We start from the raw sequence: 134,751 nt of genomic DNA, 5'->3' as shown, positions 1-134,751 counted from the left end.
GAAACAGAGCTGTCAGCCAGAACTGAAGGCCGAGGCTTGGAGCTCTGGTGTCCTATCCCAACAGCGTCTCCCATCGCATCGCCCTCTCTCCTTGTGCCTCAGTTTCCCCTTTGCAGGAAGCACAGCCACTGCCAGATGCAGAAGCCCATTGGGTACCCTCTCTGCGGAGTGGACAGGGCTGGCAGCCTCCCCCCACCCTGACCTCCCCGGTCACTCACAGACGCCCCCGTGCCTCCTCCCTCTGGCGTGGCCGCGCCTCTGACAGGCACCGCTGGGAGATCAATCATCCCAGCAGAGGCCCCGGCCCCTGACATTCCAATTAAACACTTCACTCTGGCCTTGGTTGCATCATCTCAGCTTGGAATAACGTCATCTATCTTCCCCGGACGGACGGAGCCTCCAGGCCAGGCCAGGGGACAGACGCCCCCCCATCTCCGGAGCGGGCCTCCTCACCACAGGGACGCGTTTCAATCAAGAGGAACTGCGGCACTCTCGGGGAGAAAAGCCGCCAGCCTTCCCAGGGACAAGCATTCATCTCCGCAGGGGAGAGAAGCAGCCTTGGTCCCCGCCAAGGGGAGCCCCGTGTTCATGCCTCTGCCCTTCCCATTGGTCGGGCTGCCTCTCGCCAGCCACAACTCTGGGATCCCAGGAAAATGGCAAGCGGGGGCCAAGGGAGACCCAGGCAGGACCTGATGGGACTCAGTTGGAGGAGAGTGAGGCCTCTGGTGGGGGCGCCTTGCCTGACGGACAGCTTCAGCCCCCACAAGAGGCAGCCTCTGGTCTGAGAGGGGAAGAGGGCCCTGCCCTCGGGGCCTCTTCGACAGTCTGTTTTTTGGGAAAGTCCCAGACTGAGTCCTGCCCTGGGGAACATCCTTTCTGATGGGGAAGAGGTAAGCCTGCCTGTGGAAAGCCTTGTCTGGGAGACACAGTCCTGCCTGGGGGACACCCCAACCCCTACCCCGCCACCGCCTAGGCTTAAGGGGGACACACAGCCCTCCCTGGTGGCGGAGACAAGGCACCTGCCTTGGGAAACACCATGAGGGCAAACACGGGCTCCGTTACATGTTGAGTATCCCCCTCTCCCCCACCAGTGGGCCCTGGGAGAAGGAGAGCCCCCCATTCAGGGCTTCCTAAAGGAACGTTTGTGATCTTTGGCGTCAGGCAAATGTGACCTGAGTTCAAATGTCAACACGACGCTTTTCTTCCTGTGTGTCCTTGAACCAGTGACTCAGCCTCTCTGGGCCTCCTTTCTCTCCCTGGAAAACGGGGCCTGCCTTGAGGAGGAAGTGGTGAGGCTGTGTGTGTGCGTGAAGCACCTGACAGAGTGTCAGGCTCCTAGAGACCCTCGAGGAGGGCAGGGCCCCAGGTCAGACCAACTCACAGGACGGGGCAGAGAGGCAGCCCGCCAGCTCAGGGGTCCTGGCCCTGACAGGGGAAGGGAGTCCAGGTCCCGCGGGGGAGTGACCAAACCAGCAGTGGGGCCAGGAGTGGACCCTAGCCTGTTACAGCCCTCCTTGGGCCACCAGGAGATGGCGCAAGGCCCGATGCCCGGGGGAGGGGCACACTGACGCTGACCCAAGAGCCCAGAGTGTGGGGGCTAGAGAAAAGGACTCACCTCCCAAAGCCACTCCAACTTTAAACATTAGATTCTATTACCCGGGAGCGACAGAAGAGGTTCCGTGGACGCCCCCACCTCCAAAGAACTGCTTCTGAGCTGGCACTGTTTCCTTCGGGGCTATTTTTAGCTTGTTTTCCCACTAATGATTCTTTTGGGTAGATTTCAGGGTTGTAGCTGTGTGTTCTCTGGGAGACAGGAACGGTAGCAAGAGAGAGAGAGAGAGAGAGAGAGAGAGAGAGAGAGAGAGTTAGAGTTGTTATTCATAGTAATTCCACTGGATTTGTAAAGTTATTATTAAGCATTTGTCACCACAAAAGTCACTTTGATTTGGCTTTTCTCGGAGCTTTTCTCCATGCCCAGTTTTGCTTCCTTATCTCACAGCGGAGGCCTGGAGAGTTTGGGGGGGTGGGGGGGGGCGGCTGTGCTGTCAAGAACACAGAACAATCGGACAACACGCTTCCCAGAAAGAGAAGAGAAAGGGCAAACCGTTTGGAGCTTGCATCCCAGGGGGAAAACAATGGGTAATAATGACAGCAAACGCACAGAGTCTTCACCATGAGCCAGGCCCTGCTTCAAAGAGCTTTAAGCACTGCGGGTAGGTCCTATCAATGTCCTCATTTTTCAGATGAGGAACTGGGCACAGAGAGGTTAAGTAAGTTGCCCGAGGTCACACAGCACACCTGACCTGAGTTCAAATTCCAACACTACTACTAAGCTCTCCTTCCTGTGTGTCATTCAGCCAGTGACTCAGCCTCTTTGAACCTTCTTTCTTTACCTGGAAAACGGGACCTGCCTGGATTTGAACCCAGCAGTCTGGTTCCGGGAATCAGGCTCTGAACCACCCACTGGACAAGCCCCAGGCAACTGCCTGTGAGGATCCGAGAGATGGTGGTGAGATGGCAACGGGAGTGCCTTCCCTTAGCCCGAGGAAGGGGCAGGGACCTTCCAGTGGGAAAAGCACTGCTGTCACCCCAGGCTGTCTGTGAGTGTCCCCTGCTGGTGGATCTTGAGGAGGGCCTGGGAAGTCCTGGGGAGACCAGTCTCAGAGGGCATTTAGCACCAGATGTGCTCTGAGCAGGTGAAGGGAACACAGGCTTAAGGGGCAGACAGACTTGCAGTCAAATCCCAGCTCTGCCACTCTCGAGCTGGGGGACTTTAAGGAAGTTACTTGGCCTCTCTGAGCCTCAGCGTCCTCATCACTAAATGGAGATAATGTTTACATGCCACAGGATTATTGTGAAGGTTGAAAAGGTAATGGGTGGGAAGCACCCGAGACACTGCAGGACATTGGTGCCCAAATGATTGCCTCTTCTGCCATTCATTCATGCATGCATTCATTCATTCATTCGTTACTTAATAAACGTTTATTGAACACTTAACGCATGTATGGAGCTGTGTTCAATTTTGTGGAAGACTTAGAGATGAATAGATAGCATCTTTGTCCTTAAGGAGTTTATCAGTGAATCCGGAAGCTGAGAGGTCAGGTGAATTCTACCGAAGAGCCAGACAGGGATTGATTCCATCTTGAGTGATGAACAAGGCTTTGCAGACAAGCTCCCTGAGGAGGTGGGAAAGGAGGAACGGGTTTTCCAAGCAGAGGGAACAGCAGGCAAAAGGCGCCGAGGCAGAGAAGATACGGCCTGCTCGTAAGAGAAAGGACTAGATGAAAATCTGCGGAATTTGGATTTAATCCTGTGGGCAGTGGGGAGCCATAGATGGTTTTATAGCAAGAATGAGACCTCAGGAAGCTGAGAATCAGCTCTGGGAGGTGGGATGGGAAACGAAAGCAGTGATTCCCATCTTGAGGGATCCAGACGGAGAACCTGGGTTTGATCCCAACTCTGAGATCCGCTCCCTGTGTGAAGCCAGGCACACTGCCCACAGCTGTGGGTCTTATGTCCCCACCTGAAATGCTGGATTTCCCAGAAGTCCTACGATGGTCAAATTTATGGTATAAGGGCTTCCTCCCAGTCCCCAGCACCCCGGCCTCCCCTCTCATCTTCCCCGACAGCCAGCCTGGCATTCTCCACCCAAAGCAGGCGTCCTGGGCACTGCCACCCCCAGGAACCAGGCAGAGCTGACTCCACAACTCTGTGAGGTCACAGGCAGAGATCTGGGAAACTTGGGGATGGGGTGGGGGTGGAGAAGATTGGTCCCTGGCTCTTCCTCTTCCACCTGCAGCCAAGTTGGCTAACAAAAGAGACGTTGGGAAAGGTGCAGGAACATTGAGAGTTTACTGCCGTCTAGCTGCTGGGCCGGGGCAGAGAAAGCATGCTCGCTCACTCTCGGTCTCTCTCTCTCTGGCTCTGCCTCTCTATTCTCTGCTGCACATTTGATCAGAGCTCTGCCCTGGAATTAAGTGAAGCCGTGTGGGGGTGGGGAGGAAAAGACGGGGGAGCCCAGCCCAGCCCACATGGCCTGAGTCCAAATCCTCCCTTGGCCAGGTGCCCGGGGGGCGGTCCTAGCTTGCTGTCCGCATGTGCCAGGCGGGAGGAAGGGAAAGGGGGCAGCTAGAGTCAGGGCTTGGCAGAGGGTGGGGGTTGGAGGGAGGGTCCTTTCTGAGGAGGAACTAAAGGTTAGAGGGCTCTAGGGAAATGAGAGCAGAGAGACTGTCAACAGACAGTTCAGGGGACAGCTCATTTTGCAGAGTGTGTGTGTGTGTGTGTAATGTGTGTGTGGTGTGTGTGGGGGGGGTCTTAGAGTGTGTGTGTGGCTGTGCACATGCTTACAGTGATAAGATGCTTTAGAAGCATCTCAGTGTCTTTGACAATGTACGTGTAAAGCTGTGTGTAACTGCATAGCCCTGGGAGTGCGTGTCATACAAGCATGTATGCAGAGTGGGGAGGGGGTGTCTGCTTGCCTCTCCAGCCTCCCTTCCGAGCCCACCCAGCTCAGTGCTCCACCCCTGCCATTTCCAGTCACACTGCATGCCCCTGGCTCCAGGTCCTTAGACACACTGCTCCCTCTTCCTGCAGCAGCTTCCTCCTCTCTTTTCTCCCTACTCCCCTGCAGCCTACACCAACTTGTCTTTCCTAAAAGCTCACCTCCTCCAGGAAGCCCTCCCTTTCCCTGCAACATCCATGACGTCGACTGAGCTAGATGCCCCTCGACGGGGCAGCACTCACGGCCACCCTTTGCTGCGATCCCGTGTGCCTGCCCACTCACCTCTCCCACACAGTGGTGTCTCCTTGGAGACAGAAACCACTTTATTCAGCAGGCATAGCTCCAGACACAGAGTAGGTGATTAATAATTCATTTATTCAATAACCATTAAGTGAACATCCAACAGATGTCAGGAGAGGGGCACACAGTGGGGACAACACAGACACAGCACCTGCCTTCCTGGGTCTCCCTCTATAGGAGGAGACAGACATACCACACACAACCCTCTGCATGCTGACCTGCAGGAAACGGGCCTTAGGGGTGCACAGAGTGGGGACGGGTATGAGCAGAGTCGGGGAAGCTGCAGAGAGGAGGAAACGTCCAAAGTGAGATGGACTGAGTGAATGAATACATAAATGCAATGACCGAGACCGGAGTCCAAGGTCAGAGCTGAACCAGCAGCCACACCAAATCAGGGTGAACCCCAAAATAATGCCCTGGGGAGCCTCAGTCCCTCCAGCAGAGAACAGGTCTGTGCCCAAGTCCACGGTGGGACTGAGTCAGGAGGTGGAACTTTGGGGATGGGCACCCTGCGACACAGGGAGCCAGGCCCATCCCTCCACGTGGTTATATTCCTGGCTGTGTCCGGAACTGGCTGTGTGACCTTGGGCCAGTCACTTGCTCTCTCTGGACCTTTCCCCCCTTATCTATAAAAATGGGAAGTGGGAGGATTCTGATCTATAACCTCATTAAGAATCCCAGAGAGGATTTACTGTGTCGTGGTGCCTGGGTGCTCAAGACGTGGAGGGGAATTGAGCAGAGAGCCCTGCCATCAGGAGTCGAGCCCTGACTGACTCCATAGCCTCTGTTGTCCCTTTTCCCCATGAGGCCATGTAACCATATCACACGGAGTCTGGGAAGACTCCAGAGAGAAGATCCCTGAGCGGAAACTTTAAGATAAACATTAAGATTTGAATTGGTGGAGAAGAGCATTAGTGAAGCATGGGGTATGGCAAGAGTGAAGGTGTGGCCTGGCCGGTGTGGCTCAGTGGTTGAGCATTGACCCATGAACCAAAAGGTTATCAGTTTGGTTCCTGGTTAGGGCACATACCCAGGTTGCTGGTTTGATCCCCAGTGCAGGAGGCAGCCTATTGATGTTTCTCTCTTCGTAGATATTTCTCTCTCTCTCTCTCTCTCTCTCCCTCTCTCTTTAAAATCAATAAAAATATATATTTTTTAAAGAGTGAAGGTGTGGGAAGAGTGAGCCTGGCATAGAGACAGACATCCCTGGTGATGGTGGTGGCCAACACCTGGCCTGGCTGGGGCAGAGGACTAACATGGGGAAATAGTAGGATAGGCCTAGGGCTCCAGCCTGCAGGCCTTCGGATCCAGCAGTCAGGGTCAGGTTGGCATGGCAGCTGGAAGAACTTGGAATAAGGCACAGTCAGAGCCAAGACAACCAAGAGGCGCATCAGAGACAAAGGTGATCTTGGCACTGGCCTCCCAGGCTCTGGAAGGTCAGGGGAGTGAGGTGCCAGACAGGACCCTTATGTGAACTCAGACCTAAGACCTGAGTAGAAGGGCCGGGTAAAAATCACTGGCCCGATTGCCGAAATAAATGAGTATGCGTAAGTAACCCCATGAGTCTATTTTGTTGAGCACATACGCCAGGCCCTGTTGAACAGTTCCTCTAAAAGAACCTTGGCCTTGGGGGAGTTTATATTTCATCAAAGGAGACAGAAGCAACAGACAAGCTATAAGATGAAATGTCAACTGCTTCGAATCAAAGCAGGGTAGGAGGACAGAGCAAAGGGCAGCGTGATGGCTGTGTTGTTTGACATCCCGTGGTCAGGGCAGGTGCTTCAGAGGAGGTGGTAGGTGAGTAGTGACCTAAATGAAGTGAAGGAGCAAGACGCAAGGGGAAAGCATGCCAGATGGAAGAAACAGCAAGTACCAAGGCCCTGGGGCAGGAATGTGCTCGACACATCCCCGCAGGGAGGCCTTGGTGGCTCCAGCATAATAAGACAGGACAGGCGAAAACTGCGTTTGGAAAAGCAGCTGTGGGTCAAATCATCTAGGACCTCGTAGATCATAGCGAGCAATTTGGGCTCAAGAATTGTAAGAGTCAACAGTACAGAGCACACGTTTGTGGCCAGTACTATTGAGCAATCAGTATACATGAACTGGAATTTTAAAAGTGACTGGGGGTGGTGTGATGATCAACATCGAACAGATGGAGGAACTGAGGCCTGGAGAGGTGAGGCCCGGAGCACCTGCCCTTAGCCTACAGACCTGCTCCTGGCTTGAGGATCAGTATGGGCCCCAGCATCTGAGCTGGGAGATCAGTCTGCAGGGGGAGGCAAAACGGTCCAGCTGCAGGATAGAGGCTGTGTGGGCCCTGTAATAGCCACAGGTGTGCATTAAACCGGGTGTATATCTAACAGCAGGTACGGGTAAGTTTGTGTGCTGAAGTGGGGAAGGGAGGCAAGAGGCTGAGCCACTCCGTATGGTGCCGTGGAGAGGACACTACTCTCTGGTCGGAGGCTCTGATGCCCCCAGAGCCCCTGCTGGCCGCCACATCGTCCTCCCTGCATTGAATGGCCTGTTTGTGCCTGGTGCCTCCTCCGGCCATGATCGCAGTGGCTCTGTCGTCTACCTAATCCTGGGAACTTACACCTCATGGTCAATTTGGCTAAGTGGGTTACATACCTGAGGGATGGCTCTGCTACTTTCTAGCTGTGTGACTCTAGGCAAGAAACCTACCTTCTCTGAGCCTCAGTTTCCTCACTGGGAAACAGCAATAACAATAGCACCTACTTAACAGGGTTGTATTGAGGACCCAGTTAATGCAAGTGCAATGCCCAGCTCAGTCCCTGGCACGCAGAAAGCACGCAGTTAGCTATTCATATGACTGGGCGCTCAACGTGGATGTGTGGAGAGAAGTTCCTGAACTTCCCCAGCGGAGTCTTGTCTGTCTTACTCAATCTATGTTCAGGTCTCTCTCCCCGGCCCCCTGCCCCTACTATCCTACAATAAAGTGCTCCTATGAAATCTTTTATAAGAGAAATGGTGTAACGCAAAGAAGTAATTACCGTAGGACATGTCTTGCTAACAGATGCACAAAATAAATAGAGATGAAGCACAGATGCTCGCAGACGCAGTTCAAAGGTATGGTGGCTGGAGGCTGAGATGCTGAGTGTTATTCCCGGGGAAAGACCTTGGGGAGCCACTCTCGCTACTCAGGGTACACAGTGCCTCTAGAACTGGCTCACTGCAAAACAAACAGCAAAAATCCCCTTTGGATGTTTTCCAGGTAGCAAAAACAGGTACTAATCTGTTTTCTAAAAGTGAAGTGGCATACAGTGAACTTTTGAAAAGTGCGGGGATTCCTGTATTCTGTTACTGAGCACAATGCTTCACACATAGAGTTTGATTTTTAAAAAAATCAAAGTAGTGAAAGAACAACCAACAAAGGTCAAAGGGAGCGGAAGGAAGAAAATAATAAAGACCAGAGTAGGAATAAAGGAAATAGAATCTAAAAAAACTACAAAAGATCAATGAAACCAAGAGCTGGTTCTTTGAAAAGGTAAGTAAGACCGACAAACCTTTAACAAGACTCATCAAGAAAAAAAGAGAGAGGACCCAAATAAATAAAACCTGATACGAAAGAGGAGCAGAAATTACTGACTCCATAGAAATACAGGGGAGTGTAAGAAAATATTACGAACAACTATATGCCAACAAATTGGATCATCTGGACCAAATGGATAAGTTCCTGGAAACATGCAATCTTCCAAAACTGAATCAAGAAGAATCAAAGAATCTGAAGAGACAGATTACAACTAGTGAAACTGAAGCAGTAATTTAACAAACTCCCAACAAATGTCCTGGGTCAGATGGCTTCACAGGAGAATTTTACCAAACATTCAAAGAAGAACTAACACCTGTCCTTCCCAAACTACTCCAAATAGTTCAAGAGGTGGACGACTCCCAAACTCTTCTTACGAGGCCAGCATTATCCAAATTCCAAAACCAGAAAGACACTACAAAGAAAGAAAATTATAGGCCACTATCCCTGATGAATACAGGTGCTAAATCCTCAACAAAATATTAGCAAGATGAATCCAGCAATATATTAAAAAGATAATACACCATGACCAAGTGGGATTTATTCCTGGGGTGCAAGGTTACCACTGGGGCAACAACGGGACCCCTGTCCTCTGGGGCTGGAGGAGGGGTGTGGGTGGAAGGGGCAAGCCCATCAGAGCAAATGGCCCTAAAGTGAAGGGCTGCCTACCCAGAGGTCACAGGTGAAGGAGGCACAGACTGTGGGCAGCCCAGGGTTCTGTTTTTAGCTCTGCCCTTTAACTGCTCTGTGCCCTGGAGGAAGCCACTGCCCTCTCTGTGCTACAGGAGCCTCACCTGAATACAATGGGCCACAGCTGCACCTCCCAGGAGCATGGGGTGCTTGTTTGTGTGTGTGTGTGAGTGTGTGTGTGTGTGTGTGTGTGTGCGCGCGCAGCACTTGCCCCCAGGGGATTCAGCTTCCTTGTCAACACCCCTGCCTCATCACTCTTCCCTCCCCCAGCCTTCCAGGGACTGCACAGTCCCGTCTGGACCTCTGGACAGAACTTTGCTGTCCTGTCTCCTTCTCAGTCCCAGCTGCCACAGTCCCAGCAGGAAAGTTCTGGAAGAACTTTGGTGGAGGGACTGTTGACAGGTGGGAGAGCAGAGCCAGACAGCCAACCAGGGACAGACCACCTGAGGTCTCAAGGGGGTGGAGCCACGAGGTCAGGGGTAAGAGGGCACTTGTACAAGGGGACAGGGCCACTCGCTTGGCCAGCTGTGAGCATCTGATCAAGGAGGCGGGGCAATGAGTTCCCCTGGAATTGGGCTTCTGATCAAGGGGGTGGAGCCACGTGATTGGCCGGAAGTGGGCATGTGAACAAGGGGGTGGGGCCTCATAGAGCCCACCGTACTGTCTGTCTGTCTGGCAGGAGCCTGCGGCTATTCCAGGCACCACCCTAGAGCTGAGGATCAAGGAAACCTCCAACCATGGCCAGTTCTCTAGCTAGAAAGACTCTTGGCCCTAACAAAATGGAAGCAGCAGAAAGGAGGGGCCAGCACATTACCCAATAATGTGTTCATTGGGGGGCAGAAGAGTACACACCTGCCAGGTCCTCTCTCTAGCCTGGGTTCCCCTGGGGTAGCTCTTCTGACCCCCTACCCCGGTTCCAGCAGGCACTGCCGGTTGGGATCCATGAATAGGCCTCAAGCGCAGACAGGGCAGTCTGAGGGTGTGGTAGGAAAGGCCCGAGATAAGGTATGAATCCCTTTCTAAATCAAAGACATGTCAGATTGGAATAGTTGGGGCAGCTGGCTGTATCTTTCTTTATTTAGATCCTCAATGGATATTTTCCCATTGAATTTTAGAGAGAGTAGAAGAGAGAGGGAAAGACAAAGAGAAATATCGATGTGAGAGAAACACATCGATTGATTGCCTCCTTCACGAGCCCCGACCAGGGCCTGGGCTGGAGAGGTGCCTGCAACTGAAGTACATGCTCTTGACTGGAATCGAATCTGGGACCCTTTGGTCCACAGGTTGAGCCTCGATCCACTAGGCTAGGGCTGGTTGTGTCTTTCTCATGCCAACTTTTTTCTCCCTGAGCCCTAGAACTGGCACTGCCAAGAGAACAGGTCCATGGGGCTCTGGAGTTGTTGGAGGTGAGGGGTGGTAGCGGGTCAGCAGAACCTTCACTTCCCTGGCACAGGGAAGGAGGTCTACCAAGGCCAGACACACTGACCTGGCAGAAGCCTCTGGGTCCACATAGCAGGCGCCCGAAGAACCTGTGGCCGAAATTACATTCTCTAAAGACAGCAGGCTGCCCCCACCCATAAACACTCCTGACCCGGGGCCTCAGTCTCCTCCATAAGATAAAAACAAAAACAAAAACAACACACAGAATGCCACATAACTTATCACAGCTGTAATCAATTATAAGCTCAGCGTGTGTCCTCCCTCTGGAATATAAGCTCCATGAGGACAGGCTAGGTCTGTCTTGCTCATTGTTGTGAGCAGTGCCTATGATGTTGGAGATATTCGCCATATTGGTGTGAAAGGGATGGAGAGAGGGAAGGAGGAAGGGAAGGAGGGAGGGAAGGAGGGAGGGAGAGAGGGAAAACTGAGGGTACAGGGAGACTCATTTTTTTTTAATCACCTAAGAGCTAGGGGGAGGTGGCAGGTAGAGACAAGAGCGAGAACACTGTGCTTGGTTCCCAGAAAAGACCGGTGAGAGTGGGCTGGAACTGCTGACCGCTCAGCTGCCAACATCTGGGGAGAAGGGGAGCTTGGTCCCCCTCGCCTGGGCAGTGGGTCCTCAGCTCAGAAAAGCAGACTTGCGTCTTTCCTTTCTGGACTTCTTGTTGACAGGCCCTGTGCCCCTTCCATTTGGGGGCAGGGGGCAGGGGTGGGAGACCTCCCTGCTTCTTTCCTCCTCTTTCAGGAGCCCTCCTGTCTCTGGAGGTGGCTTCTCCCACACACAGCCTGACTGCTAGCTTCCCTCTCACTGGGGTGGTTAATAAGCCCAAGGGTGACATTAATTGCCATCAGGCATTAGGAGTCTAATGAGAATCATCTTCCTTGACGACTCCAGCACCTTCCATCGCCAGGGCGTCCCAGAGCCCGCCAGCCCTCTCCATGCTGCACCTCCCAGCTCCAGACAGACATGGCCTGGGGGAGGGGAGAAAGCCGCTCTGCTCTGGGCTCTCCGCAGGCCCCAGTACACACAAGCAGAGGCAGCCACAGCACGAAGCCAGGGAGGAGGGAGGCTTCCAGGAACCGCCCAGGCCCATTTTCCAAAAAGAGAATGCCACTTCACTGGGTGAACAGGAAACTCACAGGGTCAAGAAATCTGCCTTGGGGGACAGAGACTGAGCCCCCAGCGGGCCTTACTCTGAACTACCTCTCTCCCCAGTCAGCCTGGTGGAGTGCAAATCCACAAGAGCCTCACCGCACCCCCAAGACTTATGTCCATAGGATTGAAGACCCTGTCCCTCCAGAGTAGTGTGGGATTGAGACCAGGCCCTTGGGTGCTGAGCCATGATGCCCAAGGAAGCTGTAAAATCATTGCCATTGATTCGATGCCTGGCTGACGTTTGACAGTTGACTTGTCGGGTCTGATCTGGGTTGCGCTCTAATGGAATGGGCCTGATGGTGGGAAAGAACGCCACCCACCACCCCTCCCCCTCGTCAGCAGGTGCCTGGGTGAGTCTGCAAGAGGGGCAAAACCCCCAGCCCCACCCCATGGCCCGGTAAGGGCCTGCAAAACAACCTGTAGGCAGGTACTTCCCTCCTCTCCGCCCACCCGCTTCCCCAGCAGCCCAGGGGTTTTCCCCTCGCTGCGCCCCAGGACCCATCCCCAAAGGAAGCTGTGTGGCCAGGGCGGGACTGGGCGCCGCAGTTCGGCTGACCCCCATCCAGTGCCCCGCAAAAGCCCCACGCAGCCTCTGGGGGTGGGGGTAGGGTGCCCCTCCCCGGCCTCAGGCAGAGCGGCTGTAAAACACCCCTGGCGCCCGGCTGGGAGCGTGCATCCTTCTCCAAAGGACACCGGTGGCTACAGCGGCTTCTACCCGAGGGAAACGCAGCCACCGCAGCCGGCCCCACTCGGGCCCCAGCGTTGGCCTGCACTGGGGAGAAAAAAAAAATAAACATAAAACAGGGGCGAGCGCATCGCGAGGTCGGCCCTTGCCGGAGTCTCATTAAGGAGCCGCGCGCGCCCCCAGGCCTGGAATGCGGAATGGACACGTGGACAGGGGAGGGGGGACTAAAACGAGGGGTGTCTCCGCGTTGCGCGAGTCGTGGGCCGCGCGCTCCGGGGCCACGTGACCACGGGGAATCGGGAGGAGGGGGGTGGGGGGGGGGGGGGAGAGAACGAGCGCGCCCGGCTCCGCGCCCGCTACCGCCAGGGTGGGCTCTGAGTCCGGGCCGCGGGAGGAGGGCGGCGAGCGCGCGTGTGTCTCTCTCGAGTCATTTACGGCGGAGCAGCCGGCGCGAGCGCCGAGGCGGCGGCGGCTGCTGGGTACTACTGTGGCTCCCCCCACCTCCACTTCCTTTTTGCTCCTTGATTCTTCTCCCCACACACACGTCCATGGGGAGCCGGCCCCCCTGCCAGCACCTCCTCTCCGCTCGGCCCCGTAGATACCAGCTGCCGCCTCCCTGGCCGCGGGCTGCGCGGGCGCCGGGTGCCCCAGCCCCTGGCGTGGCGCCCAGGTCTCGCCGCCCGCAGCCCGGGCTGGCGCTGCGCTACGCTCGCCCCAACTGACTCCGGGAGAGCGCGCCGCTGCCCGGCTGCACCGAGACGGCGGGCGATCGGGCGTCCGGGGGCAGGGCGGGGACGGCGGGCAGAAGGAGACGTCGTACACTCTGAAGCCCGGAAAAGTTCAAGGTTTGTGCAGGTCTCCCCGGGGAAGGCGAGGAGCAAGGAGGAGCAGTGCGCCCATTTGCTGAGCCAGCGAGACCTGGGAGGAGAGGGGGGCAGCCGGGAGCTGCGGCGGCTGGCCGAGCCCCTCTCCCTCCTACCACGTTTACGACCAGGAGGCTGGAGTCGGCGCCCCAGGCGGGCAGGGCTCGGCTCAGGCTTTCCCTCTCCCTCGCGTCTCCGAGCCCCATCTCCATGGGGCAGCCTGTTCCGGCCGCGCCACCCTCGCTCCAGCGGCGGAGCCGCGGCCCGGGCAGGCGGCGCTGAGCCGGCCGCTGTGCAGCCCGGGCCCCGGCCGAGACGGGAGAGCGCGCTGGAACCCTGCCTCGAGCTCTGCGAGGGGACCAGCCGCTGGCCGCCCGCCTCGGGCATTCAGACCCGGCGGCGTCGCGGAGGCTGGTGGAGACCGCATCGCCGGTCTTGGCGCTCCATGGAAACTTTTCCTTCTCCGGCTGGATTAAAGTTGCCCAGATTGTCTCTTTCTTTGCGAAAGAAATCGCCCATTTGCACCTAACCTGGGATTTGTACGCTGGAGCTGCTGCAGGGCGCTCGGAGGAAGGAAGCCGCGCTACCCCTACCCGTGTGAGCCTCCCACCCAACCCGCAAACACTGGGGCTGGGGCTGGAGATCTGCACCCTCGCGCGAGTTCGGGTTCGAGCTGGACCGCGCGGCTGGGGGACCCAGCACTCGGCTCTGGGCAGTCCCGAGACGCCGGCGGCCGCGGGGCCCGGCCCGCACGTGCGGCTCCCCCCTGGCCGCGCAGAGCCTGCAGGGGGCACCAGCCGGGAGGAGAAGGCTCCTCCCGCCGGGAGCGGCGCCCGCCCCCACCGGCTCGAGGGTGTAGCCGGCGGCGCCTGGGACGCCCCCTTCGCTCAAACTGCCCCTGAATTGCACTCCCTGGCCCCAGAGCCTTCGCGGAGACAGCGGGGCGCCGCGGCAGTCCCGAGTTGGATGTGACCCAGACCAGACCGGGGGCCGGGTCGTCGTCGGCGGCTGCCCCCTCGGCCGCCCCCCGCTCCCGCCGTGGCCATGGCCCCGAGGATGTTGCGCCGCGGCGGCGCCGCCCTGCTCTGCCTCTCGGTGCTGCTCGCCCTCGGTAAGTGTCGCGGCGCGGACTCGCGAGTGAGGATGCGGTGGTCGCCTCCGGAGGGGCGCAGAGGAGACCGGGGAAGGCGAACCCCCATCCCCGGACTCGCAGCTCGAGTTACCTCCAGCCCCCGAGCGCTTTGGCGGGAGCGGAGGAGTCCCGCCCCGCCCTGGGGACCGAGCCCGGCCCAGGAATCCGGGGGCTGGGGAGTCACTCCGGTCCTTTCCCGATGAGTAAGAAGGGTGCAAACCCGAGTGTCCGGGGGCGTGTCCGCCCACGGAAATCTATGGGGATCCGAGGGATCCACTAAACCGGGTCTGAGCCGCCCCTCCCGTCACTCCCTCCCCCGCAGCCAGCGGGGCGGGGGGCCGTGGGGGGCCGCGGGGACCGTGCCTCCCCTCGCCCCTGGCTCGCAGGCTGGTGCGGGGCCGCGCCGCCCGCCGCCTCGCTCCCTGCGGCGGCCCCGAGAAAGGAAGCGGACTGCTGGGGCTCGGGAGCCGCGGCGGCTCGCCCACCCGCCGTCTTGTGAGCTGCATCTAAATGGCCGGCTTAGCCGAGCCCGGAGGGAGGGGGTCTAGGCAGCCGGCGCAGCCAGGGCGGCGGGCGGCGGGCGGCGGGCGGCGGGCGGCCGGCAGCGGGTGGAGCGAGCGGCATCCGCGCTCTCGCGTTCTGCAATCTGTTGCGTCTGCTCCCCAGGCTCGCCCCGGGCTCCGTGGTGAAAGGTGTGGGAGCGGGAGGGGCCGGGTTGGCGCGTTTGGGCAGGGGGACGGCAGGAGGACGGGTGAGGGACAGAGGGTCTCTGCACAGCCCCCCCGAAATGGGAACTCAGATCCGACGGGCCTTCCGCAAGCTGGAGGCGCTCCAGGAGGCGAGGGGCTCAGACCAAAGGGAGAGGGAGAGAGCTGGTAGGGGAGGAGGAGGATGGGGAAGGGAAACCCGCTTCTTCCTCCCAACAAGAAACCAACAGGCCTGGGACACGTTTCCCCAACCAGCAGGGAGTGTGAGTGTGAGTGTGAGTGTGTGTGTGTGTGTGGGGGGGGGGGGGGTCTATGCCCCTCGCTGAGGGGTGAACCTAGACAGGCTGGCGAGGGGCTTGGATGGAGGGGACAGTGGGCTTTCCCCGTTGGGGGACCCTTGATGTGTCCTACTCCGCTGCAGCCCACACCTGCCCTGTCCCTGAGAGCCTGCCTAGGCTCAGGGTGAGGGCACCCAAGGTCTCTAACCAAGGGCTCTTACCCGGGCCCAGGCGCTGCTCTCAAGGTTGAGAGCGGCAGGAAAGGTATGGCTCTGGGTATCTAGGGTCCTGGAGCTTGGAGGGATGGGGGACCCGCTGGCCTTCCTCTGCGGGTCCTGGGAGCTGGTCTGCGTTCATGTCACCAGACCCAGCCAACCCCTCAGTGCCTCTATCAGAAGAATGGGGCAGGACAGCATGGGGGAGAGGGGTGGTTCCTGTGTGTGTGTGTGTGTGTGTGTGTGTGTGTGTGTGTGTGTGCAGCTGGGAACCTGGAATTTGCAAGGCTGAGGGTGGGGAAGGGCTGGGTGGGGAGGAGGGTTCTGCATGTCTGTGCCCTGGAGCTTGGCAAGCAGGGGATTTGGGCACCTGGCAGGAGGAACTGAGCTCGGGCCTGGGTCTAGGCGTGGTTCTGCCCCACTTCTGCATCTGGCTACCAGAGTTCCCTTCTGAAGGCTGACCATGGTGCACCCCCGCCCCCCGCCGCCCCCCGCCAGGTAGTTCAAATGCTCTTCCTAGTTCCCACCGCCCACCTTCCTGAGTCCTCCTCCTGTTACTAAATATCCTTTCTCCGCCCTCACCTGCCAGAACCCTACCTTGCTGTCCTGGCGCTGCTTCTCTTGGAGTGTGGGCAATCTGCCTCGTTTTCTCCTTAGAAGCCAGTGTCTTCTCTGTGCCCTGTTAGGCCTGGACTGGTGGTGGCAGAACCGTGGGCTGATCCTCCTCTGTCCTTCCACGCAGCCAGTGCCTGGTACCTGCATGGCCCAGGGTTGGCTGATGATCAGCAAAAAGCTATTAGAGGAGGTGGGGTGGGGGCCCCCCACTGAGCAGGCATTTCCCCCCCCCCCTTCTGATTATCTATCTGGCATCCTTTCCAAACTCCTTCCCTGAGTCCCCAGCCCATGCCTCAGTCTCCCCGTCCTCAAGGAAGAGTACCAGAAGATTCTGAAAGTTTGGGGACCCTCCCCAGATGGATATGGCCAGAATCCCTCCTCCCCAAAACCCATTTCCCCTGGGCCTTCCTCTTTCAGGGCTGCCTAACACCCAGCCACCCAAACCAATCCTCTATCCAGGAAAGGGGTACTGGATTTATTCTCAATTGGGGCTAACTCTTGGTTGGGAGTTCCAGGCTCTTCGAAGATGCTGGGGTGTGGGAGCAGTTGCAGTTTTTTGTGTGTGTCTGTCAGGCGGAAGGTTTCTGACCACACAGCCAGACTGGGAGCCAAATAGCCTGGGTTTCTGTCTAACTCTGGCGCCACGGGGCGGGGTGACCTTGGGCTGCCTCCCTCATGTTCCCTGTCTTCCACCAGCAATGTGGCCCCTGGCCCATCCCTCGCCTTCTCACTTTCTGCCAGTCCTGCCTGGCAGATCCAGAACCCCACTCCCTTTCAGGAGCCAGCTCAGTCCGTGGGGTGACAGCCCCTAACCTGCTCCCAGTCTCCAGGCTTCCACCAGATGACATCTGAGAAAGCCACTTTCCTGTGTCTGGTCTTTGAGGATATACTCTCTGCTCCATATTCAGTTTGAATAGGAGTTTAGCGGGGTGGGGTGGTGGTTAAACCTGTTGGGGAGCTGATTATGTCAGGCCCCTCTTCAATAACCTTCACTGGCTCCCCACTGCCTATTGGAGACAGATGCACTCCTTGCCCCCATCCCCCCAGCATCCAAGGCCCTTTATGATTTTGTATCCAGCTACCTCTTCACTTCTGTGGTACTGCCCTCCCTTTGTCCTCCATGCATCTTATACGAGAGCACTCTTCTCACCTTCCTATCTTTCTGCTTTTGCATCACCAGACCCTCCATCTGGAATACCCTGCCTCCAGAAAGTCTTACCTAGCCTTCAAAGCCCAACTGGAACATCATCTCCTCCAGGGAGTCTGCCTGGATTACTCCTTAGCTTCTCACCAGCAGGCCCCATCCCTCTAACAGAAGTAATTGACCTCTTTCCAGTGCTGCCTTGGTCCTTCATGCTGCCTTTGCAGCACTCCTCATGGGCTGCAGTGCCTGTGTGTGAAGGGTGTGTGGGCCTATTTCTACATGATCCTCACAAACTTGCATTTAGGGGCAGGAGTCATGTCCTCTTGGTTTTTGCCTCACTCTCCAGGGTTTGACACATAGTAGATGCTGAGAAGAAATGAAAGGGGTGGGAAGACAACTCTATATATTGGGGGGCCCTCCCAGTGTCCATTGAAAAGGGCGCTATGGAGTGTGGGGCAGAAGAGGGGAGAGAGGAGGCAGGCAGAGACACCAGGAAGAGAGCGATGGGTGGGATGGGACAGGGCCATGCCATGCCCCTTGAGTGGCCCATACAGTTTACATGTCTCCAGGGTGACATGTTATCACACAGCTCCATAGGCTATGAAGGTAGTGTCCCACGGGGCTCTGAATACATGATCGCAAATGCATGCGTCCTCACCTTTGTGCTCACCAGCCTGGCAAGCTCGAGTTTCTCCTCCACGTTGTGTCTATGCTTTGCCTGTCCCCCTGATTCCCTAAGCGCTGAGCTCCTTGGAGATGCAGGAGGGACACACAGCAGGAGGAATGGGTCAGCACTGGGCTGTGGACAGCTCTCTCACAGCTGGAGTGAGGAATGATGCTTGCCCCCACCCCCATTCCCACGCCCAGCACACACACACCCATCTTCTTTCTGGCCACACAGAGCCCTTCACCACAACACAGCTTTGTAATGTTTCAGACCAGTAGGTGGGGATGTGCTATAAACTTGGTGCTTGGCTGGAGGAGGTACGGCCACTCTGGAATAGCAGGGCGAGCATCTCCTCAGCCCTCACTGGGGGCCTGTCTGGAACCGATAGACCCCAGGCCTGAGATTGGGAACGAGTGCTCGTGATGCTGCAGAAACTGAGACCCCGAGAGGCACCAGCTCCAACCAGCAGGGTCTGCCCACCCACTGAGGACAGGGTATATGTGTTGGGGGGAGGATCTTGCTTTGTTGTCCTATGTATAATGATGTCCGTCCACAAGGCTGAAAAGGAACGAGGTCCACCCTTGTGTAGATGAGGAAATGGGCACTTGAGGGGGGCAGGAACTGGCCGACGTCATCCTGCCACTTGGTTCTGGAATTAGGACCAGTACCAGAGCCCAAAGGGGGTTCCTGATGGATTGAGGGTTCGCTCTGGGCCCCTCAATGGAGATTCCACCACCTCTGTTATTCCCTCTCTCTGAAACTTCGTGCCAAGACGTGCTCTGGCCTCAATCTCGTCTCAAGTCTAGGCAAGGAAGATAATTAGTCACCAGTAGCTTTAATAAGCCTTGCCAGGCACTTGCCAAGTGGGGACGTGGAGGGGTTCAGGAACAGATCTTCAGCTCCCTTATGTGAGCTTGAAGTGCAGCTGAGGAGATGAGAAAAAGTCCTCAATTCTGAAATTCAAGGCAGTTTGAAATCGGGAGTCCCCAGGATACAAGAAAAAGGGGTTCAAATCCTGACGTTGTCAACTTGCTGTGCAGCTCCAGGAGAGTCACCTCCCTTTCCGAGTCTTTTCCTCCTCTGCCAGTGAGAGGATGATGCCCACCAGGCCCCTACCAACTCCCTTGTTCGGTGATAGTGTCCTCAGCTTTAAGGTGAAGCCTCTCATCACCTCCTTTGTTTGCCCTACGCCCATGCCCCCTCCACTGATGCGCACAGCAGACGCTAACAAGTGGAGACGATTCTTCCTCCCCATTCCCTCCCCAGGGTCTTCCTTACTTCTTCTCTGCCAGTGCTCAGTACAGACTGTTGGTAAGAGATTAATGAATCAGTTGTGTGTGCTTTCTTAAAGAAAATAAATTTCTTTTTCTATTTTTCTTCTTTGTGTTTGTAAATGAAAAGTGGGCCTCCTTATCATCAATTCGGCTGGCTGTGCCATACTCCGGCGGTCCCCAGGGATGAGGCAGTGTATCAGGGAGTACCACTCTGCTGGCTACGGCACCCGTCTCTGGAGGACAAATAGACGGGGGTGGGGGAGGTGGGTACTGAGACAGGTGAGGCCCCGGGCAGTAACAGAGGGGACAAGCTCCTCTAGGGACACAGGCTGAGAGGCCCGAAGTCATGTCTCCTTTCCTGTTTGCCCCTTTCAGCTCCTCTTCCTCTTGCATCACTCCCAACACACACACACACACACACACACACACACACATACACACACACACACACACACACACACACACGCACGCACACCTTCGCCCCAGGCCTGCTGGCTGACAGACAGCCCAGCAGGATGAAGTGGAAAATGGAAGCAATTACCTGGATTATTCAATGTTTGTTGCATGAATGAATGAATGCAAGAATGACTAATTCAGTGCAAAAATGAAAAAAGGGTAGAATATGTAATTGAAGAAAATCCCTTTTGCCTGAATTATTATCTAGATAATTATCTGTCTTTGGACAGTTCTGCTTTTTATCAAACCCGAATCCTTCCTGCCGCATTGTCACTCACACCTTTTTGACCTGCGAGGATGGCCAACTGATCACTCCCTTCTCTTGAATGGTTTTTCCCGTTCAGTTCAAAACGGAGACCGTAGCAGGTTGCGTGCTTTCCGGCGGGATCTCTCGGCTTATCTCTGTTTCCTCCGCCCTTCTCTCAGGACCCTCAGAGCTGGGAGAGCAATAGGCTAGGGTCACCTGGATAAATGCGCTGACACTCACCATGGTCCCGGTTCTCAGAGGCATCTCCATCCAAGAATCCAGGTCTGACCAGCATCAGACCCCACAGGGCAGACCCCTGGCCCTGAGAGAGAACAGGCAGCCAGGACACCCTCAACCCTGAACTCCTCCCCGGAAACACCCCAGAGGTGGCCAGCCCTTAAACAGATTCAGCCACAGTTACACTGAGTGGCATTCTCTGCTTTTCCGAGGGAGAAGAGGTGGTGGTGGTGGTGGGGGGGGGAGGGTAATATGGTTTCTGCCCCCAGGGAGTGCCCAGAATGCAGAGACACAGAATGTCATCTTCAGAGAGGCCCCAGTCTGACTAAGGAGGCACAGTCCCAGCTCTCACCAAAGCTGACCACCTTTGTCCAGAAGGTATAGGACCCCACCTTGCAGGCCTCCCCACACCCCTGCTTCCTCCAGCCCCCAGGGCTGTTGGAGAGCCTGGCTTTGGCCAGAAGCGAGTGTATTTTTGGTGGCTTGGTACAGATAATGCTGCAGACTTGTCACGGCAGGAGACGGTGTCGGTGGGAGCTAAGGGCGCAGGCGCACGCTCACAGGCACACCCACACAGTGTGGGCACACGCTGATATGACTTGCTTGAGAGTTCTAACGGTTCTTTGGGGTTCAGATCCACATCACATTTGTTTCTCACAGCAGCCACTAGGTCAGTGATGGCGAACCTTTCGAGCTCAGCGTGTCAGCATTTTGAAAAACCCTAAGTTAACTCTGGTGCCGTGTCACATATAGAAATTTTTTTATCTTTGCAACCATAGTAAAACAAAGACTTACATTTTTGATATTTATTTTATATATTTAAATGCCATTTAACAAAGAAAAATCAACCAAAAAAATGAGTTCGCGTGTCACCTCTGACACGCGTGTCATAGGTTCGCCATCACTGCACTAGGTGAAGGCAGCGATTGTGATCCCATTTTACAGAAGGCAAAGCTGAGGCACAGCACAGTTCTGGCAGCACCAGCTCTTGAAGTCAGGTTTTCTGACCCCACCTATGGAGGGTCCATCTTGTCCTCCCTCTCTGCCTTGCACACACAAGGAATAGCACAGACTTGGACAGACAGACACACAGACCCATACACCTAAGTGAAGCCCCCCATCTGACCCCATGATCTATCCAGTCTCCTCTCGAGCCCCTCTCCCCCTTGCTCTCTAGCTTCTTCCAGAGCCTTGAACGCGTCATGCTCTTTTCCATGTCAGAGCCTGTGCTCATGATGTTCCCTCTGACCGTAACACTCTTCCACCCCCGTGGCCTACGCAGCCTTCAGGCCGGAGGGCATCCACATTTCCTCCTGGAAGCCCACCCTGATTCTCAGATGAACCAACTACCCCTTGCAGCTCATTGGTGATTGGCCCTGTTTGTAACTGCGCTGCCTGACCTCTCTGCTGGCTGTCGGCTCACGTGGACCTGGGCGGTGTGAGACTCTGCCTGGCCACTGGGATGTCTGGAATAAAGTGGGCACTTAATGCTGTGTCAGATGAGTTGGTAAACGCGCGCATGCGCACGTACTGTACACCTTCCCTGTCACTCAACTAGTGTTCAGTTATCGCTTACTATGGGCCAGGCACTGATCCTAATTCGTGAGAACCACAAAATCCCTGCTCTCAGGAGCCTGTGTTCTTGTGGGGTGGGGGAGAGCAGACAGTAAATAATAAATATATTCCATAAGTCAATGATATAATATGTAAGAAGGCAAAAAGTACTAAGGAAAATAAGAAAAAAAAGTGAGGTAAGAGGAATTGGGAATTGCAGAGAGAGAGAGAGAAAGAGAGTTGGGAGGGGTTATGCAGTATTAAAATGAACGTTCAGTTAAAAAGTGTCATTAAGCAGACTCGAAGGAGGGGAGGGAACAAGCTAAGCGAATACCCGAATATTACAGAGGGACCAGCCCTGGGGCAGGAGTGGGCTTAACCTTTCAAGGTACAGCAAGGAGGCCAGAGGGGCTGGAGCACAGGGTGGGTGGGGAGGATCGGGGGAGACTGGGTGGGGGACGGAGGCCCTGGTAAGACAGTGACTTGTGGGCTGATGCAATGGGGAGCCATAGCAGGGTTTGCAGCAGGAGTGGCCTGAGCTGGCCCGCAGCTGCAGGCCTGCAGAGCTGCAGAGCCCACAGGGAGGGACCTCTGTCTGCTCTCCTTAGCTCCTTGCTCCTCACAGTCCTGGCTGTGGCTGCCTTTCCCGCCACCCCCTGGCCACCCATGGCAGGCAGGATCGGGTGCACAGGAAGCAGACTGCAGCAGAGGCCACCCAAGGACTGGCAAGGTTGGTTCCAGACCTGCCCTGCCGAACTCGCTGGGTGGCCGCCCACGTGTCTTCCGTGGGCGGGGCCTCCTGTCTGTGAAATGGGGCTGCAGCACCAGGTGCTCCCACAGCCACTTCTTGCTCAACGCCCCCCCCCCCCCCCGCCCCGCCCCCGCTTCGGTTCTGCGACAGGGGCCAGATGCATGTCTCATCTCAGCTGGGGCGTCCGGGACACCAAGCCATCCTCAGTTTCCTTGGCAGCATTATTCTGTTTTGTTTAAAATATATTTTTATTGATTTCAGAGAGGAAGGGAGCAGGAGAAAGAGATAGAAACATCACTGATAAGAGAGAATCATTGATCAGCTGCCTCCTGCACGCCTCCTCCTGGGGATCGAGCCCGAAACCCAGGCATGTGCCCTGACTGGGAAACCAACACCTGACCTCCTGGTTCATAGGTCAACACTCAACCACTGAGCCACACCGGCTGGGTGATTCCGATTCTTTAACTAAGTATCTACCTTTACAGGAAGCCCACTATGGGGGTGAGGCGGGGGTCCATGCACTTGCTTGGGCAGTGATCTTACACCGCTCTGACTTGGGGCGTGTGACAGCCAGGATGTCTGCAGGCTGTTGTGCTCAGGGAATGCAAAGTCCAATTTCCCTAGATCCCCGAGCGCCTGGCAGCGACCTGGCTTACCTGTTGCTGTGACCTCTCTGCCGGTCCCTGTCTTATGTCTGCAGGTGCTCCGATGGCGGCCCCCTCCTCCCACCACCAGCCACCTGCCACCATAGGACCACTGCAGCCCGTGCCTCTTAACCGAAGAGGCAACTTGCCCCGGACAGCCCACACTCTCCCCTGCCCTGTGGGGAAAGGCAGGTGTATAGGGCCGTTGCCCAATAGGAAGGAACTCTTGGATTGGAAATAGGAAAAATTGCCATTTTCTCAGCTGCCAACACAGCAGAGAAATGATCTCAATTTTCTGGGGCTGTTTTCAGCAGGAGAAAAACGGCGAGCCGCCAGCCCCGTGCATGAGAGGTCTGAAACGCTGGGGAAAGGAGGCTGGAGCTGAGGGAGGGGGTGGGGAGAGAAGCAGAGGGGACTGGCGTGGTGCAGAGGACTGGGCTCCCCCTTGGGCACTGCAGCCTTCTTCCTGGGGAAACCCCTACCCACCCCAGAGCCTGCAGCCGCTGACCACACACCTATGTTGGAGCAGCTATTGAACTATGTAGTTATTGTAATAGTTACTTCTATTAACTGAGCACCTACTATGTGCCACGCCCTCTGCTGGGCACCAGAAGTCATTCCCTGGGAGCCAGCAGTAGACTGCTCCGGTTCAGCGTGGTCCTGATGCTCATAGCTCTCCTCCTCACCCTTTCCCTGCACTCGGCTCTAACGCCAAGCTGCTGGGCTTCATCACTTCCTGTGTGATTTTGCTCAAGTTACTTAACCATTCTGTGCCTCAGTTTCCTCATCTGCAAATGATTATCAACAAACCCAACTTATAAGGCGTTGTGATGATCCAATGAGTCATTATTTCATGTCAGATATTTAGAATGGTATCTGGCCCTATTAAGTCTCCAAAAATTGAATCATTGTTACTTACATTATTAGTACATGCCAGGCGCTTAGTATAGACGGTATGTTCTTCATTTTTAGTACCCGGTACTTGTCTCATGAGGAGCTTCTAAGGTGGTGTCCTAGGGAGAATGAGCCATGACTGCTCATATTGTGATAAAATGCAGCCATAGGCATGTTGGAAAGGACACAGAGTGTGTGGAGCAAGAAAAATCTCCTAATTGTTCAAGAGATTTGGGGAGGCTTCATGGAGGAGGCGCCACTGTGGGAGGCCTTAACCAGGTTAGAGAATTCTGTCTCTAAAGATGAATAAGTCAGCATCTACTGTGTGTCTGATCCCCTGGGGAAGGCAGAAATGCAAGGCAAAATGGTCTCTAGCCTACCAGCTCTAAGTCCAGCAGGAGAAAGCAAGGCTGCCTATGAAGGCGTAGCAGGGGGCTAAATGCAGGGTGCGTGGTTGGTAATTCTTTACTTGGGTAATTTCTTAACATGTCTCAGAACTTTGACTCTACCTTTCCATGGAGTACTGGGGAGCTGCTGAGTGTTACGGAGTGAGGGAGTGGCAAAATCAAGTGATGACTTGGTTGGGTGCAATTTGCAGACTGGGGCAATGTTGAAGGAAGCCGGTGCAGCAGCTGGTCTGGGAGTGAGGGCTCTAGGGAGGGGGACTGAGCACTAGAAGTCACAGAGACTCCAGCAGGGAGATGGACCTGAGTGTGGGCTCTGCCACTTACCAGGGCCCTGATTTCTCTTTTCCGCTCCTTGGCTTCTGCCTCTGGAAGATTGGATGGCAAATGTGAGGTGCAGAGCCTGCAGCAGAAGGCTCAGTCTTTGGAGCTGACGTTGTTATTTGAGCAGCGAAGGCTCAGGGAGCGCAGGGGCCTTGTCTGCAGCACACAGCCAGTGCTGACCCCTCCGGGTACTTTATCCTGCAGGCAGGAGTCCTGCGGAAAGTGGCCGAGGACCAGAACAGAGAGACAAGCTCTCCCTCACTACGAGAGGCCCAGCCTCCTCCTCATGCCTCACCCCCACTGGCAGCCAGAGGCTGAGGGGTCCGACCTGCTTAGAGGTCACTGTCAGCGTTTGAGCTCCTGGGGAGCCTCAGAAGCCATCGTGTCAGGGGATGATGGTGGGGTGTCAAGTTGCACAAACGTAGGTTGGACTCCCAGCCCTGCTGCAGTGTCGCCGAGTGACCCGGAGCCCTGGCCTGCCGGGTCTCCCTGCGCCTCAGCTTCCCATCGGCTGCATGGGCGTCCGGGCATCATCTCTCCCGGGCTGGGCTGCTGCAGGCACGAGATACCACAGTGTGTGTGCAGGTGCCCAGGACAGAAGCCACGTGCCTGCTGGGGGGCTCAGTAAACGCGGTAGTTTCTTGTTTCCTTCCTTCTTGCCGGGAGCCAGGCCTCGCTGCCTGGAAGCACATGTAAGACAGTGCCAACGACTTCCCGGAGAGCTGTGTTCTGCTGCTTGGGTTGTTCTGTTTTGTGTAGGGTCTGATTTTTCTCACCCTCGATGCCTCCTAGCAACATGCTGCTTGTTTTAAGAACAGCAGTGGCCAGCTGCCAGCCCCTGTCCCTCCCTCCCTCCCTCTCTTCCCCGTTCTTTCCCTTCCCAGGAAGGCAGCCACCGGCACGGCCCCCATGCCCAGTGTCTCTCCAGCCCCTGGGGGAGGAGGCATTCCCGGGTCCAGCAGCTGGCCCCATGGCCATGCAGTGCCCGCCTGTAGGGATGTTGGGGGCCAGGTAACTGAGTTATGCACCTGCGGCTCCATCAGAACTCTGTGCGTGGTCGCTGTAACCATCTATTCACCGTGACCTCGAGGAGTCACCTCTAACTACCCAGTCCACCCCAAGGGCCCTGGGCTCCCCGCCTCCCACCACCACGTTCCTCTTCTGCCTCCGGGATTCTCCGCTCCTGGCTGTTTGTTCTCTGTGTGCCCTCAGACCAATCCTGTCCTCCTGCTGGAGTGACTGTCCCTGTCTTTGAAAGATGGGTTCACTGAGCTGGGTCAGTCCTGTCCAACAGAAATATACCATGAGCCGCATATGTAATTTAAGTTTTTCTAGTTACCTCTTGAGAAAAAGTAAAAAAGAAACAGGTGCAGTGAAATTTTAATAACATATTTTAACCAATATATCCAAAAGATTATTTCAACACGGAATCAGCATTAATGAGATATTTTACATTTTTTAAAAAAAATGTTGCATTAGATCTTCAAAATCCCTTGTGCACTTTATAGTTGCGTTACGGCACATCGCAATTCCAACGGGCCCCGTGTCAGTGGCTAGGCGGCCACGTGTGACAAGTGGCCAGCATCCTGGACACGCAGGGCAAGGTGTCCAGGGGCCTGGAGCCAGTGCTCTGAGGCCTGCGAGCAGGGTCACTCTCCTGGGAGATTCCCTGCCCGGCATGGAGCCTGCTCGGCTCCTCCCCAGCCCTGGCATGATTCACGTTGGGCATGGCGACTCCCATTCATGCCGATTTCCCTCCCCCTCTGCCCGCAGATCCTGTAAACCGTGGGTCAGATGAAGTCAGCCTCCTGCTCAGAACCCTCCACCTCTCGGAGAGTGAAAGTCCAGTCCTCACGCCACAGTGGCTGACGAGGCCGCGTGATCTGTCCCTTTTCCCGGCAGTGGCTCTCTGACCGCATCTCCCCTCCTGCCTGCTCCACGGAGGCCACACTGTCCTCTTGGCTGTCCTCACCCAGGCCAGGCACCGAGCCTTGGGAACCTGGACCTGGCTGCATCTCTGCCTGGCATTTCCCCCCAAATAAGCATGACTTACCTACCCCCTATTGCCTTCAGGTCACCACTTAGAAGCATCTTACCAGAGTGGCCCAGTCCGAAAGAGCCCTGCCCCCTACCTGCTTCATGTTCCTTCACCTGACATGTTGTATGTGACGTGTCTTCTCGCCCGTGGGTTGACACCACCGCCCCACTGGGAAGGAAGCCCCTGAGAGCAGGGGCCACATCTGTGTCGTTCACTGCCCTATGCCCCACACCTGGGCTGCAGGGAATGAATAAAAGGGTCGCTCCTTCCCCTCCTCTCACCTTTCCACCCAGGGAGCCGCTGGGAAAAGAGATACGAGAGCTAAAGGAGTGACAGGGACACATTCAATTATTCATAAATTCATTCTCACACTCATCTGCCATACCCTCGCCTTGTGGGCTTGGGAAAATGACGTGACTGCCTTGTGGCTCAGTTTCCATATCTATAAAATGGGATAATAAGTGTCCCTTCCTCATAGGGTTGGTTGTCGTGCATAAACAAATCAATGCATGCCATGTGCTTGGAGCAGCGCCCGGCTTGCAGTAAGTGCTCAATGAAAGGCAGCTATAGTTTCACTGAGCGCATGTTTCTGAAGGCCTCCTCCACGCCAAGCACGGTGACAAACACTGCAGGACGTGGTTAATGATGTCACAGACACTGATGTGGGCGAGGACGCAAGGGACTGGCCCTGCCCGGACTTCGGAGAGGGGCAGGTGTGGCTTCCTGTCATTTTGCAGCAACCACTGCCAACATCTCTATGAACCACGGATGCTCAATAGATAGAAGATGCTGTTGCTATGCCCCTAGTGCTACCCCACTGGCTCAGGTCACAGATGGGAAAAGGCAGAGTGGGACTCTGGCTCCGGACACCGTGTCCTCCACTCCTCCTGGGCCCTAACCTCCTGACCGTGTGGCTCTCGGTCCGAAAGGCCCATCCATCCTCCAGCCCCCAATGGAACAGAGGGAGCATCGCACCCATTCAGCTAGATCCTTGTGTCATCAGCTCACCCATGCAGGCGCCCCCATTACAAAGGGGGAAACTGAGGCACAGAATGACCAGCTGTCCTCCTCCCCTGTCTGAGCCCTGCGCCCAACATCCACTCCCCACACATCCCTTTTCCTCGGCCCCTGGCTGCTGTCTCTCAGTCTCCCCCACCAGATTGGTCAGACCAGAGCTCTGCAGGCCTCCGGCCCCTCCCACACCCTCAGAAACCAGGTTCTCCTTCTCCATGTCCCTGCAAAACCCATCTGCATAAAACCATCCCTGGGCCTTGCCTTTAAAAGTCTTCATCTTTTCTCTTCTCCCTAAACGGCCCCTAAATGATTTCTGTAAATTGCTCTAAGTAGCTCCAAAAAAAAAAAAAAGAAAGAAAGAAAGAAAGAAATAATAATAACTCAGTGACTGGCTGCCTGACCGGAATGTCAATGTCTCTCCTCCTGCCTAGCTGCGCTCCAGCTCCTTCCCACCACGCACGCAGACACGTGACCCCTCTGCTCCCAACCCCGGACCGAGACCGGGGAGCACTCACTGAGTGATCAGGCAGGAGGCTGCCCAAGTCAGGTGCATCCTCATCAGACAGGGAGCTCCTCGGGCAGCAGCAACATTTTCCCTTTTCTCTTCCCTCCCCCTACCAGACGGGGACTCTCCCCGGGGAGCGTGTGCTTCATCATCAGTCTGGGCTCCCCCAGAGAAGTGTGCCTCTCTCATCAGACTAGGGGCTTCCCCAGGAGAAACCGTGCCTGCCTCCTCAGACAGGGGGTTCTCTCAGAAGCCCCCCTGATTCTCACTTTCCTTGTTCTGCCACCAGTCCCCCACCCTTCCACCCCCAGAGTCTCATTTCCTTCACCTCAGATTAGAAATCTGGGTCCTAATTCCTAGACTGAGCTGTTTCACTGATTCAATCAAACAATCATTCATTCATTCATTCATTCTACTAAAGCAGGGGTGGAGAACGTCCAGCCCACGGGCCATATAAGGCCCGCAAAATCATCTGGTCTGCCCTGCCAAAGCATTAGAGGTGAGTTAATTAAGTGTTGAGCAAATATCACAGGCTAATTTTTAAGTTCATAGTTTTCTATGGCCCATGAATGACTTATAAATATCCAAATGGCCAGCCCTTGGCAGAAAAAAAGGTTCCCCACTAAAGCTTTCCAAATACCTACTGTGTGCCAGACCCTGACTGGATATGTGTCCTTCTTCAGATTTAGCCCCTTTTGAGGCAATCCTGTGACCGGGGCCCCCAGAAGTGGACCTGGTTCTCCTTGGGGTATGGCATCCAGCCAAAGGGCCGGCTGGGGCCCCAGGGACATGAACCCAGCCTCAGCCCCTGACCTGACCATCTTCATGACCTCTTGGGCTCTCTCCAGTGTGGGCCAGAGAAGGGCCCCTCCGAGGGAGCAGAGGCCAGAGGTGGGAGGGCCCCACCAACTCCAGGCAGGTGCCTCTGTGAGACCCTGGCCTGGCTCATCCTTCCATCCATAGTCTCTACCCATAGCCTCCTCCTCACTGCCAGCCTGTGGAGCTGACATGTCATGGCCCGGAGACCTTGGTCCCAGCAACCTAACCCCTAAGTGAGCAAGTCTCTTCCCTCTTCTGGGCCTCGGTTTCCTTTTTTGAGATATGACAGAATTGGATTCAATGCATGTTTTGTGTTTGCTTTTTTTGCGGGGAGGGGCAGGAAAATACACTATATCTATACTAATAAAAGGGTAATATGCTAATTAGGGTGGACATCTTCCAGATGTCCATCCAGACAAAGCCACAGAGACTGCGAGGCCCGTGGCTCACGGCAGCCATGGGTTCACGCAGATGTGGGCTCAGGCAGCTGCAAGGTCTGGGGCTCAGGCAGCCGTGAGCCCCGGCGGCTGCGAGGCCCAGGGCTCATGGCAGCTGTGGGCTCAGGCCTTGCAGCCCCCATGGCCGGCAGTGGCAGCAGCAGCAGGGTGATGGGGGCGGTGCCTTCCCCTGATCAGCCAGGTTGCCTCCTGCAGAGGGAGGCCAGACTGTGGCTTAGGCCCATTCTCTGGGTGGGGGTGGGGGTGGGGGGAGCAGGCCTAAGCCGTCACTAAGACATCCCCTGAGGGCTCCCGGACTGTGAGAGGGGGCATGAATTTTCATGCACTGGGCCTCTAGTATATATTATAATATATAAGAGTTAATACATAAGTTGTGTATAATACAAACATTACATATAATACAGATTATATAAGATGCAGGTCAAAGCAGAGTTGCTGGTTGAATGGAGTGGAGGTATCTTCCTGAGGCCCCATCTGTCTCACCTTCTCCTGTCACCCCCTGGCAGCCCTGGAGACACCCCTAGTGAGCCCAGCTGGCAAGCCCTTGGTCTACTTAGTCCATCCCTGAGGCCCCTTCCAGTGTGCAAACGGGGAGGCTGGGTAATGCTGCCCCCGATGGGGGCCGTCCCTTCACCTCTCTGTTCCCGCTTCCCTGGGTCCCCACTGAGTTTTCCAGTGAAGGCGAAGCCCATGAGAAGAACTGGCTCTTGCCTGGGCACCCAGCTCCCCCGAGGAGCCTTGAATGAGTCCAGGCCCTGACAAAATGCAAGCCTGAGGCATGCTCAGGAGGCCGCAGGTGGGCCACCTCAGGGCAGCCCTGCCCACCCCTGACGGAGGGCGGAGGGCGGATTGTTCCAGACGCCCGCGTGCATCCTGCCCGCACTCCCTTTGATGTGCAGGAGGGGGAAGGAAGAGAGCAAACACAGACACGGCCCTCCGCTTGCTCTCTGATTTAATTGGAACCCAATTAGGTGAATAATTGTTACAAATGTGAAGCCACCTTCCACCAAGTTGGAGATGTGAGCCTGCGGGAATCAGCCTGAGCCTGTAGGATGCAGGCTGGCCCCTGCCCGGCCCAGCAGGTCAGGGCTTTCCCAGGGCAGGGACGTGAGTGGAGACCCGCAGAACTCCGGACCCTGCAGCTGGAAGAGACGCAGGGGGCCAGTGCAGCCCCTGTTGCTGGAGCCTGAGTCTCAATAGCCACAGTCAGCCAACTGCATTGATCCAAGATGACACACCGTTCCAGACCTCAGGTACTTGCTCTGTCCAGGTCCCAGCGCAGGGAAGTAAGTGTCACCGTTGAGGCATGGACAAGGGTCCCAAGGACACACAGGGAGGGAGGGAGAGAGGAAGGGAGCCCAGTGGAAAATTGCAAGCCTTGTCCCACTGGCGTGGCTCAGTGGTTGAGTGTCAGTCTATGAACCAGGAGGTCACGGTTTGATTCCTGGTCAGGTCACATGCCTGAGTTGCAGGCTCAATCCTCAGTGGGGGGCATGCAGGAGGCAGCCGGTCAATGATTCTGTCTCATCATTGATGCTTCTATCTCTCTCTCCCTCTCCCTTCCTCTCTGAAAGCAATAATAAAAATTATTTTTAAAAAACAGAAAAGGAAATTGCAAGCCTTAAGCAAAACCTTTCAAGGAATGGGGGAGTGGGGTTCCCTGGGCTGCCCAGAGTGGGTCTCTTTATTTATTTTTTAAAAATATGTTTTTATTGACATCCTCAAAGAATGGCTGAGGCTTGCCCTAGCCAGTTTGGCTCAGCGGAAAGAGTGTTGGTCTTGGGACCGAAGGGTCTCAGGTTTGATTCCGGTCAAGGGCATGTACGTACCTCGGTTGCAGGCTTGATCCCCGGCCCTGGTTGGGGCACGTGCAGGAGGCAACCAATCGATGTCTCTCTCTCACATCCATGTTTCTCTGTCTCTGTCTCTTCCTTCCACTCTTTCTAAAAATCAATGGAAAAATATCCTCAGGTGAGGATTAAAAAGCAAAACAGAAGGAATGGCTGAGGCTGCTGCTTTCACTGTGCAATGCGGAGGGGAAGGGAGACGGGGAGAGAACAGGTATGAGTTTGGGGAACCTGTCAATTCCCTTTCTCACAAAAGGGGAAACTTCCGTGAGACTAGAACAACTTCAGGCAGTGGTTCTCGCTCTTGGCTGCACACGCGAGAGTTCTTTTCCAAATGCCGACGCTTTGGGCCCCAGCCCTAGAGATTCTGAGTTCACTAGTCCGGGGTATGGCCTAGGCCAGTGATGGCTAACCTTTTGAGCTCGGCGTGTCAGCATTTTGAAAAACCCTAACTTAACTCTGGTGCCGTGTCACATATAGAAATTTTTTGATATTTGCAACCATAGTAAAACAAAGACTTATATTTTTGGTATTTATTTGATATATTTAAATGCCATTTAACAAAGAAAAATCAACCAAAAAAATGAGTTCGCGTGTCAGAGGTTCGCCATCACTGGCCTAGGCTTCCAGGTGATTCTAAAGGGAAACCGTGGCAGAGACACAACTAGAGCAAGATTTAAACATAGTTGGGGGGGGTGGCAAGAACTACCTGCTCAGCCCCCCCGCACCCCGCACCCCCCCCCCCCCCCCCCGACTGGCTGAATTAGGAAGGCTGGGAGGGCCTGGAAAGCCTGCATTTTAAAAAGCCTCCTAGAGCTGGGACAGGCCTAGAGGGGATCCCACTGCTGGGGCCCCGCTGCGAAGGGGAGACCTGGAGGCACTGGGGGTCAGAGGGGAGGTGCCTGGGAAGGAGGAGGAGTGTAGACATGGTGTTGGTGATGGGCCTGGCCTATTTTTAAATGATTCGAAGAGAAACTATTTTTCGTGTTCTATCTCCTCATCGTTCTCGCTCTCACTTAGACCTCTGTTTCAGGATCCAGAACTCAAAGCAACACTCTTAGAACCAGTGCCTAGTCTCATTATACACAGAGCAGGCACTCGGGAAACACTGATTGGACGAATGACAGGGCGAGTCTGTTTGGGGGCTAGATGGGGATGCAACTACTACTGATAATGTTGTCTCTATAGAGGAAGGTGTTGAAATGCGTTTCCAAGCTTTGATAGTCCGTTTCCACTGAGCGTTTGATAGGCAGCCCGTCTACAAGTCAGGGAGAAGGAGAGGGAGAGGGAGAGAGAGAAGAAGAGAGAGAGGGGGAGAGGGAGAGATGAAGGAGGTTCTGCCCTCCGTGACCCGGCATGGACTCCAGCCTCGCAGGTCTGCACAGAGGCGTAACATCGACCCCAGATCGAACCTCAGGGAGCATTTATGCAGATGCAGAGAGGAGCGTGGCAGTGGCTTTGAGAGGAGAAGCAGCAGGGGAAAGGCAGAGAAAGCCTGGTGTGTTCAGCGTCTAGGGCAGGTGGAGCCCTGGGTCCGAGGGCCGGCGGAGTGTGGCCGGGCAGCCCTGGGGCCCTGGCTGGAGCTGTGACCCACACAGCGGGTCAGGGCACTTCTCCCAGGGCCTCAGCTCGGGCAGAGTAAGATTCCAGACGGGAAAAAGGACAGATGCTGCTGGAGACTGGGCGCTGTGACGGGGAGGCCATGAGGCCACGGGACCGCCTGAGCCGGAGCTCCTGGGCCCAGCCCAGCCCAGCCCACAGGGGGCGCTCTGTCAGTGTCTGCTGTGGGAAGGGGCAGGGACGGGCCCCACCGGGGAGCAGGCAGAAACCAGAGGGGTCTGGAGTGGGGAAGAGAGTTCCTCCTGCCTCCTCACCGTGTGGGATTTGGGCCGGCGCCGTCGGAGACCAAGGACAACTCTGGCTTGCACCTTCTAAAGCGGTGGTTCTCAACCTTCCTAATGCCGTGACCCTTTAATACAGCTCCTCATGTTGTGGTGACCCCCAATTTCATTGTTACAAATTGAACATAATTAAAGCATAGTGATTAATCACAAAGACAATATGCAATTATATATGTGTTTTCTGATGGTCTTAGGCGACCCCTGTGAAAGGGTCGTTCGACCCCCAAAGGGGTCGCGACCCACAGGTTGAGAACCGCTGCTCTGAAGGTTTCAGGAGACCCCAGTTGGACCATAGGGAGCACCGTGGAGAGCTGAGAGAAGCAGAAGTGGTCCTGACGCCTGGGCAGTGAGGCACCCCCTTCCGTGAGCCCCGGAAAGGGCAGGAGTTGGGCAGCACCTGGGAGGGGTTTTGATGGTCAGCCTCCGAGGGGCGGCCATTGAGCTCAGAATGAGGGGCTGGGGAGGCCCCGGCTCCCGGGCTGCCCTCACCAGACCAGGCTGCCTGATGAAGCCAGGCTCAGCTCTGCAGGGAGCTCTGACCTCTGCCCGGAGGCTGTCCTTGTCCCCAAAGGCCCAGCCCTACTTCCTGCTGAGGGAGGACTCCAGAGAGGCAGCCATTCACAGGGGAGATGACCCCGCTGGCCTTGGGGGAGGCGCCGTCCCTGACCACACAGGGTGACAGTGATTAAATGGACCAGCAGCTGGGCCATCGGGGCCCTCCCTGCTGCTAATTTGGGTCAATTAAGCCAATTTGTCTTTGTCCGACTTGAAGTCCTTTTCCTGTAATGGCTCTGGCCCCTCGGGGCCTCCGAGGAAGGCGGTCCCTGGCTACAGGGCTGCCTCTCCCCCAATCCTCTCCCAAAGCCCCCCCCCCCCCCACATTCTTAACCTTGTGACCCCTCCCACTGCACTGCCCAGGGCCTCCACAGCTGTCAGCCCCACGGCTGACCTGTAAGGTAGGTCGGGCAGGGTTAATCCCCGTCCACAGATTAGCAATCAGGGGCCCTCCGGGGAGGGGATGGCTCCCAGTCAGTGTGACTCAGGGGCCTGTCTGTCTCTAGAGCAGGGTAGGGAGGCGGGGCCTGCCTCATCCACAAAAGTGAGGATGGGGTCAGAGGCCAATCCCCAGACTGAACCCTGAGTTGAGTGAGCTCAGAGAGGCCCCTTGATTCCTCTGGGCTTCGGTTTCCCCATCGCTAGCACTGCAGCGCCTGCAGAGCCAGGACCCTACAGGTCTCCCATGTGATGGATTGCCCTGAGGTGGCGGGGGTGTAGGGGGAGGGGCTCTCTCTTCCGTCTCTGTCTCTGTGCTGAACAGTGAGAGCAGGTGGGCCGCTTGGCCACATGGGAGAAGGGCAGGGACAAGGAAGACCCAGAGCTCCCAGCGTCCGCTGAAGGAGGTGGCTGCTCAGATTTTGTCCCCATGAGCCCACCTGGGCCTAACGCTCAGAGCAGAGGGAGGGCAGGTCAGGGGGAGAAGAGAAGGGGGAGCCGTGCACTGGCAGAGGCGGCGTCCACCATGGAATTGGTCCGGCTCCCCTTTCAGACCCCACCCACGGCTTCCTTCACTCATCCTTGTGACCAGAGTCTTTTACCCCAAGGGCAGACGGCGGGGAGGCAGGTCTGAGCGGATGGAAGCAGGGCCTGTGGCAGAGATGTGAGTCACCTCTTAGGAGACCTTCCCAGAAGTGCTGGGAAGGCCTGCGTCCATTTCCGGGGGTTAGGCTCTTGCACTGTCATCCTTGTGGCTTCATCTCGGCCGACAGGAAGTGGGCTGGGCGAGGGTCAGGGTGCAGGGCAGTGAAAGATGGAGGAGAACCTGACCTCCCAGTCTTCTCCTGGGGCCTTTCCTTTGAGGATAAGCCATGTTGCATCTCAGGGTGTGACCTCCGATTCCCCAGCCTGTGGGCGGGTGCAGGAAGCTAGAGGGTGACAGGCTCCCAGACCACCGGGAGCCCTGGGGCAGAGGCTGGCAGGGTTGGGAGCGACCCAGTAGGGGCCAGTGGGGAGACTGAGGCCCAGTGAGGTCCCACAGGAAGGAGATGGCTCCCCACAGGCACACTGTGCAGAGGTGCCCCACGGAGGCTCAGCGAGCGTGGCTGTCCTGGTAGTATTTAATACACCTCCATGCCGTGCCTGGTCCCGTGGAGGTTGGGGATGTGTGCCCTGCCTGCCCCTGCACAGGCATCCAGGGGACAGGGGACACAGTGATGGCCGACGGCGATGCTAAGGGAACCTTGGCCTGGAGCCTGGAGGGGGCTCTCGGGGGCCATTCCTTCCCTGGTGTGGGGTGCGGCTGGTCCTCCTCTGGCCAGCTCTGTCCCCTGGGTGCTCCTGTGCCCCCTAACACTGCCTTCTCAGCCTCATTGTGGCCCTTCTCCCGTGCCCACCTCCCTCAGGCCTGTGCCCCTGCGGGCAGCCTCGCCTGGGCTGTCTCAGTCCTGCTCGGAGCACTGAGCACTGAGCACTAGACCTGCCCTGTGTCCAGTCTCCTTTGCATGTCCCGCAGGTCACCCAGTCTCTCCCGGCAGGCCCGCAGGAGAGCTCTTTCCAAAATGGAAATCAGACGGCGTCACCCCTTTGCCTTAAAGGGTTTCCATCCATCCCCCATTTCTGGGTGTAGGATGGCATCCTCCAGGCTCCTCCCGGGGGCCTCCAAGGGTCCCATGACCTGGCCTTGCCCACCCCCCTGTGTCATCACCCTCCTCTCCTGCCCTCTCTCTCCCCAAACACACATTCAGTGCACTCACCACCCAGATGACCATCGGTGCCTGGACTCACTGAGCACAGAAGGTCCCCAGGTTGTCACGCTGACCTGCCTGAACCCTCCCCCGCCCCACCCCTTGCTCTTCCTGGCAAACTCTGACTCGCTCTCCAGCGGAGGGGTCTCCTGAGCTTCCCAGGTGGGCTCCATTGCTCCCCAATCCATGGACCCTCAGCATCTTAGTTAGCGACCTGTGTGTCTGTCCCCCTCGGAGACCAACTGTGACCTCCCTGTGCCCACCCGGCACATGGAAAGCCTCTGAAAGCCCAAATAAAGGAATGAGTGCATTTTGAGGAAGATAAAGTCCTAAGTCTAACGAGAATGATTTGTCATTAATACCATTTATGACTCAGCACTTCTGTGCCAGGCACCGTGTGTAACTCTTGCCTTGTAGCCTCGTGGCAACCCCATCAGGTGCCTGTTATTGTTGTTAGCACTTTACAGGAGAGGCAGTTGAGGCTCAGAGAGGGTGAGCAGCTTGCTCAAGGTCACACAGCTCACAGGAGCAGGGCGGAGATTCAAAGCCAGGTGTACCCGAGTCCAGAACCTCAGCTGCAGACCTCTACTGCTGCCACCCAGCTGCCCAGAGCTGCCCAGGATGCCAGGGGAGCCTGCGGGGGCCAGCGGATGTGTAGGCAGCACCGAGAGGGGCGTGTCTGTCCTCCACCGCCTAAAGAGCTGCTTGCATTTCCTACTGCGGTCAGCCGTGAAGTCCCAAGAGAGCAGACTCGGGTCCCTCATCCCTGACTGCCACACGGGCAATTGGGGCCCTCGGAGCAGGAGCCAAATGATGAGTGAGGCTCATCCCAGCTCCAGAACCACACGGCTCTTCAAAGCTGGGCCCAGCAAAGGTGTCCCCTTTTGGAATAAGGGGGTCAGATGTACTCAGCACCTCAGTGGGTGGGGTTGAGCAGGAGGAGGGGTTGGCCTTTTAGGCCAGTTCCTATGGGGGTCCTTCCCTGGACATCCAGAGCAGACCCCATGGAGCCAGCCTCCCCTCCTCCGCCCCCACCCACACACCCCTCGCATCAGAACAGCCTGACCCTGTCCTGCTGTCCCACTTGGCCCTCGGACAGGGAACTGCTCTGTGCCTCCGACAAGCTGTGGCCTTGTGTATAGCAGGAGGGCTGGACGGCCCTCCACCACCCCTCATGAGCACCAGGATTCCACGCATCTGGGGAAGGTTAATTAGCCAGTTATCGCCATGATAACACCGCATAACAACTGCCCCCAAATCCCGTGGTGTAAAACAATGCACGCTGACTTCTTGTGGGTCTGCCGGGTGCCTGGGGTTTGGCTGTTCTAGACTGGGCTTGGTTGGCTGGACTCCAAGCTGCTGGTTGGGTCCGGGTCTGTCCATGTTTCTTGCCTCCTCTTTGGACCAGATGCCTCTTGAAGCTTATTCTTCTCATGGTAAAAAGGCGAACTGAGCCCAGCCAGTGTGACTCCGTGGTTGAGCATCGACCTAGGAAATAGGAGGTCACAGTTTGATTCCCAGTCGGGGCACATGCCTGGGTTGTGGGCTCCATCCCCAGTAGGGGGCATACAGGAGGCAGCCGATCAATGATTCTCTCTCATCATTGATGTTTCTATCTCTCTCTCCCTCTCCGTTTCTTTCTCTAAAATCAATAAAAAACAACTTAAAAAAAAAAAAAAAAGTCCCAATTGTGCAAGCACATGTCAAGCCTCTATGTGTGCCCATCTACTAAATTAGCTAAAGCAAGTCCCATGGGCAGGCCCCAAATCAGGAGGTGAGGAAGTACACCCCACCCACCACAAGGCCATGGCAGGGGTGTGGCTGACTCACAGAATCACAGTCGGAGGTCACTCAGGCCAACTCTTGGCCTGTGTAGAAGTCCCGGTGCAGCATCCCCAATAGAAATCATCAGCCTCAGGTGGCTGGGATCCTTCCAGGGATGGGGAGCTCACTACCTCCATGAAGCAGCTCTTCTATTGCTAGGCTGCTCTGACCCCAAGAAATCATCATCTCATTTTTAGTTCCAAGTCTGCCTCCCCCCAAATTTCATTCACTGATCTTAGTTCAATATTTAAGGAAAAAGGAAAACTTACTCTGCGTCTACTGGGGCCTGGGGATATAGAGCTGAGAGTCACTGTGCACATGTTCCAGGGGCCACAGACAACAGGGAGACAGACAAGTGTGCGAGGTGAGAGGTGCCTAGGTGTGGGGACCGTGGTTATCTGGGAGGACGCCTAACCTTCGTGGGGCAGCAGACAGAGATCTCTTCCCCAGGATGCCTTGCAAATGCGTTGGTGCTAGTCAGACCTGGATTTGAATTCCAGATCCATCATCGGTTAGCTGTGACCTTGGACGTGGCCAAGCTGCAGCGTCCTTCTGTATAAAATGAGGATAATGGACACAGCTCTCCTGGGAGAAGGGAGGCCAGAGGACATAAACCACTTGGCACCTGGACGAGCTCAAGGAAAGGTGTTGTCGTCGTTATTGTTGTAAATTGTTCGCCCCACGATGGATGTAGCATTAAGCACATCTGCACTCGTAAAGTTAAACCTTCCACCTTCAGAAACCCCTTTATGTTTGCCCCCGAATTTGAGTGAGCCGAGAACTGTTGGGAATGTGACTCTGTGATTGGCCTTCTTGTGGCTTCCTCTCGGAAGTGAGGACCAGGGGCACTCGGTCAGCAAGGAGACCCAGCAGTGGGCGTTCAGCCTGCGGGAGGGTTAGGGCAGGAGACGGAGGGGGGGTGGGGAGCAGGTGGCCTTAGCACTGAAGAGGGTGTTGTGTGCTCTTGGGCAGCCTCTTCCAGGATCTGAGGGCTGCAGGGGACCTCGAAAATGTCTGATTGATGACCCCATCTGATGCTTGGAGTCTGAAGGATCAGGACTGGAAAGCGGTGACCAGGACTGGGCGCCACTGGTCCCCCCCCCACACTCACAGCTGACATGACTCCGCAGTTACGCTCTCCTTCCCTCACGTGCGGACTGATTCAGAGTCATTCCCCTCTCAGACTCCTTAGCGGAGAGAGAAGAATCTCTAGACAGTACCTTATAGCAGCCCAGGCAGGCTTCCTGGAGGAGGCGGGCTTTCAGGATCCTTAAATGGTGGGTGGATCACAGGGAGCAGAAGTGGGGAAGGCCTGTTGTAGGTGTGGAGTGTGGGGGTGTCTGGGAGGGTCCTGTGCACAGTTCTGCACGGGGCTGGAGGAGAAGCCTCCTGACCAGCTCCCCTGTCACCACCCTCCTCGTAGGTGCCTGGGGTGGGAACGTCAGAAAGAGAGCGAGAGGGACTGGAGGGACGGGAATGGCGATGGGAAACAGGAAGAGGAAGGCCACTGCGAGCAGAAAGAGCCATCAGGAGGAACCTGCCGGCGGTCTCTGCCCCTTCACTGCAGGGTGCTGGGAGCTGAGCGGCTGTGCAGGGAGCCCGTTCCTTCCTGGCTGGGCCACCACCCGCCAGGGAGCTGAGATAACATCAGCTCAGGAATTAATTATAGCACTTGCTTCTCGTGCTCCGTATCAGCCCCTCAGAGCGGTGGCTTCATCCATCTTCGCTGCTTTTGCCCTCCTGTCCGATAGTGTGTGTGTATGTGTGTGTGTGTGTGTGTGTGTCTGGGAGGGGAACAGGGAGACAAGGCCAGGCGCCACCTCATGGCCTCACTCCCCATGGAGTGGCTCCCATCGCCATGGCATGATGGGCAAACGTTTAAAGGCATAGGAGCTCTTCTCCATGTAAAAGTCTATGAAAATCAGTGACATCAGAAGCTGCTCCGGATCCCTTGCAGGGCCTGGGACCCTTCCATAGAGCCCCGGGGCTCCAAGGAACACAGTTTGAAAACCCCTGCGACAAAATCCACACACTCCTCTGCCTGGCATTCGAAGCCCTTTGCCCTCTGGTGCCACCCTGCCCACCCAGTCTCAGCTCTCCCTGTTCCATGTCACTCAGTCCAAAGTTGCCTTTAATCGCAGTCGCCACCCTGTTTTCTCCACCTAAAAGGTCCCTGACCCCCCCCCCCTCCCCCACTAGGCCCCATCTCACCCAGTCAGTTGAATTTCCACCCGATGACTCAACCACTCAGATCACCCCTCCTTCCAGCGGTTCTGTGTCGGCATCTGGCTCTCCTCAGAACACCAGGAGCACTACACTTCTTCAAAGGCCCGAAGCACTTCCTACCTTTTAGCTGGTTATTTATGGACTTGTCTGGGCTCCCTGTTAGCCGGCAAATTCCTTAAGGGCAGAAACTATCTTCTTTATCTCTGTCTCCCTGGCAGTTCCCAGAAGGTTCTTGAGCAGAGAAGGGGCTGAATAAATATTTATTTGTGGAATATCTTTATCGTGTTTGCGGCAAGCCCAAGCATTGTACCAGGCCGTCGGGCTGCATGGCGAGAGGCCCAGTCCCTGCCCTCAGCAAGGCTCCGTCTAACAGGAAGCAAAGCTACAAGCCCACATTTGCAGTACAGACAGAAAATAAAGTGCAGAATGATGGCTGTGAGCAGCTCAGAAGCCAGTGCCTCACCCAGGCAAGGGGTGGTCCAGGGAGGGCTTCCTGGAGGAGGTGACACCTGGGAGAAGTCAAAGGTCAAGAAGTCAGGTGGAGGTGTGGGGAACAGCACAGCAGGCAGATGCAACAGCATGTGCAAAGGCAGAGAGAGCATGGCTGGAGCTGCCCAGGCTCAGGTGTGTCCGCCGGGGAGCGGGCATCTAACTCGGAGCCCTGAGGGGAAAGGGAAACACTCATGGGAACGTGGGACTGGAAAGCAGGAAGCTTCCAGTGTCCTCCTGGGCTGCAGTTAGAGTGGGGCCTGGGGCAGGAGGCGGCTGTGGGACCCTAGGCAGGGGTTTCCTCCTCTCGGAACCTGCCTTCCCATCTGTAAAGGGGGTGGCTTGCGCCAGAGAGTCTTGAGGACCCCTGTCCAGCACTGAGTTAGAAATGCCAATGGAGCAGCAGCTGGACGACTGCCAGTCAATCAATGTGGTGCCGAGAAAAAACCAGGCAGGGCAAAGCTGATCATGGGGGGCCTCAGGGGGGAGGTGGTGAGGGTCGGGGCTGTGGGCCAGGGTCCTATATTTATCCTCACAACACCTGCATGTAGGCAGGTTCTGTCAGCCCCATTCTGCAGATGAGGATGTTGAGGCTTAAAGAGTAAGTGCCTGAATCCCAGGCTGAGGTTTTGATCCTCTGAGCCTCTCCCCAGCTGGCAGGTGGCTCTCATCTTCCAGGGCTCCCTTCCCCCACCCCCTCCTGCCGGCCATGAGCTGAGGCCCAGTCACTCCTGGCAGGTGGCAGGGCCCGAGTCCCTGGGCTGGCTCCACTCTCAATGCACGCACACTTTCCTGGGGGTCAGCTCAGGAGGGGGCCTCCCTTCCCAGCCACCCAATTCTCCAGGCTTCCCCCGGCCGGGCCTGCGCCAGGCTCTCTGAGGAAGACACTGGAGAGCTGGTAACTGAGTCAGGGAAACCTACCCGGGACTCAAAGCACCGCAAGGGCCAGTGGGGGCTCCCCCTCCAGGGCTGACATGACAGCTTGGAAATGCCCTGCTCCTCCTTCCTGGGTTGTTACTCGCTCCTCCCCCACAGGAAGCTCCCTGAACGGGGCCTTGGCTCCTGTGACCCAGCTCTGCAGACCCCCATCCCCACCTCGGGGATCAGGAGTCCGAGATCCAAACCCCACTCTGCCACTGAAGCTCTGGGACCTCCAACAAACATCTTCCCACCCCCAGGCCTCCCTGAAAATGGGGCCGGGGCGAAGGCTCGCCCCCCGGGATTGCAGTGAAGACAGCAGAGATGGTCAGGGAAACGCACGGGGACTGGCGAGGAGGTCCTACCTTCGTGACCATGCCCACCCGGGCGCAGGTTGGGAAACATAGTTCCGTGGACCGGTACACCTGGTCCCCCACGCCCGGGCTCCAGTGCACCCGGGAAATGAGCCCAGAGCCAGGGAACTCAGGAGGGCCAGTGAGGCTTAACCCAGCGGTGTGTCCTTGGGCAGGCCTCAGCGTCTGCTCCCGGTCCTTCATCGGCGAACGCAGGGATGCTATTCCCGGGGTTATTGTGAGGATGTGTGACCCATGTATGTAGCCCGGCCCGGCACTCCATACGCAGCCTCTACACGCGAGCTGGGCCCTGTTGGGCCACCCCACACCTCGGGGGCCCTGCGGCTCCCTGCAGCCCTGACCCTGGACTGGGGCAGCTTCGGGCTGGAGGGGTGATGTGGTTCCCTTGCTCTCCCCAGGCCCCACCCTTTCAAGGCCCAGCTCCCAGCCCACCCCTACCCACCATGGGCACACACTCCAGCGCACACGCTGCTCTCTCTCACACACACTTTTTTCTTTGTTTGCGGCTAATTGTTTATTAGGAGATGCGGGCGGCTGCGCCAGTGGGAAGGCTCAGCTTGCTCCGCTATAATTAGGATAATGCACATTAGTCATTTAGTATAACTCCGAGAGCAGCCCCCTCCCCCGCGCTCCCCTCCCCCACTGCTACTGCTGCAACTCACTCAGCTCCTAGGCCTGGGCCCAGGCCACTGCCCCAGCCTCCCTCTCCCCACCCCCTGCCCTAGGCACACCTCCTTCACCTCCTTCTTCCATCCTGATGGCCGCTCCCCTCCCTCCCCCCCCTCGCCCCCCTAATCTCGCCTCCTGTTTCCCTTCTCCTGGTCCCCTCTTTCTCTACCCCTCCCCTCTTTTCCTGACTCTAGCTTTCTTTTCTTTTCTCATCACCCCCACCCCCAGCTTTCTTATCCTTGCCTTATTTCCCCCTTTCCCCCCCAACCCCAAACCCTCCTGGGTGACCTGAAGCAGAGGTCTGGTTAGGTAGGTTAAGGGTAAGGAGGGTCTGGGTTTCCAGGCCCCAGGGTGGAGGCAGTTCAGTGTGTGGTGTGACCTGGTGGTACTGTCCAGGCCTCCCTCTCAGGCCTGCACCCTGAAGGGTGCCCTCCTGCCTGCTGACCTCCCCTCTGCCCTGCCCTGAGCCCAGCATTTGTTCCCAGAGGACTGGACTGGCAAAGGCAGGCCTTTGTCTTCAAATGGCCCTTCCCCTGAGCACATCGGTGTGGCCCTATTGCCCCATCCCCCATTCACTTATAGTCTCCCCCCAATCCTGGCCCCACAGGAAGCTAGGGTGTTTGGGGGTCACGGCGGGGGCTCCCAGAGGGCTAGTGGGAGCAGCGGGCCCTCGGCCTCACCTGGCCTGAGCTGGGCCAGGCAGGGTGGAGGGTGTTCTCAGTCCACAGAACAAGGGCTGTTCCAACAGCGTCCTTTTGTCCCCAGTCCCCCAGCCACTGGCAGACTCCAGACCTGTCCACAAATGAAGCGCCTGACCCCTCTTCCTCCACCCCTGCGCCCCCACCGCACCCCACCCTTCCCGTCACAAAAGGGACCTCACATCAGGCCCATTACAGCTGGGCAGACTGCGGTCTGGGGCCAAGGGGTTGGGGGGGGGGGCAGGGGTGAGGATGGGGCCCCTTTCCGATTTTCAGAAATAAATGCAAGAGCTGTTCCCAGGGGTGAGGGACGCTCGCCTGGCGATACAAGGCCTCTTTGTCTCCACGAGCCTGTCGGAGCTTCTGGTCCTGATCCTGAGATCACAGATGCAGACACACTCACAGACAGACACACGCTCACAACTCACAAGGGCAGGCTCAGGGCAGAGCAGCGTAAGGGGCCAGACTCACTGAGCCCTTGGAGGGGAGGGGCCAGGGCTCCGCTCCTGGACTTCTTCCCCTCCCCCTCCTCTGTGCCCCAGGCTCCCACAGCCCGGCAACTCGTTGGCCCAGAGGCACTGTTCCATGTGGAATTGCACATCTTGAGGTCGTTGCCCCCATGGCTTCCATCACTTCCTCCCGGGCTTCCTCCCCCTTCTCAGCCTCCCTCTTTGTCGTGGTCCACGAGGCTCTGAACCCCAGTGCCAGGTGAGCGTACAGGTTCTCCCAAGAACGGAAACTGTGGGGGAAGGGATGGCCTTTGCCTGGCCAGTCTCTGGGGATCAGGAAAACTTTACTCCGTCTCCCCTTGGGATTGCTTCCCTCAGGCGTCGAGGTGACAGGGCCAGCGAGGAAGTGCCCCTGGGACTAGCAGGGAGCCAGGAAACTAGAAACTCGGTTCCTGTGGGTCTCAGGTCTGCCTGGCTGTGCACCCGGCAGGGCGTCCCTCCCTGGGCTTTGAGCGGCCCAGGAGCAGGACTAGCTGGCCAGTCCAGCTGGCAGGGGCGGTCCTAGCAGCAGCCTCTTGGGGTTCCATGGCCACCTGACCCTCTGATGCCCCCGTCCTCCGTTGGGCTCCAGGAGGCCTTTCTAGCCCCAGGTTAACTGAGCCTCCCCTCCTCCGGGCCTCCTCCTGCGTCTCTCTGAGTTCCTCCCTTTTCCCCACAGGTGAGAGGTTGCAGCTCAGCAACAGCAGCGGGTGGGGAGAGGATTTTAGGCAGAGGAAGCAAAAGGAGTGGTCGGGTTAGGGTAGATGTTCCAGGAGAGGGGAGGGCAGGGGTGTCTGCAAGAGGAAGACCAGCACAGAGTGCGTGCGTGTGTGTGTGTGTGTGTGTGTGTGTGTGTGTATGTGTGTTAGCGGACACAACCTCCCAGGGTCATCACAATCACTCACTCATGGGGTTCTGTGCTGGATGCCAGGGATACAGAAAGCTACAGGTTTCCCGCCCTTACAGCAGGCAAATCGACCGCAAGAGAATCAGGGTTGGGGTTCATACGCGTAGGGGCGGGGAGCCATTCACTGGGTCTCGGAGGATCTCTGGGCCCTGTGATGATGATAATTTAATTTAATTTACTTAATGATGAGGCTAATAGCATGCAAACAATAGCTCACATTTAAAGAGGGCTCACTGGGGGCCAGGCATGGTTGAAGCCCTTTGCAGGTGATCTTATAGCACGCACGTCTCATTCTCACAGAAACCCAGTGCGAGAGGAATTGCTGTCACCCAGTTTACAGTTTAGGAAGCTGAGGTGAGGGCTGCCAAGTTATGTGCCCAAGATGATGTAGCTAGTAAATGGCAGAGCCCCTCTGCTGGGAGCCTTCCTGACCCTCAGTGTCTTCATCTATAAAATGTGGGGAAGGGACCGATCGCAGGGAGTTAGTTCCCAGGCAGGTGGCAGGAGATGACCTGGCCAGTCACCAGTGCTCCTGGGAGGAAGCAGGCAGGGGGTCTCTTGGGAGGGGATTTAGGGCAAAGTGGGGGAGGGTGCCTCTTCTGCAGGCCCCTCCCCCCAGCTGACTTACTCCAACATTGTGTTCCTGCCAGGGGTGGGGGAGGGGGTGGGCGATAGTATGGGAAGCTGCTCTCCAGGATTTATAGTCTCTGGGGGGAGGAGGGGTTATGGGTTGCTGGAGGCTTCAGTTGCCCTCTCCCCCTCCACACCCCGCCCTCCCCCCCCCCCCCCCCCCGCCTCCAACCCCCAATGCCCACTGCAGGAATAGTTATTACATGCACACTGGCTGCAAGTCCCGCCTGGGAGCTCCTGCCCAGCCCAGGCTGCAGGCACACAGTGTTGGGGACACAGAGGAAAAGGGAGCCGCCAGGGTGGTGGAGGAGACACTGCCCAGCTCTGGAAAGGGAGTAGCGAGGTGGAGAAGGGAGTATGCAGGGGCTCAGGTGGGTGTGGGCATCCCTTTCCAGCCCCAGACCTCAGGGAGGCACCCATTGTTCTGCTGGGCTCCTCCTCCAAGAGGTGGCTTATCAAGGCTCCAGCCTTGGGTGGGGACACCAATGTACATGGCAAATTTGTCAACTTAGAAAAAGACAGAAGCAGAAGCGCCTGTGCTAGGTGCGAGGTGCTAGGCTTGGTGAGCAGAGCTGGGACTCTGTTTCAGTCCCTGCTGGCTCCGTGGCCAGCATCTTAGTGCAAGACCCAAACTCTCAGTGGTTCTGTGATGATACTATAGCGCCTGGGACACTGGGGAGGCCCTGTCCTGGAGGGCGGGGGAGGGCAGTGTTTGGCGAACACCAAGCCCAGCTGTCACACGCCCTCCCCTTTATCCTGCTGACCCCTGCGTGGTCCAGGACTCACCAGGACTCCCCGCACACACGGCCCCTGCTCACCCCTCGGTTGCCCATGTAGCAGGCAGGGAAAGGGACTACTTATTTCTCCCAGATGAGGAAAGAGGGGCCCAGAGAGGGGAGGAAACTGCCCGAGGCCACACAGCAGGTCAGTGGCTTCCTGGGCTGGATTCCAGGGGCCCCCACAACGAGCCCTCTTTCCAGCTTTGGTGCCGCTGTCGCGGTCCTTGGGGATAGTCTGCTCTGTGTGCCTGCCTTCCCTGCCTTTGTCCCATTTAGCTTAACCGACATTGACAGCGGACCTGCCGGAAGCTCAACAAGGCAAGTGCTGGAGAAAAACAGCTCAGCGTTTCTCCTCTCAGGACTAAATGACCAGGAAGAGTGAAGTGAATGAATGAATGAGCACCGGGGCCGACTCTGGACCAGAAACCCAGCAATTTGCCTGTGTAGTCAGGACGCCTCTATGTGATGGGCTCTGTCCAGGGTCAGAGTGGTTAAGTAACTTGCCCAAGGTTACACAGCAAGAAAGTGGCATTTGAATGGTTTTTTTTTGCTCCCAATCCACACAGTTTCCTCCTTCTTTTCTTCTTCTTCTTCTCTCTCTCTTTTTAAAAAAATTTATTCTCTTGTGTCTGTTTTTCTAATTCTTGGAACAACTTCAAACATTTCCCTTCATTTTTAATGACATTTATTGTTTTCTTTCTAATTTTATAAGCAATCCATGTTCACTGCAGACGACTGGAAAATACATAAAAACGTAAAGTAAGAAATAACAATCACCCATAATCCTCACCCCCCAGGGACAACCCCATTAGCATTTTGATGTATTTCCCCCGGAGTCTGCATTTTTTTTAATATAAAATGGGCAGCATGCAGTATTGACAGTTCTGCACCCTGCTTTTAGTTCAAACTATTTATTTGCCGTTCCGAGTAAATTGTTTTTTTCTAAAAAAAAAAAAAACCGACCTCAATCTATAATGGCTGCATACACCCATCCGTAGGTGTTTGCTTTTATTGGGCCATTCCCTGCTTCCGGACATTCGTTTCTAATTTTTTACTAATAAACATATCATTGCGGTGAATATCTTCCTGGGTAAATCTTTGGGCTGATTTCTGCTTATTAGATTCCCAAAGGGGGAGTTTTTTTGGGCAAAAAGAAACAGTTTCAAGGCCTTTAAAACATATTTTGAAAGTGTGCTCTAGAAAGCGTGCCCAGTTCACCCTCCAACGAGGAAGTAGGAAGCATGGACACGCCATTTCTTAAAACTGTTACTAACACTGGGTATTACTAATGGAAAAAAACAACAACCCACAAAAACAAGAACCTCTCTCAAGCCATAGGTTTCCCCACTTCAACACCCTGCTCTGCAGAAACTGGTATATTGGTTGATAATTCCCCATTTTGCCGATGGGAGGATAGGGCCCCCAGAGAGCAGACGTAGACATACTTGTCCTAGGTCAGATGCACGGATTAGCCAAGGAAAGGCAGGCCTGGAACACAGGCATCCTGCCTCTTAGAGCCTCTTTCTTGTACCCTCCTGGAGCGCTCCCCCCACTGCAGATCTCCTGGGCCAGGGCTGGCCTGCCCGCCAGGCCACCCCTCCTGCAGGCCTGGAGGTCCGGGTTGGGAGGGGTCACTGGGCATAGCCCATCTGGCCTCTTGATCAGGGACCACGTGGCCCCTAAGATCCTCTCCACCTGCACAGCCATGGGTTTTGCTCCCACTCTTCCATTCGTTTATCGATTTGGCAAGGGCACTGGTCTAGGCTCCGGGCAATTGATCCTTCGCTGTCGGCCACGGCCCGTGGGAGTCACAGCCCCTTCAGTATCTCCCAACCCTTCCTGCTTAGCCCTGTTTTCCAAACTTCTGTGATGATCACAGGCCTGGGATGCTTGATAAGCATACGAATCACCAGGTCTTCCATCTGCAAAGTGACTATAAGCCTGGTTCTGGCCCTAGAATCCATTTGCTATTGTTGTTTTGTTTGTTCCGACTGATTCTTACATTTAGGCAAGTTCAGGAGCCAGTGGGGAAGGATCCCCAAGCACTGACATCTGGTGTAGTGCACTCTGTCTCTCTCTCTCTCTCTCTCTCTCTCTCTCTCTCTCACACACACACACACACACACACACACACACACACACACACACACACACACACGGCTCAGCCCCCTCGGGCCCTGCTGGCTGCCCTGCTGTGCCCTTAGCCTCAAATTCATCAAAGCTAATGACAATCTTTTTTTTCCCCTCTGATTTGCAAGCGATTAGTTTTAATTTGGGGACAATTAGAGGTAGAAGTAGGAGGCATCTGATCTTGATTAGAACCAGGGAGATGGCCAGAGGCACCCCATCTCTCGCCCGCCTGACCCTGGCCCTCGCCTCCACGCAGATGAATTTACATATTCGATGTTGGGGGGACACTGGCTGCTGTGCCTGGGCAGAGGGTGCGAAGGTTGTCGGGGGTGGCCAGAGACCATGCTGTGCTCCCAGAGATCTGGGGCCGGCCTGAGATGAACAGGGAGGGCCTCTGTCCAGCCACTGGCCCCGCAAGAGGGTAGAATTGACATTTGCTAAGTTACCTACTGTGAGTCACCCCGCGTACTATGCAAGGCTGGTCTAGACCCAGTGTCTGCCCCTACTCCAATCCAGCTGGAAAGGCAAATGTATAAACAGCTACATGCCTTCTGGTGTTGGAAGTGGCTGGAGAGACTTCTGTCTACACTGGCAAAGGGGCACATAGGCCAGCACCCTGCCCCCAGGGAGCACTCGCAGAACTAATGAGATCATCTGCACCTCGCACTCATACCAGGACGGAGCTCCTGGTCAGTCAGAACCAGAGCCGGACAGAGCACAGCAGCAGCAACACACCACCCAGGTGGTGGCAGTGAGAGGCATCCGGGAAGGCTTCAGGGAGGAGGTGATGCTTGGGCAGGTCATGGAAAGAGGAAGGGACCCCACACCCCACTACATAAGCACTAAAACTGTTGCACCCCAATACCATCTTGTCCGCTCCCCTTTCTGAAAGCTAGCTGTTTTCTTAATGCACGTCGCTGCCCCTTCCAGAATCTCAGTCTCCTTATGTTCAAGGTTGCTGGGAGGGATCTAGAGCCCCGGGCCAGCAACCCTTCCCCTCGGTGGCCATCCAGGCTCCTCTTGGGTGCCTCAGGGAGGAGGCACTCGCTAGCCCACAGCCTCCTGGTCAGTGCTGGGCAGCTCATCCAGAGAATTCCATCGATGCAACCAAAATCTACTCAGGGCAAGGTGTGCTTGCAGACACGTTTCGCCAATCCCTCCCTCCACGCCCCTCTGAGTCTGCTGCCCAGCTGGTGGCCCCTGTCCCCGCGGTGTCGCCAAGGGGTCCAGATGGCCAGCCGTGAGGTTGGGACGATAAGAGGGTCAAAGGGGACTAAGTGCCACTTAGCAGGCTCTGGGGTCTCCGGCGGAAGCTAAGTGAGGCAGGGCCAGTGGTCTGACTTCCGCACATCCCCCCGCCCCCCGCCCGTCCACCTGGCCTGAGAATGGGCAACTGCAGCTCCCTGACCACAGCTGCCCTTCTCCACCTGCGGCAGGACAAGCACGGCGACATCTCCCCATCTCGGCCTGCACATCCCTCCACATCGAACAGTGTCCCTCCTCCCTCCTTGGTTTCCTGTGGCTACTCTCAACATCCCTGTGAGCGGGCTGATGTCACCACCTCAGTTTTAGAGGTGAAAACCGAGGCTCCAAATGGAAGCAACTTGCTCGCCGAGTGTGGCAAGGAGGAGCCTTGAACTTGCGTCCTCCCCAGGCCTCTGTCTGCTTGTCTGCTTCCTGCTGCTTCCAAAGCATCTGGTTGGCTGCTGTTCCCTGGCTCAGACCATCATCCTGGACTCCCACCCTCACACCTTGGGGCCAACCTCGTCCCAGGTGGCTGGGGTACCGTCTCAGAGCCTCTAGGGGTAACTGTGGGGCAGGATTCCAGGGACCCGCCTTGCCAAACATCTTCCTGTCCTCATCTGGGACTCAGCTGCCCACCTCCATCCCACCATCAGCAGCGGCATATCCTGCAGGCTGTAGAGGAGGGAAGGGTGGCCTGGGAACAGAGTTCTGGGAATGGAGGGAGCAATCTGGTAGTAAAAGCATGGGCTGCCCAGAGCCCAGCAGTGTCCCCAGCTGGTCCTAAGGGCGCTGCTCAGAAGGCACACTGAGACCAGGCACCACTCCTCTTAGAACAACTGTCCTAGGGCTTTTGCAGAAATTGAGCATGCATCTTGGAGGGCTTCGTGGAGGAGGTGACTTTGGAGGGAGACTCAGATGTGGATGTGTGCAGAGAGGAAAGGAAAGAATTCGACCCAGAGGGCACAGCATGAGCAAAGGAGGGGAGAGAAGGCAGCATCAGCAGTGCTAACGCCAGGAGTTGTCTAGTTATGTTGGCAGTGGGGCTTGGGAGGAGGATTCTTGGGGGAAGGGGACCCTGGAACCACGTTCTAGAGGGCCCTGAATGCCACCATCACAGTCTGGATTTTATTTGGGAAGCAGGAGGAGAGACCATTTAATGATACTTACATGCAGTTGCATTGTGTGGTACAATTTGTAGAGCACTTTCTTATTTGATTCTCAAAAAACCAAACCAATGACAATACAACACCCTGTGAGACAGCATTGCTATTATTACCCAGTTTCACAGGGGAGGAATGTGACTCAGGGGCCCTTGGGAAGACCCAGAACTGGTTCTGAAACCTCAAACCTCCCCATCGTGGTCCTTCCTGCTCTGTGACCGTGTCCAGCGGGTGAGCTGGGAGTGAGGGGCCGACAGGGTCCGATCTGTGGTCGAGAGGAACCGATCACTCTGGCTGCTGTATACGGGAGGGGAGGCCAGGGAGGGGGTGAGCTGGAGAAAGGGGAGACTCAGACGGTGTCATGTTGTCATAGCAACAGGAGTGAAGCCAGACTGGGGCAGGGGTCTGGGCGTGGAAGACAGGGGGCAGCCTGGGACATACCAGCGAGTTCAGAGGTGGAATTGCTGGAACCTGGCGGCTCCTGCGAGGATGAGGGGAGGGGACTGAGAGGAGGGAGAGGTCAAACTGACATTTGGGTTTGGAGACTGAGGATCGAATTCCCTGTATCCCTAGGGTGTGGAGGTGTATGGAGTACGGGGGACATATGAGGTCCCGGGGAACCCGCACCATCTGAGGCAGCTGGGCCAGTTAGGGGCTTGGGTTGGAGGGTCAGGTGGCCCCAGGCTTGGGGATAAGTTACTTAAGCGTCTTGCACCTTTATCTGTGAGATGTAAAAATAGGCTTTTGAAAAAGAGAAGTTATTGATGGAAAACTGGTTCAGTCAATGGAGATTGTAATCAGATTTGCTCAGAGGATTGATCTGAGGATGAAATAAGCTAATGCTGTTGAGCCCTGGGCGAGGTGATAATGGTGCGAGCTCACACTTCCTCAGCACCGCACTCCGCCCTCGTGCACACGACTTAGTAAGACCTCATAGTGGCACCTCGAGGCAAGAAAACGTTATCCTCCTTTCACAGAGGAGGATGCAGGGGGATGGAACCTCTTTCAAGCTCCGAGACGCTTTGCGCGGGAATTAACTTTACCCCCACATGACAGATAAAGAAATGAAGCCCGCACCAGGCCAGGGGGGGCAGCTCAGTGAGGGAGTGAACATACCTGCAAAGGTGGGGCCAGGCTCAGAGCCTGGGCAACCTGGCCCTGGCCCCCCCCAGGACCTAGAGCCAGGCTGGGCTGCCCCCCTGTGGAGTGGATGGCCCCGCGTGAGAGTGGCCGACCGGGGTGTCCTGGGGTCCGAGTACAGCCTCTCCTGACCACCGTGGGGTCTTTCTTCTGTCTGTCCCCAGCCTCCGGCCGCTCCCACCCAGCCAGCCCCAGCCCGCCGGGGCCCCAGGCCAGCCCGGTGCTGCCGATCAGCTACCGGCTGTCCCACACGCGGCTGGCCTTCTTCCTGCGGGAGGCGAGGCCCCTGCCGCCCGCGCCGGCCAACGGCTCCCTGCAGCGCTCGGAGCCCTTCGTGGTGTTCCAGACCAAGGAGCTGCCCGTCCTCAACGTCTCCCTGGGGCCCTTCAGCACCAGCCAGGTGGTGGCCCGCGAGCTCCTGCAGCCGTCCAGCACCCTGGACATCCCCGAGCGCCTCACGGTCAACTGGAAGGTGCGAGCCTTCATCGTCCGCGCCCGTGTGCCCGCCTCACAGCCCGTGGCCCAGGTGCTGTTCTACGTAGCTGGCCGGGACTGGGACGACTTCGGCGTCACCGAGCGGCTGCCCTGTGTCCGCCTGCATGCCTTCCGAGACGCCCGGGAGGTCAAGAGCTCCTGCCGCCTCAGCGGGGCCCTGGCCACCTGTCTTGTGCGGGCGGAGCTGCCCCTGGCCTGGTTCGGGCCCCCTGCCCCGGCCGCACCGCCCACCGCCCGACGCAAGTCTCCGGAGGGGCTGGAGCCCGAGTTGGCAGGGGAGAGCCAGCAGGCTGAGCTGTACTACACTCTCCATGCGCCAGATGCCTCGGGGGGCTGTGGGGGCACCCGGCGTGGGGCTGGGGCCGGAGTGGGGGCCCGGGCGGAGAGCCCTACCCAGCACCCGCTGCTGCGCATAGGGAGCATCAGCCTGTTCCGCCCGCCCCCCAGGAGGACTCTGCAGGAGCACAGGCTGGACAGCAACCTGATGATCCGCCTGCCCGACCGGCCCCTCAAGCCGGGGGAAGTGCTCAGCATCCTCCTCTACCTGGCCCCCAACTCCTCCTCCCCCTCCCGCCCCAGCGTGGAGCATTTCACACTCAGGTAGGTGCTCATGGGTCAGGGTCTGGCTTCCCTCTGTAGGGCCTCACCCAGCCTGCCTGTCCAGCTTCCTAATCCCAGCTCTTCCACTTTTCACTCAGTCGACCTCAGGAAGACATGTCACTTATTTGAGCCTCAGTGGTCTCATCTGTCTAGTGGCGACAGAAATCCCCGCCCTGTCTCCATATCTCACAGAAATGACATCCAGGTAAAGGAGAAATGTCCATTTTCCCAAGCATGGACGTCCAAAAGGAGAGAACTGGGGCTGGAAGGGCCTTAGACATTAGCTGGCGCAAACCTCCCATTTCACAGATGAAGAGACTGAGGCCAAAGCGGAGAAATGGAGATCAGAGAGCAGCTCCTTGCTGGGAGCCAAAGGATGAGCAGGAGTGTGTGTGTGTGTGTGTGTGTGTGTGTGTTGGGACATTTGTCCAGTCCTAGAGTCAGGAGAAAGCTTCAGGAGATCTAGCTCTTTCTGTAGCCTGAGGAGGATACGGCTCACCATTCAGAAATGCCTTAAATAGAATCACATTCCCACAAAACATGAAGATGGCTCACAGTAGGCATCCGTGGTTTGAGCCACGTTGGATGATTCATAGGAAAGGCCCCACCAAAACATCCACTTCTCCGCCAAGCAATAGGACCTGAAACATGACCATTAGCTTCTGACTTCCTTAAGTCTCGCCCCCTCTCCTGAGTGAACTTAACGCTCAAATATTTCGGGAAAGGATCATACCTGACTCAGTGATTAATACCTGAATGTGAAGAGGAGTTAAGTCAGACACCAGAGATCTTGGGCTGCATTAATAGGAATAGCGCATGCAGAATTAGGGAGGTGATGACCATTCTACTTCAGTCGGCATTCATTAGAGCACAGCTGAAGTATTGTAGGTAGTATGGGACTCTACACCATATATGTTCAGTGTCTCGAGGGGCGTGGCTGGTATACGAGTGACTTGAAACTCTGGGAAAAGCAGCGATTAGAGGAACTAGTGATGTCAGGCCCAGAGGAAAGAAAGCTCAGAAACCTGCTCACCTTCCCAGCTTTCTGAAGAGCAGCGTTGTTCTCTCTTGCCCCGGCAGAACCCATAGTTGTCATATTCCCGCTAAACCTAGGGAAGGGGTTCTGGTCCTTAGGGGCTCCCTGAAAATGGAATGGGGTGTGTGCAGAAGCAGCGAGGCCCCTGTCGCTAAGGCCTGTAAGGAGCGGTAGGGAAAGGCTTAGCAGAGATCGGGCAGAGCTGACTGCAGCTTCCACTGAGGGTCAGGGGTTGTAGCTACGTGATACCATACTCCCCTGATTAGTCTGGGCTTTGAGTCTGGGGCCCAGGGTGACTGATTCACCTGCTCCCCCTGCAACCAGCCCCAGCCTAGGGGCCGTGACCAGGCAGGCAGTCGTTGGGCCCCAGACTGACTCTCTCCTCCTCCTTCCTCCCTCTTTGTCCCAGGGTGAAGGCCAAGAAGGGCGTGACCCTCTTAGGCACCAAGTCACGGAGTGGCCAGTGGCACGTGACCTCGGAGCTGCTGACTGGGGCAAAGCACTCAACGGCCACCGTGGATGTGGCCTGGGCCCAGGGCTCACCGCTGCCCCCGTGGTGAGCTGAGGTGGCGCCTCTGCCCACCTTTCTGCAGGACAGGCCCCTGGGGGGTAGGGGAGTCCTTGGTGGAGGAGGCCAGGCTTGTGGAAGGGCTGGGCTTCGTCTATGGGGGCTCTGAGTCCAGGTGGGGCACCTCGGGTGGCTGGAGGAGGCTTGGAGGACCTCAGGGGCCAGGCTGCCGAGAGGGGCTGGGGTTCCAGAGCTCCGGAGCCGCTCCCAGCCCTTCCTCTCTGGCTCTCCTTCCTTCCTGCCCTGGCAGGGAGGGCCAGGGGCCCCTGGAGATCCTGCAGCTGGACTTTGAGATGGAGAACTTCACCAGCCAGTCGGTCAAGCGGAGGATCATGTGGCACATCGACTACCGCGGCCATGGCGCTCTGGCCGACCTGGAGCGGGCAGTCACCGAGCTGACGGTCATCCAGAGGGATGTGCAAGCCATCCTGCCCCTGGCCATGGTGAGAGGGCAGGGGACCGGGCCAGTGGATGCGTGTCCATCGTGGATGCATGTGTGATGGGAATGTGCACGGCTCAGTGTGCGTATAGGTCAGTGCACATGTGCATGTGAGCCAGTGTCTGCGTGTGTGATTGTCTCCTGAACCATGTAAACGTGTGTGTGTGTGTGTGTGTGTGTGTGTACGCACACACCACAGGAGGCAGGCAGCACTCCGCCTGGTGCTGGAGTAGGACAGCAAATGCTGAGGGGGACTGAGGGAGAAGTCACCCATAGAGGGACCACTCGGGGGATGTTTCCTGGAGGAGGTGGCCTGTTGAACCTTGAAGGCCGTGTGGGGGAAGGGCTCAGACAATCAGAGAAGATGAGGAGGGTGCTTTAGTCAGGGGACCATGCCTACAGAAGGTGCAGTGGTGGGAATGTGAGTGGTTGGTCCAAGGGAGCAACGGGTTTAGGAAGAGGGCATTGGGGTGATAAGGCTGGAATGATGGGCCGGGGTCAGCCAGGAGCACCTTGAATGGCCAGGCAAATGCGTTGGGCTTTCCTCGGCGAGTCTTGGGGAGCATGGAAGGCGTGGAGAGAAGATGGGAGGCACTGGGAATGGTTGTTTTTCGGCAGCGGAGGGAGGTAGACCATAGGAGCTACTGCAGAAGACCAAGCGAGCTGAGCATCTGAGGTGCGAGGCTGGGTGGACGCACCTCCCTGCACATGTGCGCAGGTGTCCCCATGGAAGGGTGCACACATGACAAGTGGAGGCAGTCAGGAGCTGGGGCCTTGGCTGGTGTGTCCTGGTAGAGGAGGGATCTACAAGCACCTGGCTCAGCAGAGCCCCACCCTCCTCTCTTCCCCACAGGACACAGAGATCATCAACACGGCCATCCTGACTGGCCGGACGGTGGCCATCCCTGTCAAGGTCATTGCCATCGAAGTGACCGGCCTCGTCCTAGATGTCTCTGCCTTGGTGGAATGTGAGTCTGACAATGAGGACATCATCAAGGTGAGCTTCCTGGAGGTGGGGCCCCTGGGAAGAAGGCCTTAGACCTTCGAGGGGAGGGGAGCCCCAAGCCAGCGGGGCGTTCACGTCCCGTGTAGGTTCCCTCGGCAGGCAAGAAGACTTGGAATTGGGAACAGGAGTGGGAAAGAGCTGTGGGCATCCCTCATTCAGCCTGAGTGAGGCGAGGGAAAGCCCTGGGCACTGCCCTGCCAGCCCTGGAGGGCTGCCTGTAGGAATGGGGAAGAGACTGCCTGCAGACCATGGGGAGAAGGCAGTATTGACAACTTGAAGTCAATCTAATCTGGCAAGTGGTTCTGGAGCCCCTGGTGTGTGGCAGACACTGGGCAAGGCAACGAGGGGGCAGGGGGTGGGCGCCTCAGAGACATGCTCTGAACCTGGATGCTGGCTCCAAGTGGAGGAGACCCAGCACAGGGAGGAAGCTTCCAGAAGCATGTGAGTTAGGCCAGGAGTGAGGGTTGTACAAGGAAGGACCCCTCTGGGCACACAGCCCAACCTCCTCCAACTCCCAAAGGCCCCTTCCTGAGCTCCTCCCCTGAGACTTCCTCCCGCCCCGCCCTGGGTCCTCCATGGCCTAGCAAAAAGGGTATTGATCGGACTCAAATGGCCCAGTTGCCACCTCCCCAGGAGGGCCTCCAGATTTGCCCCTTCCCCTGGCCTTGGATAGTGGTCAGAGGCAGTAGAGCGAGCAGTAATGCAGGAGGGTGTCCAGCCAGCAGTTTGACTCCGGAATCTGTTCCCTGTTCTTGTCAATCTTCCAGCTTGAAGGAGAGCTGGAGGAGAGGGATGGGGGTGGGCTCCCTCTGGCTCCCTGGGGCTAACCTGGAGTGCACGGTCTCTCTCCAAACTCTGCCCGGGGTCCCTCCAGGTCTGGGAGCCTGGAGCTCACCTTGGCTATCCCCCATCCAAGAAGAAGTCCTTCCAAGTGAGCTAGAGCAGATGGCGTGGTCCCCCACCCCCGTCACCTCCTGGGAGTAGAAGCCTTGGCCAGGCCCACGGGGCCCTCCACGGCTGGCAGCTGGCACAGGAAGAATGGGCCTGCTCCCAAGAGCCCCGCACCTTTCTCTGCTGCCCAGACACCCCCACCCCGGCCCCAGAGGGACCAGAACAAAGTCGTGATGGCTGAGGCACCAAAGGGAATTAGCGAAGATTCTAAATGGAACTTGTTTCTGTTCTCAATGAAATACACTCGGGTTGGAGTTTGCCAATATTCTAAGTGGAATTTGCCAGCCTTCAGATGGGATGCTCTGCCTCCCGAAGTGGGAAATGAGCATTGCTGGCAGGGCTGCGGTCCCACTCCCCGCTCCCGCCCCTCTGAGACGGTTAAGAGAGCGAGCAGGAGTTTGGGACGCCCCGGGCTCATCTCCACAAATGAGCCCCAGCCCAGCACCTCCCGGCTCCCCCCCCCCCACACCCCCCCGCCACACACACACACCAGAGCCTTCAGGGTGTGATCAGCCCACAGGCTGCATCCAAACTTGAGGATGTGCACCCACGGGCACGCACCAGCTGGAGCACCTAAATACACTGCACACGGTGTTCAGTCCAGGTGTGTGTGTGGGCACATGTAACACGTACACCCATCCGCATCTGTCCTGAAGGGCTGGCGGCGACACCTTTGTGAGTGGGCACAGGTCTCCGCCCCCCGGAGGTGTTCAGCAGGCCTGTGCCCATCCGGGGAAGCTCTAAGATGCACGTTGGTATCCAGATGGGCAATGCACTTGCAAAAGCTGCAGCCCGTGGTGGCAGTCATCCGCCGGTCTGGGCTTGAGGTCCCCTGGTCCTGATTTTTCCTCTCTCCTTCCCTCACTCCCTCTCCAGGCTGGAGCAGCCCCCTCGCCTGACATTAATGAGAGCCCGTTTTCCTGGGACTGCTGCTCCAGGGGGGCCCCAGAGGAGCCAAGTCCTGCCCTTCACCCCCACCCCCCACTTGACCTCCTCCTGGCTCAGTGCAGCACCTGTGTCCTGCTCAGGACAGGCTGCACTTTGGTGCAGTTGAAGGACTGTACCTGCCAGCACCTGCCCAGGTGGTCACACAGGGAGGAGAGCCAGTCCCGAGGACACTCAGCCTGAAGCCTCCTCCGAGGTGTGATCTGGTGCCCAGAAGCTGCCCCTTGTGAAGGCATTTGCATCCACCTCCCACAGTAGCCCCTGAGAGATGGTCTCTGGGAACACAGGACGGAGGCGGGGACACAGAAGCTGACACCTCCCCGAGGGATTAAATGAGGAGGTGCCTTCTCCCCCCACCCCCTCCCCTTCAGCCTCACGTGACCGGTACTTTCTCTCTCCAACAGCCTCTGGCCCTGCTTGTCAGACTGCAGTTCCTTGCACTGTCCCGCAGGATGACCTGTAGGGCAAGACATGCCAACCAACCTCCCTCCCCTCCCCAGGTATCCAGCAGCTGTGACTACGTGTTTGTTAGCGGAAAGGAGTCTCGCGGGTCCATGAATGCCAGGGTCACCTTCCGCTACGACGTCCTCAGTGCCCCCCTGGAAATGACAGTCTGGGTCCCCAAGCTGCCCCTGCACATCGAGCTCTCGGACGCCCGCCTCAGCCAAGTGAAGGGCTGGAGGGTACCCATCCTCCCCGACCGGAGGTACAGCCCCTCCACACACGGCAGATACTCGGGACACTCGCGGGTGACACAGCCCTGGCACACGGTCTGATCTGCATGTGTGCCTAAGGGTCTCGATGTACACAGTCTGGGGCTGGTTATGCACTCAGCAAACTTTTACTGAGCAGCTACTGTGTGCCAGTGGTGGGTGCTTGAGATGCGAGATGAATGCGGCCAGTGCCTTACTCAGCCAAGTTCTGGGTCCACCAGGGAAGCCATCATGTATATGCCACAGAGCACAGCAGATGCAGGAAGCAGGGAATTGAGTAGCACAAAGGAGAGAACCACCTCTCCCTCTGGGAAAAGTCAAAGCAGGCTTCCTGGAAGAGGTGACTCTTGAGCCAAGTCTAAAAGGATGAGTGGAAAGGAGTTGTCTGGGGAACAGGGTGAGAGACCAGTCCAACAGCAGACAAAATGGAGCAGACACAGTAACACAGGAGCACCCACGGCTATACACACGTGTCCCAGCCTGGGCACGCCGAGGCACACTTGTAGGCACATCAGCTGGGCACACACTAACTCACACTGGGTCCCCTCTCTGGAGGGCAGGCTCACACACCTGAGTACCCAACTGCAGGGCATGGACGTCTGCACTCAGCGCACCCAACTCACCCACCATGGCTGCTAGAGAGAAAAGCCAGCAGGAAAGAGGAGGAGGGGCAGGGCTAGGGAGAGGAGCAGGCGGCCGAGTGAGACTTGGGCTCAGTTCAGTTCTGCAGGATTTGGGAAAGCAAGGCCGGGTGGACCAGAGCCTCTCGAACTTGAACGAGCACACGGCTCACCTGCAGATCCTGTCCGTTGCACATGTATTTTGGACCAGCTCCTGGGTGATGCTGATGCTGCTTTGAGTAGTGAGGACGCAGTAAACTCTGAAGCCAGACAACCAGTTTGAGAACTGACCTCTGCTCTTTGGCTGGCCAACCACGGGCTATGCACATAACCTCTCCATGCCTCGGTTTCCTCATCTGTAAAATGGGCACATTAACACTTACCTCACAGGACTGTGGTGAGGATTGGATTTGTTAACAGGTAAAAGCACCCTCTGTGTGGATGAATATTCTAGTGCTTGATTCTTCTAAGCACTAGCAAAGCAGTAGCCACACGGTGACTCTCTCGCTGTTTGCATTGTGGGTAATTCTGAGTAGGCGGAGCATTCCCCAGACCATCACGTCCCGGGTCCCGTTTGCTCACCAGTTCTTCCCTCAGTTTTTCTCTCTCCTGTTTGCATTTCTCTATGAGCAGCAAGAGAAACCCAAGCCGCCCCTTCAACACTTGGCTTGCGAATCTCAGCTAAACATCCAGGTTGAGCACTTACAAGTTCTGTTTGCCACACAGCGTAGGACGAGCCAGCCCGGCTCCTGGCACTCCGTAAAGGGATCGCCTTTGCTCCAGCTCAGAGCTGAGAGCAGGGCCAGGCTCACGCTCAGCGCTGAAAAGAGGTCGCACTCGTTAGGGTTTGATGCCAGCTTTTCGCAGGCGTGGGGGAAGCCAAGTGGAGGCAGAGAGACCAGGGAGGGCCAAGAAGGTGCCTTTTTAGGAGGGAAGAGCCTGGGCCTCCCAGCTCCTCCCTTGTCAGGAACAGGAGTGAGCCAGGGACATGGCTCGCTATTTGCACACTGCCATCCACGGGAGCCGGGGAACGGCTAGCAGGGCCAGGGGAGGGAGGGGCTTGTGCAGGTCACTGATCCTGTGCCCCCACCCAGGTCAGCCCGGGAGAGCGAGGACGAGGACGAGGAGGAGGAGGAGCGGCGGCAGAGCAGCAGCCGCGGCTGCACCCTGCAGTACCAGCACGCCACTCTGCAGGTCTTCACCCAGTTCCACACGACCTCGTCCGAGGGCACCGACCAGGTGGTCACCATGCTGGGCCCGGACTGGCTGGTGGAGGTCACCGACCTGGTCAGCGACTTCATGCGGGTGGGTGACCCCCGAGTGGCACGCCTGGTAGACAGCAGCACGCTGGCAGGCCTGGAGCCGGGCACCACCCCCTTCAAGGTAGGCACAAGGGCAGTGCCAGGAGCCCTGTTTGCCTGTGGGCAGAGGATGCAGACGTTCTTAGGAAAGGAATTCCAGGGCCTCGGCCCCCAAAACACACTTTCTTCCCTGCCTGCGCCTCTGCCTGATGTTCCACCATCAGAGGCCAAGGTCCTTTAGCTTCACCGTGGTGAAGGGTCTCCCTCCACACCTGACCAGGACTATCAACCTCGCATCCCCGCATGGTCCCTGAGAGCAGGTGCGGGCTCAGGCAGCTAGAGGCCCAGAGAGGGAGTTCAGGAGCTAGGAAATCAACTCTGACCTTGATATTTGCCCGAGTAGAAATCCTCCACCTGGGAGATGGTGAGCAGTGACCCATGGCCTGGAATCTGCTCGTACAAACAATTGATCCTACATTTGAAAATTAGAAAGCTTCCCATTGTTTAGAAAACCAGATTTCTGGTTTTACAAAATATAAATCTGGCAACACGGGGCCTGCCTTCCCACCTGGGAATACGCTGCTAGAGTCAGTACTGGTGTCCCCTTTCCATGAGCGTGAGTTCTCCCGTTGGCCACAGTCCCCACCACTCCCTTTCGTCTCCCTCACATTGAGGTTGGAATATCAGTTGCTCTTTCTCACTGTGCGGGCCTATTGTTTTCCTTTACATCCGCCCATCTCTCTCATCTGTGTTCCTGCAAGCTTCCCAGGTGAAAACGTAAGGCAGAGCCTCCCAGCCTGCCCCACCCCCTGTACCTCTCTTCCGATGGCACCGGGACTCCCCCTGATGGGTGATCCTGGGGCCCTGCTTTCCTGGCCTTCGCCCACTCCTGCCCCTCTCTGCCTCAGGTGGTGTCCCCACTGACGGAGTCTGTGCTCGGGGAGACGCTGCTGACCGTGACAGAGGAGAAGGTCAGCATCACACAGCTGCAGGCCCAGGTGGTGGCCAGCCTCGCCCTCTCCCTACGGCCAAGTCCCGGGAGCAGCCACACCATCCTGGCCACCGCCGCCGCCCAGCAAACCCTCAGCTTCCTCAAGCAGGTAACTGGGTGCCCCGCCTACCAGCCTGGGGCTTGGAGTGTAGAAGGAGGGCTTGCGGGCTCTGGCTTGCCATTGTGCCGCGAGTGCCCCAAAATTAGGGCGTTAGGCAATGGAAGATCTCTCTACCCTCCATGCCCTGTGTGCCTGCTCCACCCCACCCCACTGCCGTCTGCACAGGGAGTCTGGCCAAGGTCTCGCTTTCTGCACCTGCCACCTGAGGTCTTCCTGCTAAGGGTTCCCCCTCCCAGATTCTCAGAGGACCCATCACCTCTGCCTGTACCCCAGGAATTACACTTACCTATTTCTGGAGCCCAAGCTACAGCCCACCCCACCCCCCGAAATGCCAGGACCCTGGCTGCAGGCAAAGGTGGAAAGGTGACAGGCAGAAGCCCAGGGAATGAGAAGGCGGGTGTTGAGCACCAAGCCAGGAGTCAGGAGCCAGAAGCCGTCTGCCTCCACTCCCTCCCTGACCCCAGGCCAATCCCTTCTCTCTGGGCCCTGCCTTCTCATCTGCAGGGAGACCAGTGTAACCAACAGGGGAGACTGGGGTTGGGCGTGTGTTCTCAATCTCCAAGTGTCTGATGGGGGTGATCCCAGGGGCAGGCATGGAGAAGTGGGCTAAGTGCTGCAACAAAAGGGACTTGGGTGAGACCCAAGGCAGAACTTACCTTTAGCTCATCAAGGGGAGAACGGTGAGGTGGGCAGAGGAATTCTCAAGGCAGCGGGTGGCCACCATGTGCCCTGGACCTTCTTCCCAGCCTCCCAGTCAGTCATTCCTGAGCACCTGCCACCTGCCAGGCACATCCAGCCCTGGGAGTCCAGCCGGGAGCCAGACACCCGGGTCTCTGCCCTCACAAAGCTCGTCCAACAGGGAAGCCAGCCAGGACCAGCCTCTGACTCCTCTCGCCTTCTCCTCCTCCTCCTCCAGGAAGCCCTCCTGAGCCTCTGGCTCTCCTACAGTGACGGCACCACAGCTCCACTCTCCCTCTACAGCCCCCGGGACTATGGGCTGCTGGTGAGCAGCCTGGATGAGCGGGTGGCTACGGTGACCCAGGACCGGGCCTTCCCGCTGGTGGTGGCTGAGGCGGAAGGGGCAGGGCTGCTGCTCCGCGCGGAGCTCACCATCGCTGAGAGCTGCCAGAAGACCAAGCGCAAGAGCGTCCTGGCTACGACCCCCGTGGGCCTGCGGGTGCACTTTGGGCGGGAGGAGGAGGACCCCACCTACGACTACCCAGGCCCCAGCCAACCGGGGCCAGGTGGGGGCGAAGACGAAGCTCGGGGAGCCGGCCCCCCGGGCACGGGGATGTCCCCACCCGAGGCTCCGGGGCCGGTCACCACCAGCCCAGCGGTGCCACCCACAGAAGATCTGCTGCTGCAGCCCACGAGCCCCCAGCGGGGGCTGACGGACCTGGAGATCGGCATGTACGCGCTGCTGGGCGTCTTCTGCCTCGCCATCCTCGTCTTCCTCATTAACTGCGTGGTCTTCGTGCTGCGCTACCGGCACAAGCGCATCCCGCCCGAGGGCCAGACCAGCACGGACCACTCCCACCACTGGGTGTTCCTGGGCAACGGGCAGCCGCTGCGGGCACAGGGGGAGCTGTCGCCACCGGCCGGCAACCCGCTGGAGACCGTGCCCGCCTGCTGCCACGGCGACCACCACAGCAGCGGCAGCTCGCAGACCAGTGTCCAGAGTCAGGTGCACGGGCGGGGCGATGGCTCCTCGGGCGGCTCGGCCCGGGACCAGGCCGAGGACCCCGCCAGCTCGCCCACATCCAAGCGCAAGCGGGTCAAGTTCACCACCTTCACCACGCTGCCCACGGAGGAGCTGGCCTATGACTCGGTGCCCGCCGGCGAGGAGGAGGAGGACGACGAAGAGGACCTGGGTTGGGGCTGCCCGGATGTGGCAAGCACCACGCGGCCTGCTGCACCCCCAAACTACATGCGCAGAAACAAAGAGATGGCGTAGAGGCGCCGTCCCCCGGGGGGTGGGCTCTGTGTGGGACACGGCCAGGGCCCCTGCTCGCCCGGGCTGCTGGCAGCGGACGTGGATGTTAAAGGCCCGGCCCCTGCAGCTTTACTCTCTGCAGGCGCCGCCTCCCTCACCGGCCCCCCAGCTGCCTCACACGGTTCCCTCTCTGCTGCCGCAGGTGGAGGGCCCCTTTGGGAGCTCGCTAGGAGGAGGCAAGCCCAGCCCTCCTGCCTTTTCCAAACCTCCTCCCATCCGAGACAGCCTGGCCCAGGAGCGAGGCCAGGTGGGCCCGCTCTGTGAGCCGCCCCTGCCTCCCACGTCCCCGGGGTCCCCCCTGTGCTGGGGGTTCTGTGGGGTCTTGTGTCACAAGCTGCACAAAGACTTTTCTCAAACCACTATTCAGGGATTTCTGTCCTGCAGGGCGGGGAGGCAGCAGCTGCCTGCCCTGCCGAGGATCTTGCTGTGGACAAAACTTTGGGGAGGATGGGGGACACGTGCATCTTCTGGCTTTCTGGGACCTGCCAGTCCCTTCCTAGGACCTGGGAGCAGACCCCAGAGGGGTCTGTGGCCAAGCCAGGCACCTTCCTAGGAGCCCAGGACTCCCTCCTCTGCCCCCAAGGGCTATAGAAGTGGTCGAAAGGGGGAGGGGTCCTCAGCCCACCCCTGGCCAAGCCACAGCCCAGAGCACCGTGGTCTGGGTGGGCCCAGGGAGGCCTGCCCCATAGCCAGGCCAGCACTCCGCCTTAGCCCCCCCAGCTCTGCTGGCCTCTCCTCCCTGCTCTGCAGGGGCGACCACCCATCCCCCCAGGAAATGGAATCCGGTGGGAATGGAGGGGGGCACCCACCGAGGAAGCTGTGAAGGAGCTGGGGATGGGCAAGGCCGAGGGAGCGGGCGTCTCCCTACCCCATCTCACAGCCACTTTTCTCTCGGGTTCTACCACCACTGTGTCCGGTTTTTTCTTAAATAAATGGAGGCGACCAGATTGGAGGTGGGGGCAGCAGCTCCCAGAGAACAGACAGTGCATGGTGGCTGGCTCCGTGTCTCTGCTTTATGTGCACGCATGCACACTCACCCCACACACACATGTACACACATGCACACGTGGGCACAGTAAATGACATGAGAGAGAAACACGGCTGAGCCCCGCGGCCGTCCCGTTCTTCCCCTCCAGCATCCAGGGCTCATGGACCTCGGTGCTGGCCCATTTCTTCCACAGCCTTCAGCCCTCCCCTCAGAGGAGGCTCCTCCCATCCCCATCCCCATCCCCATCCCTATCCCCGCCTCTCAGGGAGGCCTCCCTTCTCCATGGGTTGATGGGGAAAGCTTGGTGGTCTCCATGGCAGGAGCCAGGCTGGAGAGAGCCAAGGCTGTTCAGGGTATGCCCTTCCCACAGGGCCCTTGGCTGGCCCTGGGAGACCGCTCTCAGGCACAGGCAGCAGCCCCTGGGGGCACAGGGGCGCCTGACCTGAGGGGGAGCCTGGCCAGCCTCCAACAGCCTGGAGAGGTGGCTCAGCAACCACCTTGGAGAGGGGAGGAGGCATAGCAACCAGCATCTGGCAGAACGGACCAGGGGCGGGACAGGCTGCACTGGCACCTGGCCTAGCACCTGGGAAGGACGCCTGCCTCCCACAGGCCTCTGCTCCTCAGCAGGGGCAGCCCTGGGGGCACCGTGAGGATTGGGTATCTAAGCTCCCTGCACGGCGCCCGGCGGCAGCAAAGCTCCTGGCACAGACAAGACATGGAGTTTGCCACCTTCAGGTTGACTTTTCAGGGAAGGTGCGGCCCTGAAGGAAGACTGGAGATGGGCCAGCTCTGCCCGAGATGGACTGGCAACAGGGAATGGGTATAGCTCAGTGGCACGAGGAAGCTACAGGAAAGCCATGGCCAGGGCAGAACCCAGGGCAGAAGTACTGTCCTCGAGTTCCCAGAGCACCAGACACCTGCTACTCAAATAACCCCGACAGTCAACCCTTAAAGGGCCCCCTTAACCCACGGTGCCTAGAATCGGCAAGTGTTCAACAAATGTTTGCTGACTAAAGTCCAAACAAAAACTATGGATGGCTTTCTCACTGTTCTGCATTTGGGGATTTTCTATACCCTGCCATCTTACCACGTGATCAGTGCGGAAGGTCACAATTAGAGAGAGATGGGGCATAGGTGCGAGTCAAGGAAGAGGGAATATTCTAGCCTGGGTGTGTGCGCATGGGAGGGGGTGCTGGTGCTAAAGTTGGAACACGGTTCCATTTGTTTATGGAACACAGAAAGCTCCTACTATGTGCTAGGCCCTTCCGGGGAGCATGGGAGGAGCCCCAGCTCTGCGGGGAAGATGGGCAAGTCAGCCGACCATGGCCAACTGGGACGATGAATGCTCTCCGTGGTGGCTTTGCCCTGGGTTGGTGGGGGACAGCGGAGAGAAGGAGACATTTTCAAACCGGATTTGCTGAGGACGGGGCCAAGGACATCCCAGGAAGGGAGGAGGGTGGGCGTGCAGGCCCAGAGGCTGCAGACCTGACGCTGCGTGCTTTCTCTCGCTTCCCTGTCTCCGCACGTGCTTGCCCCCTGCCTGGAGCAGGAGACCCTGGGGATAGGGAAATATGAGCACATCCGTCAAAGGCATGGAGGCCAGAGGGAGTGTATGTGTGCAGGGGAGGAGGGGGGTGTTAGCATAGATTTGGGAGTCAGGCTCAGACCCGAGGTTCAGATCATCTCCCTCTCCCTGGGGGAAGGAAGGAAGGAAGGAAGGAAGGAAGGAAGGAAGGAAGGAAGGAAGGAAGGAAGGAAGGAAGGAAGGAAGGAAGGAAGGGAGGAAGGAAGGAAGGAAGGAAGGAAAGGACGAGGGGCCCTGTTAGGAAGACGCTGCAGCAGGAAGGAGGAGGGCCAGTGCCGCGGGAATGGAGACCTGGTGTGTGGCTGGTTTTCAGCTGCAGACTTTGCCAACTGCTGATCCCCCAGGGGGACGACAGGGAGGAGACCTGAGCTGCTGCCTGGCAGAGACCTTCCCAATGAACCTGGGGGACCAGGCCCCTCCAGGGGAGACAGTGGACGCCATCATGATGGTATCTGTCCGCATCCAGGCGTCACACTCAGGGACATGAGGACCCAGAGAGGGTACCACTGGCCGGAAGTTCCACAGCCAACCTAGCGACGGGGCCCGCTGCCCGACCCGTGATTTGTGTCCCCTTCTCGTCATGCCTCACTCCCTGCCCAGATGCCAGGGCTCAGAGGCAATTGCTGGAAACGGCCAAGGCCTGGCCCCACGCAGTTCAGGAGGGAGCCGGCGTGGAGGCACTCGGCAGGACATTAAGTTAACAGCCCCTCTGGAATGGCCCTGGCCCTGAACTCCTCTTTAAAAATTTGTCTTCAACCCCGAAAACGAATCGAGGGACCTTATAAAGAATAGTTATTGACAGAGAGCTGCTCTGGGAGCACCGGGAACCAGGCCCATGAATCAGCTTGCTGGTAAAATGAGCCTCCTCAGACAGCCAGGCAGGCGAAGGCAGAGCTGGAGATGCGGACAAGCGGCCGTGAGCCTGCACCAGCCCCACACGGCCAGCCTCCCCATGCCAGCCCTGGACGCACCCCCATGCCCGTCTTCAACAGATAATGGACAAGCACCTCTGATCTGCCCCCTGGAGAGAAGGCGTCTGCTCAGGGAGCCAAGTGGAGAAAATACACTGAATGGGCCAGAGAAGGAAACCCCCTGGCAGTGACGACAGTTCCTAAGCTGGGGGCAGGGGCCCCCGGGATCTGACTGTGCCTTTGCAGTGGGACCTTCCGCCAGCGCATCCCAGCTCTGGACGCTCGTTGCCGCTTCTTACAAACATGCAAGTCACCGCGACGAGGCGTGTCCACTGACTGCCCTGGAGAGGCCCCGCTGTTTCAGCACCTGTATCGCTAAGGAGCGCCGAGGGAGAGAGAGAGAGAGAGAGAGAGAGAGAGAGAGAGAGAGAGAGAGAGAGGCATCACTACTCCCGTCTTACAGATGAGAAGTCGGGAGCACAGAAAGGGCAGGGAGCGTGCCCGGTGCCCGTGGTCTCCAGCTTAGCCGTGACCCGGGAGGCAGCTACCAGCCTACCCTCTCTCTGCTGCATCCTGAAGCCCCATTGACGATTGAAAGGGGATGAGGTTGGAGAGATCCGGAGATGGGAGGGGCAGGGAGGGGGTCTCTAAAGACTTGATGCCCTCAGTGATGGGGACCCCCACTTAAGATTTAATTCGTGGTCAGTGTTTGGGGGCAGGTGGAATACCACAAGCCCTAAGGCCTCTCTGCCAGTGTTAGATGGACTGTGCTCCCTCCCCTCCTGGGAGCTCCATCCCCAGCTAAGTGTCTCCAAAGCCAGTCACCCAACCCTCTCTTAGTCACGCCTTCAAGCAGAGGACCACAGGGCTTTCCTGAACAAGGTGCTGAGCTGGGCTTGGAAGGAGAGCTGGTAGCACAAGCAGAGATGCCCACTGAAGGGGGGCGGGTATGAACCAGCACCTGTGCTCTCCCTTGGGACACTGGTTGCTCCTTCAGTCGCAAGAGACACTGGGAAGCTGAGGCCATCCCTATGCCCACACTCCTGCCACAGTAGCCTGCTCAGTGTTGATCAGATCCTTGCCATTAATCTGACCAAGGAAGTAGGGGTATGAAATAACAATCACTCACCTGTTCTGAGAGCCCATGACACTCTAATAATCACTTTAGATCCATCAGGTCATTGATTCTTTAGGGTACCCAAGTAAGGTGGGTGCTATTATTACACCCATTTCACAGATGACAAAACTGGGGCTCAGAGCAGTTACATGACTTATCTCATGCCACACAGCACATTTAAATAGCAGAGCCAGGGTTCAAACCCAGGTTACCTTGGCTCCAATTTCCTCATCTTCACACTGCCTTCCCTGGTGGGGATCTGGAGTTCAGAGAATTATTCTGACGCAATGGCAAGAGTACCAAGTGGGAGTGCAGGGGCTTGGTGGGAGGTCTCACTCTGTCCTTGCCTGGTCACCTGGCCATGAGGCCGGCCCTGCCTATGTCTGGAACAAGTCAAGCTCCTACACCAGATTCCAGGGGCCAGATGGTCCCTTTAGTGCCTTCAGACATGATGGTTCTCAGGTCTCAAGGTGTGAAGCCCTGGGCACCACCCGGCCCTGCCAGTTCACACCTCCCGCCCTCCACCCTCCACCCTCCACCCCCTAGAGAGATGGGTGCTGTGGGGTGAGAGGCGAGGGTAAGATTCCTCCAAGCTCTGCCAGCTCTGCCATTCTTGACTTCATGCCACCCTGGGCAGCCGTTCCCAGGAGTTGGGGATTCTCCGTGTTGGGGGGTGGTGGGAGCACAGTGAAGGTGCGAAGGGGAGATGGGAATGATAACTCCCCATCACTCAGTGCCAGAGCGGCAGCGAGTCTCAGGGCTAAGATGGAGCTTAAGATTCAAGTTGCCAGCGCCCTGCCCATGGGGAGGTCCCCATCTGATGGAAGAGGAACCGGCCCTGCCCTACAGCAGCTCCCAGTCTGAGGGGGAAACCACCACTCAGTTTGATGAGGGAGCTGTTCACACCCTGAAGGAATGAATCATCCGTCAGAGACACATGCAAACAGGTGCCCAGGAGGGCACAGTGACCTACGCACGCACTTAGCCCACAGAGCAGTGGAAATAAAGTAAACGTGGAAGCCGGGCAGTTAATCCAGAAAGGCAGCCTGGAGGAAGGTTGTGGGAGGAGCAGGGGGTCTGCAGACGGCTGGGAAGTCAGAAATAACTACGTGAGGATTAGGAGGTGGGATGGACTGATCCTGGCGGAGAGGAGGGGTTTGGGGGGAGGGGAGGAGGTGACCCTCCCTCAGGTGACCCCAGAGAAGCCCCGAGCTGCCGGGGAGACCGCTGCTGTTGTCCAGGTTTGGGAGAGGCCCGAGAGGGGTCCCAACCCTTTTCACTTCTCAGGAATATAGAGGAGCCTGTCGCACAGCCGGGCAGCCTGGACTGGGCACAGGGGCTTGGCTTCCAGTCCCCTTGGCACTGCCACTCACAGTGTGGCCCGGCATGAGTCTCTAGCCCTCCTCTGCGAGACCAGGGGTCTGGAGGATTGTGGCCTTAGTGCACACCCCAGACTGACCTGTGTCCTGGCCGGCAGCCCAGTGGTGACCTCCCGCTGGTGGATCCAAGCATAGGCGTCCTGCTGCCTGGCAACCCCTTTCCTGAGCGGGGCTGGGACGCAGAGTGGGCCTCAGCCCCTTGTGGCACTCCCAGCCCTGTGCACCTGCAGCTGCAGGACCCCCGAGGAGCGGGCCCCGCCGCCTGGAGCCCCAGTTCTGCCGCTGCCTGCCTGTGTGAGCTCAGACAGCCCCGGCCTTCCTTCAGGGGGCACCACCCTCCCCCCTGCCCTGCCTTCCTCTCCCGTGATGGAAGTTCCCATTAGCCTTCCTGAGACTCGCAGGCAGGGGCGCTGGGGCTGTTCCCTGTAGCTTGTCCCACAGGAAGAGCGGGCAGGGCCCGTAGCAAGTTCTGCAGCCTCCTCCTTGCGCTGAAAGTGGACTCCGCCTGCAGACCCCTCCTGACCGATCAAAAGAGAAGGGTGGCGAGAGGGTTGCAGATGGTGGGAAGTGGTGGGTGAAGGGTCCCTCTTGCCTCCCTTCTCTCTGCCCGGCCCTCTTACTTACTCTCTGCCTACACAGACACATACACCCCACCCTCCACGAGGCAGCGAGCAGAGCCCTCCTTCCCTGGTGGGATGCGGTTCATCAGCGCCAACAGGAGCTGGGACTCCGTTCAGGGACTCCTCCCTCCCACACTCCTGCCCACGGGGCCTCCTTCCGCAGCCTGTTCCCCGCCCTTTCCAGGCTCCGTTCCAGACTCCAGACCCCCCGTGGGATGGCTAGATCCAGGGAAGGGGCAGGCCCAGGGGATGGCTGGTCTGTGGTTACCCACTGGGCAGGGACCGCAGCCCCCAGGGAGGGGAGAGAGGAGGAGGGGAAGCAGAGAACGCCAGCTGCTGCAGCATTTCCAGGAACTTTCCGGAGATGCCAGGGCCACAGGGTGACCTCCACCCCAGCAAACCCTCCTCCAGGAACACACCCAACAAGGCACCCAACGCGCCCGGTGATGAAAGTGCCGCCTTTGTCAACCGATGAGGGACCGGGCTCTGTGGGCAGCAGGGCAAGCACAGAGCACCTGCACACATTCCCGACACACACAGAGCACGCGTCCTCAATGCCCACTCTCTGAGCACCCTGCTCATTCACACTGCAGGCAGCTACAGACGGCCCTCCTACACACATATGCATGTGCATGCATGCATACACACATACACTCCCTACAGGCACACATGTACACACAGGGGCACACACACACATGCACACCAGCAGTTGGAGCCTTCCTCCTCCAATGCAGTAATAACCTGAGGAAGCTACTGCCTGACCACAGTGTGGGGCAGAGCCCTCAGCCCCTCCACCCACCAGGAGGGAAGGTGGAGGTCTCAGGGATTGAGGAGGCGGGTCCAGAGCTGTGAGTGAGGGACGGGTGGGCCTACCAGAGAGGGGCTGGAGTAAAGGCAGGTGGCACTCTGGCTCTGGTGTTCCCAGGGGCTCTGCAGAGGCACCGGCTGCCCATCTGCGTAAGTCACCTGCAGAGTGGCTGACTGGGTGGGAGCTTGCTGGAGAGAGGGGTGGTCAGGGGCACAGTGAGTCCCTACTTCAAACAACAAATAAACAGTCACTCAGAAGAATACCTACCCATTTACATGCAAGCCATGGCCAAGTTAATTACAAAGATTCCTATCTGCTCATTAGAGCTGACTAGAGGATCCTCTGTTTGGAAACACTCTGCAGTGAAAAGGGCTATGTCATTAACTCTAATGAAATGATTTATTTTGGGCCCCGTGCCTGGTGAGGCAGAACCTGGGGCAGGAAGTCCTCATCCCAGAGGTGGGCCCTGGTTCTTGAGTTGACATTCTTAAAAAACAAAACATATATTTTTATTGATTTCAGAGAGGAAGGAAGAGGGAGAGAAAGATAGAAACATCAATGATGAGAGAGAATCATTGACCAGCTGCCTCCTGCACGCCCCCTACTGGGGAATAAGCCCGTAACCCGGGCATGTGCCCTGACCAGGAATGGAACGGAATGGAACCGTGACCTCCTGGTTCATAGGTCAACGCTCAACCACTGAGCCCCGCCGGCCGCTTGGGCTGATAGTGTTTGCATGGAAACCAAGAAGACTTCTGGGAGGAAAGGGACAGAGATCCTGGAGAGATTAACACCTCTCTCCCGGAAGAGGAGCCTGCTGAGGCTGGTTGGAAGGAGAGGGCGCCACGGAAGGCAGCAGAACTGATTTCTCCCTAAACTCAGTTCCCTGCCTAGGACATGGGGATAAATAACACCTACCGCACAGGGTTCTTCTGAGGACTTAATGAGTTCTTGCCTGTGAATAACTGAAAATGTCTGGCCCACGACTCACCCTAGTAAATGCTAGCTATTATTTTACGGTTCTCTAAGGAAGGATGAGTTTCCTGAAGTGATGTGACATGGAGAGCTGGTCTGCTTCTCCATTTGATTCTCCGAATCTTTTTCTTTTTTTCAGCTTGGTGTTTCGATGGAGCCTTCCCTCTTAGATGGAGTCACCTCTCTGGGGTCCTTCAACAATTTTGAGGGGAGGTTGGCAGTCTCCAAAAGACAGGTTTTGATGTTTTCCTCATTTGGGGCAGGAGCGGTCCAAGCAGCTTGTGTGACAACCCCGTAAAGATCTGACCTCACGCTGGTAGCATGACACCTGCCTTTAAGGCATTCTCCAAGACAGACCCTTTACTGATATTCTTTGGCATTTCCCTAAACTTGGAAGGCCTCCACAGAATCTCTTGTGTGTGCTGGGTGAGGAGGGGTGCAGGAAATCAATATTCTTGGTTCAGGTGACCTCATAGGGGATAGCCATGCTTTGAGGGCAGCTCCTAGAAGGCCAGGGACACTCAGCTCCCCAAAGCAGGCCCTGGGCCAAGGCAGGCCAGGGAGCAGTCTGCAGGCCACACGGAACACTGTGCCCCTCCTCAACCTGGCACAGAGCTCAAAGGCTTGCTGTGGGCCATCAGCATCCATATGCATCTCTGCAGGGGGCAGAGAAAGGCCAGCTTCACAGCAGATCTCCCACTGGCCTTTCTCTGGGCTCCTTTCTCAGGCTGGTGAGCTCAGAGCTGGCTGGCCAACTGCCCCCAGCTCCTGCTCATCCTCCCATTCCTCGCCTCTTCCAGGCCTTCGTCTCAGTCCCCTGACTGGGCTGTGCACCGGGATCGGGGTGCTCCAGGCACCCCAGCCTGGGCCCCTCTGGACGGATGACTTTCGACAGTCGGGGCCACCAGGGTGAGAGAGCAGCGAGGTGCCCATGGTGAGAGCTGGGACCCCCCAGGATCCTCCCGTGTCTCCGAGGGCAGAAGCACCCCTTCCAGGGCAGGACATGGCCCAGCAGGACCTGCCTCACCCACAAATGCTCTTTCCTTGGTCGGAGCCTCCTGGCTGGGCTGTGGTCTTGACGGCGTCCCATATGTTCCAAAAGACGCTCGGACTGGGCCAGGCCACCGGAAAGCTGTCTTCTGCCGCTCCCCTCCCAGAGCCAGACAACACTACTGCCCCTGAAGTCAGTTTTGTGAAAACTCACCTCCTGAAGAATTGCTCCATGACCTTAACAGGGATCAACCTCTGCTCAGCTGTCCCCTCCTCAGGGGGGGGGCCTTCTCTGACCCCTCTACCCAAAATAGCAACCCTCAGGCTCTCCCTACCCCTGCTGCTGGCGCAGAGTCCTTCCCAGCACTGCTACCACCTGACCCCGCGTGCAGTTAGGGTTCTGTCTGTCCCCCAACTGGAGGGAAGTCTCCACGAGGGACCTTGTATGCAACACTGTATCCCCCACATCTCAGCCTCCTCACCTGATGGCTTTCGCAGGGATGAGGGTTGGGGAAGGAACCCTAATGGCTAAATAGATAGAAAGGGCAGTAGGAAGGTCAAAAGTATCTTCTGGAAACAGGATAAGGAGACCTCATGCTGGCAAAGGAGGAAACCCAGATCCAGCAAAGACCCAGAGCTGAGAGAGAGGGCCTGGGTGTTGGACACTCCCAGCTCTGTGAGCCGCTAGGAAGGCACGGGAGGCAGCGCCGGGAGCTTGGCGTGGGCCCCGAGGCCAGAGAGCACCAGTGGAGACACAGAGGGGCCCGAGATTAGGTCTCAGAAAGATGGCTACAAGGCAGAGGGCCGAGGCAGGACTGGGACCGGTGAGAAAGGGAGCTATGGGCGTCCCTGAGTCCAGGAATGGGCATGCCTTCCCAAATGCCTCTCAAAGGTCCCAAACCCCTCCCTTCGATCGTTTACTCCTCTAGTAGAGTCTCTAATCCAGGCCCGAGAGGCTCTGTGCCCTGGGACTCAGGTCACCTAGCGACCAGAGAGGATGTTGGAGTGACAGGGCTGGATTGGACTCTTGGTTCTGCCAGTGACTGCCTGACTCCGTTACCCAGTATGTCCAATGGGGCTGAAGGTGGCCTCTTCCCAAGGTTCCTGTAAGGACAGATGTTCTTTTGCATCTGGTCTCGGTCACGTAGTAAGTGCTCAATAAATGGTGGGATGCTGGCATCACCTCTTGAGATTCCTGGCACATCCCCAATCACCAGCACTGGAAGGAATCCATTCCCATTTTGGAAGAACACAAGACCGAGAGCAGTGAAATGGTTTGTCCAACTCCTGGCTTTTCACTGATAAAGAAGCTGGTATTCAAATCCAGGTCTCCAGGCACCTTCCCAGCTGCCTCATGCCAGGCCAGCGTGGCCTTGGGGCATTCAGCGAAATGCCTGCCCTTCGTGTCAGTTCTAAGACGGAGTAAGGTTACCAAATGCGAATCAATATATATTTTTTAAAATAGATTTTTAATGATTTCAGAGAGGAAGGGAGAGGAGAGATAAACATCAATGATGAGAGAGAATCATTGATCGGATGCCTCCTGCACCCCCCCGCCCCCCCACTGGGGATCAAGCCCACAACCCGGGCATGCGTCCTTGACCGGAATCAAACCCTGACCTCCTGGTCGAAGCTCAACCACTGAGCCACCCCGGCTGACTCGAATCAATACATTCTCTTCACCTCTCCCTGGTCTCAGCCTCACCTTCTCTCTTGTCTTGGAGCATCTCCTTCCTCAAGGCCCTGGCCGCGAGGCGCAGCGCGGGCCACCCAGTGGAGCGGATGGATCTCGGGAGAGAGAAAGAGCCGAGGAAGCAAAAGATGCAAAGTGTTCATCTTGTCTCCTCTCTCTCCCGGGCCCAGAGCCGGGCTGAGGGATGTGCGGTGCTCTGTCAGCGGGCCGTCCGCGATGGATGTGGAACCTGGTAGGATGGTGTCGGCAACACTTGGTGAGATTCATTCTCCCGCTGCTGCTCGGGGAGAAAAATGTGGCCTCCGCGCCATCCATCTGCTCTGCAGCGACGTGGTAAACAGGCGAGCAGCCGGGGCAGGGCCTGGAGCAGAGCCCGGCTCATCAGACTCCCCGCAGGGGCTGGGGTACGGAGGGCAGGCAGCCCTGGGATCTGTTTCCATGGGTGCCCATGGCTGGACCACTCCTGGATGGGGACCCATCAGGTGGGACCCTCAGTGGAAAGACACGCACCTTCAAGAACCAAAAGTTAGGAAGTGAGATGGACCATGGTTGGACTTCAGCACCATTCTCACCTCGGGATGAATCCAAGAGAAGAATGGCTGGGCTCCCCCCGGCCAAGGGCCCTGAAGTCCTGCCTTTCATGCCACCCCCCGCACTGAGCTGCTTCTCTCTCCCTGTCACTCTCCCGATCCCACCCATGGTCAGCACACAAGTCACCTCCTCCAAGGAGCCTTCCCAGACCCTCCCAGCTTGATCTCCCAATGCTCTGAGTGGGTATCTTATCACCGCATTCGGCTGTAGGTAGTTGAATGCGTTTTATCCCACCTCCGTCCCCCAAAGTCAGAACATTCCTGAACCTCATTCCTCTCAGCTGCCCCTCGAGTGAGTTACATGCGTTGCAGGGCAATCAAGGCCTGGGCTCAAACACATGCAGAAAACCATGTTCGCCTCTTCCCGCCCAGGTCAGCGGCCACCTCCTGGCGGGCTCTGTCACTTGCTCTTGTCAAGCACATTGTGCTTGGAGAACAACTACACACCTTGGGTGAGGTTTGACTCTCTTCTCCCGACTCCTCCCTCCTCCCCTCCATCATTTCCTCCTACACAATTTTTCTCAGCTCCTGTGGACAATCCCTCCGTCTGTTCTCTACAAGCATCAAAGCTCCTTCATGCCCGCTCCCCTGTCTTCCGGCCTCATGTGCTAAGCAAGGCTTGCTACTATGATTCTGTCCCATCTAACAGAGCAGGAAAACGGGTCAACACAGAGACACGTCTTGTCCTGCGTGACACGAAGTCAAAGCAGGGACTCGGGCCAGATTCATCCTGACCCCTCGGAAGCAATCTCTCTCCACATTTGTTTACGTTCCCAGTGCCAGCGTGAGGCCCTCCTTGGTCACCAGCAGGGACAGGGCTCACTCCAGTGCTTCGTCTCTGTCCTCCCACCCCCTCGTTCTCACCAAGACACCACAGTGCCCTCCTACCTGGCCCCCCTGCCCAGCTGTCCCCACTGCACCCTGTGGCCTCAGAATCACCTTTCTAATCTCCATCAGCTCATTCACCCCTCCCGAGGCTGCCCTGCGCCCCTGCCCTCCTGCAGGTGTCCTCTGGGAATGGCAGAGACAGGTGCATGCTGCCCAGGTGAGGGTCCTTGCAGGTGCTTTCATTCTGCTTCCTTGAGTACCAAAGTCCCCCCCCCCCCGCCCCCCCCCTCCCCCCCCCCGCAGGATCCTCTGGGGAAGCAGGTGGTCCCACGCATCCACACGGCTACACACACACCAGACTTTGAACCCCCTTGTCTCACCCCCCAGGCCTCCCACCCCGTGGCTCACAAGGAGAAAGAGGATGTGGGGAGGGTCAGGAGACCTGGGTTCTCTCATCCTCTGCCCCTCTTTAGCCGGACATTGGGCTGCAGAGACCATGGGGGAGATGAGGACAGTCACCACCAGGACCCACCCACCCGCCCCCTGACATTGGACGAGCCCCCTCGCTTCCCCATCTGCCAATCAAGAGGGCAGAATCCAGATCTTAACTTGGGGTGGGGGAGTAGGGACCCTTTAGAGAGGCTGATGGAAACCATGAACCCTCTCACCACCACCTTCCCAAAAACGTCCTCCTTGTACAACATTTCACACTCAGTGGGGGTGGTCCCCTGAGGACTTCCCAGGGGTCCCCCCTTCAATCTCTGGAGGCCACTTCAGAAGGCCCTGTACCATGGTCCCTAAGGCCCTCTCAGCGTTAGCGCTCTCTGCCGCACATCTGCACACCCAGGAAGGAGCCGGCTGAGGGAGAGCAGCCCTTGCTGTCCCTGGCAGCCGGCCCTGGAAGGGGAGGGGGGGACGTTTCTCCCTCATCCCTCACCTGGGGTGTTAGTGGAACCGGCATGGCCATTACTCACTGAGCCAATCTCTCACTCTAGCGCTGGCCCAGCCCCACCCCTCTTCCAAAGAACAAAATTAAAAGAGATTTGTCCTCAAGCTGCGACAGTCCATCTCTCTCACACCAGCAGCGACACGTTCCCTGGGCCCGCGGCTGCGCTCCCGGCGGGGATTGCCCGGGGAACCTGGGCAGGAGGCCCGAAAGCCCGTGTCCGTGGCCTGGTCCTCCTGCTTTCCCAGCCCCTTCCCTGCTCGGACCCTCCCTCCAGACCCCTCCTGTCCCACTTTCCACCAAGGAACATCTTAAACGGATTCCGTTTAAAACTTCCGAAGCAATCCCTTCCCACAATTTTAAAATCCACAGTCCTGGGGTTATACTCTCACCTCCCATTTGTTCATGCTGCATTCAACAGGGGGTGGTTCATTGGTCACCTTTTTGCTGAAGTCTTCCTGTCCCTTCAAGCCAGATGATGGGTCCCGTCCTCAGAGTCAGCGCCTCCTGGAGGCTCCTGTCCTCAGGGTAAGGGCTCGAGCTGCCCGCCCCTCCATCCCTCCTACTGGGGAGGGGAGCTACCCGAGGGCAGGACTCTTCGGGTCCATCTTTGTAAGCCCTACCTGTGCTGGTGCAGAGCACGTCCACGGGGGCCGGCTGCTTCCACTGACTGTGGGCCCACCACGTGCCCAGCACTATGTAGATGCCCTGGGCCCGACCAAGAACCGGGCATCTAGTAGAGGAGGCAGGTGCCGAATGTAACAGAACGCGCTGTGACCAGTGAGCAGTAGGCGTGAGCAGGCCCCACCACAGCCCTACACCCTTCATCCACTTACCCCACATCTCTGGCCACACTGCACACCCTCCAGAGCTGAATCGGTGTCTCCCAGGTTGACAAGATGCCCAGTTGGCCAAGATCCCTTGACCATTCCCAAGACAATGGGGCCAGGAGAGCTGAGTGCCAGCTCTGCTCCTGGAGAGGAGAGGAGAGGATTATGGGAAATTCCCTGATGGATGCTCTTATAAAGGGTGGACAGGGTCTGGCCGAATGGAGGAAGGGAGGAAGACCATTCTCTTGATCTGCCCCAACTGCTTGCTGACTTTGGCCTCACTGGTGAGAGAATATTATCCCAAATGCCATGGGAGCAGAAAACTCTTTGCAGAAAACAACTGGAAGCCCTCAGAATTGAACTTGGAGAACCTGCTTTGGGGGACTTTCCTAGCCCCCCTATAGCTCCTTCTTTAAGGGGCTTGCAGCTGGAGCAGAAGTCTAGACCAAATTGCCGTTGCATGCGAGGTCTCAACTCAAGGGGCCCCAAAAGCACTCAGGCTGAGGCAAGAGGGGGCCCTGCCCTTGGTCAGTGAATTTTCTTAAAACTCCAGATAGCAAACATTTCAGGCTTGCAGGGGCCGTGGTCCAGGCTCCGTTAGAACCATTCTGCTCGTATAGCTCCAAAGCTGCCATAGACAACGTCTGAGTAAATGCTGCAGTACAGCTCTATTTACACAACCAGGCAGCTGCCTGCTGAACTCCAATATCATACGCACGCACGCTCGCACACACACACCCTGAAGAACACGTGGGCACCTCTTGCCACTCAGGATTATTACGCTCAGCACTGGCATGGCATAATCCTAAACATCTGCTCTCCCGATTAACACTGTTTGGGCCCCAGGGATATGCATCTCCACGTTTTATGCTCTAGGTTTGCAAAATAACAGACAGCAGAGTCAGAACGTCGGGAAGGTTTCTGGAATCTGCTGCTGACGTCAGGCGAGACCATGGAGAGCGTTCAGGCAGCAGGAGCCCTTAGGTGAGAAAGAAGATGAATTAATTAGCTTTGCAAATCTTTGCTCTTAGATAGCAGGGATAGATTCTTGAAGAGCAAAGCGTCATTTGCAAGTAATGTCAAGTGCCCATTTTCTAGCAGCCTTGCTGTTCCAATGAATGCATCTGGAGGCACTCGCCATCACCAAGTTATCAGCGGCCGACGCCGGCAGCCAAGGAATGTTTGACTTCATTAAAGAGCTCTTCGCCGTCGTAGGGTACATGCGTAGGTCTGGGTGTAAAAAGCAGGAGGCTGGGCCATGACATTACCAAACACATTGGACAGTTCACGCTGGAGTTGTGAACTGTTGTATTTTTTTTTTTAATGAAAATATTAAATGCTACGTAAATAGCATTTTAAAACATTGAAGGTTCAGCTTTATTTAAATAATTTTGATTGAAATGTTTGATAGTCACTCATTCTCATGTGAATCATACCTTTTGATTTTAATAGGCCATTTTGAATGCTTTTTTGAAAACATACATAAAAAAGGTAACTTTGGAGTGTTTTACTAGCACTTGGACTTAAATGCTCTTGAAAATATACTCAAATGTTGGACTTTGAGTAGAGTTGCATTTTATTTTTTTTATCTCTTGGATGAGCTGTTAATCGAGGAGCCTCTCTCTACCTATGACAACTGCCACTGGGAATGTGGCCGGTTTGAGGGAGATGTACCGTCCGTGTGAAACACAGCAAATTCCAGAGACCTAGTGTGACAAAAGGCCCACAAACTAGGTCATCAGCCATTTTTTATATTCACTAGCTGTTGAAATAACATTTGGACATCTTGGACTAAATAAAATATATGATTAAAATGAACATCACCTGTTTATTTTCACTTGTTACAATGTGGCTCCTAGAAAATTGTATCTGTAACTCGCATCCGTGGGTCCCTTTGACAGGGCTGCTTTCACTCGTTACTGTGAACACACATTTATGAAATAGAACACACAGGATGTGAAAATCCTGTTTATAATAACAAAATTGGTGCTTTTTAGGGGCTAATTTGTGACTAAGTATAATACCCATCTATGTTTGTGTGACTTTTAACACTGGTTTGTTCTGAATGACTCATGATTCTGATGTTATTACTTTACTGTTATTGTTGTATTTGAGGGGGGATGTGCCTGTGGTAAAATGTCATTTTAAGGATACAGTTGGATGCGTTTGGGTCAGTAATATACACCCATTCTACCTACACCCCAACCTGGACACATGACAACCCCATCACCCAGACTGGCCCCTCGAGTTCCTTTGGCGTTGAACCCGCCTCCCATGCACAGAAGCGTGGTTATCTATGCTTTGCATCTGCCTCCTTTGGCAGGTCTTTATTACCTGGCACCAAGTGGCTCCCCTTTGAGAAACCTCCCCTGGCGTCTTCCATCTGAATTTTCGGCCCCTTCCCCTGAGAGCCCAGGGCGCCTTCCTCTCACTTCTGTCACTGCGTGCATCCTGTGTGCTGGGGGTCATTCGTCACTGCATCTGTTCCTCCCTCCGGGCAGAGCTCTCTGGTGGGGGCGGGGGTGGAAGAAGTGATGTGCTGAGGCCTGCATTTGAGTCCTGGTTCCACCACGTAGCCGTTCCATGGCGTTGCCCTGGTGAATTATTGTCTCTGAGTCTCAGTGTTCTTGTCTGTATAATGGGAACAATGATAGTTGCTTTGTATCTTTTTGTGTGAGAATTAATTATGTCTACAGTAGAAAGACACGGAGTAAACGTTAGTCTTCCCACACACGCCCATTCCACATACCTTTGTTTGGGAGGCCCGGGACCCCCAAAGGGGAGTTGACTACTGTCACCTGCCCCCCGCATCCAGGCCTGGCAGAGCCGATAGGCAGCTGCAATGGTGAGTGAGACTGACAGAACCGGACTGCAGGCTCGGGGCTCCTGAGTCCCCTGTCCAGTAGTGTGACTGGGCGGATTGGCTCCCGGGAATGTGGCTGCAGGTATGGGAGAGATGCTTCTCTAGGCAGCATCCAGGCCTGGGTCAGCTGCCAGGGCAGGCCCTGAGGGGTGGCAGGACAGTCCCAGAGCAGCTGGGATCCAGGTGGGCACGGCCAGGAGCAGGCGGAGGATGCTGGCGCACTGCCCAACGCCGCTTCGCAAACCCCATCTTCTCCCCATTCCCACCGTGCAGCTGCCACGCAGCCAACAAGCCTGGCAGCCCCTGGCACCTCCCTTTCCAGAGCAGCCTGGGAGCCGGGGCCTTTGCCAAGCCAGCCACCATCAAGCTGAGGTGCCCTGCCTGAGCCCCAAGCGTAAAACCCCTGTCCACCCCACCTCCAAGCTCTGGGCTCTGAAACTTGGTGCCAGTTGTCCTGGAACAAAGTCCCCGGCCCCATCCATGCCCAGGCCCAGGCCCAGGCCCACTCCCGGCGGAGAAGGCCGAGCCCGGATCTCGAACTCACGGCTCCATTCTGGCTCCGTCTTTGACCTGGGCGCCTCCTTTTCTTCTCCGAGTGTCTGTTTTCTTATCTATAAGATGGAAGAATAAGCCCTGTCCTCCCTGCCTCCCTGCCTCCCACAACTCGGTGGTCATACAATGAGACCGTGCCCGGGAATGCACTTTACGTGTGGGTCCACTTGCTGTGTGACCTTAACCGAGTGCTGCCCTTCTCTGTGCCTCCGTTTATACGAGGGCAGAAGCTGACATAGTGCTGCCCCCTGCCCCCCCCCCCCCGCCCCCCGGAAAGGAGGGGAGAGCATCTCGTAGCAGGAGCTGCCTGGGGTGAATGTCAGGTTTCCCTTCCAGAAAGCCACGGCTTGCTTCTCCTTCCTCCCCTCCCCCATATTGCCACCCATCCTCAGAGATGTCCAGGGGGGTTCTTGTGTCCTGGACAAAGTCCACAGGGCTAGTGTCCCGGGAGATAAGTCCACAACCAGATGCCAGCTCTGCTACCGGCCGCCAGCCTGAGCCGGGCCCCTTGCTCCCTCCCGCGCTCATTGTCGCTGCCCCTGGCAGCTCCGCTTGGCAGCTCAGTACCCACACCTAGCCCAGCCGTCTCTCCTTTTCCTATCAATCCTTCCATGTCTGCCCGCCCCCCCCCCCCCCCCGCCGCCGCCCCCCGCTGCCCCCAAATCATCACAGCCAATAGGGATTCACCCTGAGAGTGCAGAAGTCCTGGCCCTGGACTAGGCCTGGGACACACAAGTACACGAGACACAGCCCTGCTCCAAGGAGCCTATGGACAGAACTGAGCCTAGCGCTCTGAGCCCAGTGCTGTCTCTGCAGGTGTCTGGTAACGGCTCCGTGTGGTGAGTGCGCCCCAGGTTCCAGGAACAGGGCCGAGGGGCTGACGAGCACTGCCTCCTGCAAACCTCACAGCGCCGTGAGGTGGGGGCCCTGGCAAGATGGAATGGGCCCCTTTTAGAGAGATGGCCACTGAGGCTCAGAGCGGCTGTGCACGCTCCAGGCAGCATGCCTCGGAAGTACAGAGCCGGAGGTTAGGCCCAGTCCATCCGGCTCTCAGTCCCTTGCCCGGCACCTCCTACATGCAGCACAACCGCAGCTGAGTGTGAGGAGCTGTAGACGAATGTCTGGGAGGCTCTGAGCTCTCTGAGGGGAGGTGACTTTACAACAAGGTGGGCCTGATGGATAAGATAAGACTCTACCAGGCAGACGAGGAAGGAAAGGGAACAGCGTGGACAAAGGTGCAGAGGCATGGAGTGCACCACAGGTTTAGGAACTCCAAGCTCTTAAGTACGACCAGACCCACAGAATTCATGGGACCACGCAGGTAACCCCCCTTCTAACCAATAAGAGGCTGAGGCCCCAGAAGGGCTCCACACTTCCCGCCCTCCCTACCCCCCTACCCCCGACACACACACAGCCAGGCAGCCGGACCTGAGCATGGAGCTCCAGCCCCACATTTCCACCCTGGACTTCTGCTCCCATGTCAAACCACCCTTTCGTTTTGTTTATCTTTCCTCCCTTTATCTCCCCCTCACTCCCTGCAAACCTCTCCCAGGCCCCCTGCCACCACAGGGCTCCTCCTCCTCGCCTCCCCCCCCTTCTCCGGATCATCACCTCCATCCAGTGTGCTTTGTGCCCAAGGCAGAGGGCACCTTCAACTGCCCAGCGTGAGGTCATGGGAATCATTTTACTGTTCCGTGCAGAGTGCTGGCTCAGTCCTCAAACTGCTTCCCAACAGGCAGAATGCGGGTCTCAGGATTCAGCCCGCTTCCGGCTGCGTGCAGGTGGGCCGGGCACAGGTGGGCCGGGCACAGCACCAGCAGGAGAAGCCCCCGCACTGGGAGTAGCCAGCCCAGTGCAAACATGAAGAGGCGGGGCCTTCTGATCTCTTCCCTAGACTCTGGTCCTGCTGTCATTCCCATCGTAATGCAATCATGCAAAAAATCATAGCCAGAGAAATGCAACTGATTGCTGGTCTGTGGATATGGACTCGATTTGCCGATTTGGGCTTTTACTGGGTGTCCCCCCAAAATGTACTAGTATACACACTTAGCTGATAGCTCAATTGCTGTTCCTTTCTTTTCAGAATTAACCCACAGGAATGAATAATTATTCAAAGCGTGTATACCTTTTTTGGGACACCCTGTATTTGTCAATTCATGTCAGCATACCTTATTTGACTATATACTCTGAATCTGAATTCTCCTTGAAGAGGGTGTAACATCTCATGAGGTCTCTCGCTAATTACTGAGCTCAATTCGATCTTTGACTCGTGTTCATTTTATTTCAGGATGAGAGTCATGCTGGGCCTTTTTCAACATAAATTAACCTTTAATACTTCCAAGATGACTACCAGTTTCTCATCTGAAAACTAGGTTGGGGTGCGGTTCAGGGTAGGGCACTCCACGGGCAGGAGTGTGCACTCCAGATGTCAGACTAGCCTGGCTACTTGTTCCTGCTCCTGGCTCTGTGTTCCCTTACCAGGGGCTGTGGCCAAGGGGGTGGGGCTGTCCTACCTTTTTGCGAACAGAGCCGGGGAGGACTTCAGCGCTCCCTTCTGAAGCGAGGACCCAGCCCCCCATTCTGAGCAGAGAGGGGTCTTCCTCTCTCCAGTCACACCCAGTCCATGGTCTCACAGCAGAGGGCTCTGGATCGTTTGCTGATTCCTCAGCCACACTGTCATTCAAGCAGCATTAACTGAGCACTTACTATGTGCCACGTGCTCTGAGAGGACAGCCAGCCAGGGCTCCCTCTTCTGGTCTCTCTCACCTTCCCCAGGCCTCAGCCCTGCTGTTACTCTCGTCCCAACTGGCCCAGGCTTCAGGTGGAGCCTACGGAACCAGAGAAGCCCTGTGCTCCCAACCCTGCCCCACCCAGCAAGCTTGGCCCTAAGATCCCCCTAGGGGAGCAGGACTCTCCAGACCCCAGGGCAGCTGACCAGCCCTGATGGTCACTTCCTCTCCTGCCGTGGGACCTCCTTCCCCAGGGAGGAAGCAGGCCCTGTCTGCACCTGAGCTCCTGGGTCTCTAGAGCGCCCCCCCTCCCCCCCCGCCCCGCATAATCCAGCGCTGAGAACACAGGGCAGAGCAGGTCAGAGTGAAGCTGGGGTCCTGGCCCTTCTGCTAATGACTTGCTGTGTGTCCTTGTGCCGGGCCTCACCTGTCTGGTCTCCCACATGGACGATGGGGACCACAACAGCCCCACCTCATGAGGTTGTCAGCACTAAACAGGGCCATGCTAAGAGGTCTTGCCGCCGTGCCCCACACGCTAAGCTCTGAATAAATGCTGCCGGTATTCCGTGGTTATTAATTATTAATCTCTCCCATGAAAGGCTAAGTGGGGTCAGGGTTGCTAATGCCATCCAATAAACTGGCAAATTGAGGTCCAGAGGATAAGGAGATTCAAAATGTAAGTTCAAGTACAAAGCCCAGAAACAAGAACCGGGAACCCCCAGCCCTGATTTAAATTCCCCTCATCAATGCCCTGGGAAGGAAAAAGGACAGGACTATGTAGTGAGCGGATAGGACAGAAAGATGAGAATGGCTGAAGGCCTGGCCACCACACCCCAGGCGTCTGTGTCCAGTTTGCTGGGTCCACCCTGGTGTAGTTCGGGGCCCATGTAGGTAGCACACTGCTCCTGGCTCTGCAGCTTGGAGCCCCAGACACCCCTCCACCTGGGGCTCCCACTCCGGATGCTCCACCCCCACCCCCCACCCCCTCTGGACCACACCACCCTGCGGGGGGCAGCAAGCAGTCTCCTGGGAAGCGGGTGATCCTGCAGGCCCCATGGAGGCTCATTGAAGAGCTTTTGGAGGCTCCCACGGCGAGCCCACAGGTGGAGGGATGGACGAACAGGACGGTGGGAGAGCTCTTCCCGGAGACCACAGCCCCACCTCCCCCTACCCACACTCTCTCTCTTAGTCATCGTGGACATGGCAGTGACCCAGGTGAAGAACTTCCAGAGGGCGGGTGTAGAGGAGGGGGTCAGATGCGTTGCCTGTGCTATTTCGTTTCGTCCTCACAACCACGACCAAAGGTGAGCACTGTTATTATCCCCATTTCACAGATGAGGAAACTGAGGCACCGAGCTGTTAAGTAACTTGTCCAAGCTAAGCAAGACCTCGCTGAATTGTTCTCACAACAACTCGGTGGTAAAAGGGATCGTTTTTATCACCATTTTACTGAGAAACTTGCATAAGGCCATCCGGTGAAGGAGCAGGGGAATATGAGTTAGAAAGCCTGGGTTTTAGCCGCTCCCTACTCCACATCTGGACTCCTGATCACTATGTCCCATGGCCATCAACCCTGAGATGTCGGTGCATCATCACCGATCCCATTTTCCGGAGGAAGGAACCGGCTCCAGGGGCAAAGGGACTAGCCCGGGGCGCAGGGCGAGTGACACGTTCATCCGGACTCGAGCCGAGCCTACCAGTCTCCGGTTCTCCAGGATACCCCACACTCCCGCCCATGTGGCCACCTCCCCGTCCAACCGGCACTGCCGGATCAGGGGCTTGACACCCCTCCACCTCCAGCCCCCTTCACAGGGTCCCCAGCCGGAGTAGCTCTGTGTGGGGATGAAGCTTCCTCAGGCCCAGGGTCTACAAACAGACTGCCTGGCATCACAGTGGGGAGTTTCCAGTCCCTGAAGGTCTGGGACCCGAGAGGAGACGAGAGAGGGGCTGCAGGTGTGGGCTTACTGGGTGGGAGGGGGCGTGTGGGGGAGGGTCTGAGGGGCCCGGTCTCAGAGAAGCATCAGTGTTCTACCCAGTTCCCAAGAGGTTTCCTGGACTCCTTGACCTTTTTGTTGTTAATTCTCATCCCAGGATATTTTTCCATTGATTTTTAGAGAGAGTGGAAGGGAGGGGGAGAGGCACGGAGAGAGAAGCATCGATGTGAGAGAGACACATGGATTGGTTGCCCCCTACGTGTGCCCCAACGGGAGGCCGGGGATCGAGCCTGCAACAAAGGTACGTGCCCTTGATGGAGAATTGAACCTGGGACTCTTCAGTCCTGGGGCCGATGCTCTAACCTGAGAAAAGCCGGCCAGGGCTGGACTCCGTGACCTTGGGAGGCCCTCACACCCCTCAAGGCCTGCCCTCCGTCCCTGAGAGTCAGCCTGAGGACAAGCAGGGCTCCCAGTCTCTCGTGTCCCAACTCCCCTGCTCCTTCCTGGTGGCCTGGGCGGCACGCTCTTCCACTCTGGCCCTCTTCCTGCAGGGGAAGCAGAGGGTCGCACCCTCCAGGCCCCACACACATCAGCCGTCAGAGCACCCGCCTCATTGGAGGCAGCCGGATCCAGGACACCCAGAACCCACCCAGTGGCCCCTCATGTGGCCTCGCCCTGGATTGGAGACTGTGTGAGAGGCCCCTACGGAGAGGGGCTGCCTGTGCCCAGCGGTGATGAGACAAAGCACAGAGCACACAGCAGGAGAGAGGGAGGGAGAGCAGAGGAAGGAGAGAGGGTCAGAGACCCAGCGATGGGGAGAGGTCACTGACAGAGGGACAGAGCAACATGGAGGAGAGAGAGACAGATGGAGGCTTATGAAGATGGAGAGAGAGAGAGAGAGAGATTCACCGAGACAGAACTCAGGGAGAGACCGAGATGCACCTACAAATCCAAATATAGACCTTGAGGAAGACAGGCAGCAAGAAAGCGGGGAAACAGATATAGAAAGAGAGGAGGAAGGGGAGGGAAGGGAGAGGGGAGAGACAGGGAAGCTAAAGGGAAATTCCAAAAGGAAAGCAGAGGAGAGACGGAAGAGACAGGAAAGACAGAAGCCAGAGGACTGTCTGGGAGAGAGAGGGGGAGGAGAGAAGGTGCGGCCAGCAGGGAGCAGCCGAGGTGGGCCCCCCAGCCCGCCGCCCCCACCCTCCACATATGGCTCTTGATTTCTAAAGGCACGAGAACAGTAACCATTAATCTCTATAAATAATTTTATCCACCGAGCCTCCTAAATGGGTTCTCTGTGTCTGTGAAAGCTTTTAAAAACCATTGGCTTGGTAAACAGACAGGCAGCAAACAAAGGCCTCGTCCTCACAGTGGGAGGGGAGGCCGGCAGACCAATTAGGCCGAGGGGGTAATTAAAAGAGAGGGTGTGCTGACCAGCCCCCTGCCTGCCTGCCTGCCTCCCTCCGGGGCTGGGCCAGGAGCCAGCTCACACTGCCCATCCAGCTCAACGGTGGGGTGTGGATCCCCAGCTCTTCCCCCCACTCCCCACTGTGCCCTCTCTCCCTGGCTCACCCTGGGGCTGGGAGGGACACCCTGTGGGCACTGAGACTGCCCAGCCCTGAGTCAGCACCCACACACGGAGGCATCTTATTCTCCACAGAAGCCTGAGGGAAGCACATGCATTCCTATGGGCTCCGGAAGTCCTTCTTGTCTATAGCCTGAGTCCCTCATGCTTCTCCATGCCCTCCAGCCTTTAGAGCTGGGGTTTTCTCCATCACAGCTGTCTAGAAACAGACATGATGGCCTCTCAGAGAGGGAACTTCTATCCCCGACTCTAACCCCCAGTGTGGTGTGCGGGCCACAGGCCCTCCTTCCAAAGTTCTCAGGGCTTCTCCGGACCAGCCCTGGATATTGACATCCCACTGTTTTGTTTTTAATCTTCACCTGAGGATATATGTTTTTTTATTGATTTTTAGACAGAGAGGAAGGGAGAGAGGGAAAGGGAGAAAAAGAGAGAGAGGAGAGGGAGAGAGGGGGGGAGAGAGAGGGAGAGAGAGAGAAAGGAACATTGACTGGTTGCTTCACATACTCGACGACTGGGAATTGAACCAGCAGCCTTTCGGTGTACGGATACCACCCAGCCAGGGCTTGATATCCCACTCTGTCAATATCCTTCCTAAATCTTACACTGGGAACTGGACGTGCCCAGAAAGGAACCATCTCGCCCCTTATTTTGGCTGCTGTTCTGGTGCTAACAGCCCGGAGAGCATTGGAGGCTGGGGTAGCCAGGCCTCCCACGGAGCCTCCCTGCTGCCTGGCGTCGGCTGTCTGACCACTGGCTAAAGCCCCCAAGTTGTCGTCACTCCTGCTGGGCCCGGTCTTGGCTCCTGGGACCCCCAAAGCAGGCGTCTCCTCTGCCCTTGTGAAGCTTCCACTCAGATTCCGGTCTTCACTGCAACCAACCGACATCCTGAGATACCGGTTCTATCACCCACAATCCCTTCGGCCTCTATCCCACCTCTGGGAGCTGGGCACAGTCCGGGCTGTGTCTCCCTTCACTCTTCAGCGTTGATCCATGTGTGAGATGCTCTGGCCCCCTGCACTGCCCACTGCCATGCAGCCCCCATTCATGCTGCATGCAGTCACCTCGCCATGCCAAAGAGCCCCCCTGAAGACGCTGGCTTCACGGGACAGGCCCCCGTGTGGCCGAGAGCGGGTCAATGGTGCCGAGGCACCACCAGCCAGCCCTCCCTGACCCCCAAGAACCGCAGTTTCCTGACTCTATGAACTTAGAACCCGCACTGGCTCCAGTTTGCAAAGAGGGGCCGCCCCCCCCGCCCCGCCCCACTCCAGCTGTGACTGAGCAAGAGTCTGCCCCCTCCCCCCTCCCCCCTGCCCAGAAGCCTGGGCAAGAACAACTGAGGGAAGGAGGGTAAGGAATGACAGATCGGCTTCGTGGTGTTGGTATCACCAGCTCTCGGCATAGGGACGTGGTGGATTCCCAAACTCCACCCGCATCCACGCCGAGAGGAGGAGCCCAGCACGCCAGCCAGCCTTTCCCTACGCCCGGGTCCTAGGGTGAGGGCCGACGGGGGTTCCCACATCGCAAGTCACTGCATGGAATTCATCTCGGACTGACTCTGGCGAGAACAAACCCCCTAACCACGGACAGCCGATTGTGGGGACTTGTGAGTGTCTCCGATTGTGAATGTCGCCTTTGACTGCAGCTCTGCCACTTCCTGCTGGGTGACCTGGGAGAGTTGCTGAGCCTTTCTGAGCCTCTGTTTCCAGAGGCATAAAGTGAAGACACGACTCCTCCTACAGAGGCTGTCCGGGCATTTATCGGGCACCCACGGCGTTCAAGGAGCCCCGGGAGGATGGCTCCACGTCAGCCCCATAGAGGAGACGCTATTGGTCCCAATCCATTTCCCAAACCTCTTGGAACCAGACTTTTGAGAAGTCACTCAGCGCGTGAAATGCGTATTTCCCAAAGCCTCCCGGGGCGTGTTGGTAACCACTCACACCAGTGTGTCCTCAGTGAGCCGTGTGGCTATTCACACAGGCAGTGAGTCAGCTCTGTCTGCAGCCTCTGTCAGTTCAAGTCATGTCACCGAATGCGTTCTGAAAAGTAGTTCGATTTCAGGGATCGTTGGCGTCCTGCATTGCAGGTAAGAAACGCATACTGAGTTACTGTCCCCAGCTTAGGGCTGCAGCAACGGGAGCGAGGGGGCTCAGTCAGCCTGCCCCCAAACGCTCAGTGAGCGGGGCCCGGGCCCGGGGTGGGGCTGACGTCAGTCTGCGCCCAGGGCTGGAGCCCCGACTCGACCACCTTGCCTTCGAGGCATCAGTGCATGGCTCTGCCTGTCGCCTCCTACCTGGTGCCTTCACGCCGGGTCTCCCTTTCCCTGAGGGGCACACGGGGAAGATCCAGCCTCTGTGAGTGAGGCATTAAGTCCCAGGCTGGCAGCGACTTCTGCAGGGACACAGGGGTTTTCCCGGTGGCTCCCCACTTCCCTTCCTCGTCGGCCTCTCTTTCCAGCCGGGGACCTTTCCTTGGACAGTGTTCACGCCGCAGGCCTCACGCAGCCAGAGTCAAAGGTCTACTGTGTAGCTCGGTGGTGGAGCGTCGACCTATGAACTAGGAAGTCAAGGTTCGATTCCCGGCCAGGGCACATGTCTGGGTTTGTGGGCTGGATCCCCAGAAGTGGGTGTGGATGAGGCAGCCAATCAATAATTCTCTCTCATCATTGATGTTTCTAACACGCTCTCCCTCTCTCTTTCTCTCTGAAATCAATATATATATATATATATATATATATATATATATATATATATATATTTAAAGGCAGGCAGGATCAGTCTGTGCAAAGGTCCTGGGGCAGGAGTATGCCGGAAGTATTTGAGGAGCAGCAGGGAGACCAGGGTGGTAGAAGGAAGCAAGTTGCAGGCAAGGACTTTGGAGAGGCGATGGGGCCTGGTGAGCACACTGGGGTTTTATCCCAAACAAGATGGTCAAGTTAAGAACAATCACTTTTCAGGAATTAATATCATGTGGAAACACTTGGCACAGGGTCTGACATGTAACAGCAGCTCGATAAACCGAAATCCCTAACCCCCTGGGCAGAGACCACGTCTCCTCGGTGAGCCTGGGAGCTCCCTAGGGCTGGGCTGTGTCTCCTCATCAGACGAGGGTCCCCGATGGCAGAGCATCTCCAGACTGGGGGCCCCCAGGCCTGCAGGGCCCTCCTCCGTGCTCAGACGCTGCAGCCAGAGCCCAGCTCTCTCCACACAGCCTCCAGCATCCTTGCGGCCCTGTTTGTTTGCTTAGCACTTCCTTGCAGCCCCCGCCGTTCTGTTGGTTTTCGTTGCTCCTTTATTAATTGGTTTTTCTGTCCTTGGGATTATTTGATTTCCACTTAATTGCTTGATGACAGCAAGTTTTAGTTTTGTTCTTTTCCTTCCCAGAAGAGGGGCAGATGCTGGAGACGGGCCAGGCTGGCTGCATAAGGCTGTCTGGTCTCCTCTGGGGCAAGCTTTCCTCTCCCGCCTGCACCTTCAGGGTCCCTTCCCACCTGTCACCCCACAGGGGGCAGAGGTAGGAGGTTGCCGCAGATCTAAGCCGCAGGCCGGGTGTGAGGGGAGGGCAGGCCCACCCTCTGTGTGTGCAGCCGGGGTCTGGAGCTGCGGATCCAGCTCAGCCCCTTGTCTGTGCGGCGCATCTCCTGAGTGGCTGGGCCAGGCCTTGAACACGCTCGATCCCTCACTCTCAGCAGCCTGTTAACATCCCAGCGGAGGCCACAGCGGCTCCCGGGGAACTTGCCTGGGGCCACAGAGCCAGTTGAGGGCGGGACAGGAAGCTGGGTCTGTCAGGTGCAAAAGGCAGACCCTTCCCCTTTCCCGTGGGTGAGTCCTGCCTCTAGGACTCTGTCCCCCCACCTTCACCCCAGTCCCCAGGACTGATGTTCAAACACACTGAATGGGAAAAGCAAATACAAATTCTGAAGACTCACCAGGCCGGGGTGGCGACCTCAGTGGGAAAGGCCATTTGACCGTCTTTTCCGCAGCGAAACTGACTCCTTCTCTGGGTGGAGAAAATTTCTCCTCCCAGCCCAGCCTCCCAGGTAACCCCACCCTCAGAACGGACCTGAGCAGCCCCCCTTCTCCCCCGTTTCCCACTCTGGGACCTTCCTCCTTCCCTTGCTAACACCTAACCTGAAACTCTTGGGGTGGGGTTTCCACTCCCCACACCTGCAAAGCCTTTTAAATCCGAGACTCAGACGCCAGAGCTAATAACCCACCGCCTGCGCCCGCTTCGCCTGCAGAACGCGGCGTCTCCCCTGGACTCTCCATTCGCAGCCCCATTACCCTCCCCTCTCTTCTCTGTTAAACACGGGCTCATTTCAACCCTCTCTGCACAGAGGAGAGCCTTTCAACTTTGGCACCAGAACTTGGGTTTATTTTTTTGATCCTCAAATTAGACTTTTCCCAGCCAGAGCCCACCCCCAACCCTGAGCCTCTAAGCCAGCGGTTCTCAACCTTGGCTGCACATTAGAATCACCTGGGAGTCTTTTTAAAATCCTGATTTCTGGGCCTTATCCTCCGGGAATTCTGTTTCTTTGTTACTAATGTTGTGGCCCCACCCCATAACAAAGAAACAGAATTTCCGGAGGATGAGGCCCAGAAATCAGGATTTTAAAAAGATTCCCAGGTGATTCTAATGTGCAGCCAAGGCTGAGAACCACTGCTCTAGGCTGAGCTGGAGCTTTAACAGAAATGACTGCTTAGAGGAGAGGTGACCCGCCCGTGGTCACACGGCACAGGCTGGATGAAAACCCAGGTGCCCGAGACCCCTCCTTTGGACTTCTCCCTCCTCGCTCTGCGCAGGTGGTCACGTTTATAATGGACACCCTGCACTTGGCGAGGAAAACAGGAGGTACCTGGACCAACAAGCATCACCTGAGAGAAGCAGCAGGCAAACCAGCTCCATCGCCGACGGGCGCAGTGAGGGGCAGTCCTTACACGGGGCCGTGCAATACATTTTGTCCTGATGCTTGTGTGCATGTGTTCGTTTGTCTGCCCCACAGGAGCCCTGTGAGGGCAGCGGTTCTGTCCGTGCTGCTCTACCCGGAGCTTCTAGCAGTGCCTGGCGCGCGTGTGCATCATCCGCGAGTGAGGCCTTTAGCGTCCTGGAGGCAGGAGCCAGCACCACCTGGGCCACAGTCTGGTTGGTGCTTGGAAGCGGCAAGAAGATGTCACATCCAGACACCTGTAACGCCCCCCAGCTGTGCACGCGTGTGTGAGTGAGGGCAGCGGGGCCAGGCCAGGCCAAGCCAAGGAGGACTTTCCACTGGGGGTCCCAATCATTATGATAATTACAGACACACTGTCTCCCTATCACAGCATATGCTTCCTCCTATCAAGAGGTTCTGAATCTAGACTAACACTGAGGGGGTGTGTGTGTGTGTGTGTGTGAGAGAGAGAGAGAGAGAGAGAGAGAGAGAGGTTTTAGAAAAAGATATTCAGAGTCAACAGATAGCCAGCCAGACCGACAGAGAATGAGAGGGGGTGAGAGGCAGGGCCAGAGCTGCCGGGAATATCTTGCAGCCGCTTGAACACGAACCTCATGCTGTTGGCATTTTTGATGCACGTATCACATCGAGTGTGGCTTGGGTACATTTGTCTGTCTTTCCTCCTACTCTTTGCGGGCAGCGGCATCACACCCCCTGTGGCCTCCCGTGTGTCTCCCTGCTGCCTGGCGTGCGTAGGTGCCCAGTCCATCGTTGATGAATTGACTCGGGCCGGGGAGGTGTGCTGGGAGCTCCCAGGGAGCACGGGTGAGCTCGGCCCAGCTCTGCCCTCACCTGCAAGGTGAGGGAACATTTCTTGCCGCCTCTAGACCTCACATTGGCTTCAGAAAATGAAGGGTTGCCCTACATCACCTCTCCGACTGCCTCCACCTCTAACGTTCTGTGGATTTATGAGGGTTTTATTCCAAATGCCCCTGTCTACTTCCTGAGCAGAGGCAGCTACTTCTCTTATGAAAAGGAAAACAAACGGGGGACCCCACCCCCACCCCAGAAGAGACACGGTGTGTCTGGCCTTATTGCCCGGCCTCTCTTTTTCCTGCTGGTGTACACCAGCTCTCTCGGCCTCCTGTGGGCTCATCGTTCATTTGCATAGCTTCGCCCAGGCCCAGGACCACCCTAGGCCTCTTCTGCAGACTCGTCCCTCTTCAATCCCATTGTCACACCACTGCCAGGGCCATCACAGAAAACCTCAGCTCTGATTCCTCCTCCCCCAGATCCCTCAGTGGCTCTCCACTGCCAACAGGATTAGGCACAGCATTCAAGGCCCTTCACAATATGGCACCAACCTCTCTTCCCAGCTTCAGCTCTCTTTCTGTCCTCTCTTCTCCAGGCCCCGTGCTGTCCTACAGAAGGGGGAGTTGGGATGGTTAATCCAGGCACAAGGCTTGCACGAGGCAGAGCCTCCACAAGTATTTGTTAGGAAAATGAAAGGATGACTGAGTGAGAGCCAAGGCGAATGGGGGATTGAGTCCAAGTGCAAGGGGATTAAGGAGGGGAGATGGGGTGCAGTGAGGGTTAGGTACCCTCTGTCCACTCCCTCAGTCAAGCACCAATTGCACCAGCCACCCAGTTGGCCACAGTGTAAGAAGACACCTCCCCAACGCACCCAAAGGGAACATGCCAGCAAGAACAACTGCCTCCTCCCTTCTATTCAGCTCCTCACGGAGCCTATGGGACCCCAGTCAATAAGAGGGGCTCCAGGAAAGAACAATTAAAGGCCGCCAACGCTGTGCTTACCTGACAGCCAACGTCTGGGTGAGAAGTGAAAGCTCACCATTGTCAGTGGTTTTGGTTGTTTTCCTCCGCACAAAACTCTAGTTCTTCAGAAACATCTGGGTGAGGAGCTGGCTGAGTCAGCTTTTTATCCAGATGTTCAGCAGTACCTATGTCCAGCCTGACTATGGTTGCTGTAGAGACAGGGTCAAGCTGAGGCCAGGAGATGGTGAGGAAGAAAGGGTGGCAATCCTGCCCCGTGGAACCTTCTGTCCCTTGGCTCACCCTTGTCTTCACCTCCATTCACAGACCTGCCCCCTCGGTTGAGAGGGTTTGGTCTCCCCAACCCCCTCCCCGGGCCCCTGAGGGAAGCTAAGAGACATCGACGTTTACACATCTTCCACTGGGAAGCAGCCGGCCCAGCACAGAATTAGCCAGTGTCTTCCCGCTCCTGGATTATGCAGGCAGCAACTTTGATCGAATCTGGCAACCAGATTTATGAATCAGTCGATATTTATTGCAGGGAACAATCCATCTTTATGTCTGGTCTGTGCACACGGAACCCAGAGGCCTTTAGTGCTAAATGTTGGCGAGGCCTCAGCGAACCCATCCGAGGGAGGGAGCAAGGAAGAGGGGTCTGACACCAATCCAAAAGGAGACGAGATAAAACGTGAAAAAGTGTAACTGGGAGGGGGGGCGTGGGGTGGAGGGGTGGTGGCTACCATATCCACCCCATGTTTGCCCCTGTCTGCCTTTCTCATGCCCGTCTCAGTCTCCCATGCCCCATGCCATCTGACAAGCAAAAGCCAACTACTTGCTATATTCTTTGAAGTCCAACATGATGAAAAATTTCGATAGACCAATCAGAGAGCTGAGGTTATAACTCTGCTGATGACTGGCCAGGGAACAGGCTACTCGGAATTCTCTAATTTGCATACCTGCACTGATTGGCTAAACCACTGCCCCCTGTGGTAGAAAGCAAATTCCCAGTTAAGGCAGGGAATCCAGGTAACCGTTCATCCAATGGCAGTGGCTCATTCTGAGGACTAGGAAGAATGGTCTGTTACTGTTCTGGGCTTCACCACCTCATTGGAAGAACAGGAGTGAAGGGCAGAATTTAAGATGGGCGGGAAGGAAGAAAGCAGAATGGTCTCCCAAACATCACCTTCTACTGCCCCCCTTCTCAGCCCTAATTCTACCTCCTGCCCAACCACTCCTTATCTGTCTGGTTCTGCCCCCCAAGGTGACCACCCTTTTGGCACTGTGCCCACCCTCACAAACCCCCCCCCCCCCCTTTGAGGCTTCTTCCAGGAAATACAAGGCACTATGGGGCCTTGAGGAGGAAGGAAGGAAATGTTTGGAGCTTAGTAGTGCCTCACACATTATAGAGCAGAGTCTATATGAGAGCGACCCTGGCCCTACCTCATTTCCCCAGCCTTCCCAACATTTAGGATCGTGGGGGCTGTTCTAGCAGTGATGGAGGAGGTGGGGAGCAACAGGTGGGGTGGGGAGATGAGAACTGGTGCCATTTCCGTCCACCCTTAAGGTCTGGGCCTGATGTTGGGCAGGGGAACTGCTTTCTTGCCTTTCAGGGCGGAAGGGCTGGAAGGAGGCGGGCAAAGGAGGCAACTCAGAGACTAACTCCTATATTCAAAGTGCCCGGCAGTGAAGTGGTTCGGATAGTGACCGGGCACAGTGCAAGCTCTCAAGCCTGGTTTCAGGACCATCTGTTGTAGAGTTTAAACGTTTCTGGACACTGCCATGCACTGGACGGGAACTTGGGCATAATCATCGACTGCCGCTAACTCTTTACGGTTCTAGGATTCATTCATTTAACAGATGTTCATCGGTCGCCCGCCAGACCCAGCTCTGTGGCTAATGGGCTGTGCGACCACCACTTCTCCTCTCCGAAGCCAGCTTCCCACCCATAGAACGAGGGTGTTAGGCTAGGGGACCTCTGAGGGCTCCTCCAGCTGCGACAGGCTGCCTCGCTCTAACTGGGACCAGAAGATACTACAAAGGCCCACCCTCCTCCCCCTCACCTCCGCCCTGCTTCATCCCACACGACCCATAACTTAGCAGAGTTGGGGGGACAGAATGGACTCCCCTTGGCCTGGGATGCCGTGTGAAACAAACGGCCCTGTTGCCATGGGAGGCTGGGAAGTGGGTGGGGGAGGCAAACGCGGGCACGGGTGATTTACTCCTGCAATAGCCCAGCCCGGGGTCTGCATGAATGTTAAACAGGGTGGCTCTAGGCAATCACTCAGCCAGTCAGATCAGAAACTACTTAGGATGAAAGACCCAGAACATGTGCACATCTCTTCCCAGGGATGCCTGCAAGTCCTCAGCTCCCCACCCCCACCGCACAACCTGGGGCAGGTCAGCCCCCTCTCTGGGCCCTGGGATTTGACTCAATCCTCCCTCAGGCAAAGCTGGAGGAACACACGGCCTGTCCTGAAGGAGTGGATACAGGCAGTTCTGGGGGGACTTGCTGGGCACTGAGGGTGTTCTCATTAGAAAAAGAGTTCTCACCCTAGCCAGTTTTGCTCAGTGGATAGAGCATCAGCCCACGGACTGAAGGGTCTGGGGTTCGATTCTGGTCAAGGGCATGTACCTAGGTTGCAGGCTTGATCCCTGGCCCTGGTCTGGGTGAGTGTGGGAGGCAACCAATTGATGTTTCTGTCTCTCCCCCTCCCTTCCACTCTCTCTAAAAATCAATGAAAAATTATCCTCAGGTGAGGATTAAAATAGATAAAAGAGTTCTCTGGCAATGAGTACTGTGCCACCACCGACTGCCCCAGGAGGCAGTGAGCGCCCCACCCCTGGGAGCATTGGAACTGCGCTGGGAAGCCTCTGTTGGAGATTCTCGGGTGACTCCCCATCAGGTAGAAGATTGAACTGGTGGCTTCTAGAGGTGGCTCCTCCAGCTCTGAGGCCCTGTGAGAGCAGGAGCAGCAGAATGAGGTGGCTCTGAGCTCGCTCTCTGGCATCGGCCACACCTGTGTGGGTTCCAGCCCTGCCTCTCTCTTGCTGTGTGACCTTGAGCAAGTTAACCTTCTCCGAAAGTCTATTTTTTCACCTGTGAAACGTGAGGTAGAATACCGCTCCATAGGATTCGGGGGGAGAGGATGAAAGGAAAACATTATTCAAGGGCCTGGTCTCCACAGGGCGCCTTTGGAAAACCTCAGGGCCCAGTGGCCAGAGCCCACGTGGGCTCATTCATCACATCATCCACACTAAGCCGCAGAAGAGGAGCGTGTGCTTTAGGCCCTACCCGGGGCCAAGTTCAAGTTCCCTGACTGTCAGGAGATACACATCTCCAAGAAGCAGAGTTTTACCCAGTTTCATGAGGATACATTTGAAGATATGGCAGCTGAAAAGCGGCTCATCGTGGATGGCTATGGGGTCAAATACTACCCTAATCGTGGCCCCGGACAAACGCTGAGCAAGCTCTCCTAAGGGGTTCATCACTGTCCCGGCCTTATTCACGCCCGCCAAAAAGTCCTACTTCCTGTCTTGTATCAAGCAGATACAAAGAACTCCAACACAATCATAAAAACACACACAAGCCCATGAAGAGAGGGCAAAGGATTTGAACAGACATTTGCAATGAGGTAGGTGTGCTGAAGGCATGCCTCACCTAGGAGCCAGCAGTACCACTTCTAGGTGTTTACCCCAAAGAAAAGGAAACACATCTATTAAAAAAAACACTTGTACAAGAATAGTCATAGCAGCTTTATTCACAGATGCCCCTAACTGGAAACAACCCCAAATAAACTGTTCATGAACAGAAGAATGGATACACACATTACAACCACGACTTGGTGATGGTGGGGGGGCGGGGGGAAGTACTGACACATGCAACAAAATAGATGAATCTCAAAAACATGATGAGTACATACTATCTGACTCCATTTATGTGAAATTCTAGAACGGTTTTCTTACCAATGAAAACGGATTGCTTCTGCAAAGATGAGCAGTGATTGACTGGGACCGGGCCTGAACAGACTTCCTGAGAGAGAGAGCCGTTCCATATCTTGATAGGGATTTGGTTTACACAGGTGTAAGCATTTGTCAAATCTCCTTGAAGAATACACTTATAATGGGTGCCTTTCACCATTTCACTGACATAAATTTAACACACAGAGAGAGAGAGAACCACAAGCAAATATTGAATTCTACTTAATGATATGCATGCTAAAGTGTTTGGGGTGAAGTATGCTGATGGCCTGTATCTCACTTTGAAATATCCCCCAAATAAGATGTATTAAAGGATAGATATATGGGCAAGTATTTAATGGAGATACAGCAACGTGTTGACAATTGTAGAGTCTAAATGCTGAGTACAAGACTGTGAGTACTCACAGTTCTTTCCAATTTTCTATATGTTCAAAATTTCATCTGGAATCTGGTATCTGTATCTGGGCTGGTCACAAATGGAAAAAAACTCAGAATAGCCTTGAGGTGAGGGCGGGAGGGAGCGGTCAGGATTCCCAAGGGAGATGAAGGGGTCAGCTAGGGCACATCCAGAGAGGCCCTTGATGTAAAAAAGCCAGTCAGGGCCCGGTTGGCGTGGCTCCGTGGTTGAGCATCAACCTGTGAACCAGGACGTCACGGTTGGATTCCTGGTCGGGCCACATGCCTGGGTCGCGGGCTCGATCCCCTGCAGGGGCGTGCAGGAGGCAGCCGGTCAATGATTCTCCTCTCCCTTTCTCTATGAAGTCAATAAATATTTAAAAAAAAAAAAAAAAAAAAAAAAGCCATGCCCTAACCGGTTTGGCTCAGTGGATAGAGCGTCGGCCTGGGGACTAAAGGGTCCTAGGTTCGATTATGGTCAAGGGCATGTACTTTGGTTGTGGGCACATCCCCAGTGGGGAGTGTGCAGGAGGCAGCTGATCGATGTTTCTCTCTCATCAATGTTTCTAACTCTCTATCCCTCTCCCTTCCACTCTGTAAAAAATCAATAAAATATATTTTTTAAAAAAGCCAGTTCGCATGTGTCCCAGAGGTTCTCTTGTCATTAGTTGCCCCCAGACAGCCAGATCACCCCCATCCGATAGGACATCTGGGGGACAGGATGGTTACGTTCCATTTTCCATCTCCCAGTGGAGCGTGTCTTCCCGTCGGACCAGAGGATCCGCGGGGCAGAGACTCGGTCTCCCCGTCGCCCTGCAGGCTTGCTTTCAGCAGCACCTAGGTCTTGCCCAGCACACCAGGATTCTCCTTAAGCTGGAGGTTACGTCTCTTCCATCAGCGTGGAAGCTCTCTCAGGATACGGACTGACACCATTGGGGCCAGAGGCCTCTCTGGATGTGCCCGCCTCTGACAGGGGCTTCTCAGAGGCTGCCAATAGTTGCTCAGTGTTTCCCCACGACTCCCACTTGAGCTGCGCAAGCTGGGCACGAGGCAGAGAGTGAGGGAGTCGTGATTGACAGTCTCCAAATAGGAACTCTCTACCTTCCATCATCCCAGAGGCTGACACGCACGTATATGGGCTTCACATTTAGCCAAGGAAAAGCAACATGAATTCACTGCGGTGATGGAGACTTCACACGCCCTGAAGTGAAGAAATTCCAACTTGAGGTTCCCCCAGCAACTGTAGCTGGGCAACATCACCCCCAGGCATTGGCAGGAGGTCACCTTGCTCCACAGCTCATTGGCCACAGCTGCCTGGCACACCTGGCCCCACGGGAACTGAGGGTGGGGTATTCCCAGAGATCCGAAGAGTGAGGGATGGTGCTGAAGTCCCAGGAAGAAGAAAGGGAGAGAGCCAAAGTGTGTTCCCAAAGAATTGAAAACAAGGATTCAAACATATACTTGTATGCCAATGTTAATTACAGTAACATTCACAAGAGACAAAATGTGAAAACAGCCCCAATGTCCATCCATAGATGAATAGCTAAGCAAAATGTGGTGGTGTACATGTACCATGGGGTATTATTCAGCCATAAAAAGAAATGAAGTTCTGACACATGCTACGACACGTATGAACTTTGAAAACGTTATGCTAAGTGAAACAAGCCAGACACAACAGGACAAATGTTATATAATTCCACTCAAATGAAATATCCAGAAAGGCAAAATCAAAGGGATAGAACATTGATGAGAAGTGAACAAGGGCTGGAGATAGGAGAGAATGGTGAGTTATTGCTTCATGGTTACAGAGTTTCTGTTTGGGGTCATAAAAAGATTTTGGAAACAAAATTATAAGTGTAATTTAATCAATGTAACTTGTAAATATACATTGTAAAAATACAATATTGTCAATGTAATTAAAGTAGTTAAAATGGCAAAGTTTTTTTTACTACAATCACTGTATTTTGCCACATGCACAAAACATTTAAGGCAGGTGCTGATATTAGTGCTTCTGTGGGTGGGAAGGGTAAACCTTGGAACAGTGGTAATTGGAGAAACTGAGCCAAGTCGTCTACTTTAATCTGGATTCACTGCTTCTGGAACAGTGGCATTCTCTGGTTCCTGAAAGGAGCAAAAACAAGTCTTCTTAAGAGGAAAGTACCTCTCATCTAGGCCCCTTGAATCCCCAGAGATTATATGCAGCCAAACATGAACTCATAATTAAAGGTTAAAAACATACAGGGTAATAAACCATTATGAGTGAAAGTCAGCAAAAGCAACCAACGACAACCTTAGATTCTCAGATACTGGAATTACCCACTGGAGTGTGTAAGCTCCATGAAGGCAGAGACTTTTATATGTTTTGTTTACTGCTGAATCCCCAGCTCCTATAACAACAACTGGAACAACAATAAAGCACTAAGTAAATGTTTGATAATCAAATTATTATATTTTAAAAATAAATAAACATGTATAAATGCTTAAAGAAACTTAAAAATCACAAAAATGAGCAAGCAATATTAGATCATAAAATTATCAAAAATACTTTTTAAAAGAATCAAGTAGAACTAGAAATGAAGTGGATACAGAAAATTAAACACTGTTAAAGAGAGAATTTAGTAGACTGAAAAATCAATCTGAAGAAATTATTCAGACAGAAGATATTAGAAGATAATGAGGGATTAAGAGATATGGAAGACCAAATCAAAAGATCTTACATGCATTTAATCAGAGACCCAGATGGAGAGGATATAGAGAATCAAATTAAAGGAATATATGAGTAACAATGACTAAAATGTTTCTATAAGTGGTAAAGAATTGCATCCAAATATACAGGAAGCAAAAATAGATAGCATGCTTGACTTTTTATTTACATTTATAGACACCAACTTACAGGATACCAAAACTAAGTAGATCTTAAAAGAGACTGAGAGAAAAGGGGCAGATTATATACAGGAGAGGTAGAGTTAGACTGACAGTAGACTTTTCATAAATAAAAACAGAAACCAGAACAGAGTGCTAAGAAAAATAATCATCAATCTAGAAATGTGTACCCTGCAAAACTGTCTTTCAAGAGCAAGAGCAAAATAAAGATATTTGCAGAAAATCAAAATCTGAGAGAATTTACCAATGGCAGAACTTAACTACATGAACTTAACTTCTCAAAGATCTACTTCAGGAAAAAGGAAAATGACTCCAGAAGGAAAATCTGGTGCATAGTGGAACTGTTTAGCAAAGAAATTGGTGAATATGTAGGTAAATAAAAACATTGTCTTTGGGGAATACTAACTACTTTAATGTCCAATGTGGGGATTAAAATATTAAAACAAAAGATTGATCGAAAGGACTGGACAACAATAGTATATAGAAATATCCTTTGGACCATCAGAAGAGAAGGTTGACAATACTTTTAGGTCCATAATGAAACTTTAAAAGTTGAGGAAAACATCAGTTTAAGAGATTAACTCTGAACCCGTTTCTCTGTGAGGGAGCTCATAATGAACAGCTTATTCAAATTTGTCCATTAGATTATGATGAAGTCCCCTTCAAAAATCTCATAATTCCTGACCTAGGACATGACCTGGCACATGTTTAATAATAAATCTAAGTGTGTAGCCTGAACCTGAATACTAACCACTTTTGCATTGAACTTTTATTGGTATATGTGTATTTTGCTTCCAAATCTTCCCTTTTGAAGATGAACAAAATGTTAACCTTTTAAAACACTTTAAAAACAATTAATAAATCTCATGTTCATTATAATTTATGATATTATATACATGCTATGACCATCTACATCAGACTCACCTTGGCCACTTGTTGAATACACTGCTATAGTCCTGACCATCAGGATCTCTGGGAATGGGATCTGCCTTTTAAGCAAGCTCCTTCAATGGTTCTCCCAGGCTAACTGCTAACACCCACAGCCATAGGGCGATAAAGGAGAGGGTACCCTTAAGAGTGGAGAAGAGACATTGAGAGATGACATCCGTCCTTGAGAGAAGGCTTGGGGTTCACATCTGTCACCACAGGAAATATTGAAGAATTGGTGGGGAATCTCACTTCCAAGTGAGCTCATATGTTCTTAGTGCCATTCCTTCCCATCCCATCTCAACCCCCCTCCCCAGGACACACACACACACACACACACGCACACTATTATTCTGTAATAAGAGAAGATGAGCATTAAAGGAAGGCAAATAATTATCGAAATGAATGACAATCATAGCCACCTTGGGGGAGGGGTGCAGATTGTGTAGATCCTTGGTTTTTACTCTAAGCAACATGGAAAGCATTGGAAGGCTTTAAAGAGGCAAGACGTGACCTAGCTCACGTTTTTAAAGAACCATTTTGGAGATAAGGAAGTAAGTGTGTAAATCAATAGTTAGGAGGCTATTGAAACCAGGAGGTGAGAGGTGATGGTGGCCTGACTCAGGGTGTGGCAGTGGAGGTGTACGAAGTAGGCAGATTCTGAACACATTTTGTAAATAACGTCAATATTGTTTTCAGGCAAAATGGAATTCCTATGGGGAAAAGAAGCAAAGTGAAGAACGACACCCAGGATTTTAGCCTGAGCAAAGGACTGATGGAGTTGACATTTACAGAGATGGGGAGACTCTGGGAGGGGCAGGAAGGGAGACTATCAAAAGTCTGTTTGGGGACATGTTAAGTTTTATTTGCCTATTAGATGTCTAAGAAGAGGTGCTGAGCAGGCAACTGGATCCACGAGTCTGGAGTGAGATGTGTGTCAGATGAGGAAATATAGACACTTGCCCAAGGCCACACAGCTAAAAGGTGGCAGAACCCAGGACTCCGCCCAGGAGTGAATGACACCAAAGCCGGGGTTCTTAACCTCTACGCTGTACGGCTTCCCTGGTAACCCAAGGTGAACCAGGGCTTGGTGATTAAGGGGAAAGGACCGGGTGGAACTTCTTAGCTTACTGACCCATGGCCATGATGACTCTCATTCTCCGTTTGTGTGTTACCACTGGGTCTGCACAGCCTCTCAGCATGTGCTTGCCTTCCAGATAAATCATTTCCCAGACACTGGGCCCCTCACGTTTCTCTATGCATATGAATTGAGTGGGAGGAAGGGAGAGTTGTTGGGTTTTTTCTTTCTCTCTTTTCTCCTTTCTTTTTTTTTGGAAACTGTCCGGGGACTGGGAACGCGGTGTTGCTGCTGGTGGTGGCAGCAACTGCTACAATCAGAGCTATTTCAAAGCAAAGAACTAATTTACTGCATGAATGACTTTAGCTCAAAAGAAGAAATAAGGACGATCAAGAGTCCTAAGGGAACAGAATAATAGGGTAATTTACACGGGGAGATGAGGGAGATAGGAGAAACATGCAGGGTAATTCTTTTGCATAATCTTTATTTTATATTTTTGTCCTTTTTCCCTTTGCCTCTCTGGAGGCAGAGCCTCGGCTTGGAAACGCTTCTTGGTCAACCCTCGTTTGATATCTGCAAAAAATGAAAGGGCAAGGGAGAAAGAGCCACTCAGGCTGGGGGAGAGATGGTTACGAGGTGGTTTCCTACAGCCAGCTTCTACTGGGGGACAATCTGTGGGAGACCCCCAGTGAGCCTTGAGATTGATGAGGGATTGCAAAAGATAGCTTCCTATGTCCGGCTGAGTGCTATGAACTGAGTAGCACTCAGTTGGGCCAGCCCCAGACTAAGAGCTCACGATTACCCCTATTATCACTGAATGTCTGTGACCCCCAATTCATATGCTGAAATCCTAACCCCCAATGTGATAGTATTAGAAGGTGGGCCCTTTGGGGGATAATGATGTCATGAAGGTAGACCCCTCATGACTGGGATCAGTGCCCTTATAAAATATAGCCCAGATCTCTCTCTCTCTCTCTCTCTCTCTCTCTCTCTCTCTCTCTCTCTCTCCTTCCACCGTGTGAGGATATAAGGAGAAGAAGGCAGTCTACAGCCCAGAAGAGGGCTCTGGCCAGGATCCAACCATGCTGGCACTCTGAGCTCAGACTTCCAGCCCCCAGGACGGTGAGAAATGCATTTCTGTTGTTCACACGCCGCCCAGTACATGTTAATTTGTTGTCGCATCCTGAACTGACTAAGGCCACCAGATTCTTCATTTCCCAGCACAGAGGGGATCTGGGCTGGCGGGACTCTAGGAGGGCATTTAGTTCAAGACCCACACATCCCAAGTCAAGGCCCCATACTGAGCACCCCCTCCTTCGGGAAGACTGCCTGGACTTCTCGAATCTTCCCGAGGATACTTTCAAATTCTTTGCATGAATGGTTAATTCTCAACGAACTGGAGTAACGGGACACAGGGGCATGGAAGGAAGCCACAGAGAGCCCTGAGTCGCAAATAAACAAACCTGTGGTCAACCCTCCATGACTTGTTATCAGATCTCTATGGTTGAGGGGACAATGGACTTAGAGATGCTCACTTCCCAGAAGAGGTTTGAAAACGGGGCGGAGGTTGATAGGCTTGATTTCAGAAATAAGTTAACGTTGGGGGTCACAAGGCTAGGAATGTGGATGGAGAAGGGGAGGTGGGCTGTTCCGGATGAGGCACAGGGAGGGGCTTATCTGACCCTCCAACCGAATCCCAGACATTCTCACCTCACAAAAGAGGTCTCAACATACACCAGTCACCTCTGCTAGGCCCCTCTCGGAGAGGTTAGCACACGCCAGTCTCAACAACAACTTAGCCACAGGGAATGCATGAATAGCCCCTGGAATAGTGACAACGGTTTTACTGTTACACCTGCCCCATCATATTATAATTTATTTGTTACCTTTACAACTACCCTACCAGATTGGGAGCTCTTTGCAGAAGGGGTTGTTTCTCATTTACTTCACACCCCTGGTGGCCATAGGTGCCCAACAAAATTGTGTTGAGCGAATATGTGTTGACTTAGAGATTAGAATGGGTCCTTCATTGTTAAAGACGTTTCTGGATAGCTGTCAACTGTACCTCTTTGCCTTTTCCAAGAATTAGGGGGCAACCTGAGCCTCACCCCGCACATCCACCTCTGCCCTCAGGCCTGGAGGGATCTGGGAGAAGATCCAGAAGCCCTTAGCAGATAGAAAGCAGAGGTGGGAGGGGTCCAAACTCAAAGACTGATCCAGAGCTATGTTCCAAATACTGACAGAGACCATGACTTACTGAATCAAGATTTGGAGGGGATGGAGAAGGAAAACCGAGGGAATAATTCAAAGCATCCTGCTCCCTAAATCCTAAAATAAGCATCACCCATCTGACCTGGCCTCTCGGCTCAGCCTTCTCAGAGGCAGAAACGTGGAAAAATTGCCTTTGGCCACACTTTGCCTCCTTGGTCGTGATATTCGACCTCGGCCGCAGTTTTATATACCCTGACCTTCCCCACCCCGGACCTCTTGGTTCACTCACCATAATTAAGCGGCCACAAAACCCCCATAAAGCTCCAGTTATTGCCACAAACATAAGAGCGGGAGTTATTCTCTGTTACCTGTACATAAATGTTCCTGCTTAATGTGTAAATGCACCTATTCTATGATTGAACGGGCTCCGGGTTTATGGCTGTGGCTGCTGCGTTGCTGTAGCCCGTGGTTTTATGGCCCTAAATCCATAACAAGCCTTCGTTTTAATTTTCCTCCTTCTACCCTGCAGCCAGAGTCTCCTGGAGATGGGGGAAGGGTGAGGGCTCCTGCCCAATCGCTCGAGGCCACCTGTCACAGCAAAATCCTCACCAGAGCCAAACCGACCCACCTGCTCCTCCATCAAAGAAGAAGGTCACCTACCCTGTGGGCGGGAGGCCTGCGCAGCCCAGATGCCCTCGGTGTCGGAGGCCTGAGCTTTGAAAGTATCAAGTTCACCCGTAAATGTGCCAGGGCAGTGCCAGCTGTTCGTGGCCCCAGGAGGTGTCCACGTGAGGGCAAAGGGAAGGCAGAGGTCAGATAAACAGGTCAGGAGAGGGAGGCCTGCCAGCTGGAGGGCCTGACTCCAGCACAGCATCATTTGTAAAATTACATATGTAATACCCTTTGTAATAGTTATTATAATATTTTTTTAAAAAGAATTAAAAAAAATATTCAAAAAAAAAAAAGTACAAAAGGAAGGAGGCATAGTTTGCCAATCCTTGTTCTAAGCTAATCAGCCAAGAAGGAGAGGGCCTGAAGCATAGCGTCACCCATGCGGAGAACACGCAAAGCCATCCTGCAGAGCTGGGGAGGGGGAGTGTGCAGTCTCACACTTCCCGAAAACTAGCATCTGGCACCACGTGCCTGTGAAGACAGAAAAGCTTCTAGGACAGTGGTTCTCAACCTTCCTAATGCTGCGACCCTTTAATACAGTTCCTCATGTTGTGGTGACCCCCAACAGTAAAATTATTTTCGTTGCTACTTCATAACTGTAATTTTGCTACTGTTATGAATCGTAACATAAATATCTGATATGCAGGATGTATTTTCATTGTTACAAATTGAACATAATTAAAGCATAGTGATTAATCACAAAAACAATATGTAATTATATATGTGTTTTCCGATGGTCATAGGCGACCCCTGTGAAAGGGTCGTTCAACCCTCAAAGGGGTTGCGACCCACAGGTTGAGAACCGCTGACATAGAGGAAAACATAAATACCAAACTTATGGAGCACAGCCTTACCGAGGATTTTACGAATTTGACCTCAACGGCAAGGAAAGTAAAAGCAAAACTAACTGAATGGGACTGTGTCAAACTAAAAAGCTTCTAAACAGCAAAAGAAACCAACAAAACAAAAAGGCAACCATCCAAATGGGAGAAGGTATTCGCAAACAATACCTCCAATGAGGGGTTAATATACAAAATATATGCAAAGATCTCATACAGTTCAGCAACAACAACAAAAGCAATCCAATTTCTAAAAAATGGACAGACACCTCTCCCAAGAAGACATCCAACTGGCCAACAGATAAAAGATGCGCAACCTCATTAGCTATTAGGAAAATGCAAATCAAAACCACAATGAGCTATCACCTCACACCTGTTAGAATGGCCATTATCCACAAGACAAGTAGTAAGTGTTGGGAAGGTTGTGGAGACAAAGGAACCCTCACACACTGCTGGCAGAAATAGAAATTGGTATAGCACTATGGAAAACAGTTCCTCAAAAGATCAAGAATAGAGTTACCACATGACCCGGCCACGCCTCTTCTGGGTATCTACCCAGAAATTGTTAAAGCAATTATTTATAAAGCTGTATATTACCCCTATGTTCATTGCAGCATTATTCGTGGTGGGCAAGACATAAAAACAAGTAAAATGTCTTTAAATAGATGATTGGATAAAGAAGACGTGGTACATATAGTAGTGTACATTGGAATACTACTCAGCCATCAGAATAGATGGAATACTGCTATTTGCGGCAACAGGAATAGAACTTGAGAATATCATGATAAGCTAAATAAGTCAGAATGAAAAATGCAAGAACCATCTGATTTCACTCATATGTGAGATATAAAAGCAACAAATAAACAAGATAAATAAAAATTCATAGACAGAAACAACAGTACGGTAGTCACCAGAGGGAAGGGGGTAGAGGGAAGTAGAAAAGGGTAACTCAGGTCAAATATATAGTGATGAAAGGGCACTGGACTTTGGGTAGTGAACAGGTGGTGTATTACAGAATTGCACACTTTTATTAGCCAATGTCACCCCAATAGAGTTAATAAAAATGTTTTAATGTATTTGCACCTCAAAAAAAAAAAAGCACAAAGGGAGGAGGGTGGCTAACAGGCACTGCCTCTGTCCGTGGTGCTGAGTCATGCTTGTAAACTTTGTCCTGGCTGTTTCTCCTAACCCCAGACTCTGACTCCTGTCCAACGTTCCTTTGCTTTTAATTCCCTCATTGGTGACATTTAAACCATTTTCACGCTGCTGCAGAGTAAACAGAATCTGTCGCGTGTCTCACAGTTGATGCCATCGGTTTCAAGTAATGTTGACGATTCTATCACATTTCCAACAAAGTGTTTTCCTTTGGACGCCTCGGGGTCTCCTCCCCCAGCACCGCATTGCTACTCACATAAGCTCTACACACGTGCAGAGGCGAGAAGTGGAGAGATGACGGCATCAGCAGGAGCCACTGGGTGAGTAAAGCCAGTAACAGCAGGACACCGCCCCAGCCGCAGATTAACTACTCGAGGGAGCCACCAAACCACCCTTGTGGAGCAGAGGGAGTTGTCTGAACATTTCTTTTTTTTTAAATCCTCACCCAAGGATATGTTGAGAGAGAGAGAGAGAGAGAGAGAGAAGAGAGAAACATCGATCAGCTGCCTCCCATACATGCCCAGACTTGGAATCGAACACACAACCTACGTGTGTGCCCTGACTGGGAATTGAACCGATAACCCTTTTGGTGTATGGGACGATGCTCCAACCAACTGGGCCATCCAGCCAGAGCGGAACATTTCCAGTTTTTCAAAGCCACTAGTGTGATGAAAAAAAACTCCCCCAAGAGGCATATGTAAGATCTGGTGGGCATGGAGAAGGAGGCAGAAGCTGACCCAGCTTCGCTCTGCAGAGAAGGGAGAAGAATGGACTCACGCCGAAACCGGTTTGGCTCAGTGGATAGAGCGTTGGCCTGCGGACTGAAAGGTCCCAGGTTCGATTCCGGTCAAGGGCATGTACCTGGGTTGCAGGCACATCCCCGGAGGGAGATGTGCAGGAGGCAGCTGATCGATGTTTCTCTCTTATCGATGTTTCTAACTCTCTATCCCTCTCCCTTCCTCTCTGTAAAAAATCAATAAAATATATTAAAAAAAAAAAAAAAAGAATGGACTCACTCTGAGAGGAAATCCGCGACAACCAAGACGGGGCTGCAGGTGGGGGAAGATGGGCAATCCGAGAGGACTCACTGAGATTCCTTCAGGCCAGTTCTGTTCTTCTCCCCGGGCCTGCACCATTCATTTTGGAAAGGAAGAATCACGGGGTCTGGACTGGAAACTATGAGCTCCCACTTGCTAGCTGTTGAGTGTGGGCCAGATATTTGATCTCTCTGGGCCTCTGCTTCCACATCTGTAAAATGCCTGATAACAAAAATCCCTTTTAACAGGAATCTCATGAGGATTCAATGAGATAATAAATGTAAAGCACTGAAGGTATGATGAGGACTCAATGAATGGTAGAAGGGGCATGTGCCTTGCTCTTTTCAGATACACTATGAGACTGTGAACACTTCCTCAGAAATCCAAAAAGGCAAAGGCCCCTTGAGCTTCAGATCACTAAAGCGCAAACCCTTGCATGCTCTACAGCCAAGACTAAAGATAAAAGTGGGCTCTTGGAGGCCAACTCTCCTGTTGTTAAAATTTTGGTGGGAAACCTTAAGGTCATGGATCTCAGTCATTGATGAAAGGCCATGGCCACACCATGGCCACACCACCCTCATCCCATGGGAGGAGGAGAAAGGGTCATAGGAGTATATAACCTGCTCCCTTTCTTCTTCATTTCCCCATGGTTCCTCTTCATGGCCCCTTCTTCCATATAAACAGGAACCTTTGCGGGAAATGGGCGTCAGTGCAAGTCCTAACCAATGCAACCAGGGCGGAGCATCAGTATTCAGTGAGAGGGCTGGAGGCGATGTTCTCTGAGCTCCTTCAGCCCTGGTCTTGTTATGTACACACTCTGGCTTGCACACGCTGCTTGTACTCTGGCTATGTCATTCTTAGACCTGCTTATAGTGTTGGCCACATGTATGTACAAAGCTTGATGACAGGCAAATGGGAAAAGTATGACAAGTCAGGCCAGGTGGATGATTCCCATTGGCCCCAAGGTCTTCATTCTTTTTTTAAAAAATCCTAACCTGAGGATTTTTTTTTAATTGATTTTCAGAAAAAGTGGAAGGGAGGCAGGAGAAGGGGATTGGAGAGAGAGAAACATCAATGTGAGAGAGACATATCGATTGATTGCCTCCCACATACACCCCAACCAGGGCTGGGATCAAACCCGCAACCAAGGTACGTGCCCTTGACCAGGAATCAAACCCGAGACCCTTTGGTCTGTGGGCTGACATTCTAACCACTGAGTAAAACCAGCCAGGGAGGCCTTGAGGTCATCAGAGAAATGGGCAGATCCTGCCTCCAAGGGAAAGCTGGCTGAGAACACTCACAAGGATAAAAATCTATAATAATAAAAGCGTAATGTGTTAATTAGACTGGATGTCCTTCCGGATGAAGCCGGGGCTGCGAGGGAAGCCGGTGCCAGCAGCGGGGGGAAGAAAGGCCTACTCTTGCACGCATTTCATGCATTGGGCCTCTAGTAAAAACATAAAAAAGAATATCAGGGGCTAGAAAAGACTTGAGAGATATTATAAATGGTTAACTGAATTAACCATTTACAGATGGGAAAACTGGGACCCAGAGGGAGACCCCTCTGAAGTCCCACCGTGACCAGCTGTGCTCTTATGACTCCCAGAGCTTTTCCTCATAACTCAACAAAGAACACACAGTCCAACAGCTTCATTTTGGTGGAGGGAGACATGCTATTTATATGTTTGTCTCCAATTTGAGCTGCTCTGTCCCCAGTGGCAAGGAACAAGACGAGATAATCCTTTTCTCAAGGTTTCCTTGTACAATCTCTGCCAAACAGATTTAGAAAGTGAGCGTTCCTGTTCTGAGCATGAGATTCTCCCTCTCTCTCTCTCTCTCTCTCTCTCTCACACACACACACACACACACACACACACACACGCACACACACACACACACCCTTTATTACTGGGCTGAGAATGACTCACCTCTTTCCAAGAGAAAGGCCCCTGGAGGGAGGTCCCACACCTTCTCCACCTCCCTCCACCCCCCGCCCCCCCGCCCAGTATCCCGTTGAATCCTCTTCTGCAGTCATCTTTCTACGTTTGAACTTTACATTTCCCACTTTCGGTCACTCAAAGTCCTTCAGACCATCCCCCCGCCCCCCGTGAAGTCAAGGACACTATATTCCCCACCAACGGAAGAATCCCTTCCCTAAGAGAGGCAGCTGTGATACCTGTCCAGTCGGGCACCCATCCCCACAGGGAGCTGTGTCTCCCTCGCTGGGTTCATATTCCCACAGGACAAGGACTGGTCTCCCCAGAAGCAGAGCTCTGCCTCTGCCTCTCCCTGCTCAGCACCGCGGAGGTGGCGTGAGCTCAGAGTGGGGTGATTCTCAGAAAATGACACTCAGGCCAGGAGTCCTTTCAGGGAGCAGACACCTTCCTAAAAGTGTGAAGAAAGTGCAACACCTGGAGCCTGAAATCTCTCTCTTACATTTTTACAGGTTCAGGTTCGCCTCCTACCTCCCATCCCCTCCTCCCAGCCTCAAAGCATCTCCTTTATTCCGCGTATCCAGTGCAGGCAAGCGTCTGGGAACCTGGGTGCTCAGCTGCTCATTGGGGCCTGTGGCTGGGAGGGAGGGGGCGGGAAAGAAGGGGCACAGGCTTCCTTGCCTGCTGAGCCGGGGCCTGGGCTGCCCAGGGCAGTTCCACGTCTGCAGGGCTAGAACCCACAGCCCGAGGACTCGGGGCTGCAGAAGGGAAGGTCAGTGAGGTCCCCAGAAGCAAAAAGACTCCATTCTAATCCATTGATGACCAAGGTCAGCCTAGTGACCCCATGTCCCTCCAAGCCACTCATGGTTCTCAACGCTGGGTTGGGGGAACCCCCAAACTCTCACCTCTTAAGTACAGAGACCACCCTAGAAAGGACTTTGGAAATCATGTGGCCTAATCATCTCATGTTACAGATGCCCCGAGGGAATGTGCATGGCAATTTAGCACTGACATCACGTCTCTGAAACTCAGAACTCCCAACTCCTGGCCAGGAGAGGGGGAGAGAGGCGCCCTGGGAAAGTGGAAAGGCCCTGGGGTGACATGGGACTGGCATTTGCCTCCTGCCCCGCCACCTGAAACGCTGGGTTCTTGGGCAAATCCCTTCACCTCTCTGAGCCTGTTTCCTCTGTTTAAAACGGACGATGGAGGAATTTAATAAGACAGTGTGTGTGGAAGAGCTTCGTACATCACAGGTGACCAAAGAAGTGAGTGCGGTCTCCCAGCCTGGGCTTCTTCCCACCAGCAGGCCACCCCCAGCTCCTCCTCGGCCCTGCCAGCAAACATGCCGCCCCCCCCACCCCACCCCCACCCCCGCCCATCAGCCCACAGGACCTCCGCCCTCACTTTTCCTGCCACCATCACTTTTCTTGCACACATTTGGGGAGCTGTGTGCCCCCAACTCCCTTTCCCCAGAGTAAGGGGAGGAGGCACTGATGATGCCGGTTCTGAGCCCCTTCTGAGACCTCTGCCTCACTGCTTCATTCGTTTCTGTCTTTCCACCCATCTCTTCCAGGCAGCCAGAGTCTGCCCACAACCGAGCGAGGGAGGCAGGGAGCAGAACGAGGGTGGGGAGGAAGCCGGCAAGGTCGGGCAGGCGAGCTGGTCTCTTTGTTCCCAGAAAATGAATGCAATTTCCATTCCTTTCCACAGGGAGCTGGGTCCATGAGCAGCGGCCAAGGTGTTGCCGTGGTGAGTAATGGCCCCAGTGATGGCTCTGCCCTCGGCTTGTACCTCATGCCCCAAACATGAACTTGGGGCCAACGAGTTGGGGGAGGGGGGGGGTGACAGCTTCAACCCAGCCCTCACCAGCTCCTCTGCCCTCTGCATTCTTTCTCTTCTCCAGGGAGTCCTCCAAACTCATTCTCAGAAGCTGCCAGAATTCACTTGATTCACTGCCCCCGGGGGAGAGGAAGGCCCAGAGAGGGGAAGGGCCTCACCTGCAGACACACAGCTTCTCAAACCCTGTGGCCTCTGAGCCACAGGCGCTCGTGCCCACAGAGGCACTGTCTGGCACCCCCCAGGGTCCTGCCCACATGCTTATCTACAAAGGAGAGAATTAAAACCCAGCCAGGCCTATGTGAATATCAGCTTCCCGCGGTGTGGCCTTAGGAACATTTCCTTCCCTCAGTGTTCCCATCTGTGAAAGGGGACAATGACAGTGTCTCTGGGGTCGCTCAAGGACTAAATGGGTCAGTGTGTAAAGTGGCGCGCACAGTGCCTGGGACGTGGCAGGTGCCTCTCATGCCCATTCACAGGCCCTGTGCACGGTTCTCCTCGCAGTCTCTTCCCCCAGCAGTGCCAGGGGAGCAAGAACACCCAGGGGGAAGCTCACAGCCACTGTGTCCTCCTGCCCTGTGACGAAGGGCCTCTGGACAAAATTAAAGCCGAAATTCGGGAACTTGTGTTCCCCAAGGGGCCCAGGGCTCCCTCGGGCCTGGGTTCCCACAACTAGGCCAGAGAGGCTCCTGGGACATGAGTCATGCCCCAGCCTGAGTCTGAGCGCATTCGATCCAGAAGACACGGGTGGGATGTGAAATATCAGTAAGTGCCGCTGTCCACCACCAGCAGGCCCTGGGAGGGGCCCCCGAGCTCTGTGCCTGCACGTGCAGCCTGAGTAGGCCTGGCTGAGATGGGGCACATTTGCAAAGCCGGGGAAGGACTTGGTCCAGAAGAGCCGTGGAGTCCCCTGAGGGGCTGGAGGAGCCTCGTTGGGTCCCTCTCCCTGACCACATGCACAGACAGGTGTGCACCTGCTGGAGGCGTGTCATCAGCTGCATCCTGTCATGCCTGTTGACTAGCACTGCCTGCAAGTGAGCAGGAAGGTGGAGCAGGCCCGCCTCCTGGCTCGTGGCCAGCGCTCCCCAGCGTGTGCTGCGTGTCCTCGGAGCGCTGTCCCACCCAGGGAGGGACATTCAGACTCCCAGGGCTCATCTCTGGGCCTCTTGGCCAGCAGCAAACCTACAAATGCTCAGAGAAGTGAGGTGGCCTACCAGCGTCACGGCACCCAGGCTGGAGGTGGGGGTGTCGGGCTCAGAGCCATGTCCTCCTGACCCACGCCCAGTGCTGTCCTGAGGGCGGCTCTTGGGCTCGCAGGTGGCGCACTGTGAGCAGGTTAAGTCAGGGTGAGCCGTTCCAACACCCGTAGGAGGTAGGTCCCCATTATGCCCATTTTTCAGGCAAGGAAACTGAGGCACAGAGGAGTTAAGCGGCGAGTTCAAGGACACACAGTTAGAGCCTAAATGTGAATCTTGACTAGTCTGGTTTCAGAACCCACCATCTTAACTGCTCTATACTGCTTCACTGCACACGTGCACCCCCCCCACCCCCTGCGCGCGCGCGCGCGCGCGCGCGCGCGCACACACACACACACGGAGAGAGGTAGCAGGCCCGGGCCCTGGAGTGGACACCCCCTTTCTGGAATAAAAGCAGAAATACCTTTCCCGCATGACCCCCCTCCCCTGCCCTTCTCAGCCCCTTGCATGGAAATGCCCCCCCCATTCCTCTCCCTTGCCCCAACCCCATCTCTCTAAGATCGCATCGCCCTGGCCCCCAGGCCCTCGGTTGTGTTGCAAAGATGTCCTGGCAGTCGGAAGGCAAGAACAGAATGAAATATATGTAAGATCTTATTAGTAAAGGACATCTGAGCTTCTAATTAAAATTTGCCTAATGACCCAACTTCTCCATCATTTTCGCTCCCAGAGACATTAATTTAAGGTGACAGGTACTTAGGCAAGGGGAAAATTAATTTTTCCCTTAAAAAATTAAAGGGGAAAAGAGTGGCCTGCTCGCTTATTTATTGATTTATCTTTAAAATGTTTATTTTTCAACCTGCCTCCCACTCTTTCCCAATAAAACCTGATGTTGGAGAATAATTTGATGAAGGGAAGGGGGTTGGAAGGAAAGTGCCGTGAGAGTGGGTACCCTGGTGGCACCCACCTGCCATGGAGGGGGGGGCTAGCTGGTACTCTGGGGCAGGGCTGTTAGGGTCCCTCCACCCAGGATCCCCAATTGCTCACTGAGAGCTGACTGTTGGGGCTGGGATTCCGGGAAAACTTGTCATACAGGCGGTTTGATGGCAGAGCCACTGGTATCTGTGTCTTCACAGAGCATATGGTGGGCACCTCTCCTTCGAACCCAGGCTGCAGCCCTGCCCTCTGCCTGGGCCTCTCTCCCCCAGCAGCAGGCTGCAGCCTGGGGCACTGGTGGGCACAGGGAGCAGGTGGGAGATGCCCAGGGAGGCAGCCGTGGTCTCCTGCCCCCTGACCACCTAGGCCTCTAAGGACAGGGGAGGGCTCTGAGCCAGGAGGGGGCATCCTGGCAGGGAAACGGGGCACCGGCTGGATGGCATTCCAACCCCAGGCTGTGGAGTCTGCACAGACCCATGGGGGTTGGTCTGAAGAGGGTAGAAACATCTCCCTGGCCCTTGCTCATTTATTCTTGCCCAACAGTCTCCTCTTCAGACTCTGGAATGCTCTCTGCCTCTTCCCAGGGGGCCCTACCCCCGTCCTCCTTCACATTTCCATGCACCTCAGGGGCTCTGCGCCACTCCAGTCCCCAAGCCCTTCTGCAGGTCTGGCTTCATCCTTCAGGGAGAAGGGGAGGGGCTGGAGGAGGGGAGAGGGGAGGAAGGTGGAGGGAGGGGCCTCTTTTCTAAAGACTGGAAGTCCTGTTACTTCTTCTCCCTCCTCCTCCTCCTCCTCCTCCTCCTCCTCCCTCCTCCCTCCTCCCTCCTCTCTTTTCTCTCTCTCTCTCTCTCTCTCCCCCCCCCCCACCCCACCTCTCTTTCTCTGACATTCTATTTCTCCCTCCAGCAATACGACTACTGCTGAGAAATCTGGTAGCTTTTGCTTCCTGGGAAGCCAAGGAAGGCTTTTCTAGCAATTAACCGAGGCCTCTGATCGGAGAGATGGTTAAACACCTGGAGAACAATAACTTGCTCCGCTGGGTCCGTGGGGGAGGGGGAACTGGAGCTGGGAGAGGGCAGTGGGCAGAACTTTTCTCCATCTCCTGGCCAAGGGGCCAAGGCCAACCGCAGGAAGGACTGCCAGGAGGAGAGGGTGGCGGATGCTGCTGGGGCTACCATACTGGCCACTTTCCCAGAAACCCAAGCCCGGCTCAGCCCCCATCCCCCCCTACCCCCCTCCCCCACCCCGCCCCAGGTTCAAGCTTCACCCCTTCCTTTCTCTGTGATCTTGAGCATGAAACGTCAGTCCTCGGAGCCTCGTTGGACTGGGCTAATAAATGGTAATAAAGACACCCACGGCAGACGTGCGAGCTAGTGGACAGAAACTTGCTTTGGGAAGTGACAGAGGACCCCCTCCCCCACATCTGCCCACCACCCCTCCGCCCGCTGGCTGGCAGGAGAGAGCAGCAATTCCACTAATGCAGGCAGGGGAGAAAAAGTGCTTTTAAAGATGCCTGTTCATCTTGCTTTGCATACATTTGCATATTGAGTTCAAGAGGCTCGCCCTAATTCTGAGGATGGAAAATAAAATAAATTAACGAATGCGAGATTAACAAATGTGGCTCCTGCAGCAATTGTCTCCCCGGCTGTTCTGGGCTTGACACCAGGAGACAAAGCATGCTCTCCAGGCAATCAACTTTGAATCACCTCTGGGCTGGAGCCCCAGCCAGAGGGACCCTGCCCCTCCCACTCGGACCCAGAGGTCCTGCTGGGGGGTCTGGAAGCCGGGAGCTTGGAGCGTGGGGGGCCGGGCCAGACCTGGGGGCACGGAGGGACCCCCAGTTGGCGCCATTGTGAACTCGCAGTGCAGGATGTGGCCCAGGAGAGTGTGGGCCCGGGGACACACCCCCAGGTCTGAGTCCCAGCTCTGCGGCCTTGGGGAAGTCACCCAACCTCTCTGTTCTTTGGTGCCTTGAGGAGCCAACTGGGCATGATCATAACACCTACCCCGTGGGTTAGTGTGAGGACTGAATGCGTCAGTGTGTGCTCAGTACTGACAGCTGTGCCCAGCCTACTGCAGATGCTTGGTAAATGCTCACTGATGGGACTATTTGTTGTTGTTATTAAATATATTTTTATTGGTTTCAGAGAGGAAGGGAGAGGCAGAGAGAGATAGAAACATCAATGATGAGAGAGAATCATTGATCGGCTGCCTCCTGCACGCCCCACCCTGGGGATCGAGCCCACAACCTGGGCATGTGCCCCGACCTGGAATCGAACCGGTGACCTCTTGATTCCTGGGTCGATGCTCAACCGCGGAGCCACACCAGCTGGGCTGATAGGACTCTTTTTAGCATCACCACCACCGTCATCACTATTCTGTGGTAGAAATGCATACAGGACCGGGAAGCAAAGGCCTAGGTGTCTGTTCTCATCCTGCCCCGCATCCACCCTGTGGCTTTGGGAACATCCCCGGCCCTTTCGGCCTTTGTACCCCAAAGGGACTGGCCCAGGCTCCCTTCAGGCTGGGACACTCAGGTCAGGTGGAGAAGACCCAGCTGGCGCCCAGGCTGCCTGAGACAGACGTGGAGGCAGATAGACTGGCTTATGCAAAGCACTTCCCCAGGCACTCCTGAGCTCCTGCCCCTGGGAAGGGCCCTGGGGCCATCCCTGAGCAGACCCTGGGAGCTGGGACACTGCTCTGCACCTGACAAGAGCTCCATCTTTCTGCTTCTACCCCTTCCCACGCGGCCCCCTCCCGGCCCCCCTGCCCCCCTCACCCCCACCTGGCCCCCTCGGAGAATCCCTCACCACCGCCAGAGAAGGCACAGAGCTGCAGCTCACATTCACCAGCGTGTACCTGCATCTGCCTTCACCCATTTTATCACCTTCTCCCTCACTGCTGGGAGGGTGGTATCAGAACCCCGTTTTCTAGATGGGAAGACTGAGGCCCAGAATGAAGCAACTTTTTGCCCCTTAAAATATATTTCATTGATTTTTCACAGAGAGCAATGGAGAGGGATAGAAAGCCAGAAACATCGATGAGAGAGAAACATCGATCAGCTGCCTCCTGCACACTCCCCACTGGGTATGCGCCCGCAACCAAGGCACATGCCCCCCACCGGAATCGAACCCGGGACCCTTGAGTCCGCAGGCCAATGCTCTATCCACTGAGCCAAACCGGCCAGGACAGAATGAAGCATCTTGTCAGAAGTCCCCTTACTAGACAGGTGGACCGGGGGCCAGGGGACCCTCTGTTCCGGGGTGCCCTCCCACGGGCTCCAGGACAGAGAAAGAAGTGGAGAGAACCAGGTCAGCCCCGCTTCCTACCTCGCACCTCGAGGCAGGAGTCTGCCCTGCTCCTCGAGCTGGTGCTGTCATCGAGGCTGAGAATGCGTGCCGCTGCCTGCCAGGGGCCTCTGAACCCCCCTGAGGAATGGTGTCAAACGGGGGTCACCCCTGAGGGCCACTGCCACGGCCGTGAACCCTGCCTCCCCGACAGGACTTCTCTGCCTGCCCTCCAGCAGCACCTGCACCTCGGATCCTCCGGGCTGCCAAGCTGGGCGGGGGGTCAGAAATCAGAGGCCAAGGGTCAGGTGTTCCCAATTCCCAGAAGGAATTCTCCCCCAACCAAATAGCCAGGAGCCAGGTGCCGGGCTGGGGACAGGGTTAGGAGGGACCGTGGCGCAGGTTTCAACCGCCAGCCCAGCTTCCAGGCCTCCTCTGGGACCCTCTCAGGCCCCGTGGCCAGCTGCAGCCCAGCTCCGCGGCCGCTGTCCACACCCAGGACCTCCCGCCTCAGCTGCCTTCTCCGTCTCTCCCACCTCCGAGGCCCCGCTCCACCAGAGGCCCATTAAGTTGATGAAGAGGCACATTCCCGGATGCAGGGCCATATTTCTGTCCCCAGAGGCCCCTTTGCCCTCCTCCACTCCCTCCCGTCCTCTCGGTGGGCCTCCCTGCCTCCTCCTCTGCCAGCCCCTCCCCTGCCAGCCCTGGATCCTAGGGTGCAGAGAGGTCGGCCAGAGGGGGTCAGGGCCGCAGGACCGTGGGACACACGGCTGGAGGGAAGAGGGAATCTTTCTGCATCGATAACGTAACTCCATCCTCTCAGTGGCTCTTCCAGGGGATTATTTCCCCACTTTCTACAGACGAGAAAACGAAAACTCAGGGAGGGTAAGTCACTTGCCCAAGGTCAGCTAGCCAAGAGCCAAGACCTCGGCTGCTCTGAAGCCAAGCCCTGCACTTCTGCATTCTGCAATGCTTCCTCCACCGCACCCCTACCCCCCACACACTGCACCACCACCACCCATACCCCTATCCCCCCACACACACCCCACCACCACCACCCCTACCCCCCCACATCCCATCACCACCACCGCCCCTACCTCCCATACACTGCACCACCACCCCTACCCCCACACACCCCCACCACCACCCCTACCCCCACACACAACCACCACCACCACCCCTACCCCACACACACTGCACCACCACCACCCTACCCCCCACACCCCTCACCACCCCTACCCCCCACACCCCTCACCACCACCACCCCTACCCCCCACACACTGCACCACCACCACCCATACCCCTATCCCCCCACACACACCCCACCACCACCACCCCTACCCCCCCACATCCCATCACCACCACCCATACCCCCCACACCCCACCACTACCCCTACCCCCCACATACACCCCACCACCACTACCCCCCCCCACACACACACACCACCACCACCCCTACCCCCCCCACACACACCCCACCACTACCCCTACCCCCCACATACACCCCACCACCACTACCCCCCCACACACACACCCCACCACCACCACTACCCCCCCCACACACACCCCACCACTACCCCTACCCCTCACATACACCCCACCACCACTACCCCCCCCCACACACACACCCCACCACCACCACCATCACAGAGTCTGGCTCCCCCCACCCACCTCCTTACTGACCACCCAGTCCAGCATTCCCAAATGTCAACCCACAAATTAACTGGGTCAGAATCTCTGAGACGCTGAGCCCCCTCCCAGAGACGCTGGAGACCTGTATTTAACAGCCTCCTTCAGATTTCTAATGGGTTTAGAAACCACTTTATTAACACTGATTCTTCATTTTACCGATTGGAAAACTGAGAGGGTATGTGATCAGCCCAATGTCACACAGCAAAAGGCTGACGTGAGACCTAAGTCCCAGCGCAACTTGCAGGGCCATTAGCAGAGAACAACCAGGCCCCAGGCCCTGGGGCCACCCCCTCCCTCATGTCTACCCCACCTCCCGCCAAGGAACCAGTGGAGAATGAGGGCAGGGCATTTCTCAGGAAAGCAGTGGCCCGAGAGCTCCACCCCCTCTCCTCCTGGAGCTGGTATGGATGGGCCTCCTTCCTCCCATCTGTCACATGGGTCTCTGAGATGGGCCCTGTCTGCCTTGGGGATGGAGACTCCAGGGAGAGTGAAAACCCTAACAAACACGCAGTCACTCTGGCAGGTACCTTTGATCGCGTTGGGAACCAGTCACCAGATAGAGATGATCCACCCCCAACACTTGGGGTTCATGCTAATGACCTCTGCCAGCCGGCTCTTCGGCTCTTCGGGCTGAGATCTCATGGCTACACAGGACACTGGTCGGAGGGACCCTGGACTGCAGGCAAGCCCCCCACCCCCTTTTCTTTAGAATATGTTCCTACTGATTTTTTTTTAAGAGAACGGAAGGGAGAAGGAGAGATGGATCGGCTGCCTCCTGCTTGCCCCCTACTGAGGATCAAGCCCACAAGGTAGGTATGTGCCCTGACTGGGAATCTAGCCAGCCACCACTTGGTGCATGGGACGACTCTCAGCCCACACCGGGGCAGCCCTTGACTGACAAATCCTCACACCTTCCTCGTGCTGGTTGCCCCCAGAGGATGGAGGAAACCAGGCAGGGCCCAGAGACAAGAGCAGGAAGGCCAGCCTGCCCCTGGGTTGGCTGGCACATTCTCCTTGTTAGCCCTGAAGGTCTCACATCCTCAGAAAATCCTCATTGTCAGACCAACCAGACAACCGGGCCCTCCAGACAGTAAGTGACCTGCTCAGGGCCACACCGCAGCCCTCTGAGCCTCCTCCCCACCTCCTCCCCACCTTCTCCCCACCTCCTCCCGCACTCACTTTCCTCTGTAAGGTGAGAAATAGATAGTGGCATCCAGGTCTTCCAAATACTAACGACGATAAATAACAACAGCAATAATATCCTGTTTCTTCCATTCTACGATGCCATTAATTTTATGTTAAAGTTAACGGCTTTTCCGGGGCAAACGTGGAGTTACATTACATTACATGTAAAATGCATCATGATGGCAAAATTAAAATGTTGGAAGGGAAGACAGTGGGCATCTTCCAGGTGAGGAAATACGGTAGTGGTAATAACCCCAATAGAAGGACAGCCCAACCCGTGCAGCCCTGTCCATTGACAAAGCCCCACTCGGTCTGGCAGGTGTTACTGCTCCGTCTACTGCAGTAAAGAGAAAACGGAGGCGTGGGGAGGCTTCCCCAGCTCAGCCCGGGAGGTCTCCTCATGGACGCACGGACCTCACTCCCCCAGGCTCCCGGGAGCAAACATGGCAGCAGGTGGAGGAGGGTGGAGTCGGGTAGGCTCCCTGTACCCTCCTGGGGACTAACAGCATTAGCTCCCGACGATAACACCCATGACCTCGTAATTTATACAGCAGTTTTCATTACTTCCTTCTCCCAAGGCTTGTTCAATAAACTACCGTTTTATGAATTCCAACGTGGTCTGTGGAGCACAGAGCTCCCCCTGGCTCCCCCTGCCTTAGGGAGAGGACAGGGGGGCTAGGGATAGGGGAGGGGGCTCCCCCAGGCCCCCCATGCCAGCGGCCGGACAGCTTGCCTCGTGAAGTTTTGCGGAAACCCAGCCTGGGATCAAGGCCTGGTTTCTCCCAGGTCCTGGCATTGGGAGCCTGGGCCTGGCTTCCACGCCTGTAAATGCGGAAGGGATCAGGTCTGCTCTCTGGATTGTGTCCGAAGGAAGTGGCACGATGGGAGAACCCGGTGCACTGTCGTTGTAACAAGTGCTATTTTCCTGCCTTGCTCGTAACCATCTCCCTGCTCCACTCAGGTCGTCAGTCTCCCCCTCCTCCAGGGAGCCCCCCAGGATTGCTCTTTCTCTGCTCTTAATACCCTCCTTAGCAATATAAGATAGAGCCATACTTATTGACATGGATAATCTCCAGCATATATTATGAAGTTAAAAAAAAACAAGGTGTAAATCAATTTGTAGAGGATTCCAATTTAACACAATATATTTTTACATGTGTGAGTAGAGAGATATGGCTCTATCTGTATATACATATAAAAATCAGTAAGTAGATTTCCCAAACTACTAACGATTTTTTACCTCTGCGTGATGGGACTTAATGTGGAGGGGACAATTTTAATTTATTTTTGTATAATTTTATGCAGTGGGACTGGGGCTGACTTTAACCTTGGAGTCGGTATTTTTAACATATCTTTTCAAGTTAAAAAGGAAAAGAAAAGATGACTCCCCGCCCCCCCAAATACAATATCTCCTTCTCCTCAGCATCTCAGCAGGTGCAGAGGTCAGGGGGCCATTCTGAAACCAGCAATTTGGAGGGGGACTTTTCCACTCCAGTGAACCAGGCTCTGGGCCCTGTTCCTTCCCTCCTATCCCCTCGAGTCTGCTCCCCCCACCCCCACCCCACCAGAGGTCCAACCCCATCCTCCCCTTCATGTGCCTGGTGCGTTTGCAAATCAGAGGACCTGCCTGTGGGTCACTCAAAGGGAGACTAAGGACCAGTTGGGAACTGGAGCTGCTTCCTTCACCATCTTGAAGATGCACCTGTACCCACTGCGGTCACCATAGCAACACAGCCTCACCAGGGGGCACTGCCCAGGAAACAGGTTGCCTGGAAACGGGCTGAGGATGGGCAGGGTCTAACCAGAGGGAACCCCCCGCACCATCTTTCTGAGAAGGGGGCAAAGAGAGGGAAAGCCAGGGGGAGTGGGGAGCCCAGCAAGCCTCTCCGAAGCTCTGCCCTCAGTGTCCCTGTCTGTAAAGAGACAACGGCAGATGGTCATCAGGACCTCTGCAGGGGGCCCAGATGCTGCCCCACCTGCAGGAGGTTAAGAGTTTGGGCTCTAGAGCAGACAGCCCCAAGCGTTTGCCTCTCCCTGTGCCTCAGTTTCCCCATCTGCATAAAAGAGGGATAGTAGACGTACCTACCTCTCCTGGTTATTGTGAGGAATGAGTGTAATTCTGCTTGTAGGGTACACACTCATAACACAGGCCACTTATTGTTATTAAAATGCCTGGCACACAGTAAACACTCCATAGCAGCTTACTATCCAGCCCCCTCACCCCAATAGGTTCCAGACAACCTCCACCCACAGTTACTTGCTGAGCACTTACTGGGCCTCCCAGACTTTGTCGGATGGAGACACTGGAGTGCAGAGCAGAGGGGCGTGGCTAAGCCCACCAGCCCACCCGGCAGTGAAACAAGCGCTCACACCTGCCACACAGCCCAGGGGCCCTCTGAGAGGCCTGGGCCCTTGGCCCGTATGGACCGGTGGGCGTGGGGGACGAGGGCACAGCTGGATGAACGTTGCGTGGCCCAGCGGGTATTTATGTCTCGGGTTTGTGTGGGGTGAGGTGAGGCAGCATATGGAGGGACATAGGTTTGTCACCAAAATAGAGAGCTTAGCACGAGCCAGGCATCGCTCGTGTCATCTCATGCGACCCTCCGCTGATGGAGAGATGGGTGTGATCACCCATGTCACGTCACGATGGGGCACCGAGGCCCAGGGCGCACAGCCAGGGCGTGGCATGGCCGGGATCCAGGTTCCACACTCCCCCACTGGACTCCCTCCCCTCCCCCGTCTAGGTCAGAGTCCGGGGGGAGGAGGCACAACCCCCTCATCACGCCAGGTGCCTGCAGACACCTGGGAGCGAGAGGAGCTGCGGGGTGGAGGGGGGGCGGGGGCGGGGGCGGGAGGCAGCTGTCAGCTCCCCTCTGCGTGGGCCTGACGCCTGCTTCCAGCTTCCGCTCCCATCCAGCGGTGATGGAAGGCCCCGGAGGGGAACCGTGTCTTCCCGGATTGCGAGCATTATTGGCTGGATAAGGACTCAATGTCTATTCTTAAGCAGGGGCTGGCGCCAGGCCCCCCTCCTACAGGGACCTCAGTACAAGACCCGCCTCCCACAGGCCGCCTCCCCGCCCCCCTCCCCAGTCCCAGTCCCTCTGCGGAGGCCCGGGGTGCGCTGGCCTCGGGCTCACAGCCGGACCTCTCAGCCGCCGGGTGGCCAGCTGCCTGGAGAGCTGTCTCCCGGCCTCTGTGAGCTTCCTCGGTGCTCTCACTGTCTGAGCAGGACGGGCTTTCTCAGGTTCAGCCCGTGCTGGGAAGGGCTAATTCACTAGGTCAGGCATCAGTGGGCCCACAGCTGGCAGAGTGCACAGCGGCAGCCTGCTGGGCCCATGGGAGTCAGAGGACCCAGGGTCCAGGCCCGGCTCAGCCCAGCTGCTGCCACACTGTGTCCCCGCCCCCGGGGCACAGGAGGAGCCAGGCAGGGACTCTGGAGGCGGTGCCTCATTGTTTAAATCTGAGACAGCCTGCAGACCACTCTCCCTGTGGCTCAGGCCCCGTGGTCCCGTGTGCCATGCGCACTGCAGCCACCATGAAACAATGAAGAAGGAGAATAACCCCATCTGCTCCACTCTCTGCTCTGGGGCCCAGGTGTCCTGCGGCTCCTGCTTAGGATAGTGTGGTACAGTCAAGAGCACCTCCCTCCTTCCCCATCAGAGTGGGGCCTCCCCCAGGCCCACAGTGGCTCTCCAGCCACACATAAGAGCCGTTTCCCACGGGATGCTCCTCCTCCTCCCTCCTCAGACCCCCCAGGGCCCCTACTTAACTAGGCTCAGACCCCACCGCTCCCCACACCCTGGAGGTCAGGCTGGCTTGGAGCCTCTCAGCTCGGCACCCCACCCTCACAGAGATGTTCCATTTGGTACACAGAGGTGAGGAGGGGGCACAGGGACACCCCACACCACGCAGAAGCTCTGAAAGTCACCCAGCAATCAGACCCCCGATTCAATCCCAGCGTCCGCAGGCCGCCAGGTGAGCAGGGAAACAGGCCTACGCTCCCCGCCCGCGGAGCCACTGATGGCTCCAATCAGAGGATGACAGCTCCCGCCGCCTCCCTTCCGCAGTCAGGGCCCCACGCGGGACTTCTCCTCTGCGGCTCAGGAAGAGCCCTGGAGGGGGAGGGTTAGCCTGGGGGGAGCAGAGTCAGCGGCCTGAAAGGAGGGGTCAAGGTGTTTTCCTGCATCTCTTGCAAACCTTCTGCAGGAGGGGCCCCGAGGCTCCTGCTGGCCTTGCGTGGGTTTCTCAGATCAGTAACAACAGCCCCGATTTCTAGAGATGCTTTCTTCACACCTTCCGTGAGATTAAGAAGCCATCCACTGCCCACAATAGGAATAAACCCCACTGCAAAGGATGGCTGTACAGGTGGGTGGGGTCATGGCGGGGAGTCACGGGGAAGCTCTGGCCTCTCTGGAAGCCCAGGCAGGGAGGATGCAGGCCCCTCCTCTGGCTTCTTAGAAGGAGCTTGGTAGGTCGGCTTCTGAAATATACCATGTTCCCCCCACCCTCTTCTACCGAAGACAGCTTTGCGAAAGCACGCGGTAAGTCTGGAGTGAGTGTGGGTAGGCTGAGCGAATGGAGGATGGAGAATGCAGAAGGCAGGGCCCCCCAGCGCCTTTGGGAGCCAGGTCTCCAAAGACGGAGGCTCCGGAGGATGTGCAAGTCTGTTTAAAGACAAATCTCCCGGCTTCAAGGAAAAGAGGCTTAAAAAGGCTTAAACACAACACGCAGACATCAAAAGCCTCCTGCCCACTGCCAGCCAGATGTGCTAAGTGCAAATGAAGCTGAAATGTGCAGATCCAATTTCCCCTAAAATGCACCTGTCCGCCCGGAAGAAAAAGATCAGAGAGGAGAGGGCTGTCCTGGTCCTGCCACACCTGCCCTCCTCCCAGGCGCCCTCCCCCCTCAGCCCCTCCGTCAACATGCCCCACCGAACGCTCTGGGACACCTGGATTCCCGCCGTGGAAATATTAGTGCCCCCTCCGCCTGGCAACAGTGCCTGAAACCAGCAACAAAACCAGTGAGTAGTTACTGAGCGCCTACCCTGCGCCAGGTGTTTGCAGTGGAGGGCGGGGGTGGGGGTGGGTGGGGAGAGGGAATGAAACAGCCAATAAGATGCAGTCCTGACCCTGGAGGACTCAGAGCTGTCATGCAACTCTCATGCAATTCCGCTGTGTTGAGTGAACCTGTAAGAGTCCCGTGAAGCACGGAGGAGAGAGGGAGTCATTCTGCCGGGCATAGGGGTGGGGGGGAGGCGTCCCGGAAGAGGAGACATTTGGCTCAGGCTTTGGAAAACAAGCTAGAATTTTCTAGAAGGGGGAGGAGTGAGCATTTAGCAGGGAGAGAAGTTAGAGGCTCTGGGAGGGTCGGAGCTAAGGGTCTCAGGGATGAAGACAGGGGCCGCCTGGCTGTCCAGCAGCGGTTCTCCCACATCACCTGAAGGCTGGTTAGAACCCAAACAGCCAGGCCCCCACCCCCAGAGTTTCCGACTCAGTGGGTCTAGGGTGGGGACAGGTGATGCTGATGATACGTACTGGGCCGAGGACTATGTCTTTAAGAACCACAGTTGTAAAGGACTGTGGCAAATCGGATTATTGTTCCCAATTCCTCCATTCCTCCTGGTAAGAGAATTCCATAGCTGCTCCTTTTGCCATGAGACTTGCCTCCTCCTGTTTAAGGAAGTGGAGTGTACTTCCCTGAGCCCATGGGCTGGGCCACATGACGTGCTTTGGTCAATAAAGTGTTCACGGACTTGACATGAGCAGGGACTTGAAATTCGCTTAATGTATGGCTCAGCTTGGTGTCCTGTGCCTCTGCCATCTGTCGTGAGAACATGCTCTGGGTAGCGGCCTGTGCCAGAACAGGAGTCACCCGTCACACACCAGCACCCAGCCCACAGCTCCAAACAGAGCTGGCCCCGCCCCCTGAACACCCTCGCGTGAGAAAGTGTTCATGGTTTAAGCCCTGGGAACCTGGGGAGTGTTTGTTACGCAGCAGCATCACAGCAGAAACCTGGCTTTGAATACAAGGGTTTTGAATGACAGGCTAAGAAATGTAGAAGGGATACAGGCAGGAGAATGAAAGCTGAGTGGATCTCACTGGGCAAAACTGGAGGTGGGGGGGGGCCGGGGGGAGGCTGTTGCTGTGTTTCAGATGAGCTGCAGGGTGAGCGTCCCAGGGAGCAGAGGAGAGAAAGCAGGGAGCGGACAGGCACGTGCTGCTTAAGGCGGGGACACGTTCTGAGAAATGCGTCGTGAGGCTCTTTCGTCCTAGTGCGAACATCGTAGGGTGCACTCACACGGACCTCGATGGCCTAGCCCACGACACAGCTCGGCTCTCCGCTGCAGCCTGTTGGCCCCAGGCCTTGCTGTTACTGCACAAAACAGCACGAGATTAAACCAAACACAAGAGAAAATGAGGCCACCAGAGACCCGGTAGACACGAGGCACATGAGGCTGCTGCCGGCATAGCACAACTTCTACAGCAAACTATTGTTTATATGAGTAGAGCGAGGACACTCTAAAATAATGATAAAAAAGTATAGTCTAGTAAATACATAAACCAGCAACACAGTCATTTATGATCAAGTACTATTCACCGAACCTGGTGGTACGGGCCGTGCTTTTGTGTGACGGGTGAGTGTTTCACGCCAGCGTCACACACGTGAGAGTCATGTGTTGCTCTGTGACGTTATGACAATAGGAAGCTTCAGCTCTGTTACATGTCATCTCAGGGACCACCGCGGTGTATCTGGTGCGCTATTGGCTGACACGTGTCTGCACAGACGTGTTAGGGCCCGCAGGACCTGCTGACGAGCTGGCTGAGGAGGGCAGGAGAGAGAAGTTCACCATAATGGCCAGTTCCGCCCATTGGAGGAAAGAGCAGTGCCCAGACACCCCAGGGCGGCCCATCACACCCCACAAGCCCCACCAACCACCCTAAGCGGGGTACGCACCTGGGCAAGCCGGGGGGCGGGGGCCAGAGCAGCATCTGAGAGCTGCAGGGGGCCTCGCCTGGCTGAGTAGCTGAAGCCGCTGCGATTTATGTTCTTTCTCTCCGATCCATTTGGTTCCAAGTCAGCTGTGGACGAGCTTCGCCCACAACCGCTGATCTTTTAATTTAATTGTGCGCGCTGGGGTGTTCATTCCCCCTAGCAAATACATCAGAATTGTCACATTGTAAATAAACAGCCTCCGTCCCCCACTCCACACCCACCCGCCGCCACCCCTCCTCCCACACGGGCTGGCACAGCTGCAGCAGCTGGAAGGGAGGGAGGCCTGCGAGGGAAGCTCTCCTGGAGGGAAGTGAGAGACAGACAGGCCAGAGACCTGCCTTCCAGCCAAAGGGCCTCTGGGACAGACTCTCCCCCAAACCCCCCCGACAGCACCGGAGCCTCGGAATGGCCTAGGGCAGTGGTCGGCAAACTGCGGCTCGAGAGCCACATGCGGCTCTTTGGCCCCTTGCGTGTGGCCACGAAGTTTCCATCGCACTGTACGTGCGAGCCCGCACGTGGTATTTTGTGGAAGAGCCACACTCAAGGGGCCGCCGTTTGCCGACCACTGGCCTAGGGACACGCTGGGCCAACGGGGAGCACGCCTGGCCTCTCTGAGCCTCCGTCTCCTTATCCGCAACATGAGTTTCATGCTGAGACGAAACACACTGTAGCGACAACAAGGTCTCGTCCACTCTGAAGTGACCGAGTATTTGACAGCGCTTTCTTACACAGTCCTCCTGTAGCAGTTAGCGCTCTGGCCTCGGCTTTATCCCGGCTCCATCGCCTACCCTGTGATCTTGGGGAGGTGACTTGACCTCTCTGTGCCCAGGTCTCCTTCTCTGGAAAGAGAGGCACCCGACTCATCAAAGTGGGAGAGAAATCAACGCGGCACACGTACCGCATGCAGAGCGGAGCTGATGTGTGAAGGGCCTAGTAGGTGTTGGCTCTTAATGTTATATCGATGAGGAAATTGATTAGAGAGTCACAGCCTCCCTCCAGCTCCCTCAGTCTCCTGTTCCCAGGCTGTGTGTTGTGAACAGTAACACACAGACAAGATGTGAGGCCCAGGAGACCACGGCAAGAATAATTTTTTGGTTGAGTTTTCTCACTGTTGAAAACAAGACCTCACTGTGGAACGTGCCCCTCTTCTCTCCCCCCCCCCCCCGCCCCCGTGCACGCGTGTGCACACACACACACACACACGTGCACAGACACACACACGCACATGCACACACGTGCACACACACACACTCAGTGAGGAAAGTGAAGTCACATGGCAGGTGCCCCCCACAGGGAGGGAGTAAGAAAGGAAAGGGAGACCCCACCAGCACATTCCCACGGGGCAAGAAAGGGTGGAAGTCCCTCCTCTAGGGTTGAGGCGCCAACAGAAAGAAAGGAACAGAAATTCACTCACTCCAGAAATATTAATAATTCACTCCCTCCTGTTTTAAGATGTGAAAACTGAAATGGTCCCCCCTCCCTTGGGGATGTGATGGGGAAATCCTGGCTCTGGAACCACGTGCCATCACTTGGGACCCCATCTTGTCACTTTCAAGTGCTGTGATCTGGAGCGAATCATTCAATATCCTGTCCTCACCCCGGGGCCCTCCTCTGCAAGGACGCAATGACAGCACCACCTGCAGCGTGGTCCTGGGCCTGCAGTGAGAGAGAGCACATGCCTTCGAAGGGTCAATCATCTTTGTTTTTACTGTCTGTTATTGTCGGGCTTTTTTGTTGTTGTATTTTAATATATATTTTTATTAATTTCAGAGAGAGAGGGAGAGAGAGAGAAACATCAATGATGAGAGAGAATCATTGATCAGCTGCCTCATGCACGCCCCCTACTGGGGATTAAGCCCGCAACCCGGCATGTGCCCTTGTCAGGAATCGAACACAGGACCCTTCAGTCCCCAGGCCAATGCTCTGTCCACTGAGCCAAACCAGCCAGGGCAATTCTTTTAATTTTGGTGTTTGTTTGTTTGTTTTTAAATCTGTGTGGTGGAGACCACTGGTTGCATCCCCTTCTTCTCTTAGCAATGGAACCGCTATGTTTTAGCTGGGCACATGGCCCTCCAGAACCAACTAGGCCGGGCCTCCCTTGCAGCTAGATCGGGCCGGCGCTGTGTGAGAAGTGGCATGGGCACCTCTGGGTGTGCTCTTGAGAAGGTGCTGACTGGCCCTCCCGACCCACCGCTGCCTCTCCTCCCTGCCCCCTGGCTGGAGGGCAAACCCGTGCTAAGGAGGGAGACACCCTAAGGAGAGTGGAGCAGTCAGATAGATGGGGTCCCCAACACCAAGGAGCCCCCATGTTAAGTTGGACTGCTGTGGTCGGCCTAGAACCACGAGGAAGAAATGAACTTTGATCTTGTTTAAGAGACCGTCACCTCTGGTCTGTGGGACAGCAAGGACACCGTATCCCAGTTACAATAATAACACTGCTTCCCCAGCCACAGCCCACTGCAGCTCGCTTTCGAGGAGCAAACAAGAACATGAGTACAGTGGTCTCAGCACACGGTAAAGCAATGTGCACGGGGGAGCTGCTCTGATCATTCTGGAGGGGCTGCCTGAGGGTCAGGATGGAGCGATGGACGTAGAGAAGGAAGAGACTAGGTGGGTGATGAAGGCGATGGAGACGGGCAAGTCTGTGATGACTCCGAGACCTCTTGTTTGGAAGATGAAAGGGATGAGGACTCAGCTGCTTACACAGCATGACTGGGGGGATGAGACCATCTGGGCAGGAAAGTGACGCGCTCTGTCTGGGCCACATGGAGCCCAGGTGTGTGTGTGACCCCCGGGGAGAGGTGCCCAAAATGCAGGGGAGATTTAGAGGCTTGAAGGTGGGGATTTCGAGGCCACTTCTCCCAGGAGCTGAAGCCCAGGCCTAGGCACAGGGGTGAGCAGAAGATTTAGAGAGGAAATGGTCAAACACCCAAATAAATAGGTAAGCACACAATGGAGTACAATGAAGGAAAAGAATAAGGCGCTATCGCTGAGTGAATAGAGACACTGTGTGAGGAGGGTCAGGGAAAACCTCCGTGAGGTCATCGCGTTTAAGTAAGACCTAGACTGTGTGGACAGGGTGCAGAGAAATGGTAGGTGGGAAACGGGGCAGACAGGAGACCAGCAGAGGAAGCAGCACGTGCAAAGGCCCTGTGGTCGCGGAGACGTTGCATGACTGGCAGCAGGGGCAATGGACATGTGTCATTCCTTTTGGCTGTCCAACCCCCTTCCTACGAGCCCCCTTCCTATGTCGGAGGAGTCCCTGCTTTTTTGGTGAGACCAGCTTCCCACCACAGTCACTAAAAATGTCAAATAATCACATTCCCAGTCTCCCTTGCAGCTAGGATGCCCCGACCGGGAATCAAACTGTGACCTGCTGGTTCATAGGTCGACGCTCAGCCACTGAGCCACGCCGGCCGGGCCTGCTGTGTCGTGTAGAGCCCTCCTTTATCCGGATGTGGATCTGTACACAGAGCTCCTCCTGGGCAGAAAGAAATCGCTTTCTCATCCCCCAAATGCATCATCACATCATTGTTATCCGACGCCCTGCACTGGCCGCAGAGCCCTCTTCTCAGACCCAGGCGCCTGCTCTCTGACTCAGAATCCCACTTGATTGGACAGAACTCCGCTCAGCTTCCCAGAACTCGGCTCTGGGCTTTTTTAATTGATTCAACAGATTCCAGTATTGCCACCCAGAGACCGCCTTCATGCTGCACATCCCTGGCTGCTTACTCAGAAACCCACCCCAGAATCCTGCCTGTCTCCTCAGAACCTCACTGGGTGGTGCCGAGCCCTCTGCGATTTTGCAGAAACCTGAGTTCACAGAATCCGGCCTCGGTACTGAGAAGCCTGCTGTGCCCTGCACCGCCCTGCCCGTCAGGGAGAACGGGGCATCGAGACGTAGCGTCGTTCCCTCAGGCCCTGCTCTGGGGCCCAGGACCCTGCTGCCCACGTGACCACCCCTGCCAATCTCTTCGGTCTGTACAACCCACTGAGGCTGCGCAGAGCCCTCCTGGGAGGATCAGAACCTGGTTTTTATACAGACACCCCAGAACTGGTACGTAGACATCTAGTGGGTGCACGAAACGCCTCTCTCTTAGGTAGGAGCCCATCCTGATGCACATTCTTCAGCGAAGCCCAGTGTCACGCCAGTGGTTCTGCTAAGGGCGGTGCCCCTGTACAAACCCTGGTGAGGTGACTGACAGGGAGAGCAGCTGGGGATCCTCCTGATGTCGCCCTTGCTTTAGGGGAGGTGGGAGGACTTGTGCCCCCCCAATCAGGGTCGAGGCCCCCTTCAGTTAGTTCTTCCTCCCCCTACCAGGGGGCTGGAGGGTGAACTCTGCTGAGCAAGGGACAGGCGGGGCGGGGGGGGGCGGGGCAAGCACCCACCTTGCTTCTCCTTGTGCCGGCCCTGGCTGCCTGGCCACAAATCTGCTTGGACAGAAATAATCAGCCGAATTAATTTAGCTTTAAATAGCAGCAACGAGAATGTTTCCACAAAATTTTCTCCGAGGAGAGCTAAGCAGAATTAATGATGGCACAATATCAGAGAGAAATGTTATTTATTAAGGCCTAATCATTCCAGGGATGGGGAAGTCATCATCACGTAATAAGTAGCAATCAGCCGGCCAGGCCGAGTGCAGCCCTGCTCAGCCCAGGACCCAGGAGGGGCCCTGGGAGGCGGGGACCAGGGGAGCCCCAGGGAGAAGCTCCCTGCGGAGTGGGCAGCTCCTGTGAGATCTCGCTGCTACAGGGGCTGAGCCAGGCTCCAGGCCTGGCCACATCCTCACGGCCCATTTGTGTCTTTGCTCAGCACCTCTGAAGGGGAACAGCCTTGACAGCTGTCAAGACACCGTCAAGGAATGGAGGGCTCCAAAAGAGGATTCTGGCCCATCCGGAGTGGCTCAGTGGTTGAGCTTTGACCTATGAGCCAGGAAGTTACAGTTTGATTCCCGGTCAGGACACATGCCCGGGTTGCAGGCTCAATCCCCAGTCAGGGGCACGCAGGAGGCAGCCAATCAATGATTCTCTCTCATCATTGATGTTTCTATCTCTCTCTGCCTCTCCCTTCCTCTCTGAAATCAATAAAAATTATATCTATATATATATAAAAGCCCAGCGACTTGAACAGCGGAACAACCAGAATGACTGGTGGCTATGACGTGCACTGATCTGGGCCCCGATCAGCCCCCCTGTCTGGCCAGCCCAGCCCTCGATTGGCCTCCCAACACCCTTATTGGGGCAGGCCAGCTGGACCCCACCTGTGAACAAATTTGTGCACCAGGTCTCTAGTATATATATATATATATATATATATATATATATAGAGAGAGAGAGAGAGAGAGAGAGAGAGAGAGAGAGATTTTGTCTAGCCCCACCTACTACCTGCTGCCCCCACTTTAAAGGTTCCTTCCTTCTTGTGTTCTTTCAACTATTATTTAAGAGCCCAGCACTGTTCTAGCTGCTGGGAATATGGTGGGAAGGCAGGCAAACAAGTAAATGAGCCAGATGATGTGTGGCAGTAGCAGTGTTATGGACACAGTGACATGATAAGGAGTGACAGGAGAGGGTGGCTGGTAGAGGGGCATGATCCGGGAAGGGTGCTGAAGGAAGTGGATCATTTGAGCTGAGACCTCAGTAACAGGAATGTCCATGGGAAGATCTGAAGTAGGGGAAGGACATCAGGCAGGTGACCCTGCCCTGGTAAAGGCCTGGGAGGGGGGAGGGGACTGGGCTTTCTGAAGGCCGAGTAGCTGGGTCCTGGCAGGCAGAGGGGGAGAGTGGCAGGAGCTGTATTTATTATTACCATTATTATTCAGAGAAATAATTCTGTTGCAAAGAGTACAGGAATGGGTCAAAGTCAGAGAGTTCCCAAGGGGAAGATGAGATTCAGGGAGGAAGGATGAGGGGCCACTTACTCTATGGCCCGGCCCACTCTGAGGTCTTCCTCCCATTACACTATGGCCCCTGATGTGCTGGCACTGTGTGTGTCGCCGTGAGGTTGGTTAGTTCCTACTTACAGACCTCATGGTGGGTCACAGGCTACCAGACAAGGCAAGACATGTGGTGAGAGGAGGAGTCCAGACCCCCATCCCAGCCCCTGAGCACGCTAACAGACCCCCAGGGACAGGGGGCCTTCTCACCAGGCCTCAGGACTGAAATTTGACATCCCAGCCTGTCCCCAACAACTTGGATGCATGGAGGGGACCTGCATGTCCCCTCTCAGGGTGAAGCAGTCTTCATCGGTGTGCTTCCTCCATCCCCACCCACTGGGGACAAGCCTGGAATAACCCTCGTTGCTCCTAAAAAGATGTAGGCAGGAGCCCAGTTGGATGGGAAATGTTCTATTGCTTTGGGGGACTCTCCTGGAACCTAAAATTAAACACAAAGG

The 134,751-nt window shown here is 55.7% G+C and overlaps 1 protein-coding gene across 2 annotated transcripts; it reads left to right on the top strand.

The window, feature by feature from the left end:
- Positions 1–13,677: 13,677 nt before the first annotated feature.
- On the top strand, positions 13,678–64,490 carry TMEM132E (transmembrane protein 132E). 2 transcript variants are annotated; one of them, XM_070393260.1, is made up of 9 exons: positions 13,678–14,293; positions 51,890–52,820; positions 54,266–54,412; positions 54,675–54,867; positions 55,717–55,860; positions 58,266–58,471; positions 60,193–60,481; positions 61,308–61,499; positions 62,428–64,490. In XM_070393260.1, exons 1-9 carry the CDS (start codon positions 14,227–14,229, stop codon positions 63,463–63,465), a joined length of 3,207 nt encoding a protein of 1,068 aa, XP_070249361.1. In that variant the 5' UTR covers positions 13,678–14,226; the 3' UTR covers positions 63,466–64,490. The 2 variants fall into 2 exon arrangements, with proteins under 2 accessions (XP_070249361.1, XP_070249360.1); XM_070393259.1 differs by lacking the exon at positions 13,678–14,293 and having other exon boundaries at positions 51,796–52,820.
- The last annotated feature ends 70,261 nt before the right edge of the window (positions 64,491–134,751 follow it).

This window comes from Myotis yumanensis, unplaced genomic scaffold (genome assembly GCF_028538775.1).
Source record: "Myotis yumanensis isolate MYYU_CA2020_CCGP unplaced genomic scaffold, mMyoYum1.0.hap1 SCAF_16, whole genome shotgun sequence".
In the NCBI taxonomy this organism is placed as follows: Eukaryota; Metazoa; Chordata; class Mammalia; order Chiroptera; family Vespertilionidae; genus Myotis; species Myotis yumanensis.
This window is presented reverse-complemented; position numbering and strand designations above follow the sequence as displayed.

Excerpts from the sequence above, each read along its gene's own strand:
- TMEM132E (XM_070393259.1), top strand. The coding sequence starts at position 51,796 with ATGGCCCCGCGTGAGAGTGGCCGACCGGGGTGTCCTGGGGTCCGAGTA. Across the intron at positions 52,821-54,265 it reads GTGGAGCATTTCACACTCAG|GGTGAAGGCCAAGAAGGGCG; the intron begins GTAGGTGCTCAT and ends TCTTTGTCCCAG. Across the intron at positions 58,472-60,192 it reads CCCATCCTCCCCGACCGGAG|GTCAGCCCGGGAGAGCGAGG; the intron begins GTACAGCCCCTC and ends GCCCCCACCCAG.